Genomic DNA, 144179 nt, shown 5'->3' with positions numbered 1-144179 from the left:
GTATACTTACTGCTGGAACACATCCTGGCTCACTTTAAAGCCAACAGGTAGTTGCAGGAATTTGTACCGTTCAAAAGGTGTGTTGAATATTCTCAATAGTGAAGATCCCTCATAAAGCTTCACATTCCAGTAGCTTGCTGAAAACTTTTTGCCCCTGCCAGTGCTGGTGTGATCTCTTCTAGCTTTGGAGTAGGGTAGTGATCCCTCTTTATTGCTTGATTAAGATCTTTGGGAGTCAGGCAAATTCATAGCCGTCCATATGGCTTCTCTCTCACTACAATGAAATCTGCCAAATCTGAAGGCTCTGTGACTCTGGGAACCACTTTATTTTCTTTCAAGCTTTACTCTTAGCTCTATTGGTACTTGATGTGGGGGTTGAATCGCTGGTTTAATCTCTGGGTGGATGTGATACTCAAAATCTTCAAATTATCCAACCATCTCTTCAAAACATATATTGGATATATTTGCCCCAGATCTTCCTTGCTTCTGATTGGATGGCATTTTCTTTGGGTGTTCCACATTCAACATTCATTGATGCCGTCTGTATTTCTTAGTTGACCGAGATCAGCTGCAGTTCTTCGTAACTGCTGAAGCTCAGGAAAGCTGCACCACTTGTTTCAGTGACGTAGAACATACAGTTAACGTCTTTTCCTTTGTGCGCCCCTCTGATTTGGGTCATTCCCAGCTGTTGAATCTCAGTTCCACCATATTCCATCCAGCATGATGTTGCTCGGTTTCAGAGCGTGTTTCTTTGGGTAACTATTCTCCTTTAAGTTTTCAGGAAAGATCTTCTGGCATAGTCTGACCGGGATAATTTTACTCTGTGCTCTCGTATCAAGCTTCAGCTTCAGATTTATCGTTGTGGGATTACCTCTCACCTTCTTTCTGATCCGTATATTTGTGTAAATTTATTTTCTTTGGAAATGTCACATCCAGACATTTCATATAGGTCTATGGTTCCTGTGTCTATTGTGTTCCCAAACACCCTGCCACCTTCCTGGGTATGGATGTTTTGGTTTCTTTTATTTCTCATTTGCCCTGTTGCTCTGTCTCTGGTACTATCATCCCCACTCATTTCCCAGCTATTAAAAAGATCCAGTCCTTCCTCTCTCAAAAGAATGTGGCTGACCTTTTTCCTCTTCAATAGTGCCTTTCAGAAAACTACTGAATGTCAGTTTGCACTTTTGCTTAAATTTTTCAAATGCCTCCATGATGTTGTCGGCCTCCAAATTTATCATGGGCTGGATCTGTGCATTCACTGCTGCGACGGCAGCCATCCCGTGTATCGTTTAGATTTATACTGGGTTTTTTTTCTGGCATTAATTCAGGTTGTTTTTCACAATCAAATTCAGCATTTACATCGCTCCATAGCATTTGAATTCTACTCACAAACACCTTTCTGCCACCATATTATGTTTTGTGGTTCCCAGAGCTTCATAAATAATTACACTTTCGACACAAATACTGGATGTTGCATCATATTTTCTCACATTTCTTCATTTGTGGTGGAATGATACAATGTGTGCTTGGTACACAGGTTGCAGTGCATTGTGGAGATATATATATATTATATACATACACTTGAACAATGTAGTTCCAAAGTCATTTTGAATAATGTAAAAATATAACAGAGGGGAGATTTGATAGAAGATAGGTTTCGATAAGATAGACAAAGAAAAGCTGCTCACATTAACTGATGGTAAAGGACTAAGGGGCACAGATTTAAGGTTTTAGGCAAGAAATACAGAGGGGACGTGAGGAGGAACGTTTTTATGCAGTGAGTGGTAATGACCTGGAACTCGCTAACTATGAGGGTGGTGGAAGCGGAGATGATGAATGATTTCAAAAGGAAATTGAATGGACACTTGAGGGAAATAAACTTGTAGGTCTATGGGAATAGAGCAGGGGAATGGGACTGACTGGATTGCTCTGCAAAGAACCAGCATGGACTCAATAGGCTGAATGCCCTCCTTCTGTGCTGTAGTGAATGTATAAATAGCGGAATTACATGCACAATTTTCCAATCTAAATGAAGATATTCAGGAAATGAGAGAACTTTGGGAGATGGAGAGAGCAACAGAGAGAGGGAAGGATAGAGATGACAAGGGAATAAAAGAGGGAGAGGGAGGGATAGTGATGCTGAGAGTGTACCAGAGAGCAAGGTGAAGAGATTGAGATGGAGATTATCAGCCAGTGCTCCCATTTAGCTTCACACAGCAGCCTTGTTCTATGATATATAACATGCGGTTTAAACATTTATCAATTTTTAAACAATTTACCTGACTGCACACTGAACAAACTGTGCACAATAAGTACATTTTAAAGGGAACAGTGGTCTCAGTGGGTAGCACTCTTGTCTCTAAGTCACTAGGATTTGGGTTCAATTCAGAGCACAACATCTAGGCTGACACTCCAGTGTTAATAATAAGGGTGTGCTGCACTGTTGGAGGTGCAGTTTTTTGAACGAGATGCTCAACTGAGGCCCTCTCTATTTTCTCGGGTGGACATAAATGCTGCCTTTTTGTTGTGATAAGTAGGGCTGTTCTCCCCAATCAATATTTATCCAGCATCTGCTTCCTGAGGTGCAGTGCTCACAAATGAGTGCAGTTTTACATTAGCATCTAACCAGAGATCTGTACACCTGGAACATAACTAGCACTCCTTGTATTCCAGGCCCTTGAGATCAAGGCCAATATTCCATAGATATTTTCATTTTTTTCAGTAGATTTTAGTGATTTCAGTACATAATTTAACTTGGATTTAATTCCAGTATTCTGAGTGTAATGGCGTGTCTGCATGCCTATCACTCAATCTGACTCTACCTGCCCTGGGAGTGTTTAATGGGACAGTGTAGAGGTAGTATTATTCTGTATGTAATTGGTGCTGTATCTGCCCTCGAACAGTGTTAATTGAGCTTTACTCTACGTAATTGTTTATTTTTCTTTTTTTTTTGTTGAGGGAGTTTTACTCTGTATCTAACCTGTTTTTTAAAAAATCAAACCCGTTTTTTTCATGAAGGAAGCCTTTATACCCCAGCCCCTTTTATATATTATTTGTCGAGGGGGCCTTTATTCCTCAGGCCTCCCTTATATGCATTTTATAAAATAACTTTATTAAAATCGAATAAATAAAACAAAAAACACAAATTAAAATCGAATTGCCTGCATCAATGATGCATTCCAGCCCCTGCAGAGCCCACCGGTCGCGGATGGCCTCAAGCGAACCGGCGGACACCGCATGCTCCTTCTCCAGGGACACCCGGGCGCGAATTTAACCGCGGAAGAGGGGTGGGCAATCAGGGTGGATGGACCACCCCCCGGATGGCCCACAGCCTGGACCTGTGAATTCCCACCTTGGCCAGGCCCAGGAGCAGACCGACGAGGAGATCCTCCTCCCGGCACATGCCCCTCTGCATCGGGTGCCCAAAGATCAGGAGCGTGGGGCTAAAGTGCAACCAAAACTTGAGGAGCAACCCTTTTAAATACTCGAAGAAGGGCTGAAACCTCGCACATTCCCTATATACATAGAACACGACTTGTCTGGGCCGCAGAAATTACAGGCGGCCTGGGAGTCCGTGAACCTGCTTAAAAGTCTATTGCACAGGACTGTCCTGTGCAGCACCCTCCACCCCAGGTCCCTGATGTAAAGGGGGAGGACTCCGGCATTGAGAGACCTCCACCAGGGTTTCTCCTCGCCGCCAGATGGCAACACAGACCGCCACGGCATGTCCGAGCAGCAGACGAGGGCAAGGAAGTGGAGAGTTTGCAGGAGCAACCCGTACAGGAAACTCCTGCGTGCCATTTGGAATGGCACGGAGGGCATTTCCGAGAGGCAGCTCAGGTTGTGTGGGACCGGCTCCCAAGGAGGGTTTCGGGGTCTGGGTCTGATGAGCAGTTCCAGCAGAGCAGGGGTCAGCTCGGCCAGGAGGGCTCCACACTCCTGAGCCCCCTCATCACCTGCAGAGTGGGGCGTCCCGAGGGCTTCGTTTACTCCTCCTCCCGTCGGTCCATCCCTGGAGCCGGCCACCCGGACAGCCAAGGCACTCTCCTCCACCAGCGGGGGCGCGCCTTGACTGGAGGCGACCATGTTACAGACTCTGAATAGATCCCGGTAACAGACAGGCAACTCCCTCAGAGAGGCACGGCTAACGTTCTCCACTGGGAGCTGCGTGTTGTCTTGATGGCAATGCCCCGGCGGAAAAAATACGTCGCCAGCGCACACCTTCTGGGAGGATGCTTGACATGCAGGTATCTCTACAGGGTCCGAAGGCAGAGAGTCGCAGCCTGGGTGCGGACGCACACCAGCGACTGACTGCCCTCCTCAATCAGGAGACTAAGGACCTCGGTAGAGACCCAGTGTTTCCTCTTGTCCCAGAAGAAATTGACAAGCTTCTTCGGAATCTTGGTGGCAAATGCAGGGGGCAGGACCAAAGTGACCAACCAGTACCACAGCATGGAGGTCACCAGTTGGTTCATGACCAGCACTTGGCTCCTGTAGGAAAGCACTTCGAGCAGTCCTGTCCAGCGCTCCAGCCGAGTGGTGACTTTCGCCTCCAACTCCTGCCAGTTTGCCGGCCAGGCTTCCTCAGCGGGGCTAAGGTGGACTCCCAGATAGAGGAGGTGCGTGGTGCTCCACACAAAGGTGTTAAATCCTCTGGCAGGGAGTCCACCCGTCACTGACCTACCAGGAGTCTGGAACATTTTTTCCAATTGATCCTCATGGAGGAAGTGACAGAAAAGGCGTGCTGGCAGTCGCGCATTATCTGCAAGTCAACGGGATCTGTTACCGTGAGGAGCACATCATCGGTGCAAGTCGAGAGGACGACCCACATGCCCGGCCCATGCAGGGCCAAACCCGCCAACCTCCTGCGAAGCAGGCACAGGAATGGCTCCACGCAGATGGTGTATATTGGCTGGACATGGGGCATCCCTGACGCACTCCTCTCCCAAAGCGAAGGGGTGCCATCAAGGACCCAATAACTTTAACCAGACACTCTGTGGCGGCGTATAAAAGTCAGACCTGGGCCACAAAATGCGGCCCAAGTGCGAATGCGCGCAGACTCCCAAAAAGGTATTTGTGATTCACCCTGTTGAACGCCTTCTCCTGATCGAGGGAGAGAAAGCCGACCGACAGACCAGTCCTCTGGGAAAGATGGATGAGGTCCCGGACCAGGTGGATGTTGTCCTGGATGGACAGGCCCGTGACGGTGTAGGACTGGTCGGGGTGGATCATGTGGGCCAGCACGGAGCCGAGGTGGGTAGACATAGCCCGGGGCAAAGATCTTATAATACAGGAGGGAGACCGGATGCCAGTTCTTAATCAAGCGGAGATCGCCCCTCTTAGGCAGCAGGATGATGACTGCCCTGCACCACGATTGGGGCATAATCACCCCCCAGGAGGTCCCAGAACACCCTGAGGAACTCCACAGTCAGCCCGTCCAGCTCCGGGGATTTGCCCAGTCAGCTCCGCCAATGTGAGCGGAGCCTACAATCCTTTGGCGCCCTCTGGGCTGACCTTGCGCAGGTCCTCCCACAAAGCTCTGCGTGCATCCTTGCTTGATGGATCCAGAGAGAACATCACACTGAAATAGGTACAGACCAAAAAGCCCATTCCCTCCGGATCCAAGACAGAGGATCTGGCGTCAGCCAGCAGCTCAACCAGGTGCTTACGGACCCCCCGCCATTTTTCCAGGGAGTCGAAGACGAGTGAGGTGCGGTACAAATCTTCCAGGATCTGGATCCATGACCTCACGTACGCGCCTCGGGACCCTACGAGCTGCAGGTCCCTCAGCGAGCCCTTCTTCTCTTAGTAGGCCTGCCACAGGGCCGTGTCTGTGACAACATGACCGAGACGGGACTCGAGCACCTCCCTCTTGAGGCGCCCAATCTCGGTTTCCTGCCTCTTATTCGACCCCTTCGCATACTCCTGAGAGAAGACACGGATGAGCCCACATCCCATCATAGCCCCAAGGAGCGAAAGCCCCCCTGCTTCCTTCTCCAGTCAGCCCAGAATCGATGGAATAAGTCGTGGAATTGCTCGTCCTCCAGCAGCCGGTTGTTAAAGTGCCAGTATGTGGACCCCGCCCGCATGCAGCGCACACAAGGTGGTGGTCCAAGATAGCCACATGGAGGCAGCCAAGAGAGACATACGCCTGCGAAATGTAGAGGCGGTCGATTTGGGACCTTCCTCCTCCAGACCTCCATGTGAAGGCGCTGGACTCGGGATGGAGATTCTGCCAGACGTCCACCAAGTCGAGGGAGCTGATCAGTTCCCGCAACATCTCCACCGACACTTGGCTGTGCTGGGTACCGGAGCGATCCCTCACCTCGAGGGTACAGTTAAAATCCCTCCTCCCAAGGATGATGCAGTCGCGCTATCGATAGAACTCAAGAGAGCGGACATTTCTTTAAAGAAGCACGCTTGCAATGCACTGGGCCTGGGTGTGTACACGTTCACAAAGTGGAGAGGCACGCTACCCAGGCGAATGGCAAGGTAGAGAAAGTGGCCTGGCACAAGCTCCTTGACCCCCCTTGATCTCCTGCTGAAAAGTCGGGGCCAACAAAATAGCTACCCCACTAGAAATAGGGGTGAGGTGACTCATGTAGACCCCACCCTGCCACTCCAGGAGCCAGGTGGCCTCGTCGCCCGGAACGGTGTGGGTTACCTGCAGAATGCTCACTGCATATCCCCCTTTCCTGAGGTCTGAGAGATTGTGAAATCTGCAGAGAGACCCCCTGCTGCTGTTGATTTTGAGGCTGGCTATGGTTATCTTCATGTCAAAAGTACCTTGATCCCATCATCATCACCTCACTGTGAGGAGGGAGCGGAAGTGCACCTGGCCTTCCACTCCCCCAGCAATCCATTGAGGAACGCTTTAAACAGGCGCCTCTGAACCAGTTTCATGCCCGCACCCTTCCCCGCCTTCTTGAGGGTGGCACGGATGGACTGGAAGATCAATGCCAATTTCGACCACCAGCCGAGGGCCAGCTGAACTTTATTGTGGCAACCCATGCAGGCCGGAAGGAAGTCCCAGATTTCCGCAGTGGGGATGAAAGGAGACTCAGTAGGAGGCACGCGGGAGTCCATTGCCTCACTGGCGATGGATTCAGCATCGTCCTCTGTGCCCCAAACCGAGTCCCCATCCTCCTCCAGGTCGTCACCGCCAGCTGTCGATACACCCACCACACACTGTGGGGCAGATGCCCCAGCCGTGCCAGCAGGTCCCACCTCCGTCACGATTTTGCCCCCAGGATCGATGGCGGAGGAGTCCTCTCTGGTTCATCTATTGGACTGGAGCCTATGGGCACCGCCGGTTCAGGACCCCCCTCCACCTCCGTCCCCAGGTCAGTGAGCGGCCCAGGGGAGCCGGAGCCGGGACCGGAGGCGGAGAGAGGAGGCCATCTCCCGCCCCGCCAACGCCCACAGGCCCAGCAGACGGGGCAGCAATTTCAACCATAACTGGGTCGGGTACATCCTGGTCGGGAGTGGATTTTGGCTGGGAAGGCTGACCCTTCGGGGCCTCGCCCTCCCCTCCACTCAGGGCACCCGACACAGTGGCAGATGGCAAGGCTTCTCCAGTAGTGTCCCCAGACTACCCCATCACAAGCTGGGCTTCACTTGCTCCTTCAGGAGGGGCCACATCTACAGGAGTCTTTGCCTCCCCTCCACCCTGAGGGGTAGGGAGCTCCTGTGCAGGCTTTACAGCCTTGCTGGTGATGGTGCCAAGGGGAAACTTGGGACCTGAGTCAAGAGACAGCTCCCCTCGAGCAGATGGGCCCTGCGCCTCAGGGCCCTGTGTTACATCTGTGGAGGGGTGCCTTCTCTTTTTCCCACTAGGGCCCAGAGGCTCAGAGACCTCCAGGTCCTCAGAGGCCTCCGCACCCTCCTTTTGCTTGGTTACCCTGGGCCTGAGCCCAGCCCTAGGGCAGGTGAGTTCCCCAGGATCGGGCCTTAGGCTGAGCTCAGGCCTGGGTTGTGCCACGGTATCCAGAGGGCGCGCCTCATGGTGTTTATTCTTTCTCCGCGTCTTCCTTCCACTCGGAAGGGCACGCCCCTCCCTGCCACAGGCCGTGAAAACGACAGGCGTAAGGGGAGTGGGAGGAGGTGCAGTGGGGCCTCCCTGGGCCGCTGAGGTCGAGTTGGGGGCCCGGAGGTTGGTTCAACTCTTTCGAATATGCCCCACCCCCTTGCAGGCATGGCTCCACGCCCCTTCCGAGGTCCAGAAGACACAGTAGGCCATCCCCTGGAGCTGAACCGCAAATTGGCCTCCGTGACCTCCTCCCGCACCAGCTGCATGAATTGTTGGCGGTGGAAGGAGTAGACATGTCGGAGACTGTTGTTCCGAAGACCAAGCGGGACTGGGGTGACCCCTGATCTCACCTCCCCCAGATGGTGCAGGCGGGAGAGGAGGAGCTCATCTGGAATAAAGGGAAGGACATCTGGTCGAATTGCACGCTGTCCAGTGTCCTCCAGAGGGTCCACTGCCAGGAAAGTCCCGCCTACGGTGAGCCCCCTGCCCAGGGCCAGGGCCACCACCCACTCGGTCTTTAGGAAAACACTGCTTTCCCGTACATCTTTGAGGCTGTGACAATGGCCAAGGGGTCAACAACCTCGGTCATTGCCTTGACACAAGCCTCAATAGTCATAGTTGGGTGGGTGTAACCCTTCACCCCATGTTCTGCAGTCAAGATTTTAAATGTTGACGGGGCTACAGGAGCGGCTGTAGCAGCTGCTGCAGCATAGGAAGTCCCCGCCACCGGAGTGGACTGTGAGGCCATGGGGTAGAAGAGTCATCGTTGACTAAAATAGAGTTGAGAGAGAGAGAAAAAAAAAATAATAAAACTTACCTGCTCCCCCCTCCCCACTAGTGTTCCACTCCTCGGGGATCCGAAGGTGTGGGAGTGCTGGCCACCGGCACAAATATCGCACCAGGACCGACGGCGGGAGCGGGCAAGTAATTTATTCATTAATTTTAACTAATTAACATATTTAAATTTTGATCCCGCCACCAGTCGGTGGGGGTGCCACCACGAGGCCTCACTGTCACCGGCAATATGGGACCGGACCTTCCTGGCATTGAGGCCTGTGGTGGGACTCTCCTGGAGGCATTTTCCAGCCTCACCCTGCCCTCACCCCTGCCACGACTGCTGCATCGGGGGGTCTGTAAAATTCACCCCATTGTCTGAAACCATAGGTTTCAAACAGATTTTATTTGCACTGAGCTGAATTTATAAAGAATTCAAGAACAACAAATTTATGCAGTATTTCCAAAAAGAATTGGTAATTAAACAGCTATTTTTGGATATTTAAAACATTACCAGCCAGTTTGGAGAGAAAAGAAATTCAGAAAATCAACTGATAACAACAAAGTAAACATCAAAGTAAACATCTATCAGCAAGGAGCAAATGACTCTGAGCTGAAAGTGTATTAATCACCAACAAAAAAGTTCTATATTAAAGGACAAGAGAAATATTTGAGTTCCACCAAAATGGTCATGAACAGATTGCAATGCTCATTAAGCATGATTATGAACTTGCTTTCTGATCACAATGAGTTTGTTAAACTCAGATTCTCTCAGTTACTACGGAAACTAGGATGCATCAATCACCAACGAGTACTCACATTCTGTCACAGGGACATTACCAAAAATAAATTGCCAGCAGAACAACACACTGCCTTACTAATGGCTATAACATGTATCATACAAGACACCATTGAAGACTTAGGCAAATCACTGGCTAAAAAGCTGTTAAAATTAGTTTTAAAGGACACGACCGGTTTGGAGCATGTGATGAATGAACATCGAGAGGCAGCAAGTAGCCTCGTGGTTAGTCTGGGTGCCAAGTTTCCCATTGAAATTTTCAACAAGATACAGTCAGTGTTCAAGTCTTGGCCACAAACATATTTCTACATGGTGCTGACAATGGCGAGGCTGTGTAGAACAAACGTGTATTACACTGTACCCCTGTTAAAACCTGTCTTCAAAACTATGCTCCTCATCCTTCTGAAAGTGACAGATGGGGAAATGAAGTGGGCTTTCTGTGTTGCTTTGGGGCTTTTTAGTGAGAGCATTCTAGAATACCTCTCAAACACGGAGGAAAACCCAAAGCATAGACTAAATAACAAGGTATTGTATAAGATATCTGATACTTACGATTTACTTTTCAACTTTTGGCTGCCCATGAAAGAGCCCAAGGTGAGCATAGCAGTGATGGAAACAGTAGAGCCGATAATCCACTTACTGCCTCATGACAAACTGAAGAAGGAGCTCCCCAACTTAATTACAAACATTCTCTCCATGTACCAGGGAACCTGCCCTGATCCTCGTGTCACTAAAGGTCTGTGCAGTGTACTTCGCACTGCCCTAGAATTGAACAGTGAAGTAATCGTGACACAACTGCAGAGTCTGCAGAACAGTTTACACAAAGACATCTGTGTTGTGATGGAACAACCCATCAACCCATCTTCTGAGAAGCAACTATATGAAATCCTTTGCTGCTTCAGAGTTCTAGATCCAGCCTTTACTGACCAGATACTAGGGGCTGGATTTTATGCAAGAGGTCGGGCTTCCAAAAAGATGGGGGCAACCCCACCTCTGCATTTTCTCAGACCTTCGCAGCGATCCTCCGGTCTTTTGGGGTCAAAGTTTAAGGAGGCGGGGGTCCCCGTTTCTTCAAACATTTAGTAGAGATTGGGATCCCGCCCCCAAGAGCTGCCGGCCAATCACAGGGCTGGCAGCTCAATGGTATCGGCTGCACCATCGTGAGCGGTGGTACAGCACTGTCGGTACTGCAAAGGCCTCTGACCCAGGTTCAGCGGTGGAACCTGGGACCCGAGGTAGGTGAGGCGGGATTGCCAGTCTGGAAGGCCTCAGCCTGGTGGGGTGGGGGTTTGGTCCAGGGGGATGATGGTCCCAGGTGGTCCAATGGTTCCTGGGATGTCAGAGGGGTCCTCCACGAATTGTCCACGATGGAGGGACCCTGCCCCCAAGCACGCAGGGAGGGAGCCTCATTTTCCCAGGCATCCTCCCTGCACGGCAGAGGCCCCCCCACCACTGGTAAAATCCTAGCGGCAGTGGGAAGGGCTTCAGTTGGACTCTGTGGCGGAAAGCCGACGTTGGCCGATACCGCCCCCGGGAAGATCGGGTCTGGTAATCCCGGAGTCGGGTTCCGTGGTGGCTGCTGCTGCTCCAATTCTCTGATCCACCCCACCATAGATCCTGATGTCGGGCAAGGAACAAAATCCAGCCCTAGATTTCCTTCAGATGCAACTGGCAACTGATAATGACCAAGTTCAACTTGGGACAGTGGCCTTACTGATAATGTTCCGTCAAACATGGAAAGTCATCGAGTCAGAGTCATTTACAGCAGAGATGGCGGCTATTTGACCTATCAAGGCCATGCTGGCTCTCCATAGAGCAATCTAGTCAGTCCCATTCCCCTGCTCGATCCCTATAGCTCTGTAACTTTATTTCCTCCAGCTGCCCATCCAATTTCCTTTTGAAATCATTGCTGTCTCCACTTCCACCACCCTCGTAGGCAGCGAGTTCCTGGTCATGATCACTCACTGCGTAAAAAAGTTCTTCCTCATGTTCCCCCTGTATCTCTTGCCCCAAACCTTCAATCTGTGTCCCCTAGTCCTTGTACCATCAGTAAATGGGAACAGTTTTTCCTTGTCTAACTTATCTAAGCCTGTTGTATTCTTGTGCACCTTTATCAAATCTTCCCTCAATCTCCTTTTGCTCCAGGGAGAACAATCACAGCTTTTCCAACCTAACCATGTAATTAAAATCCTTCCCCCTTATTTTGAAATTGTGTCCCCTGGTTCTAGACTCCCCAACCAGGGTAAACATCTCACCTGCATCTACCCCGTCTATCCCTTTATATTTTTTGTAGGTTTCAATGAGATCACCTCTCATTCTTCGAAACTGTAGAGAATACAGACCTAGTTTCCCCAATCTCTCTTCATAGGACCATCCCGCCATCCCGGGAACAAGTCTGGTGAACCTTCATTGCACTCCCTCTGTGGCAATAATATCCTTCTTAAGGTAAGGGGACCAAAACTGCACACAGTATTCCAGGTGCGGTCCAACCAAAGTTCTATCCAATTGAAGCAAGACTTCACTACTCCTGTACTCAAATCCTCTTGCGACTAAGGCTAACATACCATTAGCCTTACGAATTTCTTGCTGCACCTGTATATTAGCTTTCTGTGACTTATTGACAAAGACACCCTTTGTACATCTACACTTTCTAATCTCTTCCCATTTAAGAAATACTCTGCACATCTTCTTCACAACATACATTCTCACCTAGTTTAGTGTCATCTGCAAACTTGGAAATACTACATTTGGTCCCCACATCCAAATCATTGATATATACTGTGAACAACTGGGGCCCAAGCATTGATCCCTGCAGTATCCGACTAGTCACAGTTTGCCAACACGAGAATGACATGTTTATTCCTACTCTCTGCTTTCTGCCTGTCAACCAATCCTTAATCCATGCCAGTTTATTACCTCCTATCCAATGTGCTTTAATTTTGCTAACCAACTTCCCGTGGGGAACTTTATCAAATGCCTTCTGAAAATCCAAGGATACTATGTTCACTGACTCCCCTTTATAAATTGTGTTAGTAACATCCTCAATAAACTCCAACAGGTTCATCAAACATGATTTCCCATTCATAAATCCATGTTAACTTTACTCAATCGATCATTATTATCCAAGTGTCCATTTATCACATCCTTTAGAATAGATTCATAGATCCCATATGCTTTGCGAACCACTCTGTCAATATGTCCTACCACTTTCAAAGATTGATACACATGCACCCTCAGGTCCCTCTGCTCCTGCATACTCTTTACAACTGCACCATTAAGTCTATATTGCCTCACCCTATCCCTCTACCAAAATGCATCACCTCACACTTGCCTGTATTAAATTCCATCTGCCACTTGTCTGCCCATTCTGCTTGCCCAACTATGTCCTGTTGGAACCGATTTTTATCATCCTCACTGTTTGCCACACATCCAAGATAAGTATCATTGGCAAATTTTGAAATTATACTCTGTATTCGAGGTTCCAAGTCATTTATATATAGCAAAAAAAGCAGTGGTCCCAGCACTGATCCTTGGGGAACACCACTGTCTACCATTCTCCAGACTGAAAAACAACTATTTACTATGACTTGCTATTTTCTGTCCTTAAACCACTTTTGTTTTATCCATGAGCCTCAATTTTGTTAACCATCCTTTTATGTGTTACTTTGTCAAACGGTTTCTTAAGGTCCAGATAAACAACATCCACCACATTCTCTTCATAAACCTTCTCTGTTCCTTTATTCAACAATTTAATTAGGTTAGTCAAATGGGAAGAATCAGATTATGACCAGCCTACAACGATCATTTTCATCTGAGAGTAACAGACTGAAGGGACTACTTGCCAAGTTAATATACACAATGGCCAGTCACAATTACCTGGAGCTAGAAGGAGGAAAGGAAATGGTGGAATTTATCATCCAACAGTGTGCTCTGCCCATGGAGGAGAATGAGAACAGAGAAATCAAAGAGCAGCTCAGCAACTATCTGGTGGATGTTGTTACGGATAATGATTTACGCAGACTGTATGAAACTTTGATCAAAAAGCTGACAACAACTTTAACAATTGACAATGTTCTCTGGGAATACCTTTTGGAATTTGTGATGACAATCAAGTACACAGAGGCCTTCACAACAGTCTGTAATGTCTTAGTAAATCTCGCAAGAAAGAAACTGAATGCTGAGATGACAGAATTTGTTCTCAATTCTGAAGACCATCCAAATCTTCCTAATCCTCGTACATTGTTTACCCGTCTATTGACAGTATCTTCTTCTCTGTATCAGGGAAAAGACAGAGGTGCTGCTGCTCTGAATTTGCTACACATCCTGGGAAAGAACATCCACCCAGCAGCAATGAGAGTATGGGACAAGGAACTGCCAACTTTAGTTGATTTTCTGTGGGAGAATTCAGAGCATTCCAATCTGCAGAATGATTGGGAAGAAAAACTGTTGGTGCTTTTGTCCCAAACTCTGGAAGCAATTGCAGAGGAGACGTGGATCATCCAGCTCATTGCAGAAATGACCAAGCAAGTTCACATGTATCATCTTTTTTTGTTGGAGAAAGGTTTTCTGTACAAGTGTTTGGGAAGAGCGCTCCAAATGACCCAGGATAAAGTTATCATTAAAAAAAGCCTTAAGGAAATGATACAGAGTGTTCAGTACAATGAAGATGCCGAGAGAGACGGGGTAGCTTCTGGCATTGGTAACTGTGCTTTAACCCACTTAGACACCACGCTCAGTGTGCTGAAGGATTTCACCAACTTAAATACCTCTAAGACAACAAGTATCTTCCACCTGATTAAGAACCAAGGTGATGACGAAATAATAAAAGTGAAAAGCATGCTCATTTTATGCTATGGGCAAATAATATCACATTGCCCTGGTGATCTCATTCTGCCCAGAATAGAAACAGAAATTCTACACAATGTCCTGATCAATTATAACATTAAGATATTTGGACACAAAGTTGAGGTGAAGGACTTGACACTTAAATTAAATTTGATCAAGGCAGTGATGCTGTTGGTCAATGTTATCCATCCCAATGAAGAGCACACTTCCTACACTCTCACCAGAAAGGCAGAATTGCTGAGCTGCATGCAGGAGTTGATCATGGCTGAACCAACAGAGACAATGACCACTTCAGTTCGAAAGTCTGCCATAGATGCCTGTACATCCCTCATAAAACTGGAGCCTTCATTTGATGTTAACAGTGAGCTGATTACTGTTTGTGTCAACAGTGTCTTCAACTTGCCAGCTTTGGAGTCCAGCAGTGTCAATGAAAGTACAAATATGGACATTGTAGAGAGACAGAAACTTTACAGTGAGACACTGGCTTCTCTGCAGCAATTTCTGAAGCAATGCCTTGTATTGGATTTGTCTCCTGATGGGCTTCAAGCTCTATTTAAGAACATGGAGACTGGGATCCAATCCACAAAGGAGCATGACCGAGAAACAGCAATGGAGACCACTTTACAGCTGGTGACATTTTATCTGGAGAAACTTGTGTTCCGGATAGGTGAGAGATGATAAGGATGGTTTCCACTTCTCATCTTTTAACTAACGGAAGACTATGGGCTGGATTTTGTTGAGGTCCCGATGATGGGATCTGTGGCAGTGGGGGTTGGAAGAACGTTCCAGCAGCGGCCCACCACAGAGCCTGATGCCGATAGTGCTGGGCCCGATCTTCCCAGCGGCGGCGAGGCTCCCTCGCACTCCCCCATGACTGGACCCGGATTAACATATTTAAATGAATCGAATGAATACATTTAAATCAAATCAACAGCGACCTTACCTTCGGACCGCGATCTTCCGAGCGACGGCTGGAACTCACGCGCATTCACTTTCCTGTCCAGGGAAATCAGGCGCCACCGTGGTGGGGAAAGGGGGAGCTGATGATTTTTACTGCAATGGTGGGGGGGGGAGAGGAAAAGGCTCTGATGCAAATGACTAGTGTAGGGGAGAGTGGGAAGGGGAGACCTCTGCATATTGATCATTTTGCGGCGGGGGGGGGGAAGATCAAGTGTTGAAGGTAAGTGTTTTGGTGGGGGAGAGGGCAAATGTTTAATTTAATTGTTATTGCGGGGGGGGGGGGCGTTTGGGGAGAAGGGGTGATATATTTATCGGTGATACATTGGGGGAACGGTAGCCCTTTAAAAATTTAAAGATGCCAGCAGGGCTGGCTGCCCTTTAAAAATGGCACCAGTGCCTGCGCACAGGCAGCTGACACCATTGCCGGGAACGAAGAGCCGGTCCCCTCCACATGATTGTTGGGGGTGGGGGCGGTGGTGGTGGGAGGGGTGCGACCTGACCGATTCATTATTCTGGGCCACTGTGAGGAAGTTTGCTGCTGCATTGCAGCGGGAGAAGAAAATTCAGCCCTTTGTGTTTTATTAGCATTGTGTTTTAACCCTCGTGTGTTTAATGGTCAATAAACAGTTACATGACAGGTTTTCTCATAGGTTTAAAAAAGATAAATGTTTATTAAACAATACCTGAAAATTCACAATTTCATCCACTCAAACACACACTTGCGCACACACACAAGAAAAGATCGGATTTAAAAGACAGCATGCATTTAGGTCTGATGTTGTTAACAAAGAGTTTGTTGTGAATCCTTGCTTGTTTCCCCAGGAGGACAATTTAAAAACCTGTTGTTCCTTTTCCCTGGTTCACTGTCAGTACACGTTGGAATGTTTCTGGTGGACAGATGCTTTGTTGCAGACTTGTTTGGTTAAATTTCAGTCACAATTCAATGGCAGAAATCATGTTCAAATTGCTCAGGTAGAGAGTTTCAAGGTCACCTTTCGTCTCTGCCTCTAGGTAGTTTAAAGATGGTATTCCCACATGGTCCACTTTCTTGCTGGGGTAGGTCACTCTCTTTCTTTTGGCTTTCTGCACAGAAAACGTCTCTTGCGAAAAACCTCAGAGACTTGGGGCTGAATTTTACTGGCTCCTCGACGCCGCGGGTCACGGCATGGGGGCCGATAAAATGTTGCAGGGAGAGGCCCGCCTTGACCGGCGAGGTCGAGAAGGGCCCACCGCATATTACCGACGGCGGCGGGACCACTGTGCAGCTTCCCCGCTGCATGGTGGCGGCACCACAATTATCATATGGTAAACGGTCCTTACCTTTGCTGATTATTCAGCCTGCCACCTCTCCACTGACTTTTCTGGATTTTTTGATGAACAGGCGGCCGTCACGTGCAATCCCGTTCACGATTGGAAAACCTGGCGGGTCCTCAGAGGCAGAAGGTTTCGCGGCAGCAGGTAAGTTTCTTTTCAGGGGTCTCACTCTGCTTACCTAAAGGGAGGAGGGAGGGGGGATATACAGAGGTCTAACTCTGCATTCTTAAAGGAAAGGGGTCTTGGATTACTGGAGGGAAAGCTCTGCTGGCATGAAGGGAGGTACTGTGTACCATCCCTCCATTAACAGTGCACGCTCTGTGTTTGTTCATGTTTGTGAGGGGGCAATGGCACACTCGGCACCCTGTGTGTGGGGAGGGTGCCAGAAAGAACAGCAGCATGAAGGTTATATGGATGGTGGGGGCACTCGATTCAGCTGGTAGGATCTTGATGTGGCACACCACATAGTTGATCCAGGAAAGCAGCTGATGTACCCGTCAACACCAATCCCTGCCCTGTTAGGAACCTTCGAATACATGCAGGATTCAACTTTATTTATCACATGGAAATAGGTATGGCTCATCCTACATTGTGTGATCCTCTGCCCGTGAGGATCCGTATGCACCAGAGGCAATACCAACAGGCAGGTGCGATCCACGTAGAGGCCCCCGGTTGTGAGCTGCAGCCCCCAAGGGGAGCTCGCAATTATGTTTGCCGTGCATCTACAGACCCCACATGACATGCCATCGGATGTCAGAGCACCAGTGTCAGAGGAGATTGCGCATATAGAGAGGGTGGTGGCACGTCTCTATTTAAAAGTCTCGCGTCCTGGAATTTGCAAATGTACGATTATTCACCCAGGTGCGGCACGCCTACAAGAAGGAATGTTACACTCAAGTGTGAGAAGAGGATCGGAACTTCACAGGACACTGAGACACAGCGGGGTAAGTATATGGCAGCAAAGCAGAAAGTGCTGGGGTAACTCAGCAGGTCAGGCAGCATCTGTGGAGAGAGAAGCAGAGTTCACTTTCAGGTCTGTGAACTTGGACAAGTTAACTCTGCTTCTCTCTCCACAGATGCTGCCTGACCTGCTGGATTTCTCCAGCACTTTCTGCTTTGCTGCCAGATTGACAGCAGCCCCACTCTTCAGCAGTCAGGTAAGTATTTCTTTGACAGTTGTCGGGAAGCAGGTGCTGGGGCGCTTAAAATAAGGCCCCAACACGTGCTGCACAACTGTCAAAACTCTTGCTGCGCAGAATGTCCTGCCTCTCCCCATGTGATGTGGGGGGGGGGTGGCGCATGGCCTCTATGGAACTGATTCCCTGCAATTAATTTCTTAACATCTTCATCCTGTGTTTGAGTCTGGAATCTCCATGTCTGCAAAGTCATTGTGAGCCCGACTTGTTGAAGCCATTAATATTGAATGGGCCATTTGCATTCCTAATGCCTTCTTCAACACTTGACCAAACATGACGATTGGTTCAGGGTTCCAGCAGTTACCATGTGTATTTGCAGTACAGGAGAGGTCACCTGACCTCTTACTCCATCTTGTTTTGCAGCAAAAAGCTGTCTGTTTTGATTTCAGTTCATCAGTTCATTTTATAGTTCAGGATTTCTGCTTATATGAGAATGACACTTGCCATTATCCAGAAGGTTCCATCTCATAACTTTGAAGTTGGACACATCCAATTATAGTCACAATATACAATCCATCGCATGTTGTAAGGGAGTCGGCGATTAAAAGTTTGTATGTATTAGTTTATATCCAATTATATCTTGAAGGGTTTCCTATGGGTCATCAAGATAAGGAAGTGGAGCACCTGAAAACCATCAAAGTCGGGTTAAATGAACTAAGCGATCAGGCCTTCTTTCAAACGTGCACCGATGTTGGTAATGTTTTATCCAAACACATAGCTAATGATCAGTTGGACACTCTACTCTTCACTATCTTTAATGGACTAACAGACAAGCAATGGAATGTTTCCTATGCAGCCTCCATTGTCACAAATGTCCTCATTAAAAAACGTGGAGCCAGTCTGGCAGACATTCCTGGAACAATCAAAGTGTTGTACAGTCACTTACACTCAATTACTGAGCCACGGGTGACACACGCAGTGACTTATTCCATCTCCATTCTAGCGTCACACAATGTGCCAGCAGTTTTGTCCACACTCCTCACTTACCCTGTTCCATTTGACAGACACGTCAGCTCCATCTGGAAATCACTACTGAGAGAGAAGACACTAGCCACAGCCACAATTAAATATTTACTGGACAACTTAAAGTCATTGTACGATGGCAGCAGTGATTCCCATGCTAAAAGTGCTAAAGGTTCAGCAACTCAGCAGCGATTAGTTGGTCTCTGTGCTCTTCGTGAAGTGGTGTGTGACTCTGACTCTGGGCAAGTGATTAACAGTCTATATCCCCAGTTAGTCAGCAACCTTCTAATACATCTCAGCTTCAGTGTCTGGGTCAGGTTTCCTACCAACTTTCTCAACATTTCAAAGAACAGAACAACCTGCAGCCCATCTTTAAAACTAAATGAAGCTGATGCTTGTCACTATGCAGCCGAGATACTTCAAGCTGTCGTCACTAAGGGAAATGGTGATGCTGCAAACATGAGAGAAATGGAAGGATGGGACCTCATCATCAGTCCAAGAAAGCACCATGAGGGGGTAACACTGCTGGCAAGCACATTGACCGTGTGTGCTGCCCCTCAACTGAGCAGCATTGTGCAGGAACTCACTCCTTTCCTTGTCAGTACAGGCACAAGTCAGAGAATCACAATTGCTACAATTGAGAGCGGCAGAGTTGATAAAGAGCTGGAGAGAGGAGGACCCAGTGAGTGGCAGAGTTTTAAAAAAGCAGGAGAGAGGGGGACCTGGAGAGCAACAGTACTCCGAAGAAGAGTCACTGACCCGAAACATTAACTCTGCTTCTCTTTCCACAGATGCTGCCAGACCTGCTGAGTGATTCCAGCATTTCTTGTTTTTATTTTAGTACTTATAAAGAGTTAGCCAGTCCAGTCCAGTCCACCAGAGCAGAATGACCGCATTCTGAGAGAAAAATTAGTGAGATGTCAGAAAAACAGGTAGTTGATTGGTTGGTGAGAGTTTTTCTCATTTATATTTCAAAAACTCAGGTAATTATAGTAATTAGGTTCCATTTACTTATAGTAGAGTCATCGAGAGATACAGCACTGAAACGGGCCCTTTGGCTTACCAAGTTTGTGCTGACCAACAACCACCCCTTTATACTAATCCTATATTCCCTACCACATCCCCACCATTCTCCTACCACCTACTTACACTGGGGACAATTTATAATGGCCAATTTACCAATCAACCTGCAAGTCTTTGGCTGTGGGAGGAAACCGGGGCACCCGGTGGAAACCCACACGGTCACAGGGAGAACTTGCAAACTCCGCACAGGCAGTACCCAGAACCGAACCTGGGTCACTGGAGCTTTGAGGCTGTGGTGCTAACCACTGCACCACTGTGCCGCCCCAAACCTTAGTAGATTGGTTGGTGAGTATTTCTTATTAATTAATTAATTATTTAAAACACAATAAAGATGGCAGGGCAGGTGATGTGTTGTAGCTGCAGCATGTGGGAACTCGTGGACACTAGCATGATCCATGACAACCATGTCTGCAGTAAGTGTCTGTGGCTCGAGCAGCTTCGGCACAGAGTAAATGAGTTGGAGGCAGAGCTACAGACACTGCGATGCATCAGGGAGGGGGAAAGTTACCTGGACACTTTGTTCCAGGAGGCAGACACACCCCTTAGGGTAGGGTCATCTGATTTGATCAGGATTGATAAGGAGGGAAAAATTAGAGTACGAGAGAAAGCTAGCTAGAAATAAAAAAAACAGGTAGTAAGAGTTTCTATAGATATTTAAAAAGGAAAAGTTAACAAACTAAGCGATGGTCCTATAGAAAGTGGGTCTGGGGAATTAATAAGGGAAAAAAGGAGATGGCACATGAATTGAACAGGTATTTTGCATCAGTCTTCACTATTGAGGATACAAGTAACGTCCCAGTATTAACTGTAAATCAGGAAATGGAAGGGAGGGAGGAACTCAAGAAAATTACAATCACCAGGGAAGTGGTACTGAACAAATTGTTGGAGCTGTGGGCTGACAAGTCTCCGGGTCCTGATGGACTTCATCCTAGGTCCTAAAAGAAGTGGCTAGTGAGATAGTTAATGCGTTGGTTTTAATTTTCCAAAATTCCCTAGATTCGGAGAAAGTTCCATTAGATTGGAAAATAGCAAATGTAACTCCTTTATTCAAAAGGGCAGGGAGATAGAAAGCAGGAAACTACAGGCTAGTTAGCTTAACATCTGTCTTAGGGACAATGTTAGAAGCTATTATTAAAGACGGGCACTGAGAAAAATTCAAAGTAATTCCCGTATACCACCGATAACTTTTCACCCCTTTGCTTATCAAGAATCTCTCTACCGCTGCCTTAAAAATATTTAGACTCTGCGTTGTTTATGCTGGGTTACAGGGTTCAGTTTGTAATATCTGATTTAACTGTGAGCAATGTAGATTTGTGTTAAATAACCAACTAGTTTATTTACAACATATTAACTATAAAAGATTCTTACAAGATTTCAGCACATGTCTTTACAGCAGCCAGTATTTTGTGGAAGGTTCTAGCAATCTCTTAGTTTCACTTTTGCTCAGCAGCATCTGCCGGAGGCTGAAGCAATCAAACACAGTGAACATCGAGAGTGGTCAGACTGATACGATCAAAGCTGATCAATCAAGCACTACATATTTTCCCCTTTTGACTAAAGACATGAAGTAAAGCACTAAAGACATTCTTTTTAAATTCAAGTATTCTAAACAACAAACATATATACATCAAGTTATTTCAACTTATCTGTTTTCTCTAAGTACATAAATAGTGTTAGAGTACATAAATAGTGTTTGAGCTAGGAAGGTCTCTTAGGTCTTCAATTAGATTTACGAATTTGAGGTTGTGGATCTGTTTGGTCAGCTTGATGAGATGGATGATCAATATCACTCATTGGAAAAGGAATTGTATCCTCACAGCCACTATCCTCAAACTATCCTGGTCTGCTCCCTATCTGGCATTCCACTTACTAATGTCAGCCAACAGATAAGCATTTGTACCAAACAGATGTTTAATTTGCTTTGGACCTGATACTAATAAAGCAAGTTTGTGGTCGCGATTTGACTGTTTGATTCGAACTCAATCTCCAACTTTAAACTGTGGTTCCCTTGTGCCTGTATGTCAAAGTATACTTTTGTTTTATCTTGTCAAGAACAACATCGCTGAGTGCTGGCAATCCACCTGGCTTCTGAGTGCTAGCTGCTGTGAACTGGAACCCAAAGAGAGATTCCCAGTCATATCACTTCTTGCCCTCTGGATTTAGCAATTTCCACTGCTCTTGGTTGAAGCCGGACACCAGGCTGTCATCAGAGCTTTCTTTGGTGCTGGTCTCCATGCTTTCGCTTTCGGAAACAGCCTCTGAAATATTCGGTTCAGTTTCTAGTCCCTGATCCCCATTTTCTTCCATGTCTGCTTTATCAATCCCATTAATGTGTCCTCCGGTAGAGTCTTCAAGTTTGAATCCAAGCCGATCGAAAAGGTTTACCCCCATCAGACTTTGGCCTTTAGCTACAAAGAAAGTGAAGCTGTCTAGGGTGACACTTTTATAGCGTACTGGAACTGCGATCATCCCTGAAACTGGAATGATAGAGTCATCATAAGCTTGAAGAGTGTCTGTTGCAGGAGAGAGAATTGCGAAAAATACTGATGGTAGAGTTTGTCACTCAAAATAGATACTTTCGCGCTAACATCGATAAGAAGTGATAGTGAGGTGCCTGCAATCTTGAAGTGACCTGGTGCTTTACTTCATGTGACATACGAACATACGAATTAGGAGCAGGAGTGGGCCACTCGGCCCCTCGAGCCTGCTCCACCATTCAATAAATTCATGGCTGAACTGATTACTCCACATTTCCACCTACCCCTGATAACCTACCACTTCTTAGCTTATCAAGAATCTATCCACCTCTGCTTCAAAAATATTCAAAGACTCTGCCGTCTGAGGAAGAGAATTCCAAAGACTCACGACCCTCTGGAAGAAAAAAATTCTCATCTCTGTCTTAAATGGGTGACCTCTTATTTTTTTAACAGTGACCCCTAGTTCTAGATTCTCCTACAAGAGGAAACATCCTTTCCACATCCACCCTGTCAAGACCCCTCAGGATCTTATATGTTTCAATCAGGTGACCTCTTAATCTTCTAAACTCCTCATAAGACAGCCCGCCCATTCCAGGTATTAGTCCAGTAAACCTTCTCTGAACTGCCTCCAACGAATTTACATCCTTCCTTAAATAAGGAGGCCAGTACTGTACACAATACTCCAGATGTGGTCTCACCAATGCCCTGTATAGCTGAAGCATAACCTCCCTACTTTTGTATTCAATTCCCCTTGTGATTAGCGATAATATTCTATTAGCTTTCTTAATTACGTGCTGTACCTGCATACTAACCTTTTGCAATTCATGCACTAAGACTCCCAGATCGCTCTGCACATCAGAGCGCTGTAACCTCTCACCATTTAGATAATATGCTTCTTTATTCTTCCTGCCAAAATGGACAATTTCACACTTTCCCACATTATACTCCATTTGCCAGGTCTTTGCCCACTCACTTAACCTCTCTATATCCCTTTGTAGCCTCCCTATGTCCTCTTCAGAAGTTACTTTCCTACCTATCTCTGTGTCATCAGCAAATTTAGCAACCATACCTTCGGTCCCTTCATCCATGTCATTTATATAAATAGCAAAAAGTTGAGGCCCCAGCACAGATCCCTGTGGCACACCACTCGTTACATCTTGCCAACCAGAAAAATGACCCATTTATGCTTGCTCTCTGTTTCCTGTTAGTTAGCCAATCTTCTATCCATGCCAATATGTTACCCCCTACACCATGAGCTTTTATTTTCTGCAATAACCTTTGATGTGGCACCTTATCAAATGCCTTCTGGAAATCTAAGTACAATACATCCACTGGTTCCCCTTTATCTACAGCACATGCAACTCCCTCAAAGAACTCCAATAAATTGGTTAAACATGATTTTCCTTTCACAAAACCATGTTGACTCTGCCTGATTATCTTGAATTTTTCTAAATGCCTTGCTATAACATCTTTAATAATAGCTTCTAACATTTTCCCTCAGACAGATGTTAAGCTAACTGGCCTGTAGTTTCCTGCTTTCTGTCTTCCTCCCTTTTTGAATAAAGGACTTACATTCACTATTTTTCAATCTAACAGAACCTTCCCCGAATCTAGGGAATTTTGGAAAATTAAAACCAACGCATCAACTATTTCACTAGCCACTTCTTTTAACACCCTAGGATGAAGTCCATCAGGTCCCAGGGACTTGTCAGCCCGCAGCTCCAACAACTTGTTCAGTACCACTTCCCTGGTGATTGTAATTTCTTTGTGTTCCTCCCTCCCTTCCATTTCCTGACTTACAGCTATTTCTGGGATGTTACTTGTATCCTCAATAGTGAAGACCGATGCAAAATATCTGTTCAATTGATCTGCCATCTCCTTATTATCCATTATTAATTCCCCAGACTCACTTTCTATAGGACCAACGCTCACTTTGTTAACTCTTTTTTAAAAATATCTATAGAAACTCTTACTATCTGTCTTTATAGTTCTTGCTAGCTTTCTTTCGTACTCTAATTTTACCTTCCTTATAAATCTTTTAGTCATTCTTTGCTGCTATTTATCTTCACAGTGTGTTTAAAATTAAATCCTGTTACAAAAAGACCAGTTGAAGACAGTAAAAGACCCCTAGACACCTTTCTCACCTGGTCGTAACACAGGGAACTGACCATGATGGGGCACATTTTGGTGAGATTTCTGAGATTTTCTTGTCAACCCTTGCACTGAAGCTGGTTGGGCAAGTTGTGTCTGCAACCCTGAGTCTTCGGGTGCATGTGTGTGTAACCTCTTCAAATGTAACATGGCAGATTCGATCTGAACTGCTAAGGTTATGGCTTTTTCAAAGGTTAAATCATCATCCTCCATGAGAAGATGTTCCCTAATTCGTGGAATTGAAGCCTTTTCAATTAATTGAATGGGTTAGTGTGCCAAATTTACATGCAGATGCCAATTGCTGCAATGCTGTTTGTTTAGCCCGCCCATTCCACGTATTAGTCCAGTAAAACTTCTCTGTACTGCGTCCAATGAATTTACATCCTTCAAAGAACAAAGAACAATGAACATTACAGCACAGGAACAGGCCATTCGGCCCTCCAAGCCTGCGCCGATCATGATGCCTGTCTAAACTAAAACCTTCCGCACTTCCGGGGTCCATATCACAGAATCACAGAATAATACAGTGCAGAAGAGGCCCTTCGGCCCATCGAATCTGCACCGATGCATTAAAGACACCTGACCTGTCTACCTAATCTCATTTGCCAGCACTTGACCCATAGCCTTGAATGTTATGACGTGCCAAGTGCTCATCCAGGTACTTTTTCAAGGATGTGAGGCAACCTGCCTCTACCACCCTCCCAGGCAGGGCATTCCAGACCGTCACCACTCTCTGGGTAAAAAAGTTCTTCCTCAAATCCCCCTTAAACCTCCCTCTATTCCCATCCTATTCATGTATTTGTCAAGATGCCTCTTAAACGTTGCGATCGTACCTGCTTCCACCACCTCCCCCGGCAGCAAGTTCCAGGCAGTCACCACCCTCTGTGTAAAAAACTTGCCTTGCACATACCCTCTAAACTTTGCCCCTCGCACCTTAAACCTATGTCCCCTAGTAACTGACTCTTCCACCCTGGGAAAAAGCTTCTGACTATCCACTCTGTCCATGCCACATAACTTTGTAAACCTCTATCAGGTCTCCCCTCCACCTCTGTCGTTCCAGTGAAAACAATCTGAGTTTATCCAACCTCTCCTCATAGCTAATACCCTCCAGACCAGGCAACATCCTGGTAAACGTCTTCTGTACCCTCTCCAAAGCCTCCACGTCCTTCTGGTAGTGTGGCGACCAGAATTATACGCAATATTCCAAAAAAAATAGGGAGACCAGTACTGGACACAGATGTGGGCTCACCAATGCCCTCTATAACTGAAGCATAGCCTCCCTATTTTTGTATTCAGTTCCCCTTGCAATAAACGATAACATTCTATTAGCTTTCCTAATTACTTGCTGTACCTGCATACCAATCTTTTGCGATTCATGCACCAGGACACCCAGATCCCTCTGCATCTCAGAGCTCTGCAATCTCTCACCATTGAGATAATATGATTCTTTTTTATTCTAAGGCACTTAGTTTTCAACCCGGGGAAAAGGTGCTAATTTTGTTGCCTTTGCCTGGTGAACCATTGAAAGCTAAGTTTAGTGGACCCTACTATATCAAAAGGCAACTCAGTGAGGTGAACTATTTGGTTCGTACCCAGACAATTGGAAAAGTCAAAGTGTGCGTCATGTGAATATACTGAAGAGGTACTACGACTGTGAGCAGGGTCAGCCAGTAGGTGTAGCACAGGTGTTAGAAAATGTAGATGGTGACACTGGTGCCCGTGATAAACTGAAGGATGAGTCTGTCACTGTGTTCTCAAATTGAGCCTCCTGTGGTGAAGCTGGTGAACACAGAATTGTTAGAGGGTCTGGATGAGGTGCTACAGCATTACCTGAGCACCAGAGAAAAGACATTCCTAACCTATTGAGGGAGCATAAGCTGATATGTGCAGATAAACCAGGTCATACTTCTCTGGCGATCCGTGAGGTTGATGTCGAGGATGTGAAACCAATTGCACAAAATCCCGACAGACTCAATCCCAGTAAATAAGCTAAGGCCAGGGAGGAGGTTCAGTATTGAGTAATGATATAATTGAATCTAATCAAAATAGTTGGGGTTCTCCTGTTGTTTAATACCAAACCAGAGTGTTCTCAAAGATTCTGTATCAATTACTGAACGGTTAATGTGGCAACTAAGATGGACTCCTATCCGATCCCAAAGCTTGAGGATTGCATTGATAGGGTGGGGAACTTGGCCTTTTTTTTTAGCAAAATTGATTTACTTAAAGGATATTGGCAAGCTCCCTTATCTGATCAAGCCAAATAAATCTCTGCTTTTGTGACACTCAATGGTCTGTTTCAATCTATGAAAGGTCACTGACCTGAAATATTAACTCTACTTCTCTCTTCACAGATGCTGCCAGATCTGCTGAGTATTTCCAGCACTTTTTGTTTTTATTAAAGCCATTTGCTTTGAAAAATGCATCGGTGACATTTCAAAGAGTAACTAAACATGTGACTGCCAAATTGAATAATTGTGTTGTGTACATGGATAACCTTTTGGTGCACAGCGGCACTTGGAGTGATCATGTCAGACATTTAGGTGTTCTATTTGACAGGCTGGTCAAGACTAACCTTATCATAAACCTGGCAAAGAGCGAGTTTTCCAAGGTCAAAGTCACTTATTTTGGATATGTCATGGATCAAAGTCAGGTATTACGAGGAGAGGCCAAGGTTCAGGTGATAATAGACTTTCCTGAAAGTCAAAGAAGGAAGTGTTACAGTTTCTGTGTATGTGTAGGTTCTACAGGAAATTTGATCTTAATTTCAGCACAGTAGTCACCCCCATTGTCAAACCTGTTAAAGAAGAACATGAAGTTTGAATGGTCAGAGTCATGCCACACTGCATTTGAGAGGTGAAATGCCCTTTTAATAAAAAGAAGCTGTTCTTACAGCCCTAGATTTTAATGAACCGTTCAAAGTGGCTATTGACACCAGTGATGTAGGGGCAGGAGCAAGATAATGATCCTGGTAGGGAACGGCCCGTTAGCTGCTTCTCTAGGAAGCACAATAAACATCAAACAAAGTACTCGACCAACGAGAAAGAAGCTTTGCAACAATTTGAGGTATACGTAACCAATAGCCAGAGAGAGATATTGGTTTATACTGATCATAATCCTCTTAAGTTTCTAGAAAATCTCAGAACAAAGACCCTCATGTTGTTTCGCTGGAACTCAATATTACCGCCAATTACACTGAAAATTGTACATTTTGCAGGGAACAACAATGTAATTGTTGATGCTCTGTCCAGAATTTAACAGAGGGGATTAGAGTGAAGGAAAGCTCTGAAATGTGAAAAATTTACCATGTCTGTATCCTATTGATCTTAATGTTATTGGTTAAGCCTTGTAATTTTGTAAATATGATGTATAATTGTACTATAGGAAAATGTTATCTGTATAGTATATAATAATCTACTTGTAAAAGTTTATATTAAGAATTTATTTTTTTTGAACTTGTAAAGAAAACCTTACTACTGTAAAATTTTATTTTTTAATGGAGGAGGTGTTATGGAGTCTTCATGTGTGAACTGAGTTCTGTAAAGCTTGCGTTTGTGTTTTGAGATGCTCCCTGATTTAAAGCTCGGGGTTTTCAAGTTGAACCCACAAAAATCCACACTCTCTGCCCCTCCTATGTTTGGGGTTTAGTGAGAGTGTTTTGGGGATCAATGTTGAATCAGTGTTCGGTATTTTCAAACTGCAGTGATATTTACAACAAGGGCAAGAGTTAAAGCTTTAAAATGGAGAGAGATCCAAAGGGAAATGGTTTCTCCCAATCTACAGTATCTGATCCCCTTAATATCTTGAAAACTTCAATTAAATCACTTAATTAAATTAAGTCTTGAATAGAAACCTTTCTTGAGACAAACAAAACTTTTTAATGCAATAAATTAGTTCGAGACCATCGAAATAGAAATCTACAAAGAAAATTCTACACAGGACTGACGTGGGTGTGTAAGAACTAACATTCGCAGGAGTGAGAAAGCCCATGTTAAGGTGGAGACAGATACATAAATGACGAAACAACAAATCGACAACATAGCAACACCAATACTCATCATTATCTATGAGTAAAATCAGAGAGCTCTGTGCTTTGTGTTTATCACTCAGGTACATTGTCTGAAACCATTGGTTTCAAACAGATTTTATTGCATTGCGTTGAATTTATAAAGAGCTCAAGAACAACAAGTTAACTCAGTATTTCCAAAAAGATTTGGTGATTAAACGGCAATTTTGGAGATTCAAAACATTACTGGCTAGTTAGGAGGGAAAAGCATTTCAGAAAATAAACCGGTAGCAAGAACAAAGTAGACATCTATCAGCAAGGAGCAAAAGACTGAGCTGAAAGTGTGTTAACCATCAACAAACACATTTTATATTAAAGGACGAGAGAAGTATTTGAATTCCAGTAAAATGGTGACTAACAGAATGCAATGTTCATTGAGCATGGTTTTCAACTCGCTTTCTGATGAAGATCAATTTGTTCAACTCAGATTCTCTCAGTCACTACGGAAACTAGGATGCATCAATCACCAACTAGTACTTACATTCTGTCATTGGTACGTTACCAAAAATAAATTGCCAGCAGAACAACACACTGCTTTACTAATGGCTATACCATGTATAATACAAGACAACATTGAACACTTAGACAAACCATTGGCTAAAAAGCTGATAAAATTAGCTTTGAAGGACCTGAGTTCTAGCTCCATCTTTTACAGATCTGATAATAGATTTCCTTCAGATGCAACTGGCAGTTGATAATGACCAGGTTTACCTTGGGACACTGGTTGTGCTGTTTTACCTTATTGATAATGTCCCATCAAACATGGAAAGTGGGAAGAATCAGATTATGACCAGCCTACAACGATCATTTTCATCTGAGAGTAACAGAGTGAAGGGACTACTTGCCAAGTTAATATACACAATGGCCAGTCACAATTACCTGGAGCTAGAAGGAGGAAAGGAGATGGTGGAATTTATCATCCAACAGTGTGCTCTGCCCATGGAAGAGAATGAGAACAGAGAAATCAAAGAGCAGCTCAGCAACTATCTGGTGGATGTTGTTACGGATAATGATTTACACAGACTGTATGAAACTTTGATCAAAAAGCTGACAACAACTTTAACAATTGACAATGTTCTCTGGGAATACCTTTTGGAATTTGTGATGACAATCAAGTACACAGAGGCCTTCACAACAGTCTGTAATGTCTTAGTAAATCTCGGAAGAAAGAAACTGAATGCTGAGATGACAGAATTTGTTCTCAATTCTGAAGACCATCCAAATCTTCCTAATCCTCATACATTGTTTACCCGTCTATTGACAGTATCTTCTTCTCTGTATCAGGGAAAAGACAGAGGTGCTGCTGCTCTGAATTTGCTACACATCCTGGGAAAGAACATCCACCCAGCAGCAATGAGAGTATGGGACAAGGAACTGCCAACTTTAGTTGATTTTCTGTGGGAGAATTCAGAGCATTCCAATCTGCAGAATGATTGGGAAGAAAAACTGTTGGTGCTTTTGTCCCAAACTCTGGAAGCAATTGCAGAGGAGACGTGGATCATCCAGCTCATTGTAGAAATGACCAAGCAAGTTCACATGTATCATCTTTCTCCCCTGGAGAAGGGTTTTCTGTACAAGTGTTTGGGAAGAGCGCTCCAAATGACCCAGGATAAAGTTATCATTAAAAATAGCCTTAAGGAAATGATACAGAGTGTTCAGCACAATGAAGATGCCGAGAGAGACGGGGTAGCCTCTGGCATTGGTAACTGTGATTTAACCCACTTAGACACCACGCTCAGTGTGCTGAAGGATTTCACCAACTTAAATACCTCTAAGACAACAAGTATCTTCCACCTGATTAAGAACCAAGGTGATGACGAAATAATAAAAGTGAAAAGCATGCTCATTTTATGCTATGGGCAAATAATATCACATTGCCCTGGTGATCTCATTCTGCCCAGATTAGAAACAGAAATTCTCCTCAATGTCCTGATCAATTATAACATTAAGATATTTGGACACAAAGTTGAGGTGAAGGACTTGACACTTAAATTAAGTTTGATGAAGGCAGTGATGCTGTTGGCCAATGTTATCCATCCCAATGAAGAGCACACTTCCTACACTCTCACCAGAAAGGCAGAATTGCTGAGCTGCATGCAGGAGTTGATCATGGCTGAACCAACAGAGACATTGACCACTTCAGTTCGAAAGTCTGCCATAGATGCCTGTACATCCCTCATAAAACTGGAGCCTTCATTTGATGTTAACAGTGAGCTGATTACTGTTTGTGTCAACAGTGTCTTCAACTTGCAAGGTTTGGAGTCCAGCAGTGTCAATGAAAGTACAAATATAGACATTGTAGAGAGACAGAAACTTTACAGTGAGACACTGGCTTCTCTGCAGCAATTTCTGAAGCAATGCCTTATTTCAGATTTGTCTCCTGTATATCTAATGATCAGTTGGACACTCTACTCTTCACTATCTTTAATGGACTAACAAACAATGGAATGTTTCATATGCAGCCTCCATTGTCACAAATGTCCTCATTAAAAAACGTGGAGCCAGTCTGGCAGACATTCCTGGAACAATCAAAGTGTTGTACAGTCACTTACACTCAATTACTGAGCCACGGGTGACACGCGCAGTGACTTATTCCATCTCCATTCTCGCGTCACACAATCTGCCAGCAGTTTTGTCCACGCTCCTCACTTACCCTGTTCCATTTGACAGACACGTCAGCTCCATCTGGAAATCATTACTGAGAGAGAAGACACTAGCCACAGCCGCAATTAAATATTTACTGGACAACTTAAAGCTTCTCAAAAGATCGACAAATACAGCATTAAATTGTTGTCCATTCTGATATCTATCATTGACCAGATGTCCCGACCCAGGAATCTCATTGCCGTTGAGGCAATGTCGAGCATTTCCAAAATTCTAGATCAGCGACAGGATTATGAAAATCCCGTTCTTGGCAATGTAGCAATTGTAATTCAACCTTACTTAGATCATCAACACGAGAAAGTGAGAGCTGCAGCATTTAACGTACTCAGGAAGCTGATCATATTTCAAGCTGTGGAAATAAATACTCCATTTATGGAAGACATCAAGTCCACCTTTTTCAGCTTGCTGCTGCATCTCAATGATGAGAACATTGAGGTTGTCAAAATATGCAAATCATCCCTGTTAGAATGGAGTCAGAAAATATAGATAAAATGTTCCGAGACCTGTCATTTGAGGAGACCACCCTGGACTATAAGGAATATTTAAACAATGTCTCCAAGCACATTGGCAAAGACTTGCCCAACCAGGTCACCTTCTACATAAACAGCTGTGCTGTCTTCATCAGGAATGTGCTACCTGAGATCAGAAGTAACGCAGTCACATTTCTTGGGTTTCTCATGGACAATGCACCACCAGATTATTACAGATCACCCGCTGCAGATCAGATTTGTGATGATGTTATTGCCTTGCTGTCAGATCCCGTGCAACATGTGCGAATGAAAGCAGCCAAGGCAATACGATACCTCTGAATGTATTAGGGACCATCAGACTGAAATTATTGTAAGAGATTCGTTTTGATAATGATTGGAAAGTGCTGGACTGAAGTAGAGGAGCTCACCTATCAAATAGTTCAAAAGGAGGCAAACATTACAATGGAAACAATCTGATTTGTTCCACAGAGAACACAAATACATCAAATGGAGTGTTATAGGGTTTCTACCCGATTCTGTAAATTAATTCACTCTTTGAGAAATTTCTGCTGGAATTATCATCAGAAAAAAGATCAAATCTCAGTTTTTGCACTATTATTTTTTGAATAAAGATTATATTGTAAGAATTGTCCGTCTTCATTTTATTAATAGTGTTAATGAAGGGAATGCTTTTAAATTTCCTTTCCTTGCTTTGTGTTTTTCATTCAGAGTCATGCGCACAGCCCATCCCATTCCCCAGCTGAGATGAAATGTGGATAACCTGCTCCCTGGTCTCGGGCAGTGCCATTCTACAGTGACTCGTGCTGCCTCTCCCTCCTATTTTACTCACTGAGAAAGGGGTGTCTTCTGCCTGATCCCATCCCTTTCCACACAGCCTCAATCATGGGATCTTAGAGTCTCTGGCAAATCCAGCATTTATTGTCCATTCTATTTGCCCTTGAGAAGGTTCCTCAGTTTTGTGAAGCAGGAAGCAGTGTCGAAAAGAACCACATGTAATTTAAAACCTAATATACATCTGTATGGAGCTGGAGGGTTGTGTGTGGAAAACTGTCATGTTTATTCTGTCAGTATCCAAAATGACTGTCAGGTTCCCTTGCCAGATTTCTGCTTTTCTCAGTTTATATAGTGTAATTTCACTTTCCACCAATACTCTTTATTGATAAGCTGACTGTATGGGTAGAACTTTATCATGACAGACCCACGAGCAGTGGGGAGGTTGGTATCAGGTCAGGTACACGTTTGTTCTGTCAGTGGGATTTGCCCAACCACAGCATTAGCATCCTACTTCCAGGTTTCTGACCAATCAGTGTGGGTGTGATGGAAACCCGCACTGGGTGAATGAAGGATCTCTGTTTAAAGGGACTCCACTGGTGGTCAGAATGACTGCAGGATACCTTGTTTGTGAAGGCTGCTGAAGGCAAGGAAATGGAAGACAGATGAGGGAAGTCTTCCCCCCTCAACCCCAGAGGTTCTCTGACTCTTCCCTGGAGGTGATGCTGGAGTCATTGAGGGCCAGAAGGGAGGTGCTCTTTCCTCTGGCCAGGATGATTATTGGGGTGGGAGAGGGACAATTAAAATGGGTTTAAATTTCTTTATTGCATTTACCTTTAAAAATTTAAATTAAATGGAAGGCCTCGAAGCCCTTTAAAAATGGCGTCAATACCTGCACAAAGGCTGTTGATGCTATTGCCAGTGCGACGGAGCGGTTTGCCCAGGCCATTTAAATGAGCCGTCACGTTTAATATCGTGATGGACCATGACGTATATCAGCGGCAGAAATGTAAAATGCAGTCCATAGTATTTGCTTTGCCTCATCTAATTCTGGCCCCTTGAAAATCCCCAATTTTCAGCACTCCCCCATTGGTGGATGCATCTTTAGTTGCATCGGCCCGAAGCTCTGGAATTCCTTCCTTAAACCTCTCTGCTTCGCTGCCTCTCTTTCATCCTTTAAGACACTCCTTAAAACCTACCTCTTTGACCAAGCTTGTGGATAAAAGACCTAATATCGCCTTCTGTGGCTCGGAGTCATATTTTCCTTTATAATGCTCCTGTGAAGCCCATTGGCATACTTTATTATGTTAAAGGTGCTATATAAATTTAAGTGGTTGTTACAGCAGAGGAACATGCTGTAACATCTGTTACTCTCATGCTGCAGTGAAGGCTGACAGCAGGGAATTTGAGATGAAGGTGACTAAACTTTAAGGGAGGTGAACAAATTTCCAAACAGTTGGAAGTGACCTTCAAAGCAGAGCATCCAGTCTCTCAGAACAAATCCTGTAAGCACAAGTCTTTCACTGAGCCTGGCCACAAGCTTTGCAATTTCACTCTTTAAAGACTTCCCAGCCTGTCAGTTTCATTGATCAATGACTCCCCAAATGCTGTCACCTTGTTAACCCTGGCAAGTTCCTCACAGCTCGGGAAACCCATGCACTGGCTGTGGAGGCTAGAATGTTGGGTTAAATCCACAGTTAATTATCCATTTGAATATTTTAATCACTTACCAAAAAATTATCAGCATTTTTTTCCTTAATAAACACTGATACAATGTAGAAAAAAAGGAGCAGCAGTAGGCCATTCAGCCCATCGAGCCTGCCCAATTATATCATGGCTAATAATCTATCTCACTGCCATTTTCCCCTACTATCCCCATATCCCTTGATGTCATTAGTATCCAGAAATCTTTTGATTTCTGTCTTGAAGATGCTCAATAATTGAGCTTCCACAGCCTCTGGGGTAAAGAATTCCAAAGATTCAACACTGTCTGAGTGAAGAAATTCCACCTCATCTCAGTCTTAAATTGTCTACCGCTTCATCTGAGACTGTGTCTCCTGGTTCTAGACTCACCAGCCAGGGAAAACATCCTATCTACATCCACCCTGTCACACCCTGCAAGAATTTTGTAAGTTTCACTGACATAACCTCTCATTCTTCGAAACTCCAGAGAATACAGACCCAGTTTCTGCAATCTCTACTCATAAGACAATCTCACCATCCCACGGATTGGTCTGGTGAACCTTCATTGCACTCCCTCTGTGGCAAGTATATCCTTCCTTAGATAAGGAGACCAAAATTGTACACAATACTCCAGGTGCGGTGGTCCCACCAAGGTTCTATACAATTGCAGCAAGACTTCTTCACTCCTGTACTCAAAACCCCTTGTGATGAAGGCCAACAAATCACTTGCCTTCCTAATTGCTTGCTGTACCTGCATGCTAGCTTTTAGTGACTCATGAACAAGGACAACTAGGTCCCTTTGGACATCAACATAAACGTAAAATGCTGTGGATGCTGGAAATCTGAAACAAAAACAGAAAGTGCTGGAAATACTCAGAAGGTCTGGCAGCATCTATGGAGAGAGAAAAACAGAGTTAACTTTTCTGGTCTGTGACCTCCCTTCTTCCCAACACTTCCCAACTTCTCACCATTTAAGAAATACTCTGACTTTCTGTTTTTTCTACCAAAGTGAATGACTTCACACTGACAGTATTTTCCTTCTGCCATGTTCTTGCCCATTCACTTAGCCTGTCCAAGTCTCCTTGAAGCCTCCTTGCATCCTCCTGACAACTTACATTCCCACCTAATTTTGTGTCATCAGCAAATTTGGAAAAATTACATTTGATCCCCACATTCAAATCATTTGTATAGATTGTGAACAGCTGTGTCCCCAGCACTGATCCTTGCGGTACCCGAATAGTAACAGCCTGCCATCCTGAGAATGACCCATTTATTCCTACTCTCTGTTTTTTGTCTGTTGGATCGGCAAGGAAGAGTGTGTGTAGTTTCAGGAAAGAGGTATATGACCGGGAGGCATTAGTGAAAAGAAGCCCGGATGGAGTAAAGCCATTATAGAGCGGGAAAAGGGGGCATTTGCCCAACACAAACACGGCTGGGACAATACTAGGAATAGAGGTAGCAATAGAGGGAGAACCTATGAAAACCCTGCAAAGGCAATACAATTTCCCCAAAGAAGCGGAGAGGGATTTAGAGATAGCAGTAAAGTCCCTGGTGGATCAAGGGCTCTTAAGACCTCTGGCAAAACACGTAGATGTAGGGGATCGGGTAATGTTAAGGAATTATGCTTGGGTAGGACTATTTGAACTGTTGTATAGGGGACCGTATGATATAATGGAGCAAGCCACAGACATTATACTGCACACACCTGCACTGGGACAACTGGGAAAAAGGTTAAACAGAGAACTGGCCTGTATCTGTCAGATTGTCTGAAACCAATCACTGCTATTAGCTGAACTTGACTAAGCAATATGAAGGCAGATATTATTGTGACACCTCAGGGAATCAAGCTGTTTTTGCTGAACCAAGACCTCATACATTAACTTTTTTTGCCTCTTCTTTCACTGCCTTTTCTTCGCCATCGCCAGACACCGCAAATAGATCACAATGATCAATTGGATTATGACCAACACATGAGACACGATTCTTATCCAAGTATTTATCTCAACCGTAGTTCCCCAATTCCATAATTGTTTCCATTTTAATGCTTTGTATGTCTTTCCCCACTTCACTTTGTTTTAATTCCCACAATACATGCTGGTTTACATCAAGATCATTCAGTAATTTAGTTATTTTAGCCTGAACTTCAGGTTCAAGAAAGATTCTGATGAAGGTCACGATCTGAAAAGTTAACTGATTTTCTGTCCTAAGATGCTGCCTGACTTCTTGAGTATTTATAGCATTTTCTGTTTTTGTTTCAGATTTCCAGCATCCGTGGTATTTTTCTTTTGTATTCTATAAAAACAAAGGTGACCGCGGTGACTGCAACAACTACCGTGGAATCTCCCTGCTCAGCATAGTGGGGAAAGTCTTTGCTCGAGTCGCTCTGAACAGGCTCCAGAAGCTGGCCGAGCGCGTCTACCCTGAGGCACAGTGTGGCTTTCGTGCAGAGAGATCGACCGTTGACATGCTGTTCTCCCTTCGTCAGATACAGGAGAAATGCCGTGAACAACAGATGCCCCTCTACATTGCTTTCATTGATCTCACCAAAGCCTTTGACCTCGTTAGCAGACGTGGTCTCTTCAGACTACTAGAAAAGATTGGATGACCACCAAAGCTACTAAGTATCATCACCTCATTCCATGACAATATGAAAGGCACAATTCAACATGGTGGCTCCTCCTCAGAGCCCTTTCCTATCCTGAGTGGCGTGAAACAGGGCTGTGTTCTCGCACCCACACTTTTTGGGATTTTCTTCTCCCTGCTGCTTTCACATGCGTTCAAGTCCTCTGAAGAAGGAATTTTCCTCCACACAAGATCAGGGGGCAGGTTGTTCAACCTTGCCCGTCTAAGAGTGAAGTCCAAAGTACGGAAAGTCCTCATCAGGGAACTCCTCTTTGCTGACGATGCTGCTTTAACATCTCACACTGAAGAGTGCCTGCAGAGTCTCATCGACAGGTTTGTGGCTGCCTGCAATGAATTTGGCCTAACCATCAGCCTCAAGAAAACAAACATCATGGGGCAGGACGTCAGAAATGCTCCATCCATCAATATTGGCGACCATGCTCTGGAAGTGGTTCAAGAGTTCACCTACCTAGGCTCAACTATCACCAGTAACCTGTCTCTAGATGCAGAAATCAACAAGCGCATGGGAAAGGCTTCCACTGCTATGTCCAGACTGGCCAAGAGAGTGTGGGAAAATGGCGCACTGACACGGAACACAAAAGTCCGAGTGTATCAGGCCTGTGTCCTCAGTACCTTGCTCTATGGCAGCGAGGCCTGGACAACGTATGTCAGCCAAGAGCGACGTTTCAACTCATTCCATCTTTGCTGCCTCCGGAGAATACTTGGCATCAGGTGGCAGGACCGTATCTCCAACACAGAAGTCCTCGAGGTGGCCAACATCCCCAGCTTGTACACACTACTGAGTCAGCGGCACTTGAGATGGCTTGGCCATGTGAGCCGCATGGAAGATGGCAGGATCCCCAAAGACACATTGTACAGCGAGCTCGCCACTGGTATCAGACCCACCGGCCGTCCATGTCTCCGCTATAAAGACGTCTGCAAACGCGACATGAAATCCTGTGACATTGATCACAAGTCGTGGGAGTCAGTTGCCAGCATTCGCCAGAGCTGGCGGGCAGCCATAAAGACAGGGCTAAAATGTGGCGAGTCGAAGAGACTTAGTAGTTGGCAGGAAAAAAGACAGAGGCGCAAGGGGAGAGCCAACTGTGCAACAGCCCCGACAAACAAATTTCTCTGCAGCACATGTGGAAAAGCCTGTCACTCTGGAATTGGCCTTTATAGCCACTCCAGGCACTGCTTCACAAACCACTGACCACCTCCAGGCACGTATCCATTGTCTCTCGAGATAAGGAGGCCCAAAGAAGAAAGAAAGATTTGTCTCATATAGTTGCTGTTGTGTTAAATTGTTGCTTTGCTGTTAACCTCAAAACTGTGACAGAGGATAAAACTGATACACCAACCTAATGATGCCAATAAGCCCAGAATTTTCCCCATCAAAACACCACTGTGAGGCAATGTTTAAAAATCGAACAGAATGAGGACATTTCCTGTGTGATAATGGACTATTCAGTGACTCAGGATGCGGAAGTGATCAAATCAAGCACTCTATAGATTTATAGAAACAGACAAGATAAAGATGTTACAATCAAAAGGGGTGGATTGTGTCAATCATTATCACGGATATGATCTTTGTACTATAAGAAATGTGTGTTTAGGGACAGACTGGCAACTTGCAGGGTAACTGCGGACGGATTGCTAATCTGCAGAGATGGCACTGTCTATCTCCAAGTTATCACCAGGGTGAGCAGGCAATCAACAGCATGGATAGTGCTAGGTGGATGCTGAAATCATTGAAATGAGCAGGCAGCACATAGTTGGTGTGCTGTCTGTGTCGTGATCCACAGGCATGGGTTAATCATGCCTCACGATCCCCACGCCCATTTTCCAGGGCTATCGAATTTAGGTCCCATTGTAATTGGTAAAAGAGAAAAGGGTAGGATAAGGATGTTTTTTTTTACACAGTGAGTTGTTATGATCTGGAATGCACTGCCTGAAAGGATAGTGAAGGCAGATTTATCTTTATTGATACAGCACTGAAACAGGCCCTTCGGCCCACCGAGTCTGTGCCGACCATCAACCACCCATTTATACTAATCCTACATTAATCCCATATTCTCTACCACATCCCCACAATTCTCCTACCACCTACCTACACTAGGGGCAATTTACAATGGCCAATTTACCTATCGACCTGCAAGTCTTTGGCTGTGGGAGGAAACCAGAGCACTCGGCAGAAAACCCACATGGTCACAGGGAGAACTTGCAAACTCCACACAGGCAGTACCCAGAACTGAACCCGGGTCGCTGGAGCTGTGATGCTAACCACTGCGCCACTGTGCCATTATTGAATAGTAACTTTCAAAAGAGAATTGGATAAATACTTGAATAGAAAAATATCCAGTGGTATTGGGAAAGAGGAGGGGTGTGGATGAACTGGATAGTTTTTCCAAAGTACTTTGGGCTCTGTGGGTTGAATGGCTGCCTTCTCTGCTGTGTGCATCTATAATTCAATGATAAAGTTTCAAATAGAACTGATCCATCTTGAGCCATCCTCCACCACCCACCCCCCAAATTCCCTGATCACCCATCCCCCACACGCCCTTCAAACTGCAAACAGTACAGCTTACACAGAGATCCCCCAGACATTATCACTGGGTCAATGTTCCTGGTACACAGAGGTTCAGATGCACAGCCACCCATCGCAGGTTGAACTGGAGGTTGCTGAAACATACAGCAGGCTCTGAGAAATCCAAGACCTGCCCAGTGCTGCCCAGGGCAGACTCTCTAAGTTTCTCTGTGCTTCCCACATATATCTATTTTGGAAGAATTTGCCACTGCTGATATTATTGTAAAAAGAAACAAAATGCTGGAAACTATCAGCATCTGTTGAGAGGATACAAGTCAACATTGCGGGTATTGAACCCTTGATATACACTTGCACTGCACTATCTTGTAAAAAATAAAAAGTGAATGTGAAAGGTGACTTTTCTCCGACTCTGCATTCCAGAGATTTCAGCATAAAATCTAGACTGATATTGCAGTGCAGTACTGAGAGAGTGCTGCACTGTCAGAATCTCCATGCTTCAAATGAGATGTTAAACCCATCTGCCCTGTTAGAAAGATGTAAAAGATACCACGGCACTATTTTAAAGAGCAGACAGGGAGTTATCCCAGGTGGCCTGGCCAATATTCTTCCCTGTTGAAAAAAAACTTAGTCACATGACTAACTTGCTGGCCAAATTGGAAGTTTGAATTGTGCTCACAGGACAGTTTGAAGACAGACTGCAGTTTGCGACTGAACCTGGAACAAGATGGCCTCTCTCCTGGCTGGCTCTCTCTCACAAGCCTCCGGACCCACTGAAGACACATAAACCTAAAGAGTGAAAAGACTCTTACATCGAAACAAGTTAAACCATGCACTGGGCCCCAATGAACAGCAAGACTTACCGGCAACCAAAGAGTCAACATCAACTTAAAGGACTGTAACTACCAGCTATTGCCTCAAACTTTTCCCCTTTATTCTTTCTACTTTTTCTGTCTCTATCTGCGTGTGTGTTTATCATGTACGCATGCTAGCGTGGTCGCATTGCGTATTCGTAACTGTTACCCGAATTAGAGTTTAAGATTAATAAACTTCCACCTTTCTTGTTTAAATCTAAGAAAACCTGTCTAATTGATTTCTTTGCCTTACAATTGGAAAGAGGTGAACAAGGATTCACTGAGGGGGAGCTAAAAAACAGTGTTTTTAAAATTAAACCCTGTTACGGTTAAAGCAGGCAAAGGCTGAGAGGGAACCCCTAGACCCCTGTCTCACCGATTGGTAACACTGAACAAAACAATTAAAAGAATTACTGTATGTTTGAGTGTGGTGAAAATTGCATAACTCCAGGCTGGGTATTGGGAATGTTCCCTGAGCTGGAATGGGTAGACCTGTGTCCTGATTTAAATTAGACTCACGAGCTACCAGTGCCTGTTCTGTCTCCCCATGTAGGTCACCAGAGTGACGGACATCAATGGATGGTCACTGTAATACCAGCAGCAGCTCTCCTGGGAATTCTACTAAATGCGCCACATAAATGCAAGCTGTTGTTGTCCACCACTTTTGCTGCTGGTAGAGGGTGAGACAGTTACCTAATGAAGCTGGCAGTTAAGTAACAGAGAACAACTTGCATGGAAAAAATGTCAGGGTAAAATGTGGACTCCCAGAGCAAAATGCATTCATAGGAATAACAGAAGGATGTAATAATCACAGAAACAAAAATCGGAATCCACCTAGATTTTATAAAACCTGCATCTTTCATGAGGTGCCTGATTTACTCCATGTTTATTATTTTCATAGCCGTAGCAGTGCTGCCAGCTGCACCAGCCATGCCAGCTACACAAACTGTATCAACTTTGCTAGCTGCAGTACAGAACTAACTGTGCCAACTGTCACAATCAGCCAGCTGTCATAGCACAGAACAAGAGCTGGACTCTTCCCCAACCCTCCCGTGAGATGCAAGAACTCAAAGGCAGGTAATAAATAGATAGAACTAGAGAGAGACTATCTGTCGTACTGATAGATGGATAAGGGACTAGGCATCCTCAGCGCTGCTAACATTAGGGAACAACACTGTCCCCTGGTACTGACCAAACTGGTTCATCCTTCAGTGTCAGTGTTATATATAATGTGGTCATTGTACAATGCCACTACAGATACTGCGTGATAAAGCATTTAGAGATTGCACAGACCACACCAGAGTTTTATAGTCAGGGAAACAACTCCATCGTACTTTTATATAACACTGTACATATAAGGGAGTGTCTCAGAGCACTTAGCAAGACCACAGCTTGGACACATCCCATACTCCATCGTACATCATCCACCAGATGGACACAAAGAGTTCCTGCAGCAGCTGATCACTTCTCTGACACACAAAGGTGGCAGGAACCGGAGCTGGCCATTCAGACCCTCGAGCCTGTTCCGCCGTTCATGACTGATCTGTATCTCAAGTCTATTCACTCGTCTTTGCTCTATTTCCCCGATACCCAACAAAGCCTATCAATCGCAGTCTTGAAAGCTTCACTTGTCCACCAGCATCCACAGTCTTTTGGTGGAGAGAGTTCCAGATTTCCACTACCCTTTGTGTGAAAAAGTGCTTCCCGGCATCACTCCTGAATGACCTGGATTTAATATTAAGATTATGTCCCTTTATTCTGGATTCTCCCACCAGAGGAAATAATATCTCTGTATCTGCGCCATCAAATTCCTTATCATTTAAAACACTGCAGTGTACTACGTCTATCGAAGCCTGTGTTCTCATACTCAACTTCCAGTTAATGTCTCCCAATGGCAGTCATCCCAAGAGAATGATTTTAACCGAATTTGCCCTGTGACAAGCTGACAGGATCAGATTAACCAACTGTTTTATTCCTCGTCCATTTAAGTCAATGGAAAGCAGATTGGGTGGATTGTAAAATGCTTGCCTGATCCAATCTTATCAGTTTTGCGGCAGGCGGATTGGTTCAACTGACCCTAATAGAGTCAGTTCCTCAACATTTGGGCCCGACCAAATACACAGTCAACTTTTACAAATTTAATGCTCAGAGCATTTTAAAGAATCGTGAATTTCACAATTTCACATTATTTAAATTGTAAATTGTTGCAATGAAACATGAAAATGATCTATTTAAAACAAAAAAGAAAAGGGAGGTTTCTGGTTTCAAACGGCATTCAGTGTATACTCAAATCCTATAGTAAAAAGCTGAATATAAACAGGTCACATTCTTTAGTCACTGAAGTCAGTGGTTAAATGTGAGCAGGGAGCAACCTGCAACTGTCTCTTTCTTCATTCCCTGTCTCTGCGCTGTGAACACCTGTCCGTGTTTAGACACAGATCTCCCTGTGTTTAGAGAGTTTGTTGGAATTGTCAGACAGTGCCTTGTAAGTCTTGCAAGGTGGGGGATTCTGCATTCCACACAGTTCCAAAACTGCAGCGCAGGCAAAGTACAATCTGCTTCTTTTGCAATGCTTTTATAAGCAGGAATCTCCAGCTTACAGTTCTAATCAAAGCCAGGAATCACATCAAACAAGCTCTAATCCACCAGTAACAGGTGCATTTGTGCAGGGTCAAAGATACGCACAGTTTTCAGGACCATAGAACCATAGAAAGTTACGGCACAGAAAGAGGCCATTCAGCCCATTGTGTCTGCGCCGGCTGAAAAAACTAACCGCCCAATCTAATCCCACCTTCCAGCACCTGGTCCATAGACTTGCAGGTTACAGCACTTCAGCTGCATGTCCAAGTACCTTTTAAAAGAATTGAGGGTTTCTGCCTCCACCATCATTCCTGGCAGCGAATTCCAGACACCCACCACCCACTGGGTGAAAAAGTTTTTCCTCATGTCCCCTCTAATCCTTCTATGAATCACCTTAAATTTTTGTCCCCTGGTAATTGACCTCCCCGCTAGGGGAAACAGATCCTTCCTGTCTATCTAAGCCCCTCGTACTTCTGTACATCTCAATTAAGTCACCCCTCAGCCTCCTCTGCTCTAAGGAAAACAACCTTAGCCTATCCAATCTTTCCTCATAGCTGCAACTTTCAAGCCCTGGCAACACTCATGTAAATCTCCTCTCTACTCTCTCCAGAGCAATTATGTCCTTCCTGTAATGTGGTGACCAGAACTGTATGCAATACTCCAGCTGCGGCCTAACCAGCATTTTATACATTTCCAGCATTACATCCTTGCTCTTGTATTCTATACCTTGGTTAATGAAGGAAAGCATTCCATATGCCTTCTTCACCACTCTATCTACCTGTCCTGCCCCCTTCAAGGACCTGTGGATATGCAATCCAAGGTCTCTCACTCCCTCTACCCCTCTCAATATCCTCCCATTTATTGTGCATTCCCTCGCTTTGTTTACCCTCCCCAAATGTATTACCTCACACTTCTCTGGATTGAATTCCATTTGCCACTTTTCCGCTCTCTCAACCAAACCATTGATATCTTTCTGGGGTCTACAGCTATCCTGTTCACTATCAGCTACACAGTCAATTTTTGTGTCATCTGCAGATTTCCCAATCATGTCTCCCATATTTAAGTCCAAATCATTAATATATACCACAAACAGCAAGGGACCCGACACTAAGCCCTGTGGAATGTCACTGAAAACAGCTTTCCATTTGCAAAAACAGCTGTCGACTACTACCCTTTGTTTCCTGTCCCTGAGCCAATTTTGGATCTAACCTGCCACATTCCCCTGTATCCCATGGGCTTTTATTTTTCTGATCGGTCTGCTATGTGAGATTTTGTCAAATGCCTTACTAGAATCCATGTAGACCACATCCACTGCAGTACCCTCATCAATCCTCCCTGTTACATCCTCAAAAAATTGAATTAAATTAGTAAGACATGACCTACCCTGAACCATGCTGACTATCCCAGATTAATACTTGCCTTTCTAAGTGGCAATTTATCCTATCTCTCGGAATTGATTCTGATAATTTGCCCTCCACCAAGGTCAGACTGACCAGCCTATAATTATTTGGCCTATCTCTCACACCTTTTTTAAACAATGGTACAACGTTCACAGACCTCCAATCCTCTGGTACCTTACCTGTACCTGGTGAGGATTTGAAGATGATCCTCAGAGCATCTGCTACTTCCTCCCTGGCTTTCTTTAACAACCTGGGATACAAACCACCAGCCCTAGTGATTTATCCACTTTCAAGGAAGTCAGACCCTCCAGTACTTCCTCTCTCATTATGCTTATCACATCTAATATTTCACACTCCACCTCTTTTATTACAATGCCTGCATCAACCCTCTCCTTTGTGAAGACAGAGGCAAAAAACTCATTAAGAACCCTGCCCACATCTTCTGCATCCACGCATAAGTTCCCTTGTACATCTCTGATAGGCCCTACCCTTTCTTTAGTTATCCTCTTGTTCTTAATGTACTGATAAAACACTACAGAAGGTTGTTGAAACCTCTGAGCTTCTTTTGCTTCGCTGCTTGACTCTTTCCTCTAGCAGTAATATTGTTTGAGCTTCTTTGCTATGCAAGAAAACACCTGTTGAGAACTAGCATTTAATTCAGCATCATCAGAGTGTTTGTTTCACTGTACTTCAGTCCAGAACAGTACATTCATTACTTTATTCTAAGCTTTGTGGATGTGATGTGTCAAGATTCAAACCAAGTGATTAAATCCATCAGTCGTATCGCATTCTTGACAGCAAACTGAACCCCTTCAGTAAACTGTGCATCATTTAGGAGGGTTACAATGTCTGTTAAAAGCTATGTTTTCAGTTTCAGTGTGAGCTCTTCTGAGATGAAATCTGAGTAGTATTTCAGGTGAAACCAAGAATTCCAACATCTAATTACTGGCTCTGGAGGAAGGGTGATGTTTTATTCCCCAATTTCAGCCATTTCAGCTGCATTTGCAATGTATTGCCTGTATCAAAGCTTGCAGCTAGGACAGTGTTTGAAGATCTTTTTAATGTAGCTGACCAGTTTGTCAACTTTACCAAGCTCACTTTCCATAGCTCACTGACAAGAGAAATTATGGGCTGGATTTCATGCTCTCCCCCATGGTGAGTTTAAAGTCGGGAAGAGCATTTAATTGAATGGGATGATGGCAGGTGGGGACCCCGCCACCTTCCTGCCTCCACTCCAATTTAGTTGGTGGCTGGAAGGCCCATGGACAGCCTTCTCACCCCACCATCAATTGATGCCCTTAAGGGGCAATTAATGCCCAATTAAGGGCCTCATCCCGCCTCCACTGGTATTACCCCAGTGGCAGGCAGTTGTGTCACCACATGGGACCACGGCAAGCTAACCCATGCGGGTTTATTGCCGGCTCCTGGGGGTGGTGGGGGGGAGGGGGTCTTATGTCCTTTGTTCAAAGGCATTCAGTGCCTGATCGAGGGACCTGGTATCGAGAAGGGGTGGAGGGGCCGCTGCGAGCCATCCTCCTGCCCTTGCTGCTGACCCCCTTACATCCCCTCGTCCACAATCCCCACCATGCAAAACTCTTCCCGCCATGACACACCTGTGGCCTGGGTCCCTTGACAATCCTGGGCCTTGGGTGGGTGCTTTACCGGCAGCAGCCACCACCTCTGCGGTGGTGCTGCTCAGTAAAAGAGCTGCCGACCTCTGATTGGCCACGGTCCTTAATGCCATGGAAGGCCTGCTGCTGCCCAGTTAAGTGCCTGATTGGCAGGTGATGTGGTGGTCCTTCCCGAAAAGAGGCGACGTGGGGCTATTGCCGGCTCTTTAGCCAAGACCCGCTTCCACCTCCGCTGTCAATTTACTCAGGGCGGCGATGGCGAGAAATGACCCCCCCGCCCCCACGCCCCTAGCCAATCAAGGCCCTTAAGTGGCCAATTAACTGTCACTTAAGGGCCTCAGCCCGCAGCCATGAGATTTTATGTTTGGCTGGCAGGCAGCCGAGGCGTCAGAAATCCTGCCTGATAAAACTAGGCAGCCTTTTGGAGGGCTGCCCCCAAAGCCCCAACATCCCCCAACACACAACACGCCCCCTGCCTCCCTAACTGCCCCCCCCTTGACTCACCGGGGTCCGACCGATTGTTCCCGGCGAGGCCCTAAAACTTACCTTTTTTTCCAGGACCATCTTCATCCTGCAGCTAGGTGTAGTCCTACTAGTGGCCACTGCTCCCTGTGGCACTGCTGGGACTAAGAGCTGCCGGCTCACTGATTGGCCAGCAGCTCCATTAGGCAATGTGATAGAAGTCCCACCCAAGACCAAATAAGGGCCTGGGGAGCGAAAAATCCGGTCTGGATCCCCAGGCCTGGTGGAGGCAGGCTCGCCACTGACTTTTCGGCTGATGGATGGAATCCCCCACCCACTGTAAAATTCCAACCCAAGTTCTTCCAATGGCATGTTGGTACTTGCAAAAGCATCCACAAGTTCCATTGTAACCAACTGATGATTTTCTGAGCTCTCTGTCAACTTCTTAAAAAGAAATGAAATCGTTGCTTGATTTTTTGCGTGTTCGGTTTTCAGCAGTGCAGTGTCAGATATTTTCTTTCTGCTGCAAGGGTTTTCGGACTCTAAATGGCACTGAACTGTTGCCCGCTGTGTGTAATCCAGTGAAACACCGCAGTTTGTACAAAACAGTATTCCACCATTAGCATATAGAATTCAGCTTCCAAATTCTTTCACTCGATGTGCTGCAGTAATGGTTGCAGTCGTTTTTGATTTGCTCATTCTGGCATTCTCACTTGGCTAGGAATCTGAAAGTTACACCGGAATCCCTCCCTCATCTACCAATCAGCGAGATGAGCCATGTGTCAACCACTAAAATACGCAATGTTCACAACATGCCCAGCCATCAATGAGGTGAGCCTTGTGTCAATGAACAAAATATGTGATGTTCACAAATTGGCTGCTTTCATGGAGGAGTTGCGATTGCACAGACCATGACGCATTTTTCACAGCTGTGAATTTAGTAGGGCCCTACTCATCATTTATACAGAACAAGACAGCTTAGTCCATGCTAGTCAACTTGCTGTAGGAGAAAGAGCTGGGCAGTGGGACTAATTGGATAACCCTTTCAAAGAGCTGGCACAGCACGATGGGCTGAATGGTCTCCTTCTGAGCGATAGGATGCTATGATTTTATCATAGATTAGATCGCTGAAGTTGATGGCTCATATCTGGTTCTTCAAACTATCCACATAATGGTTAGATTCGACGATCCATGATTCTATAGTATAGATGTATAAGGTCAATGCCTCAAGCCAGGCTTACCTGTTAGCAACTCCATAATCCAGTGCCCTGTGTTAGGCATTTTGGCAAAGATAGCTACTCTGAGCCCACCCCGAGACTGACTGCTCTTCCAGAATACTCAATGACAGTTCAGTGTAGGCCAGAGCCCTCCTTCACTGCAGCCATTTACTCTACTTGCCACAAATCCACTTCACCCATGGGAGAAGTTTGCAATATAGGCAGAAAGCCTTAGTGAACTGGCTCACTGGGGGGATGAAGTGGATTATGCTTAGTGTGACCTAGCTGATAGGCACCAGACATGGACAATACTTATGCTAAATTCCTAAAATCTGCTCCAGGTGAGGGGGCAGATAATAGAGAAGATCTTGATCACCTGAGTCTGAGAATACTAAACGGGATCTAATTTGAGGTCTGTATACCCTTAATGTTCCAGTGCACAGCATGGTTTCTGTTCATAAGGAAGTGGACAGTAATAAGCTGAAAATTAGAAGACTTGCTGATTTCGGTGGCCTTGAATTTGTTTTTTCAGATTATCCACGAGACGGGAGGTTCACTGAACCCATTGCGAAGTGATGTAATGTTGCATATTGTCACCCATTCTATTTGATGTTTTCATTATTGATGTGTTGAGTGACATCAAGCCAAGGGTCAACAATAGCATAGAGTCATAGAGGTATACAGCACAGAAACAGGCCCTTCGGCCCATTGTGTCTGTGCCGGCCATCCAGCACCCAGCTATTCTAATCTCATATTATAGAGTCATATAGGCAAGACTCCGCTAATGCAGGTGCTCATTTCTACTAGTAACTTGGTTGGATATCACCTCAGTATGAAGTTCCCTCCAGGCCCTGCAGTGCCCTTTGTCTGAGCTGTGGAATACTTCCAATATAACCAAAAGAAAGGAAGAACTTGCATTCCTACAGCATCTTTCACATCCTCAGGACATCTCAAAGTAATTTACAACCAATGAACTACTTTTAAAATGCAGTCACTGTTGTAATGTAGGGAAACACGGCAGTGAATATGTGCACAGCAAGCTCCCACAAACAGCAATTTGATGATGACCAGATAATCAGGCTCAGTGACATTGGATGAGTGAAGATTCACAACTGTCTTTAACCAATGGGAAATTGATTCAGGATCATTTTGTGCAATTGTGTGCCCTTGTAGATAAATACAGCACAATGATTCTGTTTCATCTCCCTAACGACCCTCTTGGCCACACAATGCAGTGAATCATTAAATGCTTTTGCAGCAATTCTCAACTGCTCTGAAGAGGTTTCAAGTTCTGCTTTAAAGTTCATTCGATTTTGTCTAACAGCTCTCCTTCCCTGAGCATGTATTGTAGCAGGAGCCTGCTTACTACTGACTGGTCAGAAGACTTCTTTCTCGCTTCAAAACATTTATGATTTTGTTGCAGAGGTGACCAAATTGAGATTGCAAGAATGGGTGTTTGATGGACGCATTTAAAATGATGAAGATATAGGACAGTGTGGGTAGAAACAGACTCGTTCCTGTGGTTGCGGGGTCTAGAAAAAGGGGACACAGACGTAAAATTAAATGTAAAAGATTTAGGACAGACAGCAGGAAATACATGGAGTGTTGAGAAGCTGTAGAATGTAATACAGCTTGTGATTGAAGCAGACAACACGGAATGAACTTTGTTCTGGCGATGGCAGTCCTGGCAGCAGGCCAGAAGATGGAAGGGGACAACCTGCCTCAGCCCTTTCTGGGCCCATGTTGCAATTCCACGGCAAGCGGGCAATTAACTGTCAGCCCTCAGGGACGCCATCCCTTTTAGAGACGAGCGCCTGTCTCCAAGAACTGCCAGCCAATCGGAAGGCCGTCAGCTCTGCAGTGCCAGCAACACCACTGGGAGCAGTGGCCACTGCTAGTACTGCAGGAGGCCCTACAGTACCGAGGACATTCGGGACTCCAGGATAGGCGACTAGGGTTGGGGTTGCCAGGGCCATTCAGGCAGGCCCTGGCGACAGGGTGAGTGTTGGGTTAGTGAGGATGGGGCATGTCTTCCTGGATAGGGGGGCAGGCCTGGGGGTCCTCGATTGCCCGAAAGGAGGGACCGCCCCTGATCCCGCTAGGAGGGCACCAGGTTTTACTGGTGGTGTCTCCCTGCAGCGCCAGGCCCCTCAACCTTCTATTAAATTGAGGTGGAGGCAGGAAGAGGCCCTTCAATGGCCATAATTGGCCACTTTAGGGCCTCAATTGGCCTGAGGTGGGAAGGCCATCTTTGGCCTTCCCCGGCCTGGACTAAATTGGAAGATGTTAGGTAGGCGACGGGCACACTACCCCCCGCCTTCTGACTCAATTTTATGGCCCCCCCCAGAAATTAGAGGAGAGAGAAGCAGTAGTGAATAGATTACTAAAAGAATTGGAAGAGGAATGACAAGGTCGCAAGGAGGATTTAGAAAATCATGGGGTTGAAAAGGAATAGTGGTGTCGCCGACCACAGTTTGTTGAGAGTCAGAGTGTGGACAATCAGCGCCAGAGTGACTCCTGGGCTATAGAAGCACATGCTCAATGCTGCAGGGCAGAAGAGACCAAGGGACAGTGCGCTGACCTAAAGGTTGCATACCAGTGCTTGGTTAAGGAGAAACAGCATAGTCAGTGTCAAGAGGAAAATCATGGTCCTTGCCAGGAAAAAGTGTGCAGATTGAGGGAGGCGCTGAAATGAATTGAGGGTATAGTATGTGCAATGGGAGGAGTGGTGGACACCAGTGATAGTGAATCTGATGATGGGGAAGGAAACAGAAGGGCTGATGAACTGGCAAAAGAGGGAGCTGAGAAGGGTAGTCCCTGGGACCCCATGAATCCGGAATGGTGGCAGCTATAACAGACAAGCAAGAGGCCACATCAGTGCCCCTATCCCCTGATCTTAAGGATGTTCAACATAAGGATCCAGTTACGAAGGCTATCATCAGGGCAAAACAAGAAGGGAAAGAATTGGCAGGACCATGGCAGGCTTGTGACATAATGATGAGGAAAGACATGCTATTCAAGGGAGATAAGTGGGTGGTGCTCGAAGGAGACCAACAGGAAGTGATGCAGTTGACCCACGGAGGCGCTGGCATGGGGCTTCCCGGAAGTGAAGGAACTTGGGAATGTGTCAAACAAGTAGGATGGTGGCCCAGGATGAGATCAGATGTAGAGGGCTATGTGAAGGGATGTTTGGTAGCCTGGCCAATAACCCAGATCCCCCGAAAAGGAAGGCAGAATTAGGAGTGACCTGACGAGTGGAGGCACCCTGGCGGTCAATCCAGATTTATTTTATCGGACCCTTAACAACCACCAAAAGGGGTAATAAGCACTGCCTGGTATTAGTGGACCATTTCACTAAATGTGTGGAGGTTTTCCCCTGTAAGTCAGCCACTGCTTTGTGGACTGCTAGGACTCTGGTCAAGGAGGTGATCGCGAGATGGGGATTGCCTGATACAGTGGAATTGGATCAGGGAAGTCATTTCACTGGACAGGTGATAGAGGCAACTCTAAAATTGCTGGGGATAGAAGGCAAATGGCATGTGTCACACACCCCCAGTCATTGGGGATAGTGGAACGCATGAACAGAACCATGAAAACAGCTCTGCAGAAAGAGTTGTAGGGACGGTCCCAGCGATGGGATGAAGTACTGTCCCTAGCCCTCATACATATCAGAGGACAGAAGTCCAAAGTGACAAGGAAATCCCCCCATGAATTGGTGATGGGGAGGCCCATATGTACCTCCACCCACCTGTTGATACCCACACTGAGGGAACAGCAGGCCCAGGAGGTAACTAAACATAAATTCACCCAAGATCTGTGGAACCAATTGTAATTGTTGCATGAAAGTGCGGCTATTAATATTGGGATGAAGCATCAGCAGAACAAACTACTGCTGACTCCGGGCAAGTCCCAAGATTGGGACACTGGGGACCAAGGCATGGTAAGAAACTTTGCAAGGGTGGGAGTATTTGAACCCTTGTACAAAGGCCCATACCATATTGTGGACAAGGCCAGTCCTATGGTTTACGCCATCCAATTGCTCAAACATGGTAAATGACTCCACATTAACCAAATGAAGAAAGTGCATCTGCCAACCCATGAGACGGGAAAGGTGGCTAGTAGCAGACTCCTTGATAAGATCATTAGTTTGGGACGAGGATGACAATGATAATGACTCAGAAGAGTTGGAAGTGGGCGCCCCTCCAATACCCCATTGGGACTGACAAGGGCGGCGGTGAGGTCGGTGACAATCCGATTGAGGGGAGGATACCCTTCCGATCTTTCCGTTCCATCGAAGTAATCGGAAACGGTGAAAGCCGCAGCATTGGGCTGAATTCTTTATGGATGTCTAACCCCTCTGGCAAGGCCTTTGAGTAAAAGAGCCTTAGCAACGTGTAAATATTTTGTCTTGCAGAATTATTCACAGCTGACCAGTGACGACTGGAGAGGCCCATTATATCTTGCAGAATGCTACTCATCACACTGATAGCACTGGGATTGGGGACAGGTGGAAGTTCAGTACATAGGAGTCACAAAATAAATTGCTGTAGGAGCGAAGGCTCAGATGGCATAAAGATAGATGGTAACTATCAGGGCAATATGGACACAACCAGTAGGATTGTGGTGAACGTCACCATTGGGCAATGGGTATGTGTCAAGTGTCTGGAGGGAAACAAGATCGAGGTCCCCCTCCAAGGGTAAATACCTGCTCCTGCTCTCCGTGAGAGAGCCCTGCAGCGAGAGTGACTGTAAAGTCCAATTGAAGTGTGTAAGACCAGGGGGCAGGTTGATCCTCCCCAGAACGGGAGGGGTAACACCGATAATAGTGTCATGTATCGGCAAGAATGAGTAAAGGCAAAACACTGCGGCCACAATTAACAGATTTCCCTTGCCCAGCATTAAGCACTGGACCAGAGAATGGACTAGTGTTGACAAAAACGAATAAAGTTTTGTATGACAATGTACACCCGTGGTCCTAAACATCTCAGATTTGGGATTACCCCTGTGGTGTTCAAATCTGACTAGAACAAAATATGAAAGATTGGTGAAGCGAGTGATCGAACAGGAAACCCAGGCACAGGGGTCCCAGGCCAGAGCTCCGGAGGGAGACTGGGCTTGGAGACATGTGACCGGGCCGAGACGAGGTTCTTGGGGAAATTTGAGAAGGAGGAAAAAAGAGGATTGGTGAATGATGTAATAACAGGTTTTAATACTGGGACAGGAGTAGTAAACACCCTAGACATAGCCAATTTGGACCAAAAGGTTAGGACCCTCAGCACTCAGCTGAAAGAAATTCTAAGGGACAGACAAAAGATCCAAACAGATGGGTTCCAGAATGCCCAAAGACTGACCAAATGGGTTAAATTGTTGGTGCCCAGCATGGAGGATCATGCGAAAACAATCAATAAATTGTCTCGGGAAGTGGAGGAGTCAGGAAAGAGAGCAGCTAAGAAAGACGCCTGTTCGACCTATGATAGTTGGGTTATCGAAAAGAACCGGGAAAACCTGAGGCAAATTCACCAAGGCGAGGTACCCCTCTGGATCAGTAATGATCAGGTTAAGAATTTGGTTTTGAAACACACCAATCTGACTGGTTGCCAACTCAGGGGAATGTTATTGGGAATGGTACTGCAATATCTATTATCACTGTGAATCATGCACCTAAGGATGAATACAGAATGGATGCAGAACTGGCTCAGTCACAGAAGACAGAGGGTATCAGTGGATGGGTGTTTTTCTGAATGGAGGGCTGTGACTAGTGGTGTTCCACAGGGATCAGTGCTGGGACTTTTGCTGTTTGTAGTATATATAAATGATTTGGAGGAAAATGTAGCTGGTCTGATTAGTAAGTTTGCGGACGACACAAAGGTTGGTGGAGTTGCGGACAGTGATGAGGATTGTCAGAGGATACAGCAGGATATAGATCGGTTGGAGACTTGTGCAGAGAAATGGCAGATGGAGTTTAATCCGGACAAATGTGAGGTAATGCATTTTGGAAGGTCTAATGCAGGTGGGAAGTATACAGTAAATGGCAGAACCCTTAGGAGTATTGACAGGCAGAGAGATCTGGGCGTACAGGTCCACAGGTCACTGAAAGTGGCAACGCAGGTGGATAAGGTAGTCAAGAAGGCATACGGCATGCTTGCCTTCATCGGTCGGGGCATAGAGTATAAAAATTGGCAAGTCATGCTGCAGCTGTACAGAACTTTAGTTAGGCCACACTTAGAATATTGCGTGCAATTCTGGTCGTCACACTACCAGAAGGACGTGGAGGATTTGGAAAGGGTACAGAGGAGGTTTACCAGGATGTTGCCTGGTCTGGACGGCATTAGCTATGAGGAGAGGTTGGATAAACTCAGATTGTTTTCACTGGAACAACGGAGGTGGAGGGGTGACATGATAGAGGTTTACAAAGTTATAAGCGGCATAGACAGAGTGGATAGTCAGAAGCTTTTTCCCAGGGTGGAAGAGTCAGTTACTCGGGGACATAGGTTTAAGGTGAGAGGGGCAAAGTTTAGAGGGGATGTGCGAGGCAAGTTCTTTACACAGGGGGTGGTGAGTGCCTGGAACTTGCTGCCGGGGAAGGTGGTGGAAGCAGGTACGATAGCGATGTTTAAGAGGCATCTTGACAAATACATGAATAGGAAGGGAATAGAGGGATACGGACCCCGGAAGTGCAGAAGGTTTTAGTTTAGGCAGGCATCAAGATCGGCGCAGGCTTGGAGGGCTGAATGGCCTGTTCCTGTGCTGTACTGTTCTTTGTTCTTTGTTCTTGTTCTAATACTGGGTGGAGAACATTGGAGTAATGAGGGAAGAACACCATGTTGTGTATCATCACATTCACCCCTATGCGGTCCACTCTAGGAAAGTAATGTTGGGAATATCATTGAGAGGATGTTGTATGGGAGAATCGACTATAGTGTGTTCACATCCTGTCTATGCCACTGAGGAAACATTCTGTGGTTTTAATGCAACAGTTAATTGCACTGTGGAGGCAGTATTGGCGGTTATGAGTCCAACTAGGTTGGCTTACACGAGTAAGGGGAAATATTGTGTGACTATCTCCCAGACATCATTCTGGCACGGTAGGACACAGTGCCTCCTAGAGAATAGTACAGTATGTCTTACCCCAATGCTTCCCTCAAGGATAGGCCAGGTGGAACTGGTGGACATACACAGGCGACAGGTAGTGGTCCTCAATTCTACTGAAAGTTTGAGGAACCATCTGGAACTGTATGTTAGCCAATTCTCATACCCCATAACCCCATTGCCAGAGGTTAGACAAGGGCTGGACTAAGTACATAAGATTTATTACATCCTCCAGCAAAGGTTTGGGCAAGTGTAACGGAACATTGAGAAAATACAGGTGACCACCTGGTGGGCGGACCCGTGGGACTGGGGTATTAACGTGTCAGTTCACCCCTGGATCAGAATATTCTCACATGTTCTGATTGTAGCCCAGCTTGTGGTGTTGCTCTGCTTCCTCATCATCCTCTGTCAGCTAAGGCGACGAACTAAGAAACGGGAAAAGCAAGCACTTATACGAGAGGTTTTCCAAGAAGGGACTCCTCGGGGGAGGTCGGAGGATCACAAGTTGGAAGGTTTCATCGAAACCTAAATGGACCCTGAAGGGGCCAGGTAAGGTTTAAAGGGTGGAGCTCTGTCGGCGACCACCATTCAACCCATGAACTGTATGTGACCTGTTATGTGGGGAAATAATGTGTGCGGCTAAAAGTGGCTAACATACAGTTCCAGGATGTTGCCTGGGCTGGAACATTTCAGCTATGAAGAGAGACTGGATAGGCTAGGGTGATTTTCCTTAGAGCAGAGAAGGCTAAGGGGGGACCTGATTGAGATGTACAAAATTATGAGGGGCATAGATAGGGTAGATAGGAAGAAACCTTTTCCCTTAGTGGAGGGATCAATAACCAGGGGGCATAGATTTAAGGTAAGGGGCAGGAGGTTTAGAGGAGATTTGAGGAAACATTTTTCACCCAAAGGGTGGTTGGAATCTGGAACATACTGCCTGAAGAGATGGTAGAGGCAGGAACCCTCACAACATTTAAGAAGTATTTAGATGAGCACTTGAAATGCCATAGCAAAAAAGGCTACAGGCCAAGTGCTGGAAAATGGGATTAGAATAGATAGGCTTGATGGCCAGCATGGACACGGTGGGCTGAAGGGCCTGTTTCTGTGCAGTATAACTCTATGACTCTATGTAAACAAGTCCACAGCAGGGAAGTACCCCATCTAAAAACATTCACTTCCTCCACCACAGACGCAGTGTGCATCTATAAGATGCACTGCAGCAATGCACCAAGGCTCCTTAGACAGCACCTTCCAAACCCGCGACCTCTACCAACTAGAAGGACAAGGGCAGCAAATGCATGGGAATACCACCATCTGCAAGTTCCCCTCCAAGTCACACACCATCCTGACTTGGAACTATATCGCCATTCCTTCACTGTTGCTGGGTCAAAATCCTGGAACTCCCTTCCTAACAGCACTGTGGGTGTACCTACCCCACATGGACTGCAGTGGTTCAAGAAGGCAGATCACCACCACCTTCTCAAGGGCAGTTCGGGATGAGCAATAAATGCTGGCCTGGCCAGTGACGCCCACATCCCATGAATGAATAAAAAAAAAGTAGGGATGTGCTGAGACAGAAATGTGATGTAACTGAACTGTAAAGGGGTAATGGATGTACTAACATCTGCAAGCTTTGATGAAGACATATTTACAACCAGGTGAGAAATGTATCTAGGGGTCTGTTACTATCTTCACCTGGTCTTATTGTAACAGGGTTTAATTTTAAACACACTGTGCTTTGAGCTCCCCATTTGTGAATTCTTGTTCACAGCTTTCCAATTATCAGGCAAAGAAATGAGCACGAACAGGTTTTCTTTGGTTTAAAGAAGAAAAGTGAAATTTATTTAACTTACTTAAACTCTAATACAGTTCACGCCTACGGATATATGATGCACCCACGCTAGCATGCACACACGATATACACATGCAGATAGGGACAGAAAAGAGAAGAAGAAAAGATAAACTGGACCAGTTTGAGGCAATATCGTGTTACTGTGATTCGCTCATGGTATAGTCCTTTTGTAGGTAATTCTTGCGTTTTGTTGGGGCCCAGTATTCTGCTTAAACCTTGTTCACGTAGGAAACCTTCCTCTCTTTGAGGTTCACGTGCCTTCACAAGATTAAGTTCCCTCAGATATGAGCAGGCAGACAGGAGAGGAGGTAATTCGTGCTTCAGTTCCAGAAGCACACAGCGTTCCCTGTTCAAATCCTTTGTTGGAAGTTCAAATCTCAGCAGCCAGCTAGTCATGTGACTCAAACTGGTCTGACCACTTCTTCTGCGTATTGGGGAAGCAACAACTGGGTTTTTTGTTCCAACACTGCTAGTTACTATGCAAATGTCTTTCCGGTCAGGGGCATGCAATTTTAAGTTTTAATGTTCATGTGGTGAAATAATGTGTGCCTCAGTCTTGGAGGTGAGGTCTAAACATGTCTAAACGTACTGCTAAATTTGTAACAGATGCACCATGTGAGCTGGTTGCTTGGAGATTGACAATCAACAGCTGATTGACCGATCACTGTACATCGGGTAGTCAGGTCCAGCCCATTCCAAGCTGATCACGCAGGCTGCAGGTACGAAACAGGGTATAAGAAAGCATGCTCCGACGTGCTGGCTGGCAAGCTCAGGAAAAAGTAGTCTGATCAACTACTTGGAGAATCGGAAGGGGAGGACTGATCACCTGCTCCGTTCTGACTCTCGGATGAACGTAAGTAACCTAGCTTACGTGGATGTGTGAGTATAATCTCAGTTGAAGATAAGGTTTTGAAACGCTGAATAAACGTGCTATGTGTGAGCAATAATTTGGTGGTCTTGAGTCGTTGATACCCAGAGTAAACCTCCGGACCAGTAGTATGGATAGGCTACACCATTCATGTGCCACAATTCAGTGATGGTATCCACAAGGAATAATTTCTGCATTGATAACCAACACCATCTGTCCACCATCAACACTAACTAAAGCTGTTCCAAAGCTTTCCGTCTGTCTGAATCAAGAGATAGCTCAACATTTTCAAATGAAAGAGATCTTTATTAGCACCCTCCAGCACCTATCTGCCTGTGATTGTGACTAGGCCAAGCTCTCGAGTCACCCAAGCAAGACTGAAAATGGGTGAGAAGCATTTCCATTCTGTTTGACTCTCAGGTTAGCTGAAAACACGCATACTATCCATCCCCAGGATTACCTTGTTTAAGCTCTGGAACACTATCCACTTAAGTCCCTAACCTGAATCCACCTGTTCCTAACTCCTTAAATCATGTTTTGAGCACCTCAAAAATTAATTTGTCAAATGCTCTCATCAGACTCCCTACCTCTGCCTTCAGAAACTTTCGAAGCTGCATCATGACCCATTTTCACTACCTCAAATAATCCCGTACATCTACTATTTCTTTTCAAGTTTGACTGACTCCCTATTCCTGTGTGAATTATTTTCAAGAGCCTCATTCTTGGCTACAAGATATTAAGGGGAACAGATAGGGTAAACTGAGAGAAACTATTTCTGCTGGGTGGGGAGTCTGGGACGAGGAGGCATAGTCTAGAAATTAGAGCCCAATCTTGGTCATAGAGTCATTATGACACAGAAGGAGGCGATTCAGCCCATCAAATCCATGCAAGCTCTTTGCATAGCAATCCAGTCAGTCTCATTCCACAGCTTTATCCCTCAAGTGCCCATCCAATTTCCTTTCAAAATCATTGATTGTCTCTGCTTCCACCACCCTCATGGTCTGCAAGTTCCAGGTCATTACCACCTGCTGCATAAAAAAGTTCTTCCTCACATCCCCCTGCATCTCTTGAATAAAACCTTAAATATATACCCTCTAGTTCTTGTACCATCAGCTAATGGGAACAACTTTTCTTTGTCTACCTTATCTAAACCTGTCATAATCTTGTACACCTCTATCAAGTCTCACCTCAATTTCTTTTGCTCCAAGGAGAATAACCCCAGATTCTCCAATCTAACCTTGTAGCTACAATCCCTTATCCCTGGAATGATTCTGGTAAATCTCCTCAGCACCTTCTCAAGAACTCTCACATCCTTCTTAAAGTGTGGAGACCAGAACTGGACAATGTCTATCTATCCTATCTTCTCTCATTATGAGTCTTGGACTCATCTTCTGTCCCATAATAACTCAATATTGCCCATCGCCCCAACTGTCACTGGCTCCCTGTCCTCCAATGCTTAAGACTTAAAATGTTATCCTTTCTCCAAATGCCTCCAACACTTCATTCCACCCTATGTCTGGAAAACTCCACAGCCTTACACCCCAACCTAAAAGTATCAGTTCTCCAATTCCGGCCACTGGGAGCAGAACAACAGGAGTAGGTCATTTCGGCCTCGAGTCTGTTCCACCATTCAATGAAATCATGGCTGATCTGTAATCTAACTCTCTATACCAGTCTTTGTCCCCTATCCCTTAATATCTTTGGTTAACAAAAATCTATCTGTCTCAGTTTTAAAATTAACAATTGATCTAGCAGCAATTTCCATTTGTGGAAGTGAGTTCCAAGCATCGACTATAATAAAAACAGAAAGTGCTGGAAGTTCTCAGCAGGTCAGGCAGCATCTGTGGAGAGAGAAGCAAAGTTAATGTTTCAGGTCAGTGACCTTTCATCAGAACTGGCAAAAGTTAGAAAAGAATTAGGTTTAAGCAAGTGAAGGGATGGGGGGGGGGATGGTCAGGAAGAGAACAAAAGGGGAAGTGTATGTTATATATGTATATATTGTTATGCTATCTGTAAGGTGTTAGGAACTAATTGGCTAGGAACCAGTTGTTATGTGTAAGTGTTCCAGTGGGGGGGCCTCATTCACGGCTGCACTGGGGAGTCATGTTATATGTAACACAAGAACCAGTTGAATCGGGTTCGAGAGCACAGAGCATGGTTCTATAATAAACACAACTGACTCCAGCCTTTTCCAAGTTTAAAGTGTGATTCTTTCCAACATCTGGGAACCAGAAAACAACATAAAGGTAAAACATGGTGGCAGCGAGTGTCTGTGAGTAAACTGACAACATTTTTTAAAGCATCAGATTGAGAAAATGACCCAAATTAGTGCCAGAGAGAGAGAAAGAAAAACTGATTGACTTGGGTGAAAACTCGAAAAAAAAATGAAATGTCAGCCGGGACAGGAATAAATGCAAAGCTACAGCCGATCATGAATTGGGAAGCTGATGATGTCTTAGAGGCATTTGAGAAGTTTAAACAAAAGTGCAATTTGGCATTCAGTAGTTTCCTCAAAGGCACCAGTGAAGAGGAGAGGGTCAACTGTATCCTTCTGTGGACTGGAGATAAAGGATTACATTTATTTAACAGCTGAGACCTAAGCTAAGAGGACAGCAGAAGGGGCGGCACAGTGGCGCAGTGGTTAGCACCGCAGCCTCACAGCTCCAGCGACCCGGGTTCAATTCTGGGTACTGCCTGTGTGGAGTTTGCAAGTTCTCCCTGTGTCTGCGTGGGTTTCCTCCGGGTGCTCTGGTTTCCTCCCACTTGCCAAAGACTTGCAGGTTGATAGGTAAATTCGCCATTATAAATTGCCCCTAGTATAGGTAGGTGGTAGGGAAATATAGGGACATGTGGGGATGTGGTAGGAATATGGAATTAGTGTAGGATTAGTATAAATGGATGGTTGATGGTCGGCACAGACTCAGTGGGCCGAAGGGCCTGTTTCAGTGCTGTATCTCTAAACTAAACTAAACAGAAACTCAGACAAAATTTTTGAAAGATTCAGCTACCATCTCCAGCCAAAATCAAATCATCGAATACACCAATATGAATTTCAAGGACTCAGATAGGAACTAGGTGAGCCTATTGACAATTTTGTGGCAAGATTGAAAAATGCAGCCAGGAAATATAAATTTAAGGATACAGATGAATGGCTGATAGATCAACTCATTTGGGGTTCTGCACATATTGAAGTACAGAAAGCTCTAATCGGACAGGACAAGCTCACAATATCGTAGGCTGCAGACACTGCCAGATTACATGAAGCCATGAGCAGACAGATGAAGAGTCTGATCTCCCAAATGACTAGCCTTCAGTTAAGCCAATAGACAGGCAACAGAGTGAAACAACAACTAAAGAATGTACATCAAACAGAGAGAAAGGCGTGAAGGAGCTGTGGACGACCACATGAATTGACAGATAGAAGAAAATGTCCCGCATATGGATCAATCTTCAGAGCTTGCGGAAAGACCAATCACTGGGAAAAGATGTGCAGAACAAGGTAAGAAGGTGGTAGACAAGTCATCAGAGCCAGAGTAACAGAGTGAAGGAATAGGGAAAGAAACCAAAACATCCATACCCTGGAAGGTGTTGATGGGTTTGAGAACATGATGGACATAGAAACCATAGAATTGCACAAAATGTCTGGATGTGACAGTTCCCAGAGAAAAGAAATTCACACAACCATTCAGATCAGGAAGAGGCTGAGAAATAAGCCCACAATGATAAATCTGAAGGTGAAGATCGATACTGGAGTGCAGAGTAACATCATCCCGCTCAGACTATACCAGCAGATCTTTCCTGAAAATTTGGAGAAAAATGGTGATCCAAGGGAAGGTGCTCTGAAACTAAACAATGTCATGCTAACAGCATACGGGGGAACTGAGATTTGACAGCTAGGAACAACCCAAATCAGATGGACACACAAAGGAAAAGATGATAACTGTTTGTTCAACGTCACAGAAACTGATGGTCCAGCTATCCGGGGGATTGAGCAGCTGTGAAGAGCTGCAGATTATCTCAGTAAACCATGAAGTGAAGGAAGCGACACTGAGTGTTGACGATAGTACACCCGGTGAAAAGTGCCCTCCGATCAGAAGCAAAGAAGATCTGGTACAAATGCACCCAGAGTGTTTTGATGAGATGGTTGGATGCTTCGAAGATTTTGAGTATCACATCACTATTGACCCAGCGATGAAACCAGTGATTCATCCCCGATGTAAAGTACCAGTAGAACTAAAAGGAAAGATTGAAAGAGAGCTCCAAGAAATGAAAGAAAAGAAGGTGATCGCCAGAGTTACAGAGCCTATAGACTGGGTAAATTCCATCATGGTGAGAGAGAAGCCAAATGAATGGCTAAGAACTTGCCTAGATAGAACAAACAAAGATAATTACAGCACAGGAACAGGCCCTTCGGCCCTCCAAGCCTGCGCCGATCCAGATCCTCTCTCTAAACATGTCGCCTATTTTCTAAGCTTCTGTATCTCTTTTCTTCCTGCCCATTCATGTATCTGTCCAGATACATCTTAAAAGACTCCATCGTGCCCGCATCTACCACCTCCGCTGGCAATGCGTTCCAGGTGCCCACCACCCTCTGCGTAAAGAACTTTCCACGCATATCCCCCCTAAACTTTTCCCCTTTCACTTTGAACTCGTGTCCTCTAGTAATTGAAACCCCCACTCTGGGAAAAAGCTTCTTGCTATCCACCCTGTCTATACCTCTCATGATTTTGTACACCTCAATCAGGTCCCCCCTCAACCTCCGTCTTTCTAATGAAAATAATCCTAATCTACTCAACCTCTCTTCATAGCTAGCGCCCTCCATACCAGGCAACATCCTGGTGAACCTCCTCTGCACCCTCTCCAAAGCATCCACATCCTTTTGATAATGTGGCGACCAGAACTGTACGCAGTATTCCAAATGTGGTCGAACCAAAGTCCTATACAACTGTAACATGACCTGCCAACTCTTGTACTCAATGCCCCGTCCGATGAAGGAAAGCATGCCGTATGCCTTCTTGACCACTCTATTTACCTGCGTTGCCACCTTCAGGGAACAGTGGACCTGAACACCCAAATCTCTCTGGACATCAATTTTCCCCAGGACTTTTCCATTTACTGTATAGTTCACTCTTGAATTGGATCTTCCAAAATGCATCACCTCGCATTTGCCCTGATTGAACTCCATCTGCCATTTCTCTGCCCAACTCTCCAATCTATCTATATTCTGCTGTATTCTCTGACAGTCCCCTTCACTATCTGCTACTCCACCAATCTTAGTGTCGTCTGCAAATTTGCTAATCAGTCCACCTATACTTTCCTCCAAATCATTAATGTATATCACAAACAACAGTGGTCCCAGCACGGATCCCTGTGGAACACCACTGGTCACACGTCTCCATTTTGAGAAACTCCCTTCTCCTGCTACTCTCTGTCTCCTGTTGCCCAGCCAGTTCTTTATCCATCTAGCTAGTACACCTTGGACCCCAAGCGCCTTCACTTTCTCCATCAGCCTGCCATGGGGAACCTTATCAAACGCCTTACTGAAGTCCATGTATATGACATCGACAGCCCTTCCGTCATCAATCAACTTTGTCACTTCCTCAAAGAATTCTATTAAGTTGGTAAGACATGACCTTCCCTGCACAAAACCATGTTGCCTATCACTGATGAGCCCATTTTCTTCCAAATGGGAATAGATCCTATCCCTCAGTATCTTCTCCAGCAGCTTCCCTACCACTGACGTCAGGCTCACCGGTCTATAATTACCTGGATTATCCCTGCTACCCTTCTTAAACAAGGGGACAACATTAGCAATTCTCCAGTCCTCCGGGACCTCACCCGTGTTTAAGGATGCTGCAAAGATATCTGTTAAGGCCCCAGCTATTTCCTCTCTTGCTTCCTTCAGTAACCTGGGATAGATCCCATCCGGACCTGGGGACTTGTCCACCTTAATGCCCTTTAGAATACCCAACACTTCCTCCCTCCTTATGCCGACTTGACCAAGAGTAATCAAACATCTGTTCCTAACCTCAACATCCGTCATGTCCCTCTCCTCGGTGAATACCGATGCAAAGTACTCGTTTAGAATCTCACCCATTTTCTCTGAGTCCAAGCATAACATTCCTCCTTTGTCCTTTAGTGGGCCAATCCTTTCTCTAGATACCCTCTTTCTCCTTATATATGAATAAAAGGCTTTGGGATTTTCCTTAACCCTGTTTGCTAAAGATATTTCATGACCCCTTTTAGCCCTCTTAATTCCTCGTTTCAGATTGGTCCTACATTCCCGATATTCTTTCAAAGCTTCGTCTTTCATCAGCCGCCTTGACCTTATGTATGCTTCCTTTTTCCTCTTAGCTAGTCTCACAATTTCACCTGTCATCCATGGTTCCCTAATCTTGCCATTTCTATCCCTCATTTTCACAGGAACATGTCTCTCCTGCACGCTAATCAACCTCTCTTTAAAAGCCTCCCACATATCACATGTGGATTTACCTTCAAACAGCTGCTCCCAATCTACATTTCCCAGCTCCTGCCGAATTTTGGTATAGTTGGCCTTCCCCCAATTTAGCACTCTTCCTTTTGGACCACTCTCGTCCATGAGTATTTTAAAGCTTACGGAATTGTGATCACTATTCCCAAAGTAGTCCCCTACTGAAACTTCAACAACCTGGCCGGGCTCATTCCCCAACACCAGGTCCAGTATGGCCCCTTCCCGAGTTGGACTATTTACATACTGCTCTAGAAAACCCTCCTGGATGCTCCTTACAAATTCTGCTCCATCTGGACCTCTAACACTAAGTGAATCCCAGTCAATGTTGGGAAAATTAAAATCTCCTATCACCACCACCCTGTTGCTCCTACATCTTTCCATAATCTGTTTACATATTTGTACCTCTATCTCACGCTCGCTGTTGGGAGGCCTGTAGTACAGCCCCAACATTGTTACCGCACCCTTCCTATTTCTGAGTTCTGTCCATATTGCCTCACTGCTCGAGTCCTCCATAGTGCCCTCCTTCAGCACAGCTGTGATATCCTCTTTGACCAGTAATGCAACTCCTCCACCCTCTCTATCCCGCCTGAAGCATCGATATCCTGGGATATTTAGTTGCCAATCATGCCCTTCCCTCAAACAAGTCTCAGTAATAGCAATAACATCATACTCCCAGGTACTAATCCAAGCCCTAAGTTCATCTGCCTTACCAACTACACTTCTTGCATTAAAACAAATGCACCTCAGACCACCAGTCCCTTTATATTCATCATCTGCTCCCTGCCTGCTCTTCCCCTTAGTCACACTGACTTCATTATCTAGTTTCTTACAGGCTTTTGTTACTACCTCCTCACTGTCAACTGACCTCAATTGGTTCCCATCCCCCTGCCACATTAGTTTAAACCCTCCCCAACAGCGTTAGCAAAAGCACCTCCAAGGACATTGGTTCCAGTCCGGCCCAGGTGTAGACCGTCCAATTTGTAATAGTCCCACCTCCCCCAGAACCGGTCCCAATGTCCCAAAAATCTGAACCCCTCCTTCCTGCACCATCTCTCAAGCCACGCATTCATCCTGACTATTCTTTCATTTTTACTCTGACTATCACGTGGCACTGGTAGTAATCCTGAGATTACTACCTCTGAGGTCCTACTTTTTAACTTGGCTCCTAACTCCCTAAACTCTGCTTGTAGGACCTCATCCCGTTTTTTACCTATATCATTCGTGCCTATGTGCACAATGACAACTGGCTGTTCACCCTCCCCCTTTAGATCCCAAAGATCTTAACCAAGCAACAAAGAGAGATCAATACCCTATTCCCACATTGGAAGAAATCACACCAGCACTTGCAGGGGCAAAAGTTATCAGCAAACTTGATGCCAGAAATGGCTACTGGAATGTGAAGCTAGACACAGAATCTTCACTGTTGACAACATTCAACACACCCTTTGGACGGTACAAATTCCTGCATCTACCCTTTGGCCTCAAAGTGAGCCAGGATGTCTTCCAACAGAAAATAGATGTGACATACAGGAGATGCAAAGGAGCAGTCGGTATAGCTGATGATATCCAGATATATGGTGTAGATGGAAAAGCTCATGACAACCATCTACATGAAGCCATGGAGAGAACCAGGAAAACTGGGATTAAGCTAAATGCAGACAAATGTATTGCAAAAGTGACAGAATGCCAGTTCTTCGGAATGGTGTACACACCTGATGGAGCTAAGCCGAGCCCTGAAAGAATCTCAGCCATCTCGGGGATGGAAGCCCCAAGAGATGAGAGAGTTGAGGTTTTCTTGGTTTGATACAATACATGAGCTCCTTTATTCCGCACATGTCGGAACACACAGTAAACCTGTGGGAGCTGATGAAACAAGATGTAGAGTACCAGTGGTCAGAGTCACATGACAGGAAATTCAACAAACTCAAAAAGGTAGTATGTAAGGAAACAAGTCTGTCATGCAATAACAGAAAGAAACCTGTCACTCTGCAAGTAGATGCTTCCACAAGAGGACTGGGAACAGCCCTGGTCCAAGAGGGAAAGCCAATAGCATTTGAGTCCAAAGCTCTGACATCAGCTGAGACAAGATATGCCAACATAGAGAGAGAGCTTTTGGGTAGTCGTGTGTGGATGTGAGAAGTTCCACACATATCTCTATGGGAGGAAGTTCACAGTGGAGAGTGATCATCATTCACTGGAGCAGATCTGCAAGAAAAATCTACATAAAGCACCAGTAAGACTGCAGAGGTTACTCTTGAGGCTTCAGAGTTATGATTTCACTCTGAAATATAAGCCAGGAAGAGAAATGGTGCTGGCAGACACCCTATCTCAGTTGTCACCACAGGAGAAACATGAGATAAAAGATCTAGGCATAAACATTCATCACCTAGTGAATGCAACACCACCGAAACTGAGTCAAATTAGAGATCAGACCAGCAAAGACGAGGAGTTACAGATGCTATCTCAGCAAATGATCCAGGGATGGCCTGATAAGATACAGCACACACAGCCAGCAATACCACAGTACTGGTCTATCAGAGATGACATCTCACTAGAAGATGGTGTTCTGCTGGTCTGATCCAGAATAATCATACCCAAAACAATGCAGGAAGAACTTCTCCAAAAGATACATGAAGGCCATATGGGAATGGAGAAGTGTAAGCTCAGAGCCAGATCAGCTGTGACTGGATTGGCATATACAAAGATATTGAAAATATGGTGTCTACATGCAATGTATGCCAGAAGTACAGAAACTCCCAACAGGAAGAGGAGATGATTGCTACTGAAGTACCAGCCAGACCATGGCATACTGTAGGAGTCGATTTATTCACACATAATCAAGAATGGTATCTTCTCGTCACAGACAACTACTCAAAATTACCTTTTTTTCGGAAGGCCTCCAAACAGTCAGGAAGAGATAGAGGAACAGGTATGTAGGCAAATCTCAGAGAAGTGTAAAAATTTTAGAGTAATAATAGTAGGGGATTTCAACTCCTAATATCAACTGGGATAGTCTTAGTTCAAAAGGCTTAAAGGGGGCGAAATTCTGAAAATGCATACAGAAGAGCTTTTTGAGCCAGTATGTAGAAAGTCCGACAAGAGAAGGGGCAGTACTGGATCTAATCCTAGGGAATGAAGTGTTAGTGGGGGAGCATTTCGGGGATAGTGACCATAACTCTATAAGATTTAAGGTAGTTATGGAAAAGGACAAAGACGGGCCAGAAATAATTGGGGGAAGGCTGATTTCAATTTGATAAAACAGGATCTGGCCAAAGTGGACTGGGAGCAGCGACTTGTAGGAAAGTTTACATCAGGCCAGTGGGAGTCATTCAAAGAGGAAATAGTGAGGGTTCAGAGCCAACATGTACTCGTTAACGTGAAGGGTAGGATCAACAAATCCAGAGAACCCTGGATGTCAAGGGATATAGAGTATTGCATCAGAAAAAAAAAAGGAGGCTTATGGCAGATTCAGAGCGCTGAAAACAGCGGAGACATTAGGGGGGTATAGAAAGTGTAGGGGGGTACTTAAAAATGTAATTAGGAGAGTGAAAAGGGGACATGAAAAAACATTTGCGGGCAAGATAAAGGAAAATCCGAAGGTGTTTTATGAGTATATTAAGGGCAAGGGGATAACCAGGGAAAGAGTAGGGTCCAGTAGGGACCAAAGTGGCAATCTGTGTGTGGAGCCGGAGGACATAAGTGAGGTTTTAAATGATTACTTTTCATCTGTGTTCACTATGGAGAAGGACGATGTAGGTGTAGAGATCAGGGAGGGGGATTACAATATACTTGAACACATTAACATTGAAATGGAGGAAGTAATGGATGTTTTAGCGGGCTTAAAAGTGGATAAATCCCCAGGCCCAGATGAGATATATCCCAGGCTGCTATGTGAGGCAAGGGAGGTGATAGCAGGGGCTCGAACAATAATTTTCAGATCCTCTCTGGCCACAGGAGAGGTGCCAGAGGACTGGAGGATGGCGAATGTGGTACCATTATTCAAGAAGGGTAGCAGGGATAGACCAGGTAATTCCAGGCCGGTGAGTCTAACATCAGTAGTTGGGAAACTATTGGAAAAAGTTCTGAGGGAGAGGATTAATCTTCACTTGGAGAGGCAGGGAATAATCAGGGATAGTCAGCATGACTTTGTTGGGGGGGAAATCGTGTCCTACTAACGTGAATGAATTTTTCGAGGAGGTGACTAGATGTGTAGATGAGGGTAAAGCAGTTGCTCTGGTCAACATAGACTTTAGTAAGGCTTTTGATAAGGTCCCGCATGGGAGATTGGTTAAGAAGGTAAGAGCACATGGAATCCAGGGCAATTTGGCAAATTGGATCCAAAATTGGCTTAGTGGCAGGAGGCAGAGGGTGATAGTCGAGAGTTGTTTTTGCGATTGGAAGCCTGTGACCAGTGGTATACCGCAGGGATTGGTGCTGGGACCCTTGCTGTTTGTAGTGTACATTAATGATTTAGACGTGAATATAGGAGGTATGATCAGTAAGTTTGCAGATGACGCGAAAATTGGTGGTGTCGTAAATAGTGAGGAGGAAAGCCTTAGATTACAGGAAGATATAGATGGGCTGGTAAGATGGGGGGAGCTGTGGCAAATGGAATTTAATCCTGAGAAGTGTGAGGTGATGCATTTGGGAGGACTAACAAGGCAAGGGAATATACAATGGATGGTAGGACCCCAGGAAGTACAGAAGATAAGAGGGACCTTGGTGTACTTATCCATAGATCACTGAAGGCAGCAGCACAGGTAGATAAGGTGGTTAGGAAGGCATATGGGATACTTGCCTTTATTAGACGAGGCATAGAATATAAGAGCAGGGAGGTTATGATAGAGTTGTATAAAATGCTAGTTAGGCCACAGCTGGAGTACTGTGTACAGTTCTGGGCACCACACAATAGGAAGGATGTGATTGCACTGGAGAGGGTGCAGAGGAGATTCACCAGGATGTTGCCTGGACTGAAGCATTTCAGCTATGAAGAGAGACTGAAAAGGCTAGGGCTGTTTTCCATAGAGCAGAGAAGGCTGAGGGGGGACAGGATTGAGGTAGACAAAATTAAGAGGGGCATTGATAGGTTAGATAGGAAGAGACTTTTTCCCTTAGCGGAGGGGTCAATAACCAGGGGGCATAGATTTAGGGTAAGGGGCAGGAGGTTCAGAGAGGATTTGAGGAAAGTGTTTTTCACCCAGAGGGTGGTTGGAATCTGGAATACATTGCCTGAAGGGGTGGTAGAGGCAGGAACCCTCATAACATTTAAGAAGTATTTAGATGTGTACTTGAAATGCCATAGCATACAAGGCTATGGGCCAAGTGCTGGAAAATGGGACGAGAATTGTTAGGTGCTTGATGGCTGGCACAGACACAATGGGCCGAAGGGCCTGTTTCTGTGCTGTATAACTCTATGACTCTATGAGATGGAAGATTTGAGAGCCACAACAATAATCACAACAGTACGAGTTCTGTTCGCTGAGCAAGGGATTCCTGAAAGGTTAATATGTGACAATGGTACCCAATTTACATCCAGAGAATTTAAGGAATTCACTGACCAGTATGGGTTCAACACCATCACCTCATCACCACACTACCCACGGGGACACGGATTTATAGAAAGACACGTTCAGACGGTCAAAAGAACACTTGTGAAATGCCAAGAGACAAAGGAAGACCCAAAGCTGACCTTATTGTCACTCCGATCCACACCTCTCAAGGCTGACATGAAATCACCTGCAGAGCTGTTAAATCGAAGAAAATATAAGACGCCTCTATCAAACAAAATACATCCTTCAAGTGACCAGGAGGAAGTGAGACAACAAATCACTGAAGCAACACTTCAACAAATATGCTAAATCCCTACCTGAGCTGTTGAAAGGACAAACTGTACACGTACAGGATCCAATCATGAAAACCTAGAGCCCAGCAAAAGTTCTTAGTGAAGCTGAGACTCCAAGGTCATATATCATTGAGACTGAAACCAGTAACCAAATGAGAAGGAACAGAATCCATATTCGACCTACACCTGAGCTGAAAAAACAGAAAAGACCATCAACAACACCGGAAACATGACTATCCAGCGAGACAACATTAACAACATCACCAACAAGTGACACATCACCTGTACCGTGTACCAACTCACCACTGAGAGCAACAAATGCCAAATTTACAAGATGAAGGCACAGCATCTTACCACCCAAGCGATACCGTGAATAATATTTTTTAAAAAACACACTATAAAAGACTCTAAAAAGGGGTTCAGAATATTTCCACTAGTCGGAAGATAATATTGACAGTTATATTGTTTTAAAGAAAGAGGGATGTTATATATGTATATAGTTATACCAACTGTAAAGTGTTAGGAACTAATTAGCTAGGAACTAGTTGCTATGTTGCTAGGCTGAGCGTGTCTATCCTGATGCACAGTGTGGCTTTCGAGCAGAGAGATCCACCGTTGACATGCTGTTCTCCCTTTGCCAGCTACGGGATAAATGCCGCGAACAACAGATGCCCCTCTCCGTTGCTTTCATAGATCTCACCAAAGCCTTTGACTTCGTCAGCAGACGTGGTCTCTTCAGACTACTAGCAAAGATCGGATGTCCACCAAAGGTACTAAGTATCATCACCTCATTCCATGACAATATGAAGGGCACAATTCAGCATAGCGGTGCCTCATCAGACCCCTTTCCTATCCTGAGTAGCATGAAACAGGGCTATGTTCTCGCACCTACACTGTTTGGGATCTTCTTCTCCCTGCTGCTCTCACATGCGTTCAAGTCTTCAGAAGAAGGAATTTTCCTCCACACAAGATCAGATGGCAGGTTGTTCAACCTTGCCCGTCTTAGAGCGAAGTCCAAAGTACGGAAGGTCCTTATCAGGGAACTCCTCTTTGCTGACGATGCTGCATTAACATCCCACACAGAAGAGTGTCTGCAGAGACTCATCGACAGGTTTGTGGCTGCCTGCAACGAATTTGGCCGAACCATCAGCCTCAAGCAAATGAACAGCATGGGACAGGATGTCAGAAATGCTCCATCCATCAATATCAGCGACCACGCTCTGTAAGTGGTTCAAGAGTTCACCTACCTAGGCTCAACAATCACCAATAATTTTGTCTCAATGCAGAAATCAACAAGCGCATGGGAAAGGCATCCACTTCTATGTCCAGACTGGCCAGGAGGGTGTGGGTAAATGGCGCTCTGACATGGAACAGAAAAGTCCGAGTGTTTCAAGCCTGTGTCCTCAGTACCTTGCTCTACGGCAGTGAGGCCTGGACAACGTATGTCAGCGAAGAGCGACGTCTCAACTCATTCCATCTTTGCTGCCTCCAGAGAATCCTTGGCATCAGGTGGCAGGACCTTATTTCCAATGCAGAAGTCCTCGAGGCGGCCAACATCCCCAGCATATACACCTTACTGAGCCAGCGGCGCTTGAGATGGCTTGGCCATGTGAGCCGCATGGAAGATGGCAGGATCCCCAAGGACGCATTGTACAGCGAGCTCGTCACTGGTATCAGACCCACCGGCCGTCCACGTCTCCGCTTTAAAGACGACTGCAAATGCGACATGAAGTCCTGTGAGATTGACCACAAGTCGTGGGAGTCAGTTGCCAGCGTTTGCCAGAGCTGGCAGACAGCCATAAAAGCGGGGCTAAAGAGTGGCAAGTCGAAGAGACTTAGTGGTTGGCAGGAAAAAAGACAGAAGTGCAAAGAGAGAGCCAACTGTGTAACAGCCTCGACAACCAATTTTATCTGCAGCGCCTGTGGAAGAGTCTGTCACTCTAGAATTGGCCTTTACAGTCACTCCAGGCACTGCTTCACAAACCACTGACCACCTCTAGGTGCTTACCCATTGTCTCTCGAGACAAGGAGACCAGAGAAGTTGCTATGTGTAAGTGTTCCAGTGAGGGGGGGCCTCATTCATGGCTGCACTGGGGTGTCATGTTATATGTAACACAAGAACCAGTTGAAATCGGTTCTGGAACACAGAGCTTGGTGCTATATTAAACAAGACTGACTCCAGCCTTTCCTCAGTTTAAAGTGTGATTCTTTCCAACATCTGGGAACCAGAAAACAACATAAAGATGAAACAGTGTGTGATAGAGCAGAGGGAAGGATAGATTAAATCATAAAGCTGTCCTGGGATAAAGTCAAAGAGTGTGTTCATGCTTGTGGTGAAAGACAAAGACTTAGACCAAAGAGAGTGATAATAGTGGAATAATGAGCAGTTTTGTCTCCATGAAAAACAGGCCCAAGGTTAAAAAATTAAAATAAAATAAAATAATAAATATAAAAATATACAAAAAAGGCCAGTCATGCTCTGAAGACACAGTTAAAAAATAAAACTAAAATAAAACAAAATAAAATAAAAAAGACAGAGCTGCTCATTATTCCACTATGAACACTCTCTCTGGCCTAATGCTTTGTCTTTCACCACGAGCATAACACACTCTTTGCCGTTGTCCCAGGACAGCTTTGTTATTTAATCTCTCCTGCCCTCTTCCCTATCACTCATCTTCCCTTTTGTTCTCTTCCTGACCATCCCCTGCCACCACCCCCCCCACCCCCCCACATCCTTCACTTGCTTAAAACCTAATTCTTTTCTAACTTTTGCCAGTTCTAATGAAAGGTCACAGACCTGAAATGTTAACTCTGCTTCTCTCTCCACAGATGCTGTCAGACCTGCTGAGTATTTCCAGCACTTTCTGTTTTTATTTCAGATTTCCAGCATCTGCAGTATTTTGCTTTTATCCAAGTATCTACTATCCTTTGTGTGAAGAACTGTTTCCGAATTTCATTCCTGTAAGGTTGGGCTCTAATTTTTAGACCAGTCCCAGACGTCGCACCCAGCAGAAATAGTTTCTCTCAACTTATCCATTCCCCTTTATATGTTGAAAACATTGATGAAATCACCCCATAACCTTCTAAACACCAGGGAATACATCCCTGGTTTGTGCAATCTCTCCTCGTAGTTCAACCCTTGGAGGTCAGGAATATTCTAGTAAATGTATGTTTTTTGGCACTCATTTTCATTGGATGTGTGCTTTGCTGGCAAGGCCAGCATTTGTTGCCCATCCCTAATTGCCTTTGACAACCGAATGGCTTGCTAGGCCATTTCAGAGGGTAGTTAAGAATCAACCAGTTTGCTGTGGATCACATGTAGGCCAGACCGGGTAAGGATGGCAGATTTCCTTCCCGAAAGGACATTAGTGAACCAGATGGGTTTTTACAACAATCAATGATAGTTTCAAGGCACCATTACTGAGACTAGCTTCCAATTCCAGATTTTTAATCAATTACTTCAATTCCAGCTGCCGTGGTGGGATTTGAAACCATACCCCAGGGCATTAGCCTGGGCCTCTAGATTACTAGCTCAGTGACATTACCACTGTGCCACCTTCTCCCCTTAAGGCTTCCTCGAAGGCCAATATATTTTTTCAAAGGTGTGATGTCCAGAGCTGTACACAGTACTCCAGGTGTGGTCTAACCAGGGCTTTGTTTAGCTGCAGCATAACTCCCATCTCCTTGTATTCTAGTCTGCTCGATATAAAGGCCAGCATTCCATTAGCCTTTTTGGTTATTTTTTGTACATCTTCATGAAATTTTAATGATCTATGTACTTGGAACCCCATGCCTCTTTAGACCGCCACTGCTTCTAGCTTTTCACCATTTCTATACCTTTTACATACAATGTGGATGACCTCATATTTGATTAAATTGAAATCTATTTGTCACAGTTTTGCCCATTCACTTACTCTTTTTAATGTATCTTTGCAATTTTATGTCTCCACCTACACTGCTTACAATGCTACCTATCTTTCTGCTTACAATGCTACCTATCTTTATGCCATTGGCAAACTTGGATATGTGGCTTTCTATCCCATCATCTATGTCATTAGTAAATACAGTGATTAGTTGGGACCCCAACACAGATACATGTAGGACACCACTCATCACATCCTACCAATTAGAGTACCTGCCCATTATCCCTACACTTTCAATTTCTGCTCAACCAATTTCCAAACCAGGTCAAAAATTTGCCTTCAATTCCATGAGGTTCAGCTTTCGCTAAGAATTTCTTATGAAGGACACAATCAACTGCCTTCTGGAAGTCAATATAAATAATATTCATAGACAGCCATATTTACTACTTCAGTCACCTCTTCAAAAAATTCAATCAGATTCATCAGTCATGGCCTTCCCTTTACAAATCTATGCCAGATTTATCCAATCTGCTGAACATTTTCAAGGTATTCAGCCACCCTATTCTTAATTATAATTAGATGTTAGGCTAACTGATCTATAATTCCCTCATTTCCCTCTCTCATCTTTCTTAAATAGCAGAGTGACACGTGTAATTTTCCAATCGAAAGGAATTGTGCCTGAATTAAGAGAACATTGGAAGATTATACTTAGGGCATCTACAATGTTCTCACCTACTTCTTTTAAAACCCTGGGATGGAAACCATCTGGTCCTGGGGATTTGTCGCTCTTTATGCCATTATTTTCTCCATTCTTGTTATTTTGCTTCGATTCATTTTGGTAAGTCCCTAACCCTGATTCAATATTAGTTTCCTTGGGATGTCTGGCATGCTGATCTCTTCCTCTACTGTAAATACTGATGCAAAGTAATCATCCAACGTGTCTGTCATTCCTTATTTTCACAGATAATATCACCATTTTCAGTTTTCAAGGACCCTACATCGTACTGGTCACCTTCATTTTCTTAATATAATTGTACAACATTTTTGTGTTGATTTTGATATCCCTTGCTAGTCTCTCTTCATTCTCTCTTTTTGTAGCTGCAATTTTGTTATCCTTTGCTCTTCATTATATCTCTCTACATTCAACAGTGACTACACTTCAAAAAAGGTACTTCATTGGCTGTGCACAATAACACAAGAAATAGGAGCAGAAGTGGACCATATGGCCCATTGAGCCTGTTCCGTCATTCAAGATGATAATGGCTGATCTTGGGCTTCAATTCCACTTTCCTGCCCGCTCGCCATATCCCTTGATTCCCTGAGAGACCAAAAATCTGTCTATCCCAGACTTAAGTGTATTCAACAATGGAACATCCATAACCCTCTGCAGTAGAAAATTCCGAAGATTCACAACCCTTTGAGTGAAGTAATTTCTCCTCATCTCAATCCTAAATGATTGGCCCCTTATCCCGAGACCCTGTGCCCCTTGCTTTCGCTTCTTCGATCAGCTGGAACAATCTCTCAGTGTCTACCCTATCCAGCCCCTTCAGAATCTTATATGTTTCAATGAGATCGCTTCTCATTCTTCTAAACTCCAGAGAATATGGGTTCAATTTACTCAGCCTCTCATCACAGGACAATCCCCTCATGCCAGGGACTAATTTAGTGAATTTTTGCTGTACCACCTTCAATTCAAGTATATTGTTCCTTAAATGTGGAGACCAAAACTGTACACAGTACTCCAGATATTGTCTCACCAAAACCCTGTACAATGGTAGCAAGAGTTCCTTATTCCTGTACTCCAATCCTCTTGCAATAAAGGCCAACACGCCATTTGCTTCCTAATTCCTTGCTGTACCTGCATGATAACTTGTGTTCCTTGTACAAACACTCCCAAGTCTTTTTGAACATCAACACTTATAAGTTTCACATCTCTTAAAAAAATATTCTGCTTTTCTATTCTTATGACCAAAATGAATAACTTCACACTTCCCTACATTATACTCCATCTGCCATCTTGTTGTCCACTCACTTAACCTGTCCATATCTATTAGTAGCCTCTCTGTGTCCTCCCACAGCTTACCTTTCCACCTACTTTTGTATCATCAGCAAACTGAGCTGCAGTACTCTCTGTCTCTTCATCTAAGTAATTAATATAAATTGTAAATAGCTGAGGCCCCAGCACTGATCCTTGCGGCACTCCACTATTTATTGTCTGCCAACTTGAAAATCTCCCATTTATGGCCACTCTTTGCTTCCTGCCTGTTAACCAATCATCTAGCCATGCCAATATATTACCCCTAACTCCATTATCCCTTATCTTGACTATTAATTTTTTGTGTGGCTGCCTATGGAATACCTTTTGGAAATCCAGGTAATCCTCCTCCTTTGCCATTCTGTCTGTTTTTTTGAAATATTGTGTACCCTGGAATATTTATCTCCCAACCTTGATCACCACATAACCATGTCTCTGTAATGGCGATTAGATCTAAATCATTTACCTCCATTTGTGCCATTAGTTCATCTATCTTATTGCAGATGCTTTGCACATTCAGATAAAGAACCTTTAATTTCAATTTTTTTGCTTCTATTGCCTTCAATGACCTTATTCACTGATGTACAATTTTTGTTAAATTTTATGTCCCATTCTACTTTTCTTTACCCACAATGCTATACTGTTCTGATACCTTGGTCTTTCTCTTTGGATTTCTAAATCTCCCCTCTCCTGAACCCTCTCCCCCTCTGTTAGCTCATTATCTCTCGTCTTATCTGCTGGAGAACTCTTGAGTTTTTATGATCTGTCTCTTCCTGTCACATTCTGATTATCATTACCTCTGTTGCTATCTTGCTCTCTGGCCTTCTCCTCTCTCTTGAAGTTATCACATCTTCCCTCACTTGATCTCTCACCCCCACTATATAGTTTAAAGCCTCCCTATTGCCCTAGTTGTATGACTTGTCAGAACACTGGTCCCAGCACAGTTCAGGTGTAGACCATCCCGACAGTACATCTTCCACTTTCCCCAATACTGGTGCCAATGTCCCGTGAATCGAAACCTCATTTCTCCCACACCAATCTTTGAGCCACCCATTTAACTCTCTAATCATATTTACCCAGTACCAATTTGCTCGTGGCGCAGATACTAATCCAGAAATTATTACCTTTGAGGTTCTGCTTTTTAATTTAGCCCCTAGCTGCTCATACTCCCTACACAGAACCTCTTTCCTAGTCCTATCTATGTCCATGTGGACCAGTACAACTGGATCCTCCCCCTCCCACTGCAAGTTCCTCTCCAGCTCTGAGCAGATGTCCCGAACCCTGGCACCGGGAAGGCAACACAGCCTTCTGGACTCTCGCCGTAGAGAACTGTGTCTATCCCCTTGACCATACTGTCCCCTACTACCACGATATTCCTGTTTCCTCTCCCTGCTTGAATGGCTTCCTGTACCACGGTGCCATAGTTAGTTTGTTTAGCCACCCTGCAGCCCTCAATCTCATCCATACAAACTGAAAGAACCTCAAACCTGTTGGGCAATTGCAAGGGCTGAGGCTCCTCCACTTCTGCCTTCTTGATCCCCTTACCTGCCTCACTCGCAGTCACATCCTCCTGTCCCTGACCATGGACCAAATCAGAAGGCCATATCCTATGAGGTGTGTCTGCCTTCTGGAACAACGTGTCTAGATAACTTCCCCCTCCCTGATGCATCAAAGTGTCTATCGCTCAGCAACCTGCTCATCAACTCTGAGCCGCAGCTCCTCGAGCTGCAGACACTTGCTGCCGACATGGTTGCCGTGGATCACATTGGTGACCATAATCTCCTGCATATTGCAGCTGCAACGTATCACCTGCCCTGTCATCTTGATTGTGTTGTAAATAATTAATTCATTATTTACTTAATTAATAGGAAATACTCACTAGCCAATCTATTAAGCTTTACTACTAGTAAATAAAACCTTACAATTACTAAAATTACCTGAGTTTTGAAAGTTAAATGAAAAAACTCTCACCAATTACCTACTTTCCTGTTCAGTGCTTTGAGTCCTCCAGTGGTTATGAAAAGTGCTATATAAATGTAAGACTTTTTTTTCTTTTTCTCTCCCAGTCTTTTGCATTTTTGTACTCTTTTCCTTTTAGTTTTATATTGTCTCTTACCTCTTTCATTTATGGTTTTTTTTGTCAAGTCGGGCTATTGCCTCACAGCAATATAAACTGTAACGCATTAAATTCTTTTTTGAACACCTCCCACTGATTTTCTGTCTTTTCAGACATTATAGATTTACCCAGTTTACTGTGGACAGTCCCTGTCTCATCCCACTGAAGTCTACTTAAATTTACTTAAATCTAGAACCTACGCAGTCGTTTCACATTCCTCCCTTTCAAACATCATGTTGAACTCGATCATATTGAGATCGCATTAGATAAATGTTCACGCATCATTAGGCTGTTAACTAATTAGGGCACATTACTCATTACTAAATCTAATATGATCTGCCCCCTTGTTGGGTCTAGGATGTATTGCTGCAGAAAACTATCCTGGGTGCACAAGAAATTCACTACCTTAAGTGTAAATCCCCCATTAAAACCACTACATGCTTGCTTAATCTCTGCTACCAGGAGGCCAATGCACAACTCCCACTGCAGTCTTAAATCCTTTTCTACTTCTAAATTCTACCCATAAAGTCTCCACTGCTGACTTACCTCTCATTATATCCTCTCTTTTCATTCAAGTTAATTGTTAACTCTATTCCTCCTCTTCTACCATTTTCCCTATCGTTCCTGTAGACCTGGTATATTTCATTTCCAGCCCTCACCTTCTTGCTACCATGCCTCAGTAATGGCTACCCTAGCATAACCTCCAAGTTGAATTTGCACCTTCAATTCATTCAACCTATGGGCTGAATTTTATGGGGTCCCCCAAGATGGGTTCTGAGACAGGGGGCCCATAGAATTTGCTACGGGGGGCAGGGGGGGGCGGAGGGCAAGTATCAATGCAATTTTAGCGGAGGCAGGATAGGCCGAAGATGGCCTTCCTGCCAGAGGCCAATTGAGGCCCTTAAGCGGTCTATTAACACCCACTTAATGATCTCTTCCTGCCTCCGCTGCGATTTAACCAGCAGCAGGGGTAGCCTCCGCCATGCAGGGAGGTCGCCCAGTAAAGCGACCTGTGGGCTTGGGGGGTAGGTGGCCTCCTCTGTGGGCAATCTGTGGTCCACAGCGGGCCCCCCGTTGGGAAAACCTGCACCTTCCTGAAACACCCTCCCCCTGCACTAAATGCCTTGTCGGGGCCTGCTGGTCTGGCTCTGATGACCCTGCCTCACTCACCTTGGGTGCGGGCTCTAGCACTGTGCCTGACTCCAAGACCTCTGCAATACAAGCAGTGACCACTGCTTCCAGTGGAACTGCCGATACTGCTGAGCTGCTGGCCCTCTGATTGGCCGGTAGGTCTTGGAGGCGGGATGCCCGTCTTGAAAGGGACAGGGATCCTGGCACCGAGCTGTTAATTGGTTTCAGCACCATTGAATCGCGCCGGTGGTGGTAGGGAGGGGGCCAGATGGGCGAGGTGAGATTGCCCCACCTTTTCGGCCTGGTGCAGGCATCCCTGCCGTGGGCACAAAATTCAGCCCTATTTGTTTGTATAAATCTTATATTGGTCACACACCCTAATCTGTCCTTCTGCTCTAATCTTTTACTCTCACATTGCTTATTTCTCTCTCCTGGTTTAATTACTTTACATCTTTCAGTTTTCCCTTTACAGGCAATGCTTAAAGCACAATTTCTGACTGTTACTGCACTCTCTTCCACTTTATTTGTTCTTGTATTATTATTTATACTATCTTTTCCACCTGAGCCCTTCCCTCAACCACATTTACTAATTTAAAGTCCTCTTGACTGCCTTATTTATCCTTTACACAAATGCCCGATTCCAATCCTGGTTCAAATGGAGTCTATCCCAGTGGTACGGTTCCTTCCTCCTCCAGTACTGCTGCCAGTGTCCCATGAAATGAAACCCTCCTTTCCCACACCACTGCTTCGGGCATGTGTTCATCTCCAATGTTCCCTGCAATTTTGTTTACAAGTGTGCAGGTGATTTCCTAAAGCGCGTGACCCATTTAAATGTTTTTGCGCGGCTCCGCACGTTACTTGTGCACGTCCTTCATGGGGCATTTTGGATTGCTGCAGATTGGATTGCCTTCCAAATCTGCTTACTCCTATGTCAATCTGCCTGTGGCTCGAGTAATAATTCAGGGATTATAACCGTTGAGGTCCTGTTCTTTAATTTAGCTCCTGGTTCTTGGTCCACTCCAAACAGGACCTCTTGCCTACACTTCCCATTGACCACAATGACTGGATCCTCCCCTTCACTCTCCAATATCCTTTCAAGCTGGTTTGGGATGTCCCTCACCCTGGCACCAAGTCGGCAACATACCTCGTGAGACCCCCGATGCTGCGTACAAAGGATGCGAGCTGTCCTCCAAATTATTGAATCCACTATAGCTACCACATTACATTTCCCCTCCTCACCGTCTCCTCTTTAGACAGCCTCCTGCTCCAAGGTGCCATGGTCCACATTTCGCCTGCCCTTCAATCAGCTTTATCCTCATCCTGACAGGTAGCAAGTACATTCTGTGGTTCTTCAATCTCATCTCACCTGGGTTTCTCTAACTCTACACTATCAGTCACACCAGTCCCATTCTGAACCTGCACTGCTCTATGAGGTGTGACCGCAATCCGGAGCAAACTGTCCAGAAACTGCTCCCCGTCCCTTATGTGTCAGAATGTTTCCAACTTGCACTTCAGCTCAATGACTCCGAGACGGAGACATTGACAGGGGATGCTTTCACTCGGGACAGTCTGCTTGTCCATGAGCTCCTGTATGCTGCAGTCCAGACACACATACCGCACTGCCATATCTTAGTCTAGATTATTCCAATTTTTATCTACTTCTAAGTTTTTTGTAAGCTTTTGTTCTTGTTCTACACACTAGCTTGCACTAAGCACTAAACAACTGGACAAAATTTTAAATACTTACTGCCTGAAGTTTATACAAACTGTACAAATGATGGAGGTAAAAAACAACACCTCCTTCCCTCTCTGCCCAGAATTCCCACCCTCACCAAATTGTTGACTTTGACACACAGTTTAGCATGCACTCCCTTTACGACCACTGTGTGCGACCATTCTCAACTTTTGGTCACCTCAGTCCGAGTCTCTCCCTAAACTTCTTCACTTCATCATTTTTCACTCCACCTTCAGAAGTTTTCTCAAGATCCACCAGCCTGACCCAGCTCTTGGTCTCCCCGCCTAATCTCTCACCACCAGGCTGGACACTGGTTCTTCATTTCTATTTCTGTTTGCATTGTTCCCCTCCCCCTGTTAAATATTTAAAGGCACGATGCAACTGTGAATCCTTGTCAAATGCAGATATTCAGTTCAGCATTTAGCGAACTTTCCTTGACCTTTATCATCGATGCAACCTCATGCTCCCATTGAGAAAATTGGACCTCCTGAGGTAAGGGTCTCACCTGCTGTGTATTTCCAGTTCTTTATATGAATACAAATGACTGAGCTGTTCATGAGCACAACACAGTCAACAAATCCAATGTTTACATGGAATAAAGCTTCGATCTGCAGCTGTGTCATGGTAGTTGCAGTCATTTTCTGTTGGAACTACCCAAATGCCGACGAGTTCCTTCATCAAGCCCCTGACTCTTAACAACTGTGGCCTCATGTTGGTTGAAATGCATGCAATATCTCATTAATTGGTTAGAAGGCTCTGTGCAAACCCACTTCGTAAAATGTGAAACTATAGCTTTGAACCAGCTTATCTGATGTAAATAAGTCTAAGTGGAGCTAATGAATTCAAGGCAAACAAACTCAGTGCCAAAAAGCACCGCTGAGGCAACAAAGGCAGGTGTTGGAGCTAGGACCACATTAACCTGAGGAATCCTGAGCCAAACATTCTCCCCCTGAATTATACAGCTGTGATTCGATGTGCTTTGCTTCAGCTGGTTTTAGAATTCTGCTCGTGATCCTGAAAGATGATTGAAATTGCATCTGTTATTGTAATTGAATGGGGATGGGAGCTTATGCAGTGTAGGGAATCTTAAATAAGGAAGCGATGAAAGAACAATGAAACAGGCTGCTTCAGCAAGCAAAACAGAAAGGTGCAGTGAAAATTGTTTCCAATGATGTGATGTCTGAGAGAACGGGTCCCTTCCCAAAAGAAAATGTTTGCATATGGAGCAGAGAGAATGCCAGGCTTCAGGAAACGCTTGTATATCACAGAATCATTACAGTGCAGATTGGCTCCTACTCTCTGCGCTGCATTCTGCATTGCCAGGAGTGGTTGGTGCATGCGCAGATGACATCATCGCGTAACACGGGCAGAGAGTGGGGGTGGGGGGGAGCGGAGAGAGCACGGCTGAAGACCTTGGTGGTGGCGGGTGCACTCTCCTCCTCCCCTCCTCCCCCTCCCGCCAGCTCTCCCGCCCACCCACTCTCCCGCCCGCCCACTCTCCCGCTCGGTCCCTCCCTCCGGCCATTGTGTGCTGCCATGTGTTTAGGTTAGGTTGCCTTCGTGTGATTATTTGAGCAGCGCCATCTTTAGTGCTGGCAGCTGCCTGATGTCGCAGACTGTGACATTTTAGTGGCACAGGCTGCATTTGTGCATGTGCCAGTGCAGCGCCACCTAGTGGTTGCATTGTCAGCAATCGCAGCCTTTCATATAACTGTCTAGTTCCCTTTTGAATGCTTCAGCTGAACCTGTTCTCCACCATATTCTCAGGCAGCACATTTCAGATCTTAACCACTCGCTGCATGAAAAAGTTTTTCCTCATGTCACTTTTGCTTCTCTTACCAAATACTTTAAATCTGTGACCTCTCATTCTCGATCCTTTCACGAGTGGGAACAGTTTCTCTCTATCTACTCTGTCCAGACCCCTCATGATTTTGAATATATTTATCAAATCACCTCTCAGCCTTCTCTTCTCCAAGGAAAACAGTCCTAACTTCTCCAATCTATCTTCAAACCTGAATTTGCTCATCCCTGTGAACCATTCTCGTGAATCTTTTCTGTATTCTCTCCAATGCCCTTACATCTTTCCTCAAGTCTGATGCCCAGAACTGGACACAACACTCCTGCTGAGGCCGAACTAGTGTCTTATACAGGTTCAACATAAATTACTTGCTCTTGTACTCTATACCCCTATAAATAAAGCCCAGGATACTGTATGCTTTATTAACCGCACTCTCAACCTGTCCTGCCACCTTCAATGACTTATGCACATATACACCTAGGTCCCTCTGCTCCTGCACCCCCTTTAGAATTGTACCCTTTATTCTATACTGTCTCTCCATGTACTTGCTACCAAAATGAATCACTTCACATTTCTCTGCATAGAACTTCATCTGTCACCTGTTTGCCCTTTCCACCAACTTGTCTCTGTTCTTTTGAAGTTCTACACTATCCTCCTCACAGTTCACAATGCTTCCAAGTTTTGTATCATCTGCAAACTTTGAAATTGTGCCCTGTACACCAAGGTCTAGGTCATGAATATATATCAAGAAAAGCAAGGGTCCCAACACTGATCCCTGGGGAACTCCACTACAAACCTTACTCCAGCACGAGAAACATCCATTAACCACTACTCTTTGTTTCCTGTCACTCAGCCAATTTCGTATCCATGTTGCTATTATCCCTTTTATTCCAGGTGCTACAAGTTTGCTCACAAGTCTGTTGTGTGGCACTGGATCAGATGCCTTTTGAAAGTCCATGTACACCACATCCACAGCATTGTCCTCACCAACCCTCTCTGTTACTTCCTCAAAAAACTCCAGCAAGTTAGTTAAACATGATTTTCCCTTAAGAAATCTATTCTGGCTTTCCTTAATTAACTCGCATTTGTTCGTGTGACGATTAATTTTGTCCCAAATTAATTTTCTAGAAGTTTTCCCACCACTGCAGTTAAACTGATTGTCCTGTAGTTGCTGGGCTTATCTTTACATCCTTTTTTGAACAAGGATGTAACGTTTGCAATTCTCCAGTCCTCTGGCGCCACCAGCGAGTCTGAGGAAGACTGAAAAATTATAAAAGGTTATTGCACAAAATAGGAGCTCAGGGTATTGGGGGTAATGTGTTGGCATGGATTGAGGATTGGCTAACACACAGAAGGCAGACAGTCGGGATCAATGGGTCTTTTTCAGGTTGGAAAGCTGTAACTAGTGGGGTGTCACAAGGATCGGTCCTGGGGCCTCAGCTATTTACCATCTACATTAATGACTTAGAAGAAGGGACAGTGTGTAGTGTATCCAAATTTGCTGATGATACAAAAATAGGTGGGAAGATATGTTGTGATGAGGACACAAAGAATCTGCAAAGTTAAGTGAGTGGGCAAAAACTTGACAGATGGTGCTCAATGTGGGAAAGTGTGATGTCATCCACTTTGAAAGGAAGAATAAAAAGGCAGATTATTATTTAGATGGAGAAAGACTATAAAATACTGCAGTACAGAGGGGTCTGAGTGTTCTTGTACATGAAACACAAAAGGTTAGCATGCAGGTGCAGTAGGTAATTAGGAAAGCAAATGGAATTTTGGCCTTTATTGCTAGGGGGTTAGAATTTAAAAATAGGGAAGTCTTGTTACAACTGTACAGGATGTTGGTGAGGCCACACCTGGAGTACTGTGTACAGTTTTGGTCCCCGTAGTTAAAGGATATACTATCATTGGAGGCAGTTCAGAAAAGGTTCACTAGGCTGATTCCTGGGATGAAGGGGTTGTCTTATCAAGAACGGCTAAACAGGTTAGGCCTTTATTCATTGGAGTTTAGAAGAATGAGAGGTGATCTTATGGAAACATATAAGATTTTAAGGGGGCTCGACAGGGTAGATCTTGAGAATATGTTTCCACTGGTGGGGGAATCTCAAACTAGGGGACATAGTTACAGAATAAGGGGGCACACATTTAAAACTGAGATGTGAAGGAATTTCTTCTCTCAGAGGTTGGTAAATCTCTGGAATTCTCTGCCTCAGAGAGTTGTGGAGGCTAGGTCACTAAATGTATTTAAGGAGGCAGAGCAGGCCCGAAAGAGAAGTTGAGGCCTGGGACAGATCAGCTATGATTTTATTGAATGGCGGGGCAAGCTTGAGGGGCTGAATGGCCTACTCCTCCTCCTATTTCTTATGTTCTTATGGCCAGTCCCTCTGTGATTTCCACACTCACTTCCCTCAGTATCCTTGGATGCATCTCATCCAGCCCTGGTGCTTTATCCACTCTAAGTTCAGACAGCCTATCTAATACTTCCTCTTTACCAATTTTAAATGCCTCCAGTGTCTGACTTACCTCCTCTTTCAATATTGCCTGGGTTGTATCTTCTTCCTTGGTAAAGACAGATGCAAAGTATTCATTTAATACCCTCTGCCTCCATATGTAATTCCCCTTTCTGGTCCCGAATCGGCCCCACTCCTCCTTTTACCACCCTTTTACTGTTTATATGCCAATCGAAAACTTTGGGATTTACTTTATTACTAGCTGCCAGTCTCTTTTCATGTTCTCTTTTTGCTTCTCTTATTTGTCTTTTTCACTTCCCCTCTGGACCTTCTATATTCAGCATGGTTCTCAATAGTATTTTCTACCTGGCCTCTGTCATAAGCACACTTTATCTTCTTTATCTTAATCTCTACCTCTTTTGTCATCCAGGGAGCTCTGGATTTGTTTGCCTTACTTTTCCCCTTTGAGGGAACATACCTCAATTGTGCCCGAACTATCTCTTCTTTGAAGGTAGCCCATTGTTCATCTACTGGTTTTTCTGCCAGCTTTTGACTCCAAATTTATTCGCCTCAGCTCCATTCTTACCCGATTGAAGTTGGCCTTCCCCCAATTAATTATTCTTACCCGGGATTGCTCTTTGCCCTTTTCCCGAGTCAGCCTAAACCTTATGATACAATGATCACTATCCCCTAAACACTCTCCAACTGATACTTGATCAACTTGGCCCACCTCATTTCCAAGAAGCAGGTCTAGCAGTGCCTCCTTTCTCGTTGGACTAGCAATATACTGTTGTAGAGAATTTTCCTGAACACACTCTCGGAACTCTTGCCCCTCACTGCCCTTTACACGATTATCCCAGTCTATATTTGGATAATAAAAGTCCTCCATTTTAACTACCCTGTAATGTAATTTCCTTGCAAATTTGTTCCTCCACGTCCTTCCCACTAGCTGGTGACCTATAGACAACACTGAGCAATGTAACTGCATCTTTCTGTTCCTTAGCTCTAGCCAAATTGATTCTGTCCTCAACCTCTCTGCGACATCCCTTTTCTTCGGTACTACAATACTCTCCTAAATCAAAACTGCCAGCCCTCCCCTTCTTTGCCCTTTCCTTTCTTTCCTGAATAACTTGTATCCAGGAATATTTAACACCCAGTCCTGTCCTTCTTTGAGCCAGGTCTCTGTTATAGCCACAACATCATATGTCCACACAGCAAACTGTACCTGTCCCTCTCCAGACTTATGAACCACATTCAGTGCATTCACACACATGCACGTTAACCCTGATACAGACTTTATTACTTTCTCCCTTACTCTGACTCCACCTCATAACTTAATAGTCCCTCTCTCGTGCTATCTACCTCCCCCAGTATTCTGTGCACCTTGGTATTCCTCTCTAATATTTGCTCCTGGTTCCCACACCACAGACAAGTTACCAGTTTTGCTTCCTCCAATCTGAGCTCCCTCTCAGTTTCCCATCCTCCTGACAATTTAGTTTAAACCTTCCCCAACAGCACTAGCAAGTCCCCCTGTGAGGATATTAGTTCCAGTCCTGCTAAGATGCAACCCGTCCATCTTATACAGGTCCCACCTGCCCCAGAACTAGTCCCAATGTCTCAGAAATCTGATGCCCACCCTCTTACAGCAGTTCACCAGCCATGTGTTCAATCGCTCAGTTCTGCTATTCCTATGCAAACTCGCACGTGGCACTGGAAGTAATCCTGAGATTACTGCTTTTGAGGTCTTGCTTATTTTTAATCTCCTTCCTTGGTCCCTAAAATCTGCTTTCAGGATCTCATATCTCTTCCTACCTATGTCATTGGCACCAATGTGAACCATGACCTCTGGCTGCTCACCCTCCCCCAGAAGAATGTCCTGCAGCCAACCTGTGACATCCTTGACCTTGGCAGCAGGGAGGCAACACACCATCCTGGAGTCACGTATACTGCCGCCTAAATGCCTGTCTGTTTCCCCAACTAACGAGTCCCCTATCACAAATGCTCTCCCACTCACTTCCTCCCCTCCTGTGCGGCTGAGCCACCTGTGGTGCCACAAACTTGGCTCTGACTGCACTCCTCTGAGGAAGCATCATCCTCACCAGCATCCAAAATGGAAAACCGAGTGGCGAGTGAGATCACATCAGGAGACTCCGGCACCAGCAGCCAGGTTGTCTTAAAATTAAGGAAACATTTGGAAATGGAACAGAGCGTGTGCTAAGATTCAGGAAACAATTGTATGTGGAACAGAGAGAGTGCCAGGCTTCAGGAAACATTTGTATATGGAACAGAAAGATTGCTAAGATTCAGGAAACAATTGTATATGGAACAGAGAGAGTGCCAGGTTTTGGAAACATTTGTATATGGAACAGAAAGTGTGCCAGGCTTCAGGAAACATTGTCCCCTTCTGAACTTGAGGCACTCCGCTCTCTCAGGTCTAACCCAGACATGGTCATCAAACATGCAGACAAGGGTGGTGCTGTTGTTGTACGATGTACCGTCCTCTACCTTGCAGAGGCTCAGCACCAACTCTCAGACACTTCTTCCTACATCCCCCTGGACCATGACCCCACCACTGAACATCAAGCTGCTGCCCACAGGTCTGTTACTGACTTCATCTCTTCTGGAGATCTTCCCTCTACAGCTTCCAACCTCACAGTCCCGCAACCCCGGACAGCCCGCTTCTACCTCCTTCCCAAATCCCACAAACAGGACTGTCCCAGCAGACTCATTGTGTCAGCCTGTTCCTGCCCCACGGAACCTATTTCTTCCTATCTTGACTCTATCTTTTCTCCGCTGGTCCACTCTCTTCCCACCTACATCCTTGACTCTTCTGACACCCTATGTCATTTTGACAATTTCTAGATTTCTGGCCCCAACCGCCTCCTCTTCACTATGGACGTCCAATCTCTCTAAACCTCCATCCCCCACCAGGATGGTTTGAGGGCTCTCCGCTTCTTCCTTGAACAGAGGCCCAATGAGTCCCCATCCACCACCACCCTCCTCTGCCTGGCTGAACTTGTTCTCACATTGAACAACTTCTCCTTCAACTCCACTCACTTCCTTCAAGTAAAAGGTGTTGCTATGGGTCCTTGTTATGCCTGTCTTTTTGTAGGATATGTAGAACATTCCTTATTCCAGTCCTACTCAGGCCCCCTCCCCCAACTCTTTTTCTGGTACATTGATGACTGTATCGGTGCCGTTTCCTGCTTCCGCCCCAAACTGGAAAACTTTATCAACTTTGCTTCTAATTTCCACCCTTCTCTCACCTTTACATGGTCCATCTCTGACACTTCCCTTCCCTTCCTCGACCTCTCGATCTCCATTTCAGGGGATAGGCTGTTTACTAATATCCACAGCTACCTCGACTACACTTCTTCAAACCCTACCTCCTGTAAGGACTCCATTCCATTCTCCCAGTTTCTCCGTCTCCAACGCATCTGCTCTGATGATGCTACCTTCCATGACAGCGCTTCTGATATGTCGTCCTTTTTCCTCAACCGAGGATTCCCCCCACTGTGGTTGACAGGGCCCTCAACCGAGTCCGTCCCATTTCCCGCACCTTTACCCTCACCTCTTCCCCTCCCTCCCAGAACTGTGACAGGGTTCTCCTTGTCCTCACTTTCCACCCCATCAGCCTCCATATCCAAAGGATCATCCTCCGCCATTTCCACCACCTCCAGCGTGATGCCACTACCAAACGCATCTTCCCCTCCCTTCCCCGTCAGCATTCTGAAGGGATCGTTCCCTCCGTGATACCCTGGTCCACTCCTCCATTACTCCCACCACCTCATCCCCTTCCCATGGCACCTTCCCCTGCGATCGCAGGAGGTGTAAATCCTGCCCATTTACCTCCTCTCTCCTCACTATCCCAGGCCCCAAACAATTCTTTCAGGTGAAGCAGCGATTTACTTGTACTTCTTTCAATTTAGTATGCTGTATTCGCTGCTCACAGTGTGGTCTCCTTTATCACTGCTCATTCCGAAAGCAGGACCCCGAGCTTCCAGTTGCTTGTCATTTCAACACTCCCCCCTGCTCTCATGCTCACATCTCTGTCCTGGGATTGCTGCAGAGTTCCAGTGAACATTAACACAAGCTCAAGGAACAGCATCTCATTGATTGATTAGGCACATTAAAGCCTGCCGGACTGAACATTGAGTTCAATCATTTCAGAGCATGACAGCCCCCAATTTTACTTTTATTTTTAGTTATTTTATTCTTTTTCCTCAAATTTTTTATATATTTTTTGCGTTTGTTTTATTTTATTTCATCTTAGTTGGTTCAGTTTGCTTACCCACTGTTGTTTTCATGTTTGTACTTGCGGCTGATCAATTTTCAGTCCGTTAACACTGTATCGGTACAAATGCTTAGTCTTTCAACACACCATTAACATATTGTTTGCCTTTGCTCCACGACTTTCTGGTCAGCTATTCTGTGACCTTGTCCAATCAACACCTCATCCTTTGGTTTCACTTGCCCCACCCCCGCTTTGCTTGCATATAAGCTTCTACATTTCTAATATTTGCCAGTTCTGAAAAGAGACCTGAAAAGTTAACGCTGCTTCTCTCTCCACAGATGCTGTCAGACCCGCTGAGAATTTCCAGCATTTCTTGTTAATATATGAGGAAACATTTGTAAATGGAACAGAGAGAGTGCCAGACGTGAGGAAACATTGATATATGGAACAGAGAGAGTGCCAGGCTTCAGGAAACATTTGTATATGGAAAAGAGAGAGAGCCAGGCTTCAGGAAACATTTGTATTTGGAACAGAGAGAGTCCCACGCTTCAGGAAACATATGTATATGGAAAAGAGAGGGTGTCAGGCTTCAGGAAAAATTTGTATATGGAACAGAGAAAGTGCCAGGCTTCAGGAAACATTTGTATATGGAACAGAGAGTGTGTCAGGCTTCAGAAAACATTTGTATATGGAACAGAGAGAGTACCAGGCTTCAGGAAACATTTGTATATGGAACAGAGAGAGTGCCAGGCTTCAGGAAACATTTGTATATGGAACAGAGAGAGTGCCAGGCTTCAGGAAACATTTGTATTTGGAACAGAGAGAGTGCCAGGCTTCAGGAAACATTTCCATATGGAACAGAGAGAGTGCCAGGCTTCAGAAAACATTTGTATTTGGAACAGAGAGAGTCCCAGGCTTCAGGAAACATTTGTATTTGGAACAGAGAGAGTCCCAGGCTTCAGGAAACATTTGTATATGGAACAGAGAGAGTGCCAGGAATCAAGAAACATTTGCATATGGAACAGAGAGAGTGTCAGGCTTTAGAAAACATTTGTATGTGGAACAGAGAGAGTGCCAGGCTTCAGAAAACATTTGTATTTGGAACAGAGAGAGTGCCAGGCTTCAGGAAACATTTGTATATGGAAAAGAGAGAGTGCCAGGCTTCAGGAAACATTTGTATTTGGAACAGAGAGAGTCCCACGCTTCAGGAAACATTTGTATATGGAAGAGAGAGAGTGCCAGGCTTCAGGAAACATTTGTCTATGGAACAGAGAGAGTGCCAGGCTTCAGGAAAAATTTGTATATGGAACAGAGAGAGTGCCAGGCTTCAGGAAACATTTGTCTATGGAACAGAGAGAGTGCCAGGCTTCAGGAAACATTTGTATATGGATCAGAGAGAGTGCCAGGCTTCAAGAAACATTTGTCTATGGAACAGAGAGAGTGCCAGGCTTCAGGAAACATTTGTATTTGGAACAGAGAGAGTGCCAGTCTTCAGGAAACATTTGTATGTGGAACAGAGAGAGTGCCAGGCTTCAGGAAACATTTGTATGTGGAACAGAGAGGGTGCCAGGCTTCAGGAAACATTTGTATGTGGAACAGAGAGAGTGCCAGGCTTCAGGAAACATTTGTCTATGGAACAGAGAGAGTGCCAGGCTTCAGGAAACATTTGTATGTTGAACAGAGAGATTGCCAGTCTTCAGGAAACATTTGTATGTGGAACAGAGAGAGTGCCAGGCTTCAGGAAACATTTGCATATGGAAAAGAGAGAGTGCCAGGCTTCAGGAAACATTTGCATATGGAACAGAGAGAGTGCCAGGCTTCAGGAAACATTTGTATTTGGAACAGAGAGAGTGCCAGGCTTCAGGAAACATTTCCATATGGAACAGAGAGAGTGCGAGGCTTCAGAAAACATTTGTATTTGGAACAGAGAGAGTGCCAGGCTTCAGGAAACATTTGTATTTGGAACAGAGAGAGTGCCAGGCTTCAGGAAACATTTGTATTTGGAACAGAGAGAGTCCCAGGCTTCAGGAAACATTTGTATATGGAACAGAGAGAGTGCCAAGATTCAAGAAACATTTGCATATGGAACAGAGAGAGTGCCAGGCTTCAAGAAACATTTGTATGTGGAACAGAGAGAGAGCCAGGCTTCAGGAAACATTTGTATTTGGAACAGAGAGAGTCCCAGGCTTCAGGAAACATTTGTATTTGGAAGAGAGAGAGTGCCAGGCTTCAGGAAACATTTGTATATGGAACAGAGAGAGTGCCAGGCTTCAGGAAACATTTGTCTATGGAACAGAGAGAGTGCCAGGCTTCAGGAAACATTTGTATATGGATCAGAGAGAGTGACAGGCTTCAGGAAACATTTGTCTATGGAACAGAGAGAGTGCCAGGCTTCAGGAAACATTTGCATGTGGTACAGAGAGAGTGCCAGGCTTCAGCAAACATTTGTATGTGGAACAGAGAGAGTGCCAGGCTTCAGGAAACATTTGTATGTGGAACAGAGAGAGTGCCAGGCTTCAGGAAACATTTGTCTAAGGAACAGAGAGAGTGCCAGGCTTCAGGAAACATTTGTATATGGAACAGAGAGAGTGCCAGGCTTCAGGAAACATTTGTATTTGGAACAGAGAGAGTGCCAGACTTCAGGAAACATTTGTATGTGGAACAGAGAGTGTGCCAGGCTTCAGGAAACATTTGTATGTGGAACAGAGAGTGCCAGGCTTCAGGAAACATTTGTATGTGGAACAGAGAGAGTGCCAGGCTTCAGGAAACATTTGTCTATGGAACAGAGAGAGTGCCAGGCTTCAGGAAACATTTGTATGTGGAACAGAGAGAGTGCCAGGCTTCAGGAAACATTTGCATATGGAACAGAGAGAGTGCCAGGCTTCAGGAAACATTTGCAAATGGAACAGAGAGAGTGCCAGGCATCAGGAAACATTTGTATTTGGAACAGAGAGAGTGCCAGGCTTCAGGAAACATTTCCATACGGAACAGAGAGAGTGCCAGGCTTCAAGAAACATTTGTCTATGGAACAGAGAGAGTGCCAGGCTTCAGGAAACATTTGTATTTGGAACAGAGAGAGTGCCAGTCTTCAGGAAACATTTGTATGTGGAACAGAGAGAGTGCCAGGCTTCAGGAAACATTTGTATGTGGAACAGAGAGAGTGCCAGGCTTCAGGAAACATTTGTCTATGGAACAGAGAGAGTGCCAGGCTTCAGGAAACATTTGTATGTTGAACAGAGAGATTGCCAGTCTTCAGGAAACATTTGTATGTGGAACAGAGAGAGTGCCAGGCTTCAGGAAACATTTGCATATGGAAAAGAGAGAGTGCCAGGCTTCAGGAAACATTTGCATATGGAAAAGAGAGAGTGCCAGGCTTCAGGAAACATTTCCATATGGAACAGAGAGAGTGCGAGGCTTCAGAAAACATTTGTATTTGGAACAGAGAGAGTGCCAGGCTTCAGGAAACATTTGTATTTGGAACAGAGAGAGTGCCAGGCTTCAGGAAACATTTGTATTTGGAACAGAGAGAGTGCCAGGCTTCAGGAAACATTTGTCTATGGAACAGAGAGAGTGCCAGGCTTCAGGAAACATTTGTATGTTGAACAGAGAGATTGCCAGTCTTCAGGAAACATTTGTATGTGGAACAGAGAGAGTGCCAGGCTTCAGGAAACATTTGTATGTGGAACAGAGAGAGTGCCAGGCTTCAGGAAACATTTGTCTGTGGAACAGAGAGAGTGCCAGGCTTCAGGAAACATTTGTATGTGGAACAGAGAGAGTGCCAGGCTTCAGGAAACATTTGTATGTGGAACAGAGAGAGTGCCAGGCTTCAGGAAACATTTGTATGTTGAACAGAGAGATTGCCAGTCTTCAGGAAACATTTGTATGTGGAACAGAGAGAGTGCCAGGCTTCAGGAAACATTTGCATATGGAAAAGAGAGAGTGCCAGGCTTCAGGAAACATTTCCATATGGAACAGAGAGAGTGCCAGGCTTCAGGAAACATTTGTATTTGGAACAGAGAGAGTGCCAGGCTTCAGGAAACATTTGTATATGGAACAGAGAGAGTGCCAGGATTCAAGAAACATTTGCATATGGAACAGAGAGAGTGCCAGGCTTCAGGAAACACTTGTATGTGGAACAGAGAGAGAGCCAGGCTTCAGGAAACATTTGTATTTGGAACAGAGAGAGTCCCAGGCTTCAGGAAACATTTGTATTTGGAAGAGAGAGAGTGCCAGGCTTCAGGAAACATTTGTATATGGAACAGAGAGAGTGCCAGGCTTCAAGAAACATTTGCATATGGAACAGAGAGAGTGCCAGGCTTCAGGAAACACTTGTATGTGGAACAGAGAGAGAGCCAGGCTTCAGGAAACATTTGTATTTGGAACAGAGAGAGTCCCAGGCTTCAGGAAACATTTGTATTTGGAAGAGAGAGAGTGCCAGGCTTCAGGAAACATTTGTATATGGAACAGAGAGTGTGCCAGGCTTCAGGAAACATTTGTCTATGGAACAGAGAGAGTGCCAGGCTTCAGGAAACATTTGTATATGGATCAGAGAGAGTGACAGGCTTCAGGAAACATTTGTCTATGGAACAGAGAGAGTGCCAGGCTTCAGCAAACATTTGTATGTGGAACAGAGAGAGTGCCAGGCTTCAGGAAACATTTGTATGTGGAACAGAGAGAGTGCCAGGCTTCAGGAAACATTTGTATGTTGAACAGAGAGATTGCCAGTCTTCAGGAAACATTTGTATGTGGAACAGAGAGAGTGCCAGGCTTCAGGAAACATTTGTCTAAGGAACAGAGAGAGTGCCAGGCTTCAGGAAACATTTGTATATGGAACAGAGAGAGTGCCAGGCTTCAGGAAACATTTGTATGTGGAACAGAGAGAGTGCCAGGCTTCAGGAAACATTTGTATGTTGAACAGAGAGATTGCCAGTCTTCAGGAAACATTTGTATGTGGAACAGAGAGGGTGCCAGGCTTCAGGAAACATTTGTATGTGGAACAGAGAGAGTGCCAGGCTTCAGGAAACATTTGTCTATGGAACAGAGAGAGTGCCAGGCTTCAGGAAACATTTGTATGTTGAACAGAGAGATTGCCAGTCTTCAGGAAACATTTGTATGTGGAACAGAGAGAGTGCCAGGCTTCAGGAAACATTTGCATATGGAAAAGAGAGAGTGCCAGGCTTCAGGAAACATTTGTATTTGGAACAGAGAGAGTGCCAGGATTCAAGAAACATTTGCATATGGAACAGAGAGAGTGCCAGGCTTCAAGAAACATTTGTATGTGGAACAGAGAGAGAGCCAGGCTTCAGGAAACATTTGTATTTGGAACAGAGAGAGTCCCAGGCTTCAGGAAACATTTGTATATGGAACAGAGAGAGTGCCAGGCTTCAGGAAACATTTGCATATGGAACAGAGAGAGTGCCAGGCTTCAGGAAACATTTGTATTTGGAACAGAGAGAGTGCCAGGCTTCAGGAAACATTTGTATTTGGAACAGAGAGAGTGCCAGGCTTCAGGAAACATTTGTATTTGGAACAGAGAGAGTGCCAGGCTTCAGGAAACATTTGTCTATGGAACAGAGAGAGTGCCAGGCTTCAGGAAACATTTGTATGTTGAACAGAGAGATTGCCAGTCTTCAGGAAACATTTGTATGTGGAACAGAGAGAGTGCCAGGCTTCAGGAAACATTTGTATGTGGAACAGAGAGAGTGCCAGGCTTCAGGAAACATTTGTCTGTGGAACAGAGAGAGTGCCAGGCTTCAGGAAACATTTGTATGTTGAACAGAGAGATTGCCAGTCTTCAGGAAACATTTGTATGTGGAACAGAGAGAGTGCCAGGCTTCAGGAAACATTTGTATGTGGAACAGAGAGAGTGCCAGGCTTCAGGAAACATTTGTATGTTGAACAGAGAGATTGCCAGTCTTCAGGAAACATTTGTATGTGGAACAGAGAGAGTGCCAGGCTTCAGGAAACATTTGCATATGGAAAAGAGAGAGTGCCAGGCTTCAGGAAACATTTCCATATGGAACAGAGAGAGTGCCAGGCTTCAGGAAACATTTGTATTTGGAACAGAGAGAGTGCCAGGCTTCAGGAAACATTTGTATATGGAACAGAGAGAGTGCCAGGCTTCAAGAAACATTTGCATATGGAACAGAGAGAGTGCCAGGCTTCAGGAAACACTTGTATGTGGAACAGAGAGAGAGCCAGGCTTCAGGAAACATTTGTATTTGGAACAGAGAGAGTCCCAGGCTTCAGGAAACATTTGTATTTGGAAGAGAGAGAGTGCCAGGCTTCAGGAAACATTTGTATATGGAACAGAGAGTGTGCCAGGCTTCAGGAAACATTTGTCTATGGAACAGAGAGAGTGCCAGGCTTCAGGAAACATTTGTATATGGATCAGAGAGAGTGACAGGCTTCAGGAAACATTTGTCTATGGAACAGAGAGAGTGCCAGGCTTCAGCAAACATTTGTATGTGGAACAGAGAGAGTGCCAGGCTTCAGGAAACATTTGTATGTGGAACAGAGAGAGTGCCAGTCTTCAGGAAACATTTGTATGTGGAACAGAGAGAGTGCCAGGCTTCAGGAAACATTTGTATATGGAACAGAGAGAGTGCCAGGCTTCAGGAAACATTTGTCTAAGGAACAGAGAGAGTGCCAGGCTTCAGGAAACATTTGTATATGGAACAGAGAGAGTGCCAGGCTTCAGGAAACATTTGTATGTTGAACAGAGAGAGTGCCAGGCTTCAGGAAACATTTGTATGTGGAACAGAGAGAGTGCCAGGCTTCAGGAAACATTTGTCTATGGAACAGAGAGGGTGCCAGGCTTCAGGAAACATTTGTATGTGGAACAGAGAGAGTGCCAGGCTTCAGGAAACATTTGTATGTTGAACAGAGAGATTGCCAGGCTTCAGGAAACATTTGTCTATGGAACAGAGAGAGTGCCAGGCTTCAGGAAACATTTGTCTATGGAACAGAGAGAGTGCCAGGCTTCAGGAAACATTTGTATGTGGAACAGAGAGAGTGCCAGACTTCAGGAAACATTTGTCTATGGAACAGAGAGAGTGCCAGGCTTCAGGAAACATTTGTATGTTGAACAGAGAGATTGCCAGTCTTCAGGAAACATTTGTATGTGGAACAGAGAGAGTGCCAGGCTTCAGGAAACATTTGTATGTGGAACAGAGAGAGTGCCAGGCTTCAGGAAACATTTGTATGTTGAACAGAGAGATTGCCAGTCTTCAGGAAACATTTGTATGTGGAACAGAGAGAGTGCCAGGCTTCAGGAAACATTTGCATATGGAAAAGAGAGAGTGCCAGGCTTCAGGAAACATTTCCATATGGAACAGAGAGAGTGCCAGGCTTCAGGAAACATTTGTATTTGGAACAGAGAGAGTGCCAGGCTTCAGGAAACATTTGTATATGGAACAGAGAGAGAGCCAGGCTTCAGGAAACACTTGTATGTGGAACAGAGAGAGAGCCAGGCTTCAGGAAACATTTGTATTTGGAACAGAGAGAGTCCCAGGCTTCAGGAAACATTTGTATTTGGAAGAGAGAGAGTGCCAGGCTTCAGGAAACACTTGTATGTGGAACAGAGAGAGAGCCAGGCTTCAGGAAACACTTGTATGTGGAACAGAGAGAGAGCCAGGCTTCAGGAAATTCTTGTATGTGGAACAGAGAGAGAGCCAGGCTTCAGGAAACATTTGTATTTGGAACAGAGAGAGTCCCAGGCTTCAGGAAACATTTGTATTTGGAAGAGAGAGAGTGCCAGGCTTCAAGAAACATTTGCATATGGAACAGAGAGAGTGCCAGGCTTCAGGAAACACTTGTATGTGGAACAGAGAGAGAGCCAGGCTTCAGGAAACATTTGTATTTGGAACAGAGAGAGTCCCAGGCTTCAGGAAACATTTGTATTTGGAAGAGAGAGAGTGTCAGGCTTCAGGAAACATTTGTATATGGAACAGAGAGTGTGCCAGGCTTCAGGAAACATTTGTCTATGGAACAGAGAGAGTGCCAGGCTTCAGGAAACATTTGTATATGGATCAGAGAGAGTGACAGGCTTCAGGAAACATTTGTCTATGGAACAGAGAGAGTGCCAGGCTTCAGCAAACATTTGAATGTGGAACAGAGAGAGTGCCAGGCTTCAGGAAACATTTGTATGTGGAACAGAGAGAGTGCCAGGCTTCAGGAAACATTTGTATGTTGAACAGAGAGATTGCCAGTCTTCAGGAAACATTTGTATGTGGAACAGAGAGAGTGCCAGGCGTCAGGAAACATTTGTCTAAGGAACAGAGAGAGTGCCGGGCTTCAGGAAACATTTGTATATGGAACAGAGAGAGTGCCAGGCTTCAGGAAACATTTGTATGTGGAACAGAGAGAGTGCCAGGCTTCAGGAAACATTTGTATGTTGAACAGAGAGATTGCCAGTCTTCAGGAAACATTTGTATGTGGAACAGAGAGGGTGCCAGGCTTCAGGAAACATTTGTATGTGGAACAGAGAGAGTGCCAGGCTTCAGGAAACATTTGTCTATGGAACAGAGAGAGTGCCAGGCTTCAGGAAACATTTGTATGTTGAACAGAGAGATTGCCAGTCTTCAGGAAACATTTGTATGTGGAACAGAGAGAGTGCCAGGCTTCAGGAAACATTTGCATATGGAAAAGAGAGAGTGCCAGGCTTCAGGAAACATTTGTATTTGGAACAGAGAGAGTGCCAGTATTCAAGAAACATTTGCATATGGAACAGAGAGAGTGCCAGGCTTCAAGAAACATTTGTATGTGGAACAGAGAGAGAGCCAGGCTTCAGGAAACATTTGTATTTGGAACAGAGAGAGTCCCAGGCTTCAGGAAACATTTGTATATGGAACAGAGAGAGTGCCAGGCTTCAGGAAACATTTGCATATGGAACAGAGAGAGTGCCAGGCTTCAGGAAACATTTCCATATGGAACAGAGAGAGTGCGAGGCTTCAGAAAACATTTGTATTTGGAACAGAGAGAGTGCCAGGCTTCAGGAAACATTTGTATTTGGAACAGAGAGAGTGCCAGGCTTCAGGAAACATTTGTATTTGGAACAGAGAGAGTGCCAGGCTTCAGGAAACATTTGTCTATGGAACAGAGAGAGTGCCAGGCTTCAGGAAACATTTGTATGTTGAACAGAGAGATTGCCAGTCTTCAGGAAACATTTGTATGTGGAACAGAGAGAGTGCCAGGCTTCAGGAAACATTTGTATGTGGAACAGAGAGAGTGCCAGGCTTCAGGAAACATTTGTATGTGGAACAGAGAGAGTGCCAGGCTTCAGGAAACATTTGTATGTGGAACAGAGAGAGTGCCAGGCTTCAGGAAACATTTGTCTGTGGAACAGAGAGAGTGCCAGGCTTCAGGAAACATTTGTATGTTGAACAGAGAGATTGCCAGTCTTCAGGAAACATTTGTATGTGGAACAGAGAGAGTGCCAGGCTTCAGGAAACATTTGTATGTGGAACAGAGAGAGTGCCAGGCTTCAGGAAACATTTGTATGTTGAACAGAGAGATTGCCAGTCTTCAGGAAACATTTGTATGTGGAACAGAGAGAGTGCCAGGCTTCAGGAAACATTTGTCTGTGGAACAGAGAGAGTGCCAGGCTTCAGGAAACATTTGTATGTGGAACAGAGAGAGTGCCAGGCTTCAGGAAACATTTGTCTGTGGAACAGAGAGAGTGCCAGGCTTCAGGAAACATTTGTATGTGGAACAGAGAGAGTGCCAGGCTTCAGGAAACATTTGTATTTGGAAGAGAGAGAGTGCCAGGCTTCAGGAAACATTTGTATATGGAACAGAGAGTGTGCCAGGCTTCAGGAAACATTTGTCTATGGAACAGAGAGAGTGCCAGGCTTCAGGAAACATTTGTATATGGATCAGAGAGAGTGACAGGCTTCAGGAAACATTTGTCTATGGAACAGAGAGAGTGCCAGGCTTCAGCAAACATTTGTATGTGGAACAGAGAGAGTGCCAGGCTTCAGGAAACATTTGTATGTGGAACAGAGAGAGTGCCAGGCTTCAGGAAACATTTGTATGTTGAACAGAGAGATTGCCAGTCTTCAGGAAACATTTGTATGTGGAACAGAGAGAGTGACAGGCTTCAGGAAACATTTGTCTAAGGAACAGAGAGAGTGCCAGGCTTCAGGAAACATTTGTATATGGAACAGAGAGAGTGCCAGGCTTCAGGAAACATTTGTATGTGGAACAGAGAGAGTGCCAGGCTTCAGGAAACATTTGTATGTTGAACAGAGAGATTGCCAGTCTTCAGGAAACATTTGTATGTGGAACAGAGAGGGTTCCAGGCTTCAGGAAACATTTGTATGTGGAACAGAGAGAGTGCCAGGCTTCAGGAAACATTTGTCTATGGAACAGAGAGAGTGCCAGGCTTCAGGAAACATTTGTATGTTGAACAGAGAGATTGCCAGTCTTCAGGAAACATTTGTATGTGGAACAGAGAGAGTGCCAGGCTTCAGGAAACATTTGCATATGGAAAAGAGAGAGTGCCAGGCTTCAGGAAACATTTGTATTTGGAACAGAGAGAGTGCCAGTATTCAAGAAACATTTGCATATGGAACAGAGAGAGTGCCAGGCTTCAAGAAACATTTGTATGTGGAACAGAGAGAGAGCCAGGCTTCAGGAAACATTTGTATTTGGAACAGAGAGAGTCCCAGGCTTCAGGAAACATTTGTATATGGAACAGAGAGAGTGCCAGGCTTCAGGAAACATTTGCATATGGAACAGAGAGAGTGCCAGGCTTCAGGAAACATTTCCATATGGAACAGAGAGAGTGCGAGGCTTCAGAAAACATTTGTATTTGGAACAGAGAGAGTGCCAGGCTTCAGGAAACATTTGTATTTGGAACAGAGAGAGTGCCAGGCTTCAGGAAACATTTGTATTTGGAACAGAGAGAGTGCCAGGCTTCAGGAAACATTTGTCTATGGAACAGAGAGAGTGCCAGGCTTCAGGAAACATTTGTATGTTGAACAGAGAGATTGCCAGTCTTCAGGAAACATTTGTATGTGGAACAGAGAGAGTGCCAGGCTTCAGGAAACATTTGTATGTGGAACAGAGAGAGTGCCAGGCTTCAGGAAACATTTGTCTGTGGAACAGAGAGAGTGCCAGGCTTCAGGAAACATTTGTATGTTGAACAGAGAGATTGCCAGGCTTCAGGAAACATTTGTATGTTGAACAGAGAGATTGCCAGTCTTCAGGAAACATTTGTATGTGGAACAGAGAGAGTGCCAGGCTTCAGGAAACATTTGTCTGTGGAACAGAGAGAGTGCCAGGCTTCAGGAAACATTTGTATGTGGAACAGAGAGAGTGCCAGGCTTCAGGAAACATTTGTCTGTGGAACAGATAGAGTGCCAGGCTTCAGGAAACATTTGTATGTTGAACAGAGAGATTGCCAGTCTTCAGGAAACATTTGTATGTGGAACAGAGAGAGTGCCAGGCTTCAGGAAACATTTGTCTGTGGAACAGAGAGAGTGCCAGGCTTCAGGAAACATTTGTATGTGGAACAGAGAGAGTGCCAGGCTTCAGGAAACATTTGTCTGTGGAACAGAGAGAGTGCCAGGCTTCAGGAAACATTTGTATGTTGAACAGAGAGATTGCCAGTCTTCAGGAAACATTTGTATGTGGAACAGAGAGAGTGCCAGGCTTCAGGAAACATTTGTATGTGGAACAGAGAGAGTGCCAGGCTTCAGGAAACATTTGTATGTTGAACAGAGAGATTGCCAGTCTTCAGGAAACATTTGTATGTGGAACAGAGAGAGTGCCAGGCTTCAGGAAACATTTGTATGTGGAACAGAGAGAGTGCCAGGCTTCAGGAAACATTTGTATGTTGAACAGAGAGATTGCCAGTCTTCAGGAAACATTTGTATGTGGAACAGAGAGAGTGCCAGGCTTCAGGAAACATTTGCATATGGAAAAGAGAGAGTGCCAGGCTTCAGGAAACATTTCCATATGGAACAGAGAGAGTGCCAGGCTTCAGGAAACATTTGTATTTGGAACAGAGAGAGTGCCAGGCTTCAGGAAACATTTGTATATGGAACAGAGAGAGTGCCAGGCTTCAAGAAACATTTGCATATGGAACAGAGAGAGTGCCAGGCTTCAGGAAACACTTGTATGTGGAACAGAGAGAGAGCCAGGCTTCAGGAAACATTTGTATTTGGAAGAGAGAGAGTGCCAGGCTTCAGGAAACATTTGTATATGGAACAGAGAGTGTGCCAGGCTTCAGGAAACATTTGTCTATGGAACAGAGAGAGTGCCAGGCTTCAGGAAACATTTGTATATGGATCAGAGAGAGTGACAGGCTTCAGGAAACATTTGTCTATGGAACAGAGAGAGTGCCAGGCTTCAGCAAACATTTGTATGTGGAACAGAGAGAGTGCCAGGCTTCAGGAAACATTTGTATGTGGAACAGAGAGAGTGCCAGGCTTCAGGAAACATTTGTATGTTGAACAGAGAGATTGCCAGTCTTCAGGAAACATTTGTATGTGGAACAGAGAGAGTGCCAGGCTTCAGGAAACATTTGTATATGGAACAGAGAGAGTGCCAGGCTTCAGGAAACATTTGTCTAAGGAACAGAGAGAGTGCCAGGCTTCAGGAAACATTTGTATATGGAACAGAGAGAGTGCCAGGCTTCAGGAAACATTTGTATGTTGAACAGAGAGAGTGCCAGGCTTCAGGAAACATTTGTATGTGGAACAGAGAGAGTGCCAGGCTTCAGGAAACATTTGTCTATGGAACAGAGAGGGTGCCAGGCTTCAGGAAACATTTGTATGTGGAACAGAGAGAGTGCCAGGCTTCAGGAAACATTTGTATGTTGAACAGAGAGATTGCCAGGCTTCAGGAAACATTTGTCTATGGAACAGAGAGAGTGCCAGGCTTCAGGAAACATTTGTCTATGGAACAGAGAGAGTGCCAGGCTTCAGCAAACATTTGTATGTGGAACAGAGAGAGTGCCAGACTTCAAGAAACATTTGTCTATGGAACAGAGAGAGTGCCAGGCTTCAGGAAACATTTGTATGTTGAACAGAGAGAGTGCCAGGCTTCAAGAAACATTTGTATGTGGAACAGAGAGAGTGCCAGGCTTCAGGAAACATTTGTCTATGGAACAGAGAGAGTGCCAGGCTTCATGAAACATTTGTATGTTGAACAGAGAGATTGCCAGTCTTCAGGAAACATTTGTATGTGGAACAGAGAGAGTGCCAGGCTTCAGGAAACATTTGTATGTGGAACAGAGAGAGTGCCAGGCTTCAGGAAACATTTGTATGTGGAACAGAGAGAGTGCCAGACTTCAGGAAACATTTGTCTATGGAACAGAGAGGGTGCCAGGCTTCAGGAAACATTTGTATGTGGAACAGAGAGAGTGCCAGGCTTCAGGAAACATTTGTATGTTGAACAGAGAGATTGCCAGGCTTCAGGAAACATTTGTCTATGGAACAGAGAGAGTGCCAGGCTTCAGGAAACATTTGTCTATGGAACAGAGAGAGTGCCAGGCTTCAGGAAACATTTGTATGTGGAACAGAGAGAGTGCCAGACTTCAGGAAACATTTGTCTATGGAACAGAGAGGGTGCCAGGCTTCAGGAAACATTTGTATGTGGAACAGAGAGAGTGCCAGGCTTCAGGAAACATTTGTCTATGGAACAGAGAGAGTGCCAGGCTTCAGGAAACATTTGTCTATGGAACAGAGAGAGTGCCAGGCTTCAGGAAACATTTGTATGTTGAACAGAGAGATTGCCAGTCTTCAGGAAACATTTGTATGTGGAACAGAGAGAGTGCCAGGCTTCAGGAAACATTTGTATTTGGAACAGAGAGAGTGCCAGGATTCAAGAAACATTTGCATATGGAACAGAGAGAGTGCCAGGCTTCAAGAAACATTTGTATGTGGAACAGAGAGAGAGCCAGGCTTCAGGAAACATTTGTATATGGAACAGAGAGAGTTCCAGGCTTCAGGAAACATTTGTCTATGGAACAGAGAGAGTGCCAGGCTTCAGGAAACATTTGTATATGGAACAGAGAGAGTTCCAGGCTTCAGGAAACATTTGTCTATGGAACAGAGAGAGTTCCAGGCTTCAGGAAACATTTGTCTATGGAACAGAGAGAGTGCCAGGCTTCAGGAAACATTTGTATGTGGAACAGAGAGGGTGCCAGGCTTCAGGAAACATTTGTATGTGGAACAGAGAGAGTGCCAGGCTTCAGGAAACATTTGTATGTTGAACAGAGAGATTGCCAGTCTTCAGGAAACATTTGTATGTGGAACAGAGAGAGTGCCAGGCTTCAGGAAACATTTGTATTTGGAACAGAGAGAGTGCCAGGATTCAAGAAACATTTGCATATGGAACAGAGAGAGTGCCAGGCTTCAAGAAACATTTGTACGTGGAACAGAGAGAGAGCCAGGCTTCAGGAAACATTTGTATTTGGAACAGAGAGAGTCCCAGGCTTCAGGAAACATTTGTATTTGGAACAGAGAGATTGCCAGTCTTCAGGAAACATTTGTATGTGGAACAGAGAGAGTGCCAGGCTTCAGGAAACATTTGCATATGGAAATGAGAGGGTGCCAGGCTTCAGGAAACATTTGTATTTGGAACAGAGAGATTGCCAGTCTTCAGGAAACATTTGTATTTGGAACAGAGAGATTGCCAGTCTTCAGGAAACATTTGTATGTGGAACAGAGAGAGTGCCAGGCTTCAGGAAACATTTGCATATGGAAAAGAGAGAGTGCCAGGCTTCAGGAAACATTTGTATGTGGAACAGAGAGAGTGCCAGGATTCAAGAAACATTTGCATATGGAACAGAGAGAGTGCCAGGCTTCAAGAAACATTTGTATGTGGAACAGAGAGAGAGCCAGGCTTCAGGAAACATTTGTATTTGGAACAGGGAGAGTCCCAGGCTTCAAGAAACATTTGTACGTGGAACAGAGAGAGAGCCAGGCTTCAGGAAACATTTGTATTTGGAACAGAGAGAGTCCCAGGCTTCAGGAAACATTTGTATTTGGAACAGAGAGATTGCCAGTCTTCAGGAAACATTTGTATGTGGAACAGAGAGAGTGCCAGGCTTCAGGAAACATTTGTATGTGGAACAGAGAGATTGCCAGTCTTCAGGAAACATTTGTATTTGGAACAGAGAGAGTGCCAGGATTCAAGAAACATTTGTATTTGGAACAGAGAGATTGCCAGTCTTCAGGAAACATTTGTATGTGGAACAGAGAGAGTGCCAGGCTTCAGGAAACATTTGCATATGGAAAAGAGAGAGTGCCAGGCTTCAGGAAACATTTGTATTTGGAGCAGAGAGAGTGCCAGGATTCAAGAAACATTTGCATATGGAACAGAGAGAGTGCCAGGCTTCAAGAAACATTTGTATGTGGAACAGAGAGAGAGCCAGGCTTCAGGCAACATTTGTATTTGGAACAGAGAGAGTCCCAGGCTTCAAGAAACATTTGTATTTGGAACAGAGAGAGTGCCAGGCTTCAGGAAACATTTGTATATGGAACAGAGAGAGTGCCAGGCTTCAGGAAACATTTGTATGTGGAACAGAGAGATTGCCAGTCTTCAGGAAACATTTGTATTTGGAACAGAGAGAGTGCCAGGATTCAAGAAACATTTGCATATGGAACAGAGAGAGTGCCAGGCTTCAAGAAACATTTGTATGTGGAACAGAGAGAGAGCCAGGCTTCAGGAAACATTTGTATTTGGAACAGAGAGAGTCCCAGGCTTAAGGAAACATTTGTATTTGGAACAGAGAGAGTGCCAGGCTTCAGGAAACATTTGCATATGGAAAAGAGAGAGTGCCAGGCTTCAGGAAACATTTGTATTTGGAACAGAGAGTGTGCCAGGATTCAAGAAACATTTGCATATGGAACAGAGAGAGTGCCAGGCTTCAAGAAACATTTGTATGTGGAACAGAGAGAGAGCCAGGCTTCAGGAAACATTTGTATTTGGAACAGAGAGAGTCCCAGGCTTCAGGAAACATTTGTATTTGGAACAGAGAGAGTGCCAGGCTTCAGGAAACATTTGTATATGGAACAGAGAGAGTGCCAGGCTTCAGGAAACATTTGTATATGGATCAGAGAGAGTGACAGGCTTCAGGAAACATTTGTCTATGGAACAGAGAGAGTGCCAGGCTTCAGGAAACATTTGTATGTGGAACAGAGAGATTGCCAGGCTTCAGGAAACATTTGTATGTGGAACAGAGAGAGTGCCAGGCTTCAGGAAACATTTGTCTAAGGAACAGAGAGAGTGCCAGGCTTCAGGAAACATTTGTATGTGGAACAGAGAGAGTGCCAGGCTTCAGGAAACATTTGTCTAAGGAACAGAGAGAGTGCCAGCCTTCAGGAAACATTTGTATATGGAACAGAGAGAGTGCCAGGCTTCAGGAAACATTTGTATGTGGAACAGAGAGAGTGCCAGGCTTCGGGAAACATTTGTCTAAGGAACAGAGAGAGTGCCAGGCTTCAGGAAACATTTGTATATGGAACAGAGAGAGTGCCAGGCTTCAGGAAACATTTGTATGTGGAACAGAGAGAGTGCCAGGCTTCAGGAAACATTTGTCTAAGGAACAGAGAGAGTGCCAGGCTTCAGGAAACATTTGTATATGGAACAGAGAGAGTGCCAGGCTTCAGGAAACATTTGTATGTGGAACAGAGAGAGTGCCAGGCTTCAGGAAACATTTGTCTATGGAACAGAGAGAGTGCCAGGATTCAAGAAACATTTGCATATGGAACAGAGAGAGTGCCAGGCTTCAGGAAACATTTGTCTATGGAACAGAGAGAGTGCCAGGCTTCAGGAAACATTTGTATGTGGAACAGAGAGAGTGCCAGGCTTCAGGAAACATTTGTCTAAGGAACAGAGAGAGTGCCAGGCTTCAGGAAACATTTGTATATGGAACAGAGAGAGTGCCAGGCTTCAGGAAACATTTGTATGTGGAACAGAGAGAGTGCCAGGCTTCAGGAAACATTTGTCTATGGAACAGAGAGAGTGCCAGGATTCAAGAAACATTTGCATATGGAACAGAGAGAGTGCCAGGCTTCAGGAAACATTTGTCTATGGAACAGAGAGAGTGCCAGGCTTCAGGAAACATTTGTATGTTGAACAGAGAGATTGCCAGTCTTCAGGAAACATTTGTATGTGGAACAGAGAGAGTGCCAGGCTTCAGGAAACATTTGTATGTGGAACAGAGAGAGTGCCAGGCTTCAGGAAACATTTGTATGTTGAACAGAGAGATTGCCAGTCTTCAGGAAACATTTGTATGTGGAACAGAGAGAGTGCCAGGCTTCAGGAAACATTTGTATGTGGAACAGAGAGAGTGCCAGGCTTCAGGAAACATTTGTCTATGGAACAGAGAGAGTGCGAGGCTTCAGGAAACATTTGTATGTTGAACAGAGAGATTGCCAGTCTTCAGGAAACATTTGGCTATGGAACAGAGAGAGTGCCAGGCTTCAGGAAACATTTGTATGTTGAACAGAGAGATTGCCAGTCTTCAGGAAACATTTGTATGTGGAACAGAGAGAGTGCCAGGCTTCAGGAAACATTTGTATGTGGAACAGAGAGAGTGCCAGGCTTCAGGAAACATTTGTATGTGGAACAGAGAGAGTGCCAGGCTTCAGGAAACATTTGTATGTGGAACAGAGAGAGTGCCAGGCTTCAGGAAACATTTGTCTATGGAACAGAGAGAGTGCCAGGCTTCAGGAAACATTTGTATGTTGAACAGAGAGATTGCCAGTCTTCAGGAAACATTTGTATGTGGAACAGAGAGAGTGCCAGGCTTCAGGAAGCATTTGCATATGGAAAAGAGAGTGTGCCAGGCTTCAGGAAACATTTGTATTTGGAACAGAGAGAGTGCCAGGATTCAAGAAACATTTGCATATGGAACAGAGAGAGTGCCAGGCTTCAAGAAACATTTGCATATGGAACAGAGAGAGTGCCAGGCTTCAGGAAACACTTGTATGTGGAACAGAGAGAGAGCCAGGCTTCAGGAAACATTTGTATTTGGAACAGAGAGAGTCCCAGGCTTCAGGAAACATTTGTATTTGGAAGAGAGAGTGTGCCAGGCTTCAGGAAACATTTGTATATGGAACAGAGAGAGTTCCAGGCTTCAGGAAACATTTGTCTATGGAACAGAGAGAGTGCCAGGCTTCAGGAAACATTTGTATATGGATCAGAGAGAGTGACAGGCTTCAGGAAACATTTGTCTATGGAACAGAGAGAGTGCCATGCTTCAGGAAACATTTGTATGTGGAACAGAGAGAGTGCCAGGCTTCAGGAAACATTTGTCTATGGAACAGAGAGAGTGCCAGGCTTCAGCAAACATTTGTATGTGGAACAGAGAGAGTGCCAGGCTTCAGGAAACATTTGTATGTGGAACAGAGAGAGTGCCAGGCTTCAGGAAACATTTGTCTATGGAACAGAGAGAGTGCCAGGCTTCAGGAAACATTTGTATGTTGAACAGAGAGAGTGCCAGACTTCAGGAAACATTTGTATGTGGAACAGAGAGTGTGCCAGGCTTCAGGAAACATTTGTATGTGGAACAGAGAGTGCCAGGCTTCAGGAAACATTTGTATGTGGAACAGAGAGAGTGCCAGGCTTCAGGAAACATTTGTATGTGGAACAGAGAGAGTGCCAGGCTTCAAGAAACATTTGCATATGGAACAGAGAGAGTGCCAGTCTTCAGGAAACATTTGCAAATGGAACAGAGAGAGTGCCAGGCATCAGGAAACATTTGTATTTGGAACAGAGAGAGTGCCAGGCTTCAGGAAACATTTCCATACGGAACAGAGAGAGTGCCAGGCTTCAAGAAACATTTGTCTATGGAACAGAGAGAGTGCCAGGCTTCAGGAAACATTTGTATGTTGAACAGAGAGAGTGCCAGGCTTCAGGAAACATTTGTATGTGGAACAGAGAGAGTGCCAGGCTTCAGGAAACATTTGTCTATGGAACAGAGAGAGAGTGCCAGGCTTCAGGAAACATTTGTATGTTGAACAGAGAGATTGCCAGTCTTCAGGAAACATTTGTATGTGGAACAGAGAGAGTGCCAGGCTTCAGGAAACATTTGCATATGGAACAGAGAGAGTGCCAGGCTTCAGGAAACATTTGTATTTGGAACAGAGAGAGTGCCAGGATTCAGGAAACATTTGTATTTGGAACAGAGAGAGTGCCAGGCTTCAGGAAACATTTGTATTTGGAACAGAGAGAGTGCCAGGCTTCAGGAAACATTTGTATTTGGAACAGAGAGAGTGCCAGGCTTCAGGAAACATTTGTCTATGGAACAGAGAGAGTGCCAGGCTTCAGGAAACATTTGTATGTGGAACAGAGAGAGTGCCAGGCTTCAGGAAACATTTGTCTATGGAACAGAGAGAGTGCCAGGCTTCAGGAAACATTTGTATGTTGAACAGAGAGATTGCCAGTCTTCAGGAAACATTTGTATGTGGAACAGAGAGAGTGCCAGGCTTCAGGAAACATTTGTATGTGGAACAGAGAGAGTGCCAGGCTTCAGGAAACATTTGTCTATGGAACAGAGAGTGTGCCAGGCTTCTGGAAACATTTGTATGTGGAACAGAGAGAGTGCCAGGCTTCAGGAAACATTTGCAAATGGAACAGAGAGAGTGCCAGGCATCAGGAAACATTTGTATATGGAACAGAGAGAGTGCCAGGCTTCAGGAAACATTTGTCTGTGGAACAGAGAGAGTGCCAGGCTTCAGGAAACATTTGTCTAAGGAACAGAGAGGGTGCCAGGCTTCAGGAAACATTTGTATATGGAACAGAGAGAGTGCCAGGCTTCAGGAAACATTTGTATTTGGAACAGAGAGAGTGCCAGACTTCAGGAAACATTTGTATGTGGAACAGAGAGAGTGCCAGGCTTCAGGAAACATTTGTCTATGGAACAGAGAGTGTGCCAGGCTTCAGGAAACATTTGTATGTGGAACAGAGAGAGTGCCAGGCTTCAGGAAACATTTGCAAATGGAACAGAGAGAGTGCCAGGCATCAGGAAACATTTGTATTTGTAACAGAGAGAGTGCCAGGGTTCAGGAAACATTTCCATACGGAACAGAGAGAGTGCCAGGCTTCAAGAAACATTTGTCTATGGAACAGAGAGAGTGCCAGGCTTCAGGAAACATTTGTATGTGGAACAGAGAGAGTGCCAGGCTTCAGGAAACATTTGTATGTGGAACAGAGAGGGTGCCAGGCTTCAGGAAACATTTGTATGTGGAACAGAGAGAGTGCCAGGCTTCAGGAAACATTTGTCTATGGAACAGAGAGAGTGCCAGGCTTCAGGAAACATTTGTATGTTGAACAGAGAGATTGCCAGTCTTCAGGAAACATTTGTATGTGGAACAGAGAGAGTGCCAGGCTTCAGGAAACATTTGCATATGGAAAAGAGAGAGTGCCAGGCTTCAGGAAACATTTGCATATGGAACAGAGAGAGTGCCAGGCTTCAGGAAACATTTGTATTTGGAACAGAGAGAGTGCCAGGCTTCAGGAAACATTTCCATATGGAACAGAGAGAGTGCGAGGCTTCAGAAAACATTTGTATTTGGAACAGAGAGAGTGCCAGGCTTCAGGAAACATTTGTATTTGGAACAGAGAGAGTGCCAGGCTTCAGGAAACATTTGTATTTGGAACAGAGAGAGTCCCAGGCTTCAGGAAACATTTGTATATGGAACAGAGAGAGTGCCAGGATTCAAGAAACATTTGCATATGGAGCAGAGAGAGTGCCAGGCTTCAGGAAACACTTGTATGTGGAACAGAGAGAGAGCCAGGCTTCAGGAAACATTTGTATTTGGAACAGAGAGAGTCCCAGGATTCAGGAAACATTTGTATATGGAAGAGAGAGAGTGACAGGCTTCAGGAAACATTTGTATGTGGAACAGAGAGAGTGCCAGGCTTCAGGAAACATTTGTCTATGGAACAGAGAGAGTGCCAGGCTTCAGGAAACATTTGTATGTGGAACAGAGAGAGTGCCAGGCTTCAGGAAACCTTTGTCTAAGGAACAGAGAGAGTGCCAGGCTTCAGGAAACATTTGTATATGGAACAGAGAGAGTGCCAGGCTTCAGGAAACATTTGTATGTGGAACAGAGAGAGTGCCAGGCTTCTGGAAACATTTGTCTAAGGAACAGAGAGAGTGCCAGGCTTCAGGAAACATTTGTATGTGGAACAGAGAGAGTGCCAGGCTTCAGGAAACATTTGTCTAAGGAACAGAGAGAGTGCCAGGCTTCAGGAAACATTTGTATGTGGAACAGAGAGAGTGCCAGGCTTCAGGAAACATTTGTCTAAGGAACAGAGAGAGTGCCAGCCTTCAGGAAACATTTGTATATGGAACAGAGAGAGTGCCAGGCTTCAGGAAACATTTGTATGTGGAACAGAGAGAGTGCCAGGCTTCGGGAAACATTTGTCTAAGGAACAGAGAGAGTGCCAGGCTTCAGGAAACATTTGTATATGGAACAGAGAGAGTGCCAGGCTTCAGGAAACATTTGTATGTGGAACAGAGAGAGTGCCAGGCTTCAGGAAACATTTGTCTAAGGAACAGAGAGAGTGCCAGGCTTCAGGAAACATTTGTATATGGAACAGAGAGAGTGCCAGGCTTCAGGAAACATTTGTATGTGGAACAGAGAGAGTGCCAGGCTTCAGGAAACATTTGTCTATGGAACAGAGAGAGTGCCAGGATTCAAGAAACATTTGCATATGGAACAGAGAGAGTGCCAGGCTTCAGGAAACATTTGTCTATGGAACAGAGAGAGTGCCAGGCTTCAGGAAACATTTGTATGTGGAACAGAGAGAGTGCCAGGCTTCAGGAAACATTTGTCTAAGGAACAGAGAGAGTGCCAGGCTTCAGGAAACATTTGTATATGGAACAGAGAGAGTGCCAGGCTTCAGGAAACATTTGTATGTGGAACAGAGAGAGTGCCAGGCTTCAGGAAACATTTGTCTATGGAACAGAGAGAGTGCCAGGATTCAAGAAACATTTGCATATGGAACAGAGAGAGTGCCAGGCTTCAGGAAACATTTGTCTATGGAACAGAGAGAGTGCCAGGCTTCAGGAAACATTTGTATGTTGAACAGAGAGATTGCCAGTCTTCAGGAAACATTTGTATGTGGAACAGAGAGAGTGCCAGGCTTCAGGAAACATTTGTATGTGGAACAGAGAGAGTGCCAGGCTTCAGGAAACATTTGTATGTTGAACAGAGAGATTGCCAGTCTTCAGGAAACATTTGTATGTGGAACAGAGAGAGTGCCAGGCTTCAGGAAACATTTGTATGTGGAACAGAGAGAGTGCCAGGCTTCAGGAAACATTTGTCTATGGAACAGAGAGAGTGCGAGGCTTCAGGAAACATTTGTATGTTGAACAGAGAGATTGCCAGTCTTCAGGAAACATTTGTCTATGGAACAGAGAGAGTGCCAGGCTTCAGGAAACATTTGTATGTTGAACAGAGAGATTGCCAGTCTTCAGGAAACATTTGTATGTGGAACAGAGAGAGTGCCAGGCTTCAGGAAACATTTGTATGTGGAACAGAGAGAGTGCCAGGCTTCAGGAAACATTTGTATGTGGAACAGAGAGAGTGCCAGGCTTCAGGAAACATTTGTATGTGGAACAGAGAGAGTGCCAGGCTTCAGGAAACATTTGTCTATGGAACAGAGAGAGTGCCAGGCTTCAGGAAACATTTGTATGTTGAACAGAGAGATTGCCAGTCTTCAGGAAACATTTGTATGTGGAACAGAGAGAGTGCCAGGCTTCAGGAAGCATTTGCATATGGAAAAGAGAGTGTGCCAGGCTTCAGGAAACATTTGTATTTGGAACAGAGAGAGTGCCAGGATTCAAGAAACATTTGCATATGGAACAGAGAGAGTGCCAGGCTTCAAGAAACATTTGCATATGGAACAGAGAGAGTGCCAGGCTTCAGGAAACACTTGTATGTGGAACAGAGAGAGAGCCAGGCTTCAGGAAACATTTGTATTTGGAACAGAGAGAGTCCCAGGCTTCAGGAAACATTTGTATTTGGAAGAGAGAGTGTGCCAGGCTTCAGGAAACATTTGTATATGGAACAGAGAGAGTTCCAGGCTTCAGGAAACATTTGTCTATGGAACAGAGAGAGTGCCAGGCTTCAGGAAACATTTGTATATGGATCAGAGAGAGTGACAGGCTTCAGGAAACATTTGTCTATGGAACAGAGAGAGTGCCATGCTTCAGGAAACATTTGTATGTGGAACAGAGAGAGTGCCAGGCTTCAGGAAACATTTGTCTATGGAACAGAGAGACTGCCAGGCTTCAGCAAACATTTGTATGTGGAACAGAGAGAGTGCCAGGCTTCAGGAAACATTTGTATGTGGAACAGAGAGAGTGCCAGGCTTCAGGAAACATTTGTCTATGGAACAGAGAGAGTGCCAGGCTTCAGGAAACATTTGTATGTTGAACAGAGAGAGTGCCAGACTTCAGGAAACATTTGTATGTGGAACAGAGAGTGTGCCAGGCTTCAGGAAACATTTGTATGTGGAACAGAGAGTGCCAGGCTTCAGGAAACATTTGTATGTGGAACAGAGAGAGTGCCAGGCTTCAGGAAACATTTGTATGTGGAACAGAGAGAGTGCCAGGCTTCAAGAAACATTTGCATATGGAACAGAGAGAGTGCCAGTCTTCAGGAAACATTTGCAAATGGAACAGAGAGAGTGCCAGGCATCAGGAAACATTTGTATTTGGAACAGAGAGAGTGCCAGGCTTCAGGAAACATTTCCATACGGAACAGAGAGAGTGCCAGGCTTCAAGAAACATTTGTCTATGGAACAGAGAGAGTGCCAGGCTTCAGGAAACATTTGTATGTTGAACAGAGAGAGTGCCAGGCTTCAGGAAACATTTGTATGTGGAACAGAGAGAGTGCCAGGCTTCAGGAAACATTTGTCTATGGAACAGAGAGAGAGTGCCAGGCTTCAGGAAACATTTGTATGTTGAACAGAGAGATTGCCAGTCTTCAGGAAACATTTGTATGTGGAACAGAGAGAGTGCCAGGCTTCAGGAAACATTTGCATATGGAACAGAGAGAGTGCCAGGCTTCAGGAAACATTTGTATTTGGAACAGAGAGAGTGCCAGGCTTCAGGAAACATTTCCATATGGAACAGAGAGAGTGCGAGGCTTCAGAAAACATTTGTATTTGGAACAGAGAGAGTGCCAGGCTTCAGGAAACATTTGTATTTGGAACAGAGAGAGTGCCAGGCTTCAGGAAACATTTGTATTTGGAACAGAGAGAGTGCCAGGCTTCAGGAAACATTTGTCTATGGAACAGAGAGAGTGCCAGGCTTCAGGAAACATTTGTATGTGGAACAGAGAGAGTGCCAGGCTTCAGGAAACATTTGTCTATGGAACAGAGAGAGTGCCAGGCTTCAGGAAACATTTGTATGTTGAACAGAGAGATTGCCAGTCTTCAGGAAACATTTGTATGTGGAACAGAGAGAGTGCCAGGCTTCAGGAAACATTTGTATGTGGAACAGAGAGAGTGCCAGGCTTCAGGAAACATTTGTCTATGGAACAGAGAGTGTGCCAGGCTTCAGGAAACATTTGTATGTGGAACAGAGAGAGTGCCAGGCTTCAGGAAACATTTGCAAATGGAACAGAGAGAGTGCCAGGCATCAGGAAACATTTGTATATGGAACAGAGAGAGTGCCAGGCTTCAGGAAACATTTGTCTGTGGAACAGAGAGAGTGCCAGGCTTCAGGAAACATTTGTCTAAGGAACAGAGAGGGTGCCAGGCTTCAGGAAACATTTGTATATGGAACAGAGAGAGTGCCAGGCTTCAGGAAACATTTGTATTTGGAACAGAGAGAGTGCCAGACTTCAGGAAACATTTGTATGTGGAACAGAGAGAGTGCCAGGCTTCAGGAAACATTTGTCTATGGAACAGAGAGTGTGCCAGGCTTCAGGAAACATTTGTATGTGGAACAGAGAGAGTGCCAGGCTTCAGGAAACATTTGCAAATGGAACAGAGAGAGTGCCAGGCATCAGGAAACATTTGTATTTGTAACAGAGAGAGTGCCAGGGTTCAGGAAACATTTCCATACGGAACAGAGAGAGTGCCAGGCTTCAAGAAACATTTGTCTATGGAACAGAGAGAGTGCCAGGCTTCAGGAAACATTTGTATGTGGAACAGAGAGAGTGCCAGGCTTCAGGAAACATTTGTATGTGGAACAGAGAGGGTGCCAGGCTTCAGGAAACATTTGTATGTGGAACAGAGAGAGTGCCAGGCTTCAGGAAACATTTGTCTATGGAACAGAGAGAGTGCCAGGCTTCAGGAAACATTTGTATGTTGAACAGAGAGATTGCCAGTCTTCAGGAAACATTTGTATGTGGAACAGAGAGAGTGCCAGGCTTCAGGAAACATTTGCATATGGAAAAGAGAGAGTGCCAGGCTTCAGGAAACATTTGCATATGGAACAGAGAGAGTGCCAGGCTTCAGGAAACATTTGTATTTGGAACAGAGAGAGTGCCAGGCTTCAGGAAACATTTCCATATGGAACAGAGAGAGTGCGAGGCTTCAGAAAACATTTGTATTTGGAACAGAGAGAGTGCCAGGCTTCAGGAAACATTTGTATTTGGAACAGAGAGAGTGCCAGGCTTCAGGAAACATTTGTATTTGGAACAGAGAGAGTCCCAGGCTTCAGGAAACATTTGTATATGGAACAGAGAGAGTGCCAGGATTCAAGAAACATTTGCATATGGAGCAGAGAGAGTGCCAGGCTTCAGGAAACACTTGTATGTGGAACAGAGAGAGAGCCAGGCTTCAGGAAACATTTGTATTTGGAACAGAGAGAGTCCCAGGATTCAGGAAACATTTGTATATGGAAGAGAGAGAGTGACAGGCTTCAGGAAACATTTGTCTATGGAACAGAGAGAGTGCCAGGCTTCAGGAAACATTTGCATGTGGTACAGAGAGAGTGCCAGGCTTCAGCAAACATTTGTATGTGGAACAGAGAGAGTGCCAGGCTTCAGGAAACATTTGTATGTGGAACAGAGAGATTGCCACTCTTCAGGAAACATTTGTATGTGGAACAGAGAGAGTGCCAGGCGTCAGGAAACATTTGTATATGGAACAGAGAGAGTGCCAGGCTTCAGGAAACATTTGTATGTGGAACAGAGAGACTGCCAGGCTTCAGGAAACATTTGTCTATGGAACAGAGAGAGTGCCAGGCTTCAGGAAACATTTGTATGTGGAACAGAGAGAGTGCCAGGCTTCAGGAAACATTTGTCTAAGGAACAGAGAGAGTGCCAGGCTTCAGGAAACATTTGTATATGGAACAGAGAGAGTGCCAGGCTTCAGGAAACATTTGTATGTGGAACAGAGAGAGTACCAGGCTTCAGGAAACATTTGTCTATGGAACAGAGAGAGTGCCAGGATTCAAGAAACATTTGCATATGGAACAGAGAGAGTGCCAGGCTTCAGGAAACATTTGTCTATGGAACAGAGAGAGTGCCAGGCTTCAGGAAACATTTGTATGTTGAACAGAGAGATTGCCAGTCTTCAGGAAACATTTGTATGTGGAACAGAGAGAGTGCCAGGCTTCAGGAAACATTTGTATGTGGAACAGAGAGAGTGCCAGGCTTCAGGAAACATTTGTATGTTGAACAGAGAGATTGCCAGTCTTCAGGAAACATTTGTATGTGGAACAGAGAGAGTGCCAGGCTTCAGGAAACATTTGTATGTGGAACAGAGAGAGTGCCAGGCTTCAGGAAACATTTGTCTATGGAACAGAGAGAGTGCGAGGCTTCAGGAAACATTTGTATGTTGAACAGAGAGATTGCCAGTCTTCAGGAAACATTTGTCTATGGAACAGAGAGAGTGCCAGGCTTCAGGAAACATTTGTATGTTGAACAGAGAGATTGCCAGTCTTCAGGAAACATTTGTATGTGGAACAGAGAGAGTGCCAGGCTTCAGGAAACATTTGTATGTGGAACAGAGAGAGTGCCAGGCTTCAGGAAACATTTGTATGTGGAACAGAGAGAGTGCCAGGCTTCAGGAAACATTTGTATGTGGAACAGAGAGAGTGCCAGGCTTCAGGAAACATTTGTCTATGGAACAGAGAGAGTGCCAGGCTTCAGGAAACATTTGTATGTTGAACAGAGAGATTGCCAGTCTTCAGGAAACATTTGTATGTGGAACAGAGAGAGTGCCAGGCTTCAGGAAGCATTTGCATATGGAAAAGAGAGTGTGCCAGGCTTCAGGAAACATTTGTATTTGGAACAGAGAGAGTGCCAGGATTCAAGAAACATTTGCATATGGAACAGAGAGAGTGCCAGGCTTCAAGAAACATTTGCATATGGAACAGAGAGAGTGCCAGGCTTCAGGAAACACTTGTATGTGGAACAGAGAGAGAGCCAGGCTTCAGGAAACATTTGTATTTGGAACAGAGAGAGTCCCAGGCTTCAGGAAACATTTGTATTTGGAAGAGAGAGTGTGCCAGGCTTCAGGAAACATTTGTATATGGAACAGAGAGAGTTCCAGGCTTCAGGAAACATTTGTCTATGGAACAGAGAGAGTGCCAGGCTTCAGGAAACATTTGTATATGGATCAGAGAGAGTGACAGGCTTCAGGAAACATTTGTCTATGGAACAGAGAGAGTGCCATGCTTCAGGAAACATTTGTATGTGGAACAGAGAGAGTGCCAGGCTTCAGGAAACTTTTGTCTATGGAACAGAGAGAGTGCCAGGCTTCAGCAAACATTTGTATGTGGAACAGAGAGAGTGCCAGGCTTCAGGAAACATTTGTATGTGGAACAGAGAGAGTGCCAGGCTTCAGGAAACATTTGTCTATGGAACAGAGAGAGTGCCAGGCTTCAGGAAACATTTGTATGTTGAACAGAGAGAGTGCCAGACTTCAGGAAACATTTGTATGTGGAACAGAGAGTGTGCCAGGCTTCAGGAAAGATTTGTATGTGGAACAGAGAGTGCCAGGCTTCAGGAAACATTTGTATGTGGAACAGAGAGAGTGCCAGGCTTCAGGAAACATTTGTATGTGGAACAGAGAGAGTGCCAGGCTTCAAGAAACATTTGCATATGGAACAGAGAGAGTGCCAGTCTTCAGGAAACATTTGCAAATGGAACAGAGAGAGTGCCAGGCATCAGGAAACATTTGTATTTGGAACAGAGAGAGTGCCAGGCTTCAGGAAACATTTCCATACGGAACAGAGAGAGTGCCAGGCTTCAAGAAACATTTGTCTATGGAACAGAGAGAGTGCCAGGCTTCAGGAAACATTTGTATGTTGAACAGAGAGAGTGCCAGGCTTCAGGAAACATTTGTATGTGGAACAGAGAGAGTGCCAGGCTTCAGGAAACATTTGTCTATGGAACAGAGAGAGAGTGCCAGGCTTCAGGAAACATTTGTATGTTGAACAGAGAGATTGCCAGTCTTCAGGAAACATTTGTATGTGGAACAGAGAGAGTGCCAGGCTTCAGGAAACATTTGCATATGGAACAGAGAGAGTGCCAGGCTTCAGGAAACATTTGTATTTGGAACAGAGAGAGTGCCAGGCTTCAGGAAACATTTCCATATGGAACAGAGAGAGTGCGAGGCTTCAGAAAACATTTGTATTTGGAACAGAGAGAGTGCCAGGCTTCAGGAAACATTTGTATTTGGAACAGAGAGAGTGCCAGGCTTCAGGAAACATTTGTATTTGGAACAGAGAGAGTGCCAGGCTTCAGGAAACATTTGTCTATGGAACAGAGAGAGTGCCAGGCTTCAGGAAACATTTGTATGTGGAACAGAGAGAGTGCCAGGCTTCAGGAAACATTTGTCTATGGAACAGAGAGAGTGCCAGGCTTCAGGAAACATTTGTATGTTGAACAGAGAGATTGCCAGTCTTCAGGAAACATTTGTATGTGGAACAGAGAGAGTGCCAGGCTTCAGGAAACATTTGTATGTGGAACAGAGAGAGTGCCAGGCTTCAGGAAACATTTGTCTATGGAACAGAGAGTGTGCCAGGCTTCAGGAAACATTTGTATGTGGAACAGAGAGAGTGCCAGGCTTCAGGAAACATTTGTATATGGAACAGAGAGAGTGCCAGGCTTCAGGAAACATTTGTCTGTGGAACAGAGAGAGTGCCAGGCTTCAGGAAACATTTGTCTAAGGAACAGAGAGGGTGCCAGGCTTCAGGAAACATTTGTATATGGAACAGAGAGAGTGCCAGGCTTCAGGAAACATTTGTATTTGGAACAGAGAGAGTGCCAGACTTCAGGAAACATTTGTATGTGGAACAGAGAGAGTGCCAGGATTCAAGAAACATTTGCATATGGAACAGAGAGAGTGCCAGGCTTCAGGAAACATTTGTCTATGGAACAGAGAGAGTGCCAGGCTTCAGGAAACATTTGTATGTTGAACAGAGAGATTGCCAGTCTTCAGGAAACATTTGTATGTGGAACAGAGAGAGTGCCAGGCTTCAGGAAACATTTGTATGTGGAACAGAGAGAGTGCCAGGCTTCAGGAAACATTTGTATGTTGAACAGAGAGATTGCCAGTCTTCAGGAAACATTTGTATGTGGAACAGAGAGAGTGCCAGGCTTCAGGAAACATTTGTATGTGGAACAGAGAGAGTGCCAGGCTTCAGGAAACATTTGTCTATGGAACAGAGAGAGTGCCAGGCTTCAGGAAACATTTGTATGTTGAACAGAGAGATTGCCAGTCTTCAGGAAACATTTGTATGTGGAACAGAGAGAGTGCCAGGCTTCAGGAAACATTTGTATGTGGAACAGAGAGAGTGCCAGGCTTCAGGAAACATTTGTATGTTGAACAGAGAGATTGCCAGTCTTCAGGAAACATTTGTATGTGGAACAGAGAGAGTGCCAGGCTTCAGGAAACATTTGTATGTGGAACAGAGAGAGTGCCAGGCTTCAGGAAACATTTGTCTATGGAACAGAGAGAGTGCGAGGCTTCAGGAAACATTTGTATGTTGAACAGAGAGATTGCCAGTCTTCAGGAAACATTTGTCTATGGAACAGAGAGAGTGCCAGGCTTCAGGAAACATTTGTATGTTGAACAGAGAGATTGCCAGTCTTCAGGAAACATTTGTATGTGGAACAGAGAGAGTGCCAGGCTTCAGGAAACATTTGTATGTGGAACAGAGAGAGTGCCAGGCTTCAGGAAACATTTGTATGTGGAACAGAGAGAGTGCCAGGCTTCAGGAAACATTTGTATGTGGAACAGAGAGAGTGCCAGGCTTCAGGAAACATTTGTCTATGGAACAGAGAGAGTGCCAGGCTTCAGGAAACATTTGTATGTTGAACAGAGAGATTGCCAGTCTTCAGGAAACATTTGTATGTGGAACAGAGAGTGTGCCAGGCTTCAGGAAGCATTTGCATATGGAAAAGAGAGTGTGCCAGGCTTCAGGAAACATTTGTATTTGGAACAGAGAGAGTGCCAGGATTCAAGAAACATTTGCATATGGAACAGAGAGAGTGCCAGGCTTCAAGAAACATTTGCATATGGAACAGAGAGAGTGCCAGGCTTCAGGAAACACTTGTATGTGGAACAGAGAGAGAGCCAGGCTTCAGGAAACATTTGTATTTGGAACAGAGAGAGTCCCAGGCTTCAGGAAACATTTGTATTTGGAAGAGAGAGTGTGCCAGGCTTCAGGAAACATTTGTATATGGAACAGAGAGAGTTCCAGGCTTCAGGAAACATTTGTCTATGGAACAGAGAGAGTGCCAGGCTTCAGGAAACATTTGTATATGGATCAGAGAGAGTGACAGGCTTCAGGAAACATTTGTCTATGGAACAGAGAGAGTGCCATGCTTCAGGAAACATTTGTATGTGGAACAGAGAGAGTGCCAGGCTTCAGGAAACTTTTGTCTATGGAACAGAGAGAGTGCCAGGCTTCAGCAAACATTTGTATGTGGAACAGAGAGAGTGCCAGGCTTCAGGAAACATTTGTATGTGGAACAGAGAGAGTGCCAGGCTTCAGGAAACATTTGTCTATGGAACAGAGAGAGTGCCAGGCTTCAGGAAACATTTGTATGTTGAACAGAGAGAGTGCCAGACTTCAGGAAACATTTGTATGTGGAACAGAGAGTGTGCCAGGCTTCAGGAAACATTTGTATGTGGAACAGAGAGTGCCAGGCTTCAGGAAACATTTGTATGTGGAACAGAGAGAGTGCCAGGCTTCAGGAAACATTTGTATGTGGAACAGAGAGAGTGCCAGGCTTCAAGAAACATTTGCATATGGAACAGAGAGAGTGCCAGTCTTCAGGAAACATTTGCAAATGGAACAGAGAGAGTGCCAGGCATCAGGAAACATTTGTATTTGGAACAGAGAGAGTGCCAGGCTTCAGGAAACATTTCCATACGGAACAGAGAGAGTGCCAGGCTTCAAGAAACATTTGTCTATGGAACAGAGAGAGTGCCAGGCTTCAGGAAACATTTGTATGTTGAACAGAGAGAGTGCCAGGCTTCAGGAAACATTTGTATGTGGAACAGAGAGAGTGCCAGGCTTCAGGAAACATTTGTCTATGGAACAGAGAGAGAGTGCCAGGCTTCAGGAAACATTTGTATGTTGAACAGAGAGATTGCCAGTCTTCAGGAAACATTTGTATGTGGAACAGAGAGAGTGCCAGGCTTCAGGAAACATTTGCATATGGAACAGAGAGAGTGCCAGGCTTCAGGAAACATTTGTATTTGGAACAGAGAGAGTGCCAGGCTTCAGGAAACATTTCCATATGGAACAGAGAGAGTGCGAGGCTTCAGAAAACATTTGTATTTGGAACAGAGAGAGTGCCAGGCTTCAGGAAACATTTGTATTTGGAACAGAGAGAGTGCCAGGCTTCAGGAAACATTTGTATTTGGAACAGAGAGAGTGCCAGGCTTCAGGAAACATTTGTCTATGGAACAGAGAGAGTGCCAGGCTTCAGGAAACATTTGTATGTGGAACAGAGAGAGTGCCAGGCTTCAGGAAACATTTGTCTATGGAACAGAGAGAGTGCCAGGCTTCAGGAAACATTTGTATGTTGAACAGAGAGATTGCCAGTCTTCAGGAAACATTTGTATGTGGAACAGAGAGAGTGCCAGGCTTCAGGAAACATTTGTATGTGGAACAGAGAGAGTGCCAGGCTTCAGGAAACATTTGTCTATGGAACAGAGAGTGTGCCAGGCTTCAGGAAACATTTGTATGTGGAACAGAGAGAGTGCCAGGCTTCAGGAAACATTTGCAAATGGAACAGAGAGAGTGCCAGGCATCAGGAAACATTTGTATATGGAACAGAGAGAATGCCAGGCTTCAGGAAACATTTGTCTGTGGAACAGAGAGAGTGCCAGGCTTCAGGAAACATTTGTCTAAGGAACAGAGAGGGTGCCAGGCTTCAGGAAACATTTGTATATGGAACAGAGAGAGTGCCAGGCTTCAGGAAACATTTGTATTTGGAACAGAGAGAGTGCCAGACTTCAGGAAACATTTGTATGTGGAACAGAGAGAGTGCCAGGCTTCAGGAAACATTTGTCTGTGGAACAGAGAGTGTGCCAGGCTTCAGGAAACATTTGTATGTGGAACAGAGAGAGTGCCAGGCTTCAGGAAACATTTGCAAATGGAACAGAGAGAGTGCCAGGCATCAGGAAACATTTGTATTTGTAACAGAGAGAGTGCCAGGGTTCAGGAAACATTTCCATACGGAACAGAGAGAGTGCCAGGCTTCAAGAAACATTTGTCTATGGAACAGAGAGAGTGCCAGGCTTCAGGAAACATTTGTATGTGGAACAGAGAGAGTGCCAGGCTTCAGGAAACATTTGTATGTGGAACAGAGAGGGTGCCAGGCTTCAGGAAACATTTGTATGTGGAACAGAGAGAGTGCCAGGCTTCAGGAAACATTTGTCTATGGAACAGAGAGAGTGCCAGGCTTCAGGAAACATTTGTATGTTGAACAGAGAGATTGCCAGTCTTCAGGAAACATTTGTATGTGGAACAGAGAGAGTGCCAGGCTTCAGGAAACATTTGCATATGGAAAAGAGAGAGTGCCAGGCTTCAGGAAACATTTGCATATGGAACAGAGAGAGTGCCAGGCTTCAGGAAACATTTGTATTTGGAACAGAGAGAGTGCCAGGCTTCAGGAAACATTTCCATATGGAACAGAGAGAGTGCGAGGCTTCAGAAAACATTTGTATTTGGAACAGAGAGAGTGCCAGGCTTCAGGAAACATTTGTATTTGGAACAGAGAGAGTGCCAGGCTTCAGGAAACATTTGTATTTGGAACAGAGAGAGTCCCAGGCTTCAGGAAACATTTGTATATGGAACAGAGAGAGTGCCAGGATTCAAGAAACATTTGCATATGGAGCAGAGAGAGTGCCAGGCTTCAGGAAACACTTGTATGTGGAACAGAGAGAGAGCCAGGCTTCAGGAAACATTTGTATTTGGAACAGAGAGAGTCCCAGGATTCAGGAAACATTTGTATATGGAAGAGAGAGAGTGACAGGCTTCAGGAAACATTTGTCTATGGAACAGAGAGAGTGCCAGGCTTCAGGAAACATTTGCATGTGGTACAGAGAGAGTGCCAGGCTTCAGCAAACATTTGTATGTGGAACAGAGAGAGTGCCAGGCTTCAGGAAACATTTGTATGTGGAACAGAGAGATTGCCACTCTTCAGGAAACATTTGTATGTGGAACAGAGAGAGTGCCAGGCGTCAGGAAACATTTGTATATGGAACAGAGAGAGTGCCAGGCTTCAGGAAACATTTGTATGTGGAACAGAGAGACTGCCAGGCTTCAGGAAACATTTGTCTAAGGAACAGAGAGAGTGCCAGGCTTCAGGAAACATTTGTATGTTGAACAGAGAGATTGCCAGTCTTCAGGAAACATTTGTATGTGGAACAGAGAGAGTGCCAGGCTTCAGGAAACATTTGTCTATGGAACAGAGAGAGTGCCAGGCTTCAGGAAACATTTGTATGTTGAACAGAGAGATTGCCAGTCTTCAGGAAACATTTGTATGTGGAACAGAGAGAGTGCCAGGCTTCAGGAAACATTTGTATGTGGAACAGAGAGAGTGCCAGGCTTCAGGAAACATTTGTATGTTGAACAGAGAGATTGCCAGTCTTCAGGAAACATTTGTATGTGGAACAGAGAGAGTGCCAGGCTTCAGGAAACATTTGTATGTGGAACAGAGAGAGTGCCAGGCTTCAGGAAACATTTGTCTATGGAACAGAGAGAGTGCCAGGCTTCAGGAAACATTTGTATGTGGAACAGAGAGAGTGCCAGGCTTCAGGAAACATTTGTCTAAGGAACAGAGAGAGTGCCAGGCTTCAGGAAACATTTGTATATGGAACAGAGAGAGTGCCAGGCTTCAGGAAACATTTGTATGTGGAACAGAGAGAGTGCCAGGCTTCAGGAAACATTTGTCTATGGAACAGAGAGAGTGCCAGGATTCAAGAAACATTTGCATATGGAACAGAGAGAGTGCCAGGCTTCAGGAAACATTTGTCTATGGAACAGAGAGAGTGCCAGGCTTCAGGAAACATTTGTATGTTGAACAGAGAGATTGCCAGTCTTCAGGAAACATTTGTATGTGGAACAGAGAGAGTGCCAGGCTTCAGGAAACATTTGTATGTGGAACAGAGAGAGTGCCAGGCTTCAGGAAACATTTGTATGTTGAACAGAGAGATTGCCAGTCTTCAGGAAACATTTGTATGTGGAACAGAGAGAGTGCCAGGCTTCAGGAAACATTTGTCTGTGGAACAGAGAGAGTGCCAGGCTTCAGGAAACATTTGTCTATGGAACAGAGAGAGTGCGAGGCTTCAGGAAACATTTGTATGTTGAACAGAGAGATTGCCAGTCTTCAGGAAACATTTGTCTATGGAACAGAGAGAGTGCCAGGCTTCAGGAAACATTTGTATGTTGAACAGAGAGATTGCCAGTCTTCAGGAAACATTTGTATGTGGAACAGAGAGAGTGCCAGGCTTCAGGAAACATTTGTATGTGGAACAGAGAGAGTGCCAGGCTTCAGGAAACATTTGTATGTGGAACAGAGAGAGTGCCAGGCTTCAGGAAACATTTGTATGTGGAACAGAGAGAGTGCCAGGCTTCAGGAAACATTTGTCTATGGAACAGAGAGAGTGCCAGGCTTCAGGAAACATTTGTATGTTGAACAGAGAGATTGCCAGTCTTCAGGAAACATTTGTATGTGGAACAGAGAGAGTGCCAGGCTTCAGGAAGCATTTGCATATGGAAAAGAGAGTGTGCCAGGCTTCAGGAAACATTTGTATTTGGAACAGAGAGAGTGCCAGGATTCAAGAAACATTTGCATATGGAACAGAGAGAGTGCCAGGCTTCAAGAAACATTTGCATATGGAACAGAGAGAGTGCCAGGCTTCAGGAAACACTTGTATGTGGAACAGAGAGAGAGCCAGGCTTCAGGAAACATTTGTATTTGGAACAGAGAGAGTCCCAGGCTTCAGGAAACATTTGTATTTGGAAGAGAGAGTGTGCCAGGCTTCAGGAAACATTTGTATATGGAACAGAGAGAGTTCCAGGCTTCAGGAAACATTTGTCTATGGAACAGAGAGAGTGCCAGGCTTCAGGAAACATTTGTATATGGATCAGAGAGAGTGACAGGCTTCAGGAAACATTTGTCTATGGAACAGAGAGAGTGCCATGCTTCAGGAAACATTTGTATGTGGAACAGAGAGAGTGCCAGGCTTCAGGAAACATTTGTCTATGGAACAGAGAGACTGCCAGGCTTCAGCAAACATTTGTATGTGGAACAGAGAGAGTGCCAGGCTTCAGGAAACATTTGTATGTGGAACAGAGAGAGTGCCAGGCTTCAGGAAACATTTGTCTATGGAACAGAGAGAGTGCCAGGCTTCAGGAAACATTTGTATGTTGAACAGAGAGAGTGCCAGACTTCAGGAAACATTTGTATGTGGAACAGAGAGTGTGCCAGGCTTCAGGAAACATTTGTATGTGGAACAGAGAGTGCCAGGCTTCAGGAAACATTTGTATGTGGAACAGAGAGAGTGCCAGGCTTCAGGAAACATTTGTATGTGGAACAGAGAGAGTGCCAGGCTTCAAGAAACATTTGCATATGGAACAGAGAGAGTGCCAGTCTTCAGGAAACATTTGCAAATGGAACAGAGAGAGTGCCAGGCATCAGGAAACATTTGTATTTGGAACAGAGAGAGTGCCAGGCTTCAGGAAACATTTCCATACGGAACAGAGAGAGTGCCAGGCTTCAAGAAACATTTGTCTATGGAACAGAGAGAGTGCCAGGCTTCAGGAAACATTTGTATGTTGAACAGAGAGAGTGCCAGGCTTCAGGAAACATTTGTATGTGGAACAGAGAGAGTGCCAGGCTTCAGGAAACATTTGTCTATGGAACAGAGAGAGAGTGCCAGGCTTCAGGAAACATTTGTATGTTGAACAGAGAGATTGCCAGTCTTCAGGAAACATTTGTATGTGGAACAGAGAGAGTGCCAGGCTTCAGGAAACATTTGCATATGGAACAGAGAGAGTGCCAGGCTTCAGGAAACATTTGTATTTGGAACAGAGAGAGTGCCAGGCTTCAGGAAACATTTCCATATGGAACAGAGAGAGTGCGAGGCTTCAGAAAACATTTGTATTTGGAACAGAGAGAGTGCCAGGCTTCAGGAAACATTTGTATTTGGAACAGAGAGAGTGCCAGGCTTCAGGAAACATTTGTATTTGGAACAGAGAGAGTGCCAGGCTTCAGGAAACATTTGTCTATGGAACAGAGAGAGTGCCAGGCTTCAGGAAACATTTGTATGTGGAACAGAGAGAGTGCCAGGCTTCAGGAAACATTTGTCTATGGAACAGAGAGAGTGCCAGGCTTCAGGAAACATTTGTATGTTGAACAGAGAGATTGCCAGTCTTCAGGAAACATTTGTATGTGGAACAGAGAGAGTGCCAGGCTTCAGGAAACATTTGTATGTGGAACAGAGAGAGTGCCAGGCTTCAGGAAACATTTGTCTATGGAACAGAGAGTGTGCCAGGCTTCAGGAAACATTTGTATGTGGAAAAGAGAGAGTGCCAGGCTTCAGGAAACATTTGCAAATGGAACAGAGAGAGTGCCAGGCATCAGGAAACATTTGTATATGGAACAGAGAGAGTGCCAGGCTTCAGGAAACATTTGTCTGTGGAACAGAGAGAGTGCCAGGCTTCAGGAAACATTTGTCTAAGGAACAGAGAGGGTGCCAGGCTTCAGGAAACATTTGTATATGGAACAGAGAGAGTGCCAGGCTTCAGGAAACATTTGTATTTGGAACAGAGAGAGTGCCAGACTTCAGGAAACATTTGTATGTGGAACAGAGAGAGTGCCAGGCTTCAGGAAACATTTGTCTATGGAACAGAGAGTGTGCCAGGCTTCAGGAAACATTTGTATGTGGAACAGAGAGAGTGCCAGGCTTCAGGAAACATTTGCAAATGGAACAGAGAGAGTGCCAGGCATCAGGAAACATTTGTATTTGTAACAGAGAGAGTGCCAGGGTTCAGGAAACATTTCCATACGGAACAGAGAGAGTGCCAGGCTTCAAGAAACATTTGTCTATGGAACAGAGAGAGTGCCAGGCTTCAGGAAACATTTGTATGTGGAACAGAGAGAGTGCCAGGCTTCAGGAAACATTTGTATGTGGAACAGAGAGGGTGCCAGGCTTCAGGAAACATTTGTATGTGGAACAGAGAGAGTGCCAGGCTTCAGGAAACATTTGTCTATGGAACAGAGAGAGTGCCAGGCTTCAGGAAACATTTGTATGTTGAACAGAGAGATTGCCAGTCTTCAGGAAACATTTGTATGTGGAACAGAGAGAGTGCCAGGCTTCAGGAAACATTTGCATATGGAAAAGAGAGAGTGCCAGGCTTCAGGAAACATTTGCATATGGAACAGAGAGAGTGCCAGGCTTCAGGAAACATTTGTATTTGGAACAGAGAGAGTGCCAGGCTTCAGGAAACATTTCCATATGGAACAGAGAGAGTGCGAGGCTTCAGAAAACATTTGTATTTGGAACAGAGAGAGTGCCAGGCTTCAGGAAACATTTGTATTTGGAACAGAGAGAGTGCCAGGCTTCAGGAAACATTTGTATTTGGAACAGAGAGAGTGCCAGGCTTCAGGAAACATTTGTATATGGAACAGAGAGAGTGCCAGGATTCAAGAAACATTTGCATATGGAGCAGAGAGAGTGCCAGGCTTCAGGAAACACTTGTATGTGGAACAGAGAGAGAGCCAGGCTTCAGGAAACATTTGTATTTGGAACAGAGAGAGTCCCAGGATTCAGGAAACATTTGTATATGGAAGAGAGAGAGTGACAGGCTTCAGGAAACATTTGTCTATGGAACAGAGAGAGTGCCAGGCTTCAGGAAACATTTGCATGTGGTACAGAGAGAGTGCCAGGCTTCAGCAAACATTTGTATGTGGAACAGAGAGAGTGCCAGGCTTCAGGAAACATTTGTATGTGGAACAGAGAGATTGCCACTCTTCAGGAAACATTTGTATGTGGAACAGAGAGAGTGCCAGGCGTCAGGAAACATTTGTATATGGAACAGAGAGAGTGCCAGGCTTCAGGAAACATTTGTATGTGGAACAGAGAGACTGCCAGGCTTCAGGAAACATTTGTCTATGGAACAGAGAGAGTGCCAGGCTTCAGGAAACATTTGTATGTGGAACAGAGAGAGTGCCAGGCTTCAGGAAACATTTGTCTAAGGAACAGAGAGAGTGCCAGGCTTCAGGAAACATTTGTATATGGAACAGAGAGAGTGCCAGGCTTCAGGAAACATTTGTATGTGGAACAGAGAGAGTACCAGGCTTCAGGAAACATTTGTCTATGGAACAGAGAGAGTGCCAGGATTCAAGAAACATTTGCATATGGAACAGAGAGAGTGCCAGGCTTCAGGAAACATTTGTCTATGGAACAGAGAGAGTGCCAGGCTTCAGGAAACATTTGTATGTTGAACAGAGAGATTGCCAGTCTTCAGGAAACATTTGTATGTGGAACAGAGAGAGTGCCAGGCTTCAGGAAACATTTGTATGTGGAACAGAGAGAGTGCCAGGCTTCAGGAAACATTTGTATGTTGAACAGAGAGATTGCCAGTCTTCAGGAAACATTTGTATGTGGAACAGAGAGAGTGCCAGGCTTCAGGAAACATTTGTATGTGGAACAGAGAGAGTGCCAGGCTTCAGGAAACATTTGTCTATGGAACAGAGAGAGTGCGAGGCTTCAGGAAACATTTGTATGTTGAACAGAGAGATTGCCAGTCTTCAGGAAACATTTGTCTATGGAACAGAGAGAGTGCCAGGCTTCAGGAAACATTTGTATGTTGAACAGAGAGATTGCCAGTCTTCAGGAAACATTTGTATGTGGAACAGAGAGAGTGCCAGGCTTCAGGAAACATTTGTATGTGGAACAGAGAGAGTGCCAGGCTTCAGGAAACATTTGTATGTGGAACAGAGAGAGTGCCAGGCTTCAGGAAACATTTGTATGTGGAACAGAGAGAGTGCCAGGCTTCAGGAAACATTTGTCTATGGAACAGAGAGAGTGCCAGGCTTCAGGAAACATTTGTATGTTGAACAGAGAGATTGCCAGTCTTCAGGAAACATTTGTATGTGGAACAGAGAGAGTGCCAGGCTTCAGGAAGCATTTGCATATGGAAAAGAGAGTGTGCCAGGCTTCAGGAAACATTTGTATTTGGAACAGAGAGAGTGCCAGGATTCAAGAAACATTTGCATATGGAACAGAGAGAGTGCCAGGCTTCAAGAAACATTTGCATATGGAACAGAGAGAGTGCCAGGCTTCAGGAAACACTTGTATGTGGAACAGAGAGAGAGCCAGGCTTCAGGAAACATTTGTATTTGGAACAGAGAGAGTCCCAGGCTTCAGGAAACATTTGTATTTGGAAGAGAGAGTGTGCCAGGCTTCAGGAAACATTTGTATATGGAACAGAGAGAGTTCCAGGCTTCAGGAAACATTTGTCTATGGAACAGAGAGAGTGCCAGGCTTCAGGAAACATTTGTATATGGATCAGAGAGAGTGACAGGCTTCAGGAAACATTTGTCTATGGAACAGAGAGAGTGCCATGCTTCAGGAAACATTTGTATGTTGAACAGAGAGAGTGCCAGGCTTCAGGAAACTTTTGTCTATGGAACAGAGAGAGTGCCAGGCTTCAGCAAACATTTGTATGTGGAACAGAGAGAGTGCCAGGCTTCAGGAAACATTTGTATGTGGAACAGAGAGAGTGCCAGGCTTCAGGAAACATTTGTCTATGGAACAGAGAGAGTGCCAGGCTTCAGGAAACATTTGTATGTTGAACAGAGAGAGTGCCAGACTTCAGGAAACATTTGTATGTGGAACAGAGAGTGTGCCAGGCTTCAGGAAACATTTGTATGTGGAACAGAGAGTGCCAGGCTTCAGGAAACATTTGTATGTGGAACAGAGAGAGTGCCAGGCTTCAGGAAACATTTGTATGTGGAACAGAGAGAGTGCCAGGCTTCAAGAAACATTTGCATATGGAACAGAGAGAGTGCCAGTCTTCAGGAAACATTTGCAAATGGAACAGAGAGAGTGCCAGGCATCAGGAAACATTTGTATTTGGAACAGAGAGAGTGCCAGGCTTCAGGAAACATTTCCATACGGAACAGAGAGAGTGCCAGGCTTCAAGAAACATTTGTCTATGGAACAGAGAGAGTGCCAGGCTTCAGGAAACATTTGTATGTTGAACAGAGAGAGTGCCAGGCTTCAGGAAACATTTGTATGTGGAACAGAGAGAGTGCCAGGCTTCAGGAAACATTTGTCTATGGAACAGAGAGAGAGTGCCAGGCTTCAGGAAACATTTGTATGTTGAACAGAGAGATTGCCAGTCTTCAGGAAACATTTGTATGTGGAACAGAGAGAGTGCCAGGCTTCAGGAAACATTTGCATATGGAACAGAGAGAGTGCCAGGCTTCAGGAAACATTTGTATTTGGAACAGAGAGAGTGCCAGGCTTCAGGAAACATTTCCATATGGAACAGAGAGAGTGCGAGGCTTCAGAAAACATTTGTATTTGGAACAGAGAGAGTGCCAGGCTTCAGGAAACATTTGTATTTGGAACAGAGAGAGTGCCAGGCTTCAGGAAACATTTGTATTTGGAACAGAGAGAGTGCCAGGCTTCAGGAAACATTTGTCTATGGAACAGAGAGAGTGCCAGGCTTCAGGAAACATTTGTATGTGGAACAGAGAGAGTGCCAGGCTTCAGGAAACATTTGTCTATGGAACAGAGAGAGTGCCAGGCTTCAGGAAACATTTGTATGTTGAACAGAGAGATTGCCAGTCTTCAGGAAACATTTGTATGTGGAACAGAGAGAGTGCCAGGCTTCAGGAAACATTTGTATGTGGAACAGAGAGAGTGCCAGGCTTCAGGAAACATTTGTCTATGGAACAGAGAGTGTGCCAGGCTTCAGGAAACATTTGTATGTGGAACAGAGAGAGTGCCAGGCTTCAGGAAACATTTGCAAATGGAACAGAGAGAGTGCCAGGCATCAGGAAACATTTGTATATGGAACAGAGAGAGTGCCAGGCTTCAGGAAACATTTGTCTGTGGAACAGAGAGAGTGCCAGGCTTCAGGAAACATTTGTCTAAGGAACAGAGAGGGTGCCAGGCTTCAGGAAACATTTGTATATGGAACAGAGAGAGTGCCAGGCTTCAGGAAACATTTGTATTTGGAACAGAGAGAGTGCCAGACTTCAGGAAACATTTGTATGTGGAACAGAGAGAGTGCCAGGCTTCAGGAAACATTTGTCTATGGAACAGAGAGTGTGCCAGGCTTCAGGAAACATTTGTATGTGGAACAGAGAGAGTGCCAGGCTTCAGGAAACATTTGCAAATGGAACAGAGAGAGTGCCAGGCATCAGGAAACATTTGTATTTGTAACAGAGAGAGTGCCAGGGTTCAGGAAACATTTCCATACGGAACAGAGAGAGTGCCAGGCTTCAAGAAACATTTGTCTATGGAACAGAGAGAGTGCCAGGCTTCAGGAAACATTTGTATGTGGAACAGAGAGAGTGCCAGGCTTCAGGAAACATTTGTATGTGGAACAGAGAGGGTGCCAGGCTTCAGGAAACATTTGTATGTGGAACAGAGAGAGTGCCAGGCTTCAGGAAACATTTGTCTATGGAACAGAGAGAGTGCCAGGCTTCAGGAAACATTTGTATGTTGAACAGAGAGATTGCCAGTCTTCAGGAAACATTTGTATGTGGAACAGAGAGAGTGCCAGGCTTCAGGAAACATTTGCATATGGAAAAGAGAGAGTGCCAGGCTTCAGGAAACATTTGCATATGGAACAGAGAGAGTGCCAGGCTTCAGGAAACATTTGTATTTGGAACAGAGAGAGTGCCAGGCTTCAGGAAACATTTCCATATGGAACAGAGAGAGTGCGAGGCTTCAGAAAACATTTGTATTTGGAACAGAGAGAGTGCCAGGCTTCAGGAAACATTTGTATTTGGAACAGAGAGAGTGCCAGGCTTCAGGAAACATTTGTATTTGGAACAGAGAGAGTCCCAGGCTTCAGGAAACATTTGTATATGGAACAGAGAGAGTGCCAGGATTCAAGAAACATTTGCATATGGAGCAGAGAGAGTGCCAGGCTTCAGGAAACACTTGTATGTGGAACAGAGAGAGAGCCAGGCTTCAGGAAACATTTGTATTTGGAACAGAGAGAGTCCCAGGATTCAGGAAACATTTGTATATGGAAGAGAGAGAGTGACAGGCTTCAGGAAACATTTGTCTATGGAACAGAGAGAGTGCCAGGCTTCAGGAAACATTTGCATGTGGTACAGAGAGAGTGCCAGGCTTCAGCAAACATTTGTATGTGGAACAGAGAGAGTGCCAGGCTTCAGGAAACATTTGTATGTGGAACAGAGAGATTGCCACTCTTCAGGAAACATTTGTATGTGGAACAGAGAGAGTGCCAGGCGTCAGGAAACATTTGTATATGGAACAGAGAGAGTGCCAGGCTTCAGGAAACATTTGTATGTGGAACAGAGAGACTGCCAGGCTTCAGGAAACATTTGTCTAAGGAACAGAGAGAGTGCCAGGCTTCAGGAAACATTTGTATATGGAACAGAGAGAGTGCCAGGCTTCAGGAAACATTTGTATTTGGAACAGAGAGAGTGCCAGGCTTCAGGAAACATTTGTCTAAGGAACAGAGAGAGTGCCAGGCTTCAGGAAACATTTGTATATGGAACAGAGAGAGTGCCAGGCTTCAGGAAACATTTGTATGTGGAACAGAGAGAGTACCAGGCTTCAGGAAACATTTGTCTATGGAACAGAGAGAGTGCCAGGATTCAAGAAACATTTGCATATGGAACAGAGAGAGTGCCAGGCTTCAGGAAACATTTGTCTATGGAACAGAGAGAGTGCCAGGCTTCAGGAAACATTTGTATGTTGAACAGAGAGATTGCCAGTCTTCAGGAAACATTTGTATGTGGAACAGAGAGAGTGCCAGGCTTCAGGAAACATTTGTATGTGGAACAGAGAGAGTGCCAGGCTTCAGGAAACATTTGTATGTTGAACAGAGAGATTGCCAGTCTTCAGGAAACATTTGTATGTGGAACAGAGAGAGTGCCAGGCTTCAGGAAACATTTGTATGTGGAACAGAGAGAGTGCCAGGCTTCAGGAAACATTTGTCTATGGAACAGAGAGAGTGCGAGGCTTCAGGAAACATTTGTATGTTGAACAGAGAGATTGCCAGTCTTCAGGAAACATTTGTCTATGGAACAGAGAGAGTGCCAGGCTTCAGGAAACATTTGTATGTTGAACAGAGAGATTGCCAGTCTTCAGGAAACATTTGTATGTGGAACAGAGAGAGTGCCAGGCTTCAGGAAACATTTGTATGTGGAACAGAGAGAGTGCCAGGCTTCAGGAAACATTTGTATGTGGAACAGAGAGAGTGCCAGGCTTCAGGAAACATTTGTCTATGGAACAGAGAGAGTGCCAGGCTTCAGGAAACATTTGTATGTTGAACAGAGAGATTGCCAGTCTTCAGGAAACATTTGTATGTGGAACAGAGAGAGTGCCAGGCTTCAGGAAGCATTTGCATATGGAAAAGAGAGTGTGCCAGGCTTCAGGAAACATTTGTATTTGGAACAGAGAGAGTGCCAGGATTCAAGAAACATTTGCATATGGAACAGAGAGAGTGCCAGGCTTCAAGAAACATTTGCATATGGAACAGAGAGAGTGCCAGGCTTCAGGAAACACTTGTATGTGGAACAGAGAGAGAGCCAGGCTTCAGGAAACATTTGTATTTGGAACAGAGAGAGTCCCAGGCTTCAGGAAACATTTGTATTTGGAAGAGAGAGTGTGCCAGGCTTCAGGAAACATTTGTATATGGAACAGAGAGAGTTCCAGGCTTCAGGAAACATTTGTCTATGGAACAGAGAGAGTGCCAGGCTTCAGGAAACATTTGTATATGGATCAGAGAGAGTGACAGGCTTCAGAAAACATTTGTCTATGGAACAGAGAGAGTGCCATGCTTCAGGAAACATTTGTATGTGGAACAGAGAGAGTGCCAGGCTTCAGGAAACTTTTGTCTATGGAACAGAGAGATTGCCAGGCTTCAGCAAACATTTGTATGTGGAACAGAGAGAGTGCCAGGCTTCAGGAAACATTTGTATGTGGAACAGAGAGAGTGCCAGGCTTCAGGAAACATTTGTCTATGGAACAGAGAGAGTGCCAGGCTTCAGGAAACATTTGTATGTTGAACAGAGAGAGTGCCAGACTTCAGGAAACATTTGTATGTGGAACAGAGAGTGTGCCAGGCTTCAGGAAACATTTGTATGTGGAACAGAGAGTGCCAGGCTTCAGGAAACATTTGTATGTGGAACAGAGAGAGTGCCAGGCTTCAGGAAACATTTGTATGTGGAACAGAGAGAGTGCCAGGCTTCAAGAAACATTTGCATATGGAACAGAGAGAGTGCCAGTCTTCAGGAAACATTTGCAAATGGAACAGAGAGAGTGCCAGGCATCAGGAAACATTTGTATTTGGAACAGAGAGAGTGCCAGGCTTCAGGAAACATTTCCATACGGAACAGAGAGAGTGCCAGGCTTCAAGAAACATTTGTCTATGGAACAGAGAGAGTGCCAGGCTTCAGGAAACATTTGTATGTTGAACAGAGAGAGTGCCAGGCTTCAGGAAACATTTGTATGTGGAACAGAGAGAGTGCCAGGCTTCAGGAAACATTTGTCTATGGAACAGAGAGAGAGTGCCAGGCTTCAGGAAACATTTGTATGTTGAACAGAGAGATTGCCAGTCTTCAGGAAACATTTGTATGTGGAACAGAGAGAGTGCCAGGCTTCAGGAAACATTTGCATATGGAACAGAGAGAGTGCCAGGCTTCAGGAAACATTTGTATTTGGAACAGAGAGAGTGCCAGGCTTCAGGAAACATTTCCATATGGAACAGAGAGAGTGCGAGGCTTCAGAAAACATTTGTATTTGGAACAGAGAGAGTGCCAGGCTTCAGGAAACATTTGTATTTGGAACAGAGAGAGTGCCAGGCTTCAGGAAACATTTGTATTTGGAACAGAGAGAGTGCCAGGCTTCAGGAAACATTTGTCTATGGAACAGAGAGAGTGCCAGGCTTCAGGAAACATTTGTATGTGGAACAGAGAGAGTGCCAGGCTTCAGGAAACATTTGTCTATGGAACAGAGAGAGTGCCAGGCTTCAGGAAACATTTGTATGTTGAACAGAGAGATTGCCAGTCTTCAGGAAACATTTGTATGTGGAACAGAGAGAGTGCCAGGCTTCAGGAAACATTTGTATGTGGAACAGAGAGAGTGCCAGGCTTCAGGAAACATTTGTCTATGGAACAGAGAGTGTGCCTGGCTTCAGGAAACATTTGTATGTGGAACAGAGAGAGTGCCAGGCTTCAGGAAACATTTGCAAATGGAACAGAGAGAGTGCCAGGCATCAGGAAACATTTGTATATGGAACAGAGAGAGTGCCAGGCTTCAGGAAACATTTGTCTGTGGAACAGAGAGTGTGCCAGGCTTCAGGAAACATTTGTCTAAGGAACAGAGAGGGTGCCAGGCTTCAGGAAACATTTGTATATGGAACAGAGAGAGTGCCAGGCTTCAGGAAACATTTGTATTTGGAACAGAGAGAGTGCCAGACTTCAGGAAACATTTGTATGTGGAACAGAGAGAGTGCCAGGCTTCAGGAAACATTTGTCTATGGAACAGAGAGTGTGCCAGGCTTCAGGAAACATTTGTATGTGGAACAGAGAGAGTGCCAGGCTTCAGGAAACATTTGCAAATGGAACAGAGAGAGTGCCAGGCATCAGGAAACATTTGTATTTGTAACAGAGAGAGTGCCAGGGTTCAGGAAACATTTCCATACGGAACAGAGAGAGTGCCAGGCTTCAAGAAACATTTGTCTATGGAACAGAGAGAGTGCCAGGCTTCAGGAAACATTTGTATGTGGAACAGAGAGAGTGCCAGGCTTCAGGAAACATTTGTATGTGGAACAGAGAGGGTGCCAGGCTTCAGGAAACATTTGTATGTGGAACAGAGAGAGTGCCAGGCTTCAGGAAACATTTGTCTATGGAACAGAGAGAGTGCCAGGCTTCAGGAAACATTTGTATGTTGAACAGAGAGATTGCCAGTCTTCAGGAAACATTTGTATGTGGAACAGAGAGAGTGCCAGGCTTCAGGAAACATTTGCATATGGAAAAGAGAGAGTGCCAGGCTTCAGGAAACATTTGCATATGGAACAGAGAGAGTGCCAGGCTTCAGGAAACATTTGTATTTGGAACAGAGAGAGTGCCAGGCTTCAGGAAACATTTCCATATGGAACAGAGAGAGTGCGAGGCTTCAGAAAACATTTGTATTTGGAACAGAGAGAGTGCCAGGCTTCAGGAAACATTTGTATTTGGAACAGAGAGAGTGCCAGGCTTCAGGAAACATTTGTATTTGGAACAGAGAGAGTCCCAGGCTTCAGGAAACATTTGTATATGGAACAGAGAGAGTGCCAGGATTCAAGAAACATTTGCATATGGAGCAGAGAGAGTGCCAGTCTTCAGGAAACACTTGTATGTGGAACAGAGAGAGAGCCAGGCTTCAGGAAACATTTGTATTTGGAACAGAGAGAGTCCCAGGATTCAGGAAACATTTGTATATGGAAGAGAGAGAGTGACAGGCTTCAGGAAACATTTGTCTATGGAACAGAGAGAGTGCCAGGCTTCAGGAAACATTTGCATGTGGTACAGAGAGAGTGCCAGGCTTCAGCAAACATTTGTATGTGGAACAGAGAGAGTGCCAGGCTTCAGGAAACATTTGTATGTGGAACAGAGAGATTGCCACTCTTCAGGAAACATTTGTATGTGGAACAGAGAGAGTGCCAGGCGTCAGGAAACATTTGTATATGGAACAGAGAGAGTGCCAGGCTTCAGGAAACATTTGTATGTGGAACAGAGAGACTGCCAGGCTTCAGGAAACATTTGTCTAAGGAACAGAGAGAGTGCCAGGCTTCAGGAAACATTTGTATATGGAACAGAGAGAGTGCCAGGCTTCAGGAAACATTTGTATTTGGAACAGAGAGAGTGCCAGACTTCAGGAAACATTTGTATGTGGAACAGAGAGTGTGCCAGGCTTCAGGAAACATTTGTATGTGGAACAGAGAGTGCCAGGCTTCAGGAAACATTTGTATGTGGAACAGAGAGAGTGCCAGGCTTCAGGAAACATTTGTCTATGGAACAGAGAGAGTGCCAGGCTTCAGGAAACATTTGTATTTGGAACAGAGAGAGTGCCAGGCTTCAGGAAACATTTCCATATGGAACAGAGAGAGTGCCAGGCTTCAGAAAACATTTGCATTTGGAACAGAGAGAGTGCCAGTCTTCAGGAAACATTTGTATTTGGAACAGAGAGAGTCCCAGGCTTCAGGAAACATTTGTATTTGGAACAGAGAGAGTCCCAGGCTTCAGGAAACATTTGTATGTGGAACAGAGAGAGTGCCAGGCTTCAGAAAACATTTGTATTTGGAACAGAGAGAGTGCCAGGCTTCAGGAAACATTTGTATATTGAAAAGAGAGAGTGCCAGGCTTCAGGAAACATTTGTATTTGGAACAGAGAGAGTCCCACACTTCAGGAAACATTTGTATATGGAAGAGAGAGAGTGCCAGGCTTCAGGAAACATTTGTCTATGGAACAGAGAGAGTGCCAGGCTTCAGGAAACTTTTGTATATGGAACAGAGAGAGTGCCAGGCTTCAGGAAACATTTGTCTATGGAACAGAGAGAGTGCCAGGCTTCAGGAAACATTTGTATATGGACCAGAGAGAGTGCCAGGCTTCAAGAAACATTTGTCTATGGAACAGAGAGAGTGCCAGGCTTCAGGAAACATTTGTATTTGGAACAGAGAGAGTGCCAGTCTTCAGGAAACATTTGTATGTGGAACAGAGAGAGTGCCAGGCTTCAGGAAACATTTGTATGTGGAACAGAGAGAGTGCCAGGCTTCAGGAAACATTTGTCTCTGGAACAGAGAGAGTGCCAGGCTTCAGGAAACATTTGTATGTTGAACAGAGAGATTGCCAGTCTTCAGGAAACATTTGTATGTGGAACAGAGAGAGTGCCAGGCTTCAGGAAACATTTGCATATGGAAAAGAGAGAGTGCCAGGCTTCAGGAAACATTTGCATATGGAACAGAGAGAGTGCCAGGCTTCAGGAAACATTTGTATTTGGAACAGAGAGAGTGCCAGGCTTCAGGAAACATTTCCATTTGGAACAGAGAGAGTGCGAGGCTTCAGAAAACATTTGTATTTGGAACAGAGAGAGTGCCAGGCTTCAGGAAACATTTGTATTTGGAACAGAGAGAGTGCCAGGCTTCAGGAAACATTTGTATTTGGAACAGAGAGAGTGCCAGGATTCAAGAAACATTTGCATATGGAACAGAGAGAGTGCCAGGCTTCAAGAAACATTTGCATATGGAACAGAGAGAGTGCCAGGCTTCAGGAAACACTTGTATGTGGAACAGAGAGAGAGCCAGGCTTCAGGAAACATTTGTATTTGGAACAGAGAGAGTCCCAGGCTTCAGGAAACATTTGTATTTGGAAGAGAGAGAGTGCCAGGCTTCAGGAAACATTTGTATATGGAACAGAGAGAGTGCCAGGCTTCAGGAAACATTTGTCTATGGAACAGAGAGAGTGCCAGGCTTCAGGAAACATTTGTATGTGGAACTGAGAGAGTGCCAGGCTTCAGGAAACATTTGTATATGGATCAGAGAGAGTGACAGGCTTCAGGAAACATTTGTCTATGGAACAGAGAGAGTGCCAGGCTTCAGGAAACATTTGCATGTGGTACAGAAAGAGTGCCAGGCTTCAGCAAACATTTGTATGTGGTACAGAAAGAGTGCCAGGCTTCAGCAAACATTTGTATGTGGAACAGAGAGAGTGCCAGGCTTCAGGAAACATTTGTATGTTGAACAGAGCGAGTGCCAGACTTCAGGAAACATTTGTATGTGGAACAGAGAGTGTGCCAGGCTTCAGGAAACATTTGTATGTGGAACAGAGAGAGTGCCAGGCTTCAGGAAACTTTTGTCTATGGAACAGAGAGATTGCCAGGCTTCAGCAAACATTTGTATGTGGAACAGAGAGAGTGCCAGGCTTCAGGAAACATTTGTATGTGGAACAGAGAGAGTGCCAGGCTTCAGGAAACATTTGTCTATGGAACAGAGAGAGTGCCAGGCTTCAGGAAACATTTGTATGTTGAACAGAGAGAGTGCCAGACTTCAGGAAACATTTGTATGTGGAACAGAGAGTGTGCCAGGCTTCAGGAAACATTTGTATGTGGAACAGAGAGTGCCAGGCTTCAGGAAACATTTGTATGTGGAACAGAGAGAGTGCCAGGCTTCAGGAAACATTTGTATGTGGAACAGAGAGAGTGCCAGGCTTCAAGAAACATTTGCATATGGAACAGAGAGAGTGCCAGTCTTCAGGAAACATTTGCAAATGGAACAGAGAGAGTGCCAGGCATCAGGAAACATTTGTATTTGGAACAGAGAGAGTGCCAGGCTTCAGGAAACATTTCCATACGGAACAGAGAGAGTGCCAGGCTTCAAGAAACATTTGTCTATGGAACAGAGAGAGTGCCAGGCTTCAGGAAACATTTGTATGTTGAACAGAGAGAGTGCCAGGCTTCAGGAAACATTTGTATGTGGAACAGAGAGAGTGCCAGGCTTCAGGAAACATTTGTCTATGGAACAGAGAGAGAGTGCCAGGCTTCAGGAAACATTTGTATGTTGAACAGAGAGATTGCCAGTCTTCAGGAAACATTTGTATGTGGAACAGAGAGAGTGCCAGGCTTCAGGAAACATTTGCATATGGAACAGAGAGAGTGCCAGGCTTCAGGAAACATTTGTATTTGGAACAGAGAGAGTGCCAGGCTTCAGGAAACATTTCCATATGGAACAGAGAGAGTGCGAGGCTTCAGAAAACATTTGTATTTGGAACAGAGAGAGTGCCAGGCTTCAGGAAACATTTGTATTTGGAACAGAGAGAGTGCCAGGCTTCAGGAAACATTTGTATTTGGAACAGAGAGAGTGCCAGGCTTCAGGAAACATTTGTCTATGGAACAGAGAGAGTGCCAGGCTTCAGGAAACATTTGTATGTGGAACAGAGAGAGTGCCAGGCTTCAGGAAACATTTGTCTATGGAACAGAGAGAGTGCCAGGCTTCAGGAAACATTTGTATGTTGAACAGAGAGATTGCCAGTCTTCAGGAAACATTTGTATGTGGAACAGAGAGAGTGCCAGGCTTCAGGAAACATTTGTATGTGGAACAGAGAGAGTGCCAGGCTTCAGGAAACATTTGTCTATGGAACAGAGAGTGTGCCTGGCTTCAGGAAACATTTGTATGTGGAACAGAGAGAGTGCCAGGCTTCAGGAAACATTTGCAAATGGAACAGAGAGAGTGCCAGGCATCAGGAAACATTTGTATATGGAACAGAGAGAGTGCCAGGCTTCAGGAAACATTTGTCTGTGGAACAGAGAGAGTGCCAGGCTTCAGGAAACATTTGTCTAAGGAACAGAGAGGGTGCCAGGCTTCAGGAAACATTTGTATATGGAACAGAGAGAGTGCCAGGCTTCAGGAAACATTTGTATTTGGAACAGAGAGAGTGCCAGACTTCAGGAAACATTTGTATGTGGAACAGAGAGAGTGCCAGGCTTCAGGAAACATTTGTCTATGGAACAGAGAGTGTGCCAGGCTTCAGGAAACATTTGTATGTGGAACAGAGAGAGTGCCAGGCTTCAGGAAACATTTGCAAATGGAACAGAGAGAGTGCCAGGCATCAGGAAACATTTGTATTTGTAACAGAGAGAGTGCCAGGGTTCAGGAAACATTTCCATACGGAACAGAGAGAGTGCCAGGCTTCAAGAAACATTTGTCTATGGAACAGAGAGAGTGCCAGGCTTCAGGAAACATTTGTATGTGGAACAGAGAGAGTGCCAGGCTTCAGGAAACATTTGTATGTGGAACAGAGAGGGTGCCAGGCTTCAGGAAACATTTGTATGTGGAACAGAGAGAGTGCCAGGCTTCAGGAAACATTTGTCTATGGAACAGAGAGAGTGCCAGGCTTCAGGAAACATTTGTATGTTGAACAGAGAGATTGCCAGTCTTCAGGAAACATTTGTATGTGGAACAGAGAGAGTGCCAGGCTTCAGGAAACATTTGCATATGGAAAAGAGAGAGTGCCAGGCTTCAGGAAACATTTGCATATGGAACAGAGAGAGTGCCAGGCTTCAGGAAACATTTGTATTTGGAACAGAGAGAGTGCCAGGCTTCAGGAAACATTTCCATATGGAACAGAGAGAGTGCGAGGCTTCAGAAAACATTTGTATTTGGAACAGAGAGAGTGCCAGGCTTCAGGAAACATTTGTATTTGGAACAGAGAGAGTGCCAGGCTTCAGGAAACATTTGTATTTGGAACAGAGAGAGTCCCAGGCTTCAGGAAACATTTGTATATGGAACAGAGAGAGTGCCAGGATTCAAGAAACATTTGCATATGGAGCAGAGAGAGTGCCAGGCTTCAGGAAACACTTGTATGTGGAACAGAGAGAGAGCCAGGCTTCAGGAAACATTTGTATTTGGAACAGAGAGAGTCCCAGGATTCAGGAAACATTTGTATATGGAAGAGAGAGAGTGACAGGCTTCAGGAAACATTTGTCTATGGAACAGAGAGAGTGCCAGGCTTCAGGAAACATTTGCATGTGGTACAGAGAGAGTGCCAGGCTTCAGCAAACATTTGTATGTGGAACAGAGAGAGTGCCAGGCTTCAGGAAACATTTGTATGTGGAACAGAGAGATTGCCACTCTTCAGGAAACATTTGTATGTGGAACAGAGAGAGTGCCAGGCGTCAGGAAACATTTGTATATGGAACAGAGAGAGTGCCAGGCTTCAGGAAACATTTGTATGTGGAACAGAGAGACTGCCAGGCTTCAGGAAACATTTGTCTAAGGAACAGAGAGAGTGCCAGGCTTCAGGAAACATTTGTATATGGAACAGAGAGAGTGCCAGGCTTCAGGAAACATTTGTATTTGGAACAGAGAGAGTGCCAGACTTCAGGAAACATTTGTATGTGGAACAGAGAGTGTGCCAGGCTTCAGGAAACATTTGTATGTGGAACAGAGAGTGCCAGGCTTCAGGAAACATTTGTATGTGGAACAGAGAGAGTGCCAGGCTTCAGGAAACATTTGTCTATGGAACAGAGAGAGTGCCAGGCTTCAGGAAACATTTGTATTTGGAACAGAGAGAGTGCCAGGCTTCAGGAAACATTTCCATATGGAACAGAGAGAGTGCCAGGCTTCAGAAAACATTTGCATTTGGAACAGAGAGAGTGCCAGTCTTCAGGAAACATTTGTATTTGGAACAGAGAGAGTCCCAGGCTTCAGGAAACATTTGTATTTGGAACAGAGAGAGTCCCAGGCTTCAGGAAACATTTGTATGTGGAACAGAGAGAGTGCCAGGCTTCAGAAAACATTTGTATTTGGAACAGAGAGAGTGCCAGGCTTCAGGAAACATTTGTATATTGAAAAGAGAGAGTGCCAGGCTTCAGGAAACATTTGTATTTGGAACAGAGAGAGTCCCACACTTCAGGAAACATTTGTATATGGAAGAGAGAGAGTGCCAGGCTTCAGGAAACATTTGTCTATGGAACAGAGAGAGTGCCAGGCTTCAGGAAACTTTTGTATATGGAACAGAGAGAGTGCCAGGCTTCAGGAAACATTTGTCTATGGAACAGAGAGAGTGCCAGGCTTCAGGAAACATTTGTATATGGACCAGAGAGAGTGCCAGGCTTCAAGAAACATTTGTCTATGGAACAGAGAGAGTGCCAGGCTTCAGGAAACATTTGTATTTGGAACAGAGAGAGTGCCAGTCTTCAGGAAACATTTGTATGTGGAACAGAGAGAGTGCCAGGCTTCAGGAAACATTTGTATGTGGAACAGAGAGAGTGCCAGGCTTCAGGAAACATTTGTCTCTGGAACAGAGAGAGTGCCAGGCTTCAGGAAACATTTGTATGTTGAACAGAGAGATTGCCAGTCTTCAGGAAACATTTGTATGTGGAACAGAGAGAGTGCCAGGCTTCAGGAAACATTTGCATATGGAAAAGAGAGAGTGCCAGGCTTCAGGAAACATTTGCATATGGAACAGAGAGAGTGCCAGGCTTCAGGAAACATTTGTATTTGGAACAGAGAGAGTGCCAGGCTTCAGGAAACATTTCCATTTGGAACAGAGAGAGTGCGAGGCTTCAGAAAACATTTGTATTTGGAACAGAGAGAGTGCCAGGCTTCAGGAAACATTTGTATTTGGAACAGAGAGAGTGCCAGGCTTCAGGAAACATTTGTATTTGGAACAGAGAGAGTGCCAGGATTCAAGAAACATTTGCATATGGAACAGAGAGAGTGCCAGGCTTCAAGAAACATTTGCATATGGAACAGAGAGAGTGCCAGGCTTCAGGAAACACTTGTATGTGGAACAGAGAGAGAGCCAGGCTTCAGGAAACATTTGTATTTGGAACAGAGAGAGTCCCAGGCTTCAGGAAACATTTGTATTTGGAAGAGAGAGAGTGCCAGGCTTCAGGAAACATTTGTATATGGAACAGAGAGAGTGCCAGGCTTCAGGAAACATTTGTATGTGGAACTGAGAGAGTGCCAGGCTTCAGGAAACATTTGTATATGGATCAGAGAGAGTGACAGGCTTCAGGAAACATTTGTCTATGGAACAGAGAGAGTGCCAGGCTTCAGGAAACATTTGCATGTGGTACAGAAAGAGTGCCAGGCTTCAGCAAACATTTGTATGTGGTACAGAAAGAGTGCCAGGCTTCAGCAAACATTTGTATGTGGAACAGAGAGAGTGCCAGGCTTCAGGAAACATTTGTATGTTGAACAGAGCGAGTGCCAGACTTCAGGAAACATTTGTATGTGGAACAGAGAGTGTGCCAGGCTTCAGGAAACATTTGTATGTGGAACAGAGAGAGTGCCAGGCTTCAGGAAACATTTGTATGTTGAACAGAGAGAGTGCCAGGCTTCAGGAAACATTTGTATGTTGAACAGAGCGAGTGCCAGACTTCAGGAAACATTTGTATGTGGAACAGAGAGAGTGCCAGACTTCAGGAAACATTTGTCTATGGAACAGAGAGAGTGCCAGGCTTCAGGAAACATTTGTATGTTGAACAGAGAGATTGCCAGTCTTCAGGAAACATTTGTATGTGGAACAGAGAGTGCCAGGCTTCAGGAAACATTTGTATGTGGAACAGAGAGAGTGCCAGACTTCAGGAAACATTTGTCTATGGAACAGAGAGAGTGCCAGGCTTCAGGAAACATTTGTATGTTGAACAGAGAGATTGCCAGTCTTCAGGAAACATTTGTATGTGGAACAGAGAGAGTGCCAGGCTTCAGGAAACATTTGCATATGGAACAGAGAGAGTGCCAGGCTTCAGGAAACATTTGCAAATGGAACAGAGCGAGTGCCAGGCTTCAGGAAACATTTGCAAATGGAACAGAGAGAGTGCCAGGCATCAGGAAACATTTGTATTTGGAACAGAGAGAGTGCCAGGCTTCAGGAAACATTTCCATATGGAACAGAGAGAGTGCCAGGCTTCAAGCAACATTTGTCTATGGAACAGAGAGAG

This window comes from Heterodontus francisci, chromosome 11, assembly GCF_036365525.1.
Source record: "Heterodontus francisci isolate sHetFra1 chromosome 11, sHetFra1.hap1, whole genome shotgun sequence".
NCBI lineage: Eukaryota > Metazoa > Chordata > Chondrichthyes > Heterodontiformes > Heterodontidae > Heterodontus > Heterodontus francisci.
Note: the sequence above shows the minus strand (reverse complement) of the source record.